We start from the raw sequence: 144179 nt of genomic DNA, 5'->3' as shown, positions 1-144179 counted from the left end.
ACAACAAAGCTGACAACGGCCAGGAAGCCCATGTAGCCTAGGATACCATAAAACATGAGGTCTGACCCCTCATTGCAGAACAGTACAATTTCTTTGAGCATTGTGTGTGTGTCCAGATCTGGGAATGGGGGAGAGGTTGCCAGCCACACTGTGCATATGGTGGCTTGAATAAGAGAGCAGGAAAGAACAAGAGAATTGGACAACGGTTTCCCCACCCATCTTCTCATTTTGGAGCCTGGCTTGGTGGCCATGAAAGCCAGAACCACAATGGTGGTTTTGGCCAATATGCAAGAAACTGCCACTGAGAAGATCGTGCCAAAGGCAGTTTGCCGAAGGAGGCATGTGAGCTCTACAGGCTGGCCAATGAAAAGCAAAACACAAAGGAAGCAGAGCAGGAGGGAGATGAGGAGAGTGTAGGTGAGGTTCTGGTTGTTGGCTTTGACGATGGGAGTGTCGTTGTTCTTCACAAAGATTCCAAGCACCAAAGCAGTGAGGAAAGAAAAAGAGAGAGCCAAAGTAGCCAAACATATCCCCAAAGCTTCTCCATAAGACAAGAAGTTTTTTTGTTTTGGAAGGCATCCATCCTGGTCCTTGTTTGGATGCTGGTCTGCAAGGCATTCAAAACATTCATCCATGTCTGAAAAGGAAAAGACAGATATTTGTACATGGAAGCCCCATTTCTTGTGGTTGGCAGATAGCATGCACAAGTATGGAAAGGCTTTGAATTATGACTCCTAGGTCAGTTCTATAGGACAAGTTCTTATGTTCAGAAGAAGTCATTTTCAGCTATGATCCCCAAGCAATGTGCATCTTAAGGTCAGTGGGAAGAAGTTTCCCTCAGGTACAGCACTGAAGATCGGTCTCCAGCGCCTACCACCTGGGTGTCTGATTTCCAGCTGTGGACAGTGGTACCCTAACAACTCTAGTCCTTGCCATTGTAACCTCAAAACTGGCTGATTGCAATTCTTTCTGTGGGGCTGGCCTTGTTTGGAAGCCCCAGCTGGTGTAAAATGTAGTGGTTAAATCTTTAATGGGACACCATTAAAATATTTGTACTGGTTGGCAATGTACTACCAAGCTAGGTTCAAGGACCTTTTAATATTTTACAAAGCCCTCAACCCCTCTGGTCTAGGCTTTATCCACTCATTTAGTAGCCAGTTGAAGAAGAAGAAGAAGAAGAAGAAGAAGAAGAAGAAGAAGAAGAAGAAGAAGAAGAAGAAGAAGAAGAATAGTAGTAGTAGTAGTAGTAGTAGTAGTTTGGATTTGATATTCTGCTTTATCACTACCCGAAGGAGTCTCAAAGCAGCTCACATTCTCCTTTCCCTTCCTCCCCCACAACAAACACTCTGTGAGGTGAGTGGGGCTGAGAGACTTCAGAGAAGTGTGACTGGCCCAAGGTCACCCAGCAGCTGCATGTGGAGGAGCAGAGATGCGAACCCGGTTCCCCAGATTACGAGACTACCACTCTTAACCACTACACCACACTGGTTGGTCACAGTGGGTCTCCAAACCTTCCAGAGGTCCCCTCCCCCCCCATGGGAGTCAGTAACCTCCAGAGCCACAAAATAAGCATTTTTCACAGCCCACACAGTGTCATAGTAGGATGATTATGTTTGCTAATAAGCTTTTCATTGGCTTCGGAGCAAGACTTGCACTAATTGTGTTCCAGTCTTCTTCCAGCTGGTTTCATAGTCTGCAGCTCCTCATAATACCAAGGGGGTCCTCAGGCGCCACACTTGTAACCCAAGGACAGTTTTCCATGGTAATAAATCAGACCACATCTGATACTACAGCATTCACATGAGAGAAATTGAATTCTGATGTGCTTGTGCTGGAATTGTTGGTAGGAAATTCCTTACCCTTTTGGTCTGAGATCTTCCCTTCTGGACACGGGAGGCAATCATAGCAGCAAGAAGCCTTCCCTTCTTTCTTGGTTCTCCGATAACCTAAATGGCATTTCTCATTACACAGGGAAACCGGTAGTGTCTGTGCATAAATAAAATGAGATAATAGTATCAGAGATAGAATATGAAATCTATAGTTAAGCATTAGGACAGTGATAAAGGAAAATGCTATTATTCCCTTTCAGAGAGCACTTTCTAGGCATCTGCAGCCAGAGCTAGTTGTACTACCAGGAACTCAATTTATCCTGTAGAATAACTTTATCTTAATCCTCTTGTTAAATATGCCAATGCTCTCAAAGCTGAGCCTATGGCTTTATCACTTTAGAATGCATTCAAGAATTGTTTGATATAATTTCATTCATTTTTTCCCCAATGGTAAGGCAATTTAGAATACAGTCAGCTGTTGCTTGTCATGATTCCCAGCCTGATTCCCACAACAATCTTCTTCATTTTTACATGTTAACCATTTAACTTTGTTTTGAGTGATGACTGTTGCAACTGGGGTTCTTGAATTATTTTCATAACATTGGAAGCCCTCGACCTATAAGGTTTCTCAATATTACTATTGTTTAAAATATTAGTAAAATAATACAGTCAATCATTATTTGGCTTCAGGGACTTTCATATACAATGGTACCTTGGGTTAAGATCTTAATTCGTTCCAGAGGTCCGTTCTTAACTTGAAACTGTTCTTAACCTGAAGCACCACTTTAGCTAATGGGACCTCCTGCTGCCACCGCACCGCGGCTGCGCAATTTCTGTTCTCATCCTGAAGCAAAGTTCTTAACCCGAGGTAATATTTCTGGGTTAGGGGAGTCTGTAACCTGAAGCATCTGTAACCTGAAGCGTATGTAACCCGAAGTACCACTGCATGCACTTCAACATATGACTCCATGCTCCCAGATGTTTTCAGCTCTATATTAATATCCGTGTGCTCCCCATCACAGTTGCAATCACTTCTTTGGTAGGTAATTTCGGTTTGTGAAATGACCTCCAATAAGTGTAATCACAATGGATCTCCCAGCCAAGTCTACATTGGCCCCATTAGGCAGGAGTTTTACCATTGAGAAAATGACTCATAGCCTTTGAAATTGGCCTTACCTGGTTGAACCTACTGGGCCACACAACAGCATCATCATGGATTGTAAGCCCCTCATCTTCTGGAGCCTGAGGGTCCATCATTCCAACTTTGACTCTAAGAAAGGACTCATTTGGAAATGTGACCCAGTTGAAAATATCAAATCCAGCTACTAATGCTCCATTTTGGTCAAAGGATATCTCTTCACCAGCACTATTATTGAATGAGATACTTCTCAGAAAGTGATGCAACTAAATTGGGAATGAGGAGAAACCATGAAGGTAAACAAAAGGATTCCATCTTACATAAGTTTGATTATCTTCCACCTTTGAGAGCTTTGGTCCATTTTATGTTTGAAAGCTAATCCTCTCACTGAATCAGTTGTCTACTGACCAAGAGTACATCAGTCTCACCAGAGTGCTGAAAGGGGTGTTGGAATTGCATGTGGAAATGCAGGCAAACTGCACAATTCAAATCACTGTGGCACTGAGCACAAGTGAGGCCACTTTAGAGTAAACAAAGGCATGGAATGCACAACTATTTTCCATACACTGTGTTTTTTCTAAATCTTACTGGATGGTATTGTTTCCTCTCAATATAAGCCCTAAGGAAGAATATAGCCCCTATACCTAAGTCCTAAACCTTTTAAAATAAAATAAAATAAAAATCTGCATTACTTGGATCACATTACCTGCCATGGTTGTGGTTTCAGATGGTCCCATGCTATTCCATTTGTGATTGTTCTATGGTTGAATTTGAAGCATGACATGGTATGCAAAGCATGCGCCACAGTATATAGAGCGTTGTGGACGCTGTAGCTTTGGGCAGTCATTCTCATTTCAAAAACAGACCCAGGAAGGCTCTCAATGTTCTCCTCCCCAGTGCAGAATTTGCCATTTATCTTGTCTGAAGTAGGATGAGAAAAATAACAACCAAATGCCTCTTCCCAGAAAGCTCTGAGGAAGCCATCTTCTTTTAACAAAATAGGGTTTCTCATCTGAATAAATTTCTGGAATCCTGGAAGATCCTTAGAGTGAACTGCAAAGGACAGAGCCCCATGGAGGAATGTGATGTCCCAACCTCTTTGAAAGGGAAATGATGTGAAATCCATCTGGGCTATCATAATCCAGACTTTTTCCTTGCCTTGCATTGATATATCATCTGTTTCTGCGAGGTTGGGCATCATTCTCATTACCATAATGGTATCAATTTCACCATGAACAAGAACAACACTGGCAGTGCTTCTCATGACAATTCTGATTATTTTAGAACCACCATCTACCATTTTATGGAACTCATCAGAATAGGTTGCTTGGGGGAATCTTTCTACAAAATCAAAGCAGATACCCCTCTGGGAAAACACGGGAAGAACATTTTGTACAAATCTCTCTCCTGTGTCACCATGCCTTGAAAGCACCCCAATCCACATCCAGCTGAAATGCAGTAGAAGATGAAGTATCCCATTATACTGCTGAAGCCCATCTGGGAACACCCAGTGGAAGAAAAGTGTTTGCACATAGCTATTCATAATGGGAGAAGAGCCATACATGAGCTAAAAGAAAAGGAAGCAAAGGGTCAGCTGAAGGAAAGGGAAAGGAAAAGTGATACCCAATTGTCCTACCAAGCACCAGTTCAAGTGGAAACCAGTCAGATGGGTGGCAGATAAATAATAAATAGTTATGATAGAATAAGGTTACCAGACAGTTCCCGGATTTACAAATCAGTCCCCATACAAAATCAATTGAAGTTGAAAAATGTCCCTGGATTCATTGAAAAAAATCTGGTAACCTTATATAGAATGTAGAGATGCAGTACAATTTTGTTTGATCTGCTTTCTGAAGTGCATTGACCTGAACCAATGATTGTGAACCTGTTTTTGGATTGAATTGCAGCTGCACTACTTGGGATTTGCAATGCACATGGAAATATTTCCCTTGTGCAAAAGATTCCGCCAAAAAACAAACTTTAGGAAGGAGTGCACTGAAAAGCCTTGGAAAGTGTGCAATTTAGAATGAAATGTTTTATTCTTTTCAAGAAGTATAGACAAAAGCCATAGATTCCAAATGTAGGCATTATGTGTGGGGGGCCTCTTTAAATGAGCACAAAATGAGACATAAAGAACCAGAAACATTGAAAGGGGGTGGATATTTTTAAATGGGTGGAATTAGGTTGCTCAGTTGATGCACCATTTCAGAGATGTGTTAAGGATGCTCAACGGGGACAAACCAAACGGAGACAAATGAAGGAGAAGGCATAGAGGCTGGGATATGGCTATTATATTTCAAATATTTTTGAAATCATGGTCGGATTGGATAACAGGTTGTGGAATTTAGTGGAGGGACTCATTTTTACAAAATGATTTGGGAAAGATTTGGGAATTTGATTGCATGGTTTATATTAATTTTCAATATTCTGTCCAATTAGAAATTCTTCCTCCTATGTTGTCTACATAGGTGAGCATGAAGAATAAATTGTCATTTCAGGAATTATAGAACTAGGTTAAAAAATATCACCTACTGCAGATACACATGCACACAAACACACAAACTTATATATCCTCTATCGCCTACACACACACACACACACACACACACGGGCTGAAATGCTTTGTCCAATACTAAAAAGATACTATTCTGTTGTGGTTATGATTGTTTTGTTCTTACTTGGGCCATCTTGTACATGGACAGGATTGTGGCCATGTGAATATATAAATCAGAGTTTGGCCCACCAATGACTGCTATTGGAGTGCTTCCAGCATCACATTTATAGTTAGGGATGAGTGTTCCTTGTCCAGAGAGCAGTTCCATGGAGGCTTGGTAGGTCCACCTTGCACTGAAATGGCTGTTATAGATGTGGAAGCCAAGAGTGACATTGGGCAAGAGTTGGGGGTTTTCACTGATCTCCTTTACTGCAAGTGCCAAGGCCAGGATATGCTGGTAGAGTTGTGTCAATGGCCTGGAATGAGAGCTGCGTATGGCATAACAGTGCATCTTTGCAAAGAATATATTGTATCCCCCACAGCCCAGGGAACCGTCTGGCTATATTGACACACAAACCTGGACATTTGGCTTCCCTGAACAGTACTTTTGGTGCTGCTAACTAACCCAATCTATGCATAGATGAATGCACAACATTCCCTCCTGCCCCAAACTGGTTTGGGTAAAACTCAGAAAGTGAAGTGTGCTTTAATTTTGTACATGTAAAAGAAACATACCACATGACTGAATTATCCAATGAATGACTCTGGATACAAATATATAGCATGCATGAGAGAGACTTCATAAAATCAAGTTATATCCTCCCCCCACAATTTTATTGTCTTAACTGCAATCACCAATATGACAGCCATTTGAAACAGAGAAAGCAAATCTACTGAGATGCTGCAATGATATTTGGAAGTTTTATACCTATTTCACACTACAGAATACAACTTAGGATCCAATTTTAAGCAGGAATGTGTTTCTTTGTTCACAGAATGTAAGCAATTGTTTCTGGCAACTGTGCTACTTTTATTATTAATTCCAAGTCTGAGCGATTAATGATTCCTCACATATTTGATAAAAACCAAAGCTGAACTCCAGAAACCCAGAGACTTCCATTTAAAATAACCAGAATGCCATAACAGAGTAAATGTGATGAAGTTGAAATGGCTAATTTCTATGTCTGGAACATATAGGCAAAAATTCCAAAGCGAAGGTTGACACAGCTTGAAGAAGGCATTTTGAGATATCATATCTTCTCCACCCCTTACAAAGTACTAAAAAGGAGAAGATTAGTGGAAATCACCACCACAGTTCATTATCACCATGCAGTAAATGCATAAATATACTCATAACACATGGAATCTTAGAACTGGAAGGGACCCAAGAGTCATCTAGTCCACCCCCCCCCACAATGCAATTCCTTACAAACTATGATCGAAAAGTTCAGGAGAGGGAGGGTTCTTGAAGGTCAATATACTCGAAGCTATATAGATTTGCGACATAATGCCAGCAATGATGACGTCTCCAGACTGATAATATTGGTGAAGAATTGGAAGTGGGTCCCTGATAGGACACTGAGGAATAGGAGGCTTGCACACATAGGAGGCAGCAACACTGATATTAATACTGGATATAGCACCATCTGGAATGTACGGTTTTACGAAACAATTAACCTCTTTGCACATTATCAACAGAGCATTCCTGATTAGGAAATTCTCACTGGAACATCCATGCAAATTTGGTCTGTTCAGTGCAAAGAAATCAGTGATCAGGCTGAGAGTGCCTTGTGTCTAGCAGCGCTGAATGGCACAGGGGCTATTCATTGCATCTTCTAGCCTTGGTTCCCAGTTTGTATGTGGCTGCTGTATGATTCCCCTGGGATGGAGAGAAGAAGCCGAAGTGACTATGATTAACTTGATAATCAGAGGAGAGATAATTACCAGTTTTGAGTTGTAGGTTTTCTATCAGATCGCATCAGAAAATCACATTTCCCTTATCGTAGTCAAAGCATCACCTAGAGGTGCAAAATTTCGAACAAGGCATATCTATCCCTGTGGAGGCAAAAAGGCATGGGCAATAACGTTAATGCAAAAGCATTCTAAAGACATGAAAGCTCTGATGGGTGAACAGGACACATTTGATGCTATGGATCTGTTGTAACTCTTCATGTCTCACTGGAACGGCAAGAAATGCCAGATCTTTGCAGTGTAAGGAGTAATTGATCAGACTGAGAGAACACCAAGGGTCAGGCCAAGCTTGAATATAACAGGGGATATTAACAGCTTCATTGAGTCTTTGTTCATCGTTGGCATGTGGCTACTTGAATTTTCCTGGGATTTGGAGAAGAATCAGTTATTTCTATGAACTGGATGATAATAGTAGGAGAAATAATTTCCCTCAGTAACATTGCACACAAAAATATGTTTAGTACATCACTGACATTGCCCCCACACTCAAAAGAAGACTTGGAGATATAAGTGGAGTAAAATGTTTATTTGTTAAAATATAAAAAGTCAGAGGAACAGTGAATAAAACTCAAAACAATTTGCTCATCAAAGTATGGGTGAAATCTTTACTAAATCTAGTAGGGACACCTCCCTCCATCCCTCTGGGCTTGTCACACAGCCTCAAGCTGTGGCTCACCAACTAAGGATGGGGAGGACATGATTCCCTCCTTGGGACGTGAGACTCGGTTATGAATTGGCACTATTAGGAGGCGCCATTGAGCAGTGCACATGCAAGACCCCCATAGTTGATTTTGTGGGGAGCGATAACACAACTCCTTGCCAAAGGCGCTAAGGACCCCAGATACACACTATGACATGCACACATCTCAGCTAGGGAACCAAACTGATTCAGAGAGGAATGACACAGGAGTCCAGCTTTGAACTTTTATGAAGCCTCCTGAGACTGTTTCCACTGAAATTGTTCTGCAAGGTTGCAGGGATTTAGAGGATTGAGGTTGAATCCTGACAAGACAGAAGTACTGTTTTGCAGTGACAGGGGGTGGGCGGCTGTGGGGAACTCCCTGGTCCTGAATGGGGTAACTGTGCCCCTGAAGGACCAGGTGCACAGCCATTTGGGACTCATTTGGGAGTTGGGAGTCATTTGGGACTCACAACTGTCCATGGAGGCACAGGTCAATTCTGCATCCAGGGCAGCTGTCTACCAGCTCCATCTGGTACGCAGAGTGAGACCTTACCTGCCTGCCCGCAGACTGTTTCGCTTGTGGTGAATGTTCTAGCTACCTCCTGCTTGGACAACTGCAATGCACTCTATGCTACCTTTGAAGGTGACCTGGAAACTGCAAGTAATCCAGAATGTGGCGGCCAGACTGGGAGTGGCTGCCGAGACCACATAACACTGGTCCTGAAAGACCTACATTGGCTCCCAGTACGTTTCTGAGCACAATTCAAAGTGTTGGTGCTGACCTTTAGAGCCCTAAATGGCTTCGGCCCAGCAGACCTGAAGGGGCATCTCCACCCCCATCATTCAGCCCACATACAGCGAGAAGTGAGGTTGCAGGGAACCAGGCAGAGGGCCTTCTCGGTAGTAGGGCCTGCCCTGTGGAAGCCCTCCCATCAGATATCAAGGGAATAAACAACTATCCGAGTATCAGAAGACATCTGAAGGCAGCCCTGTTTAGGGTAGTTTTTAATGTTTGAAGTTTTATTCTGTTTTTAAGGTTCTGTTGAAAGCCACCCAGAGTAGCTGGGAAAACCCCAGAGGTTCTTTGTGAGAAAGGCAGGGTATAAATAATAAACTGTTGTGTTGTGTTGTTGTTGTTGTTGTTGTTGTTGTTGTTGTTGTTATATTTAACTCAATCAGAGGTCAGAATTGAGGTTTCCTGTGATGCCCTTCATTCTTAACCCAAGTTTGGATGAACATCTGTCAGGGATCCTTTGGCTGTGATTACTACATTAGACCCTGTCCAACTCTTCAATTGTATGAGTCTATATTCATTAAAGTTCCCCAATGTTCAACATTATCCCCATTCCACGAATAGAAAGGATCCAGAAGGGAGTGTCTCAATCCTAATGTCACACTATTGAGTAACACGTGATTTAATCTCAAAGATTTATTTAAACGTGCCATATAGAATTGAACAGACAGACTTGTTAATTATTTTAATTCTTTCTTATGTTGAGCTGCTCTTTGCTATTCAGATCAGGTCTCATTAAAATGACATAGCATTTTGGGGAAAAGATGCAGCTCAGTAGTCCAAAACTGGAGGACAAAATGGAGAAGATCTCCACGGCCACCATGTACTTCCCCTTGGTACTCAGATACGTGGGAACAAAGGACAGCCATACCGTGCAAAAGATCAACATGCTGAAGGTGATGAACTTGGCTTCATTGAAGCTGTCGGGCAACTTTCTAGCTAAGAAGGCCAGCATGAAGCTGACAACGGCCAGGAGACACAGGAAGCCCAACACACAGTAAAGCATGACAGTCGACCCTTCATTGCATTCAAGCACAATTTCTTTTGGCATTGAGTGTTTGTCAAAGTCTGGGAATGGGGGAGTGGTTGCCAGCCACACACTACAGATTGTGGCTTGAATCAGGGAGCAGGACAGGACTATGGAGATGGCTAATTGTTTCCCCACCCATTTCCTTATCCTGGACCCTGGCTTCGTGGCCATGAAAGCTAGCACCACAATGGTGGTTTTGGCCAATACGCAAGAAACTGCCACAGAGAAGATTATGCTAAAAAGTATTTGTCGAAGGAGGCAGGTCACAACCTCCGGTTGTCCAATGAACAGCAAAGCAGAAAGGAAGCAGAGCAGGAGGGCGAGGAGGAGAGTGTAGGTGAGGCCCCTGTTGTTGGCTCTGACTATGGGTGTGTCCTTGTTCTTCATAAAGATTCCAAGCACAAGAGCTGTGATGCAAGAAAAGGAGAGAGCAACAGCGTCCAAGCTGATCCCCAGAGGTTCTTTGTGAGAAAGGAAGCTGATGGTTTTTGGAAGACATGTATCCCGACCAATGTTTGGATATTGATCTCCTGGGCATTGAATACAGTCATCCATATCTGGAATCAGAATACAAAGAACATAGCAAGCATAAATGAGAATCTCAGCCCATGCACCATGCATCAATTCATTTATTTCTTCCTTTGCAACAGTGTTAGTAGAACAAAAATACCAAAGTTAATCTTGCAGTAGGAATGGTACAGTATTGTCAGGGAACTGACATCGGAGCTAGAGGTGGAGGGGAGGCTCCCAAATGATGCTGGAGAGGGACCCAGCAGGGAGAGAGGCAGCTCAGCTGGGGAAGGAAATCAGCGCAACACCAGGGATAAAGGGGGGCAGATGGGGGAATCGGCGAGAGGGCTCCAGGACTCTTTGCCGGACACCAGCGGGGAGAGCACGGGTCCTCCGCTACCCACACACGCCCTGCGCAGAAGACTTCCGCGCAGGGAGAGTAGGAGGAGACTTGGCGTCAAACAGCTTTTATGCTGGAAAAGGTTTAAGAAATGCCCACTGACGGATTCTGCTAGCGACTGAGGCAGCCACGAAGTGAAGGGCTGTCCAGACAGAAAAGGTTTAACAAGGCAACATAGCCAGGCGTGGCGGCAACTTACGCACGAGCAATCCCATACACATTACAAGTATATATCCCTGTTCCCAGATACAGGGGTATGTTCAGGCCATGTGTTTTAAAGGGATGATGAAATATTTTTAAAAATGCATTTTTAGAAGCTTTGAAAGTGTTTTAGATATTCATACACCTCAGAATTCATACTTTCTATATCACATTTATGTGCATATGCAGTTTTAAAAATATTTATATGTTTATTAAAAGTTTTCAGAGGGAGAATACACTTGTACCTCAGAAGTCAAACAGAATCCGTTCCAGAAGTCCGTTTGACTTCTGAAACGTTTGAAAACCAAAGTGTGGCTTCTGATTGGCTGCAGGAAGCCATTGAAGCCCCATGGAACTACTGAGAGTTGCGATTGAAATGATCTGGAAGGCACCAGGTTAGTGACATCTGGCATTGTCATTAATAATAACAATAATAATAATAGTAATACAAACAAAAAATCCCCCCTCCCACAGATCATTTAAAAAGGCATTGATGTCATAGAATCATAGAATCCTAGAGTTGGAAGAGACCCCAAGGGCCATCGAGTCCAACCCCCTGCCAGGCAGGAAACACCATCAGAGCACTCCTGACATATGGTTGTCAAGCCTCTGCTTAAAGACCTCCAAAGGAGGAGACTCCACCACACTCCTTGGCAGCAAATTCCACTCTCAAACAGCTCTTACTGTCAGGAAGTTCTTCCTAATGTTTAGGTGGAATCTTCTTTCTTGTAGTTTGGATCCATTGCTCCGTGTCCGCTTCTCTGGAGCAGCAGAAAACAACCTTTCTCCCTCCTCTATGTTGTTCCGCCTGGCCTTTGGCTTGGAATCAACTTGATCCCCTTCCCCTCTTTCCTTTTTCCTTTCTTTTTCTGTGATGGAACTCCTACTTGGGGACTTCCCCGGCTTTTTTCTGGCCCACGTAGGACCAGTCTGGATAGTTGGCCTTGGTGAAGACTTGACGTTTTCATCCCCAAAAAGTTTTTGATTGGAGTTTCTACTGAAATGAGGCTGCATTTTAATGTTGTATTTTAATCTTCTTTTTAAGTTGTAATTTAATCAATTGTTTTTATACCTGGTGTTAGCCGCCCTGAGCCCGGTCTTGACTGGGGAGGGCGGGGTATAAATAAATTTATTATTATTATTATTATTATTATTATTATTATTATTATTATTATTATTTGTAGGGATGATCGCTGGGTCCGGAGTGCACTCCCCACCCGCAGGCAGCCTCAGCCTGCCTGCACGTGTGACCTTGGGGTGCGGGGCACACTCCCCCTCACAGATAAGGCCACAGCTGTCTGAACATCATGCCCTCTGTCATGGTTGTCAGCCCAAAGCCTGATTGAAGAATAGAACAACCACCACAGTCAAAGCAATGTGAATTCAATGTGTAAATTTAAAATTCCTGGAGTGAGTCGGTAGGTTGATGCAATGAAGAAGAGCTTCATGTTGGGGGCTGGCACAGGCTTGTTTAAATCCCCTGGGTGCAGACCTGGTTGTTCCCTCAAGCCCACCACCCCTGGAGACCCCAGCCCTCTGCACCAGCCAACCACTGGCCAATTTGGCAGGCTGACGTGGAGCAGGATTTCAAGGCAGGAGCGTGAGCCGAAGCAAGGATCGGACCCCGACACATAGCCCAGTATCATTGGCGAGGGGGGGCTCTGGCTGTCCCGCAAATCCACCGCATCCCTAATAGGGGGTAAGCAGGCTTGTCCTCAAAGAAGTTAAGCACTTCTTGAAGCAGAAACAAAATATGCAGATTTTGAAACCCGGAGTTGCAAATCTCCTTGAACCATCCCCCAAGGGGGCGATGATGTGCTATGTTGTCTTGTACAGGGGAAAAGGTGGATGTTAAATAATGTTGACTTTTATAAACTGATGTGGATAAGCAAGGTCATAGCGGTTCAATCTGATGAGCTACTGATTAGATCAATTATCTATATGAGATTTCTGACCTTTCTGGTTTGAGATCTTCCCTTCTGGACATGGAAAGCAATCATAGCAGCAAAATGGCTTTCCTTCTTTCTTGGTCCTACTATAACCTGGATGGCAGTGGTCATTACACATGGAAAGCGGCTGTGACTGTGCATAAAAGAAATAAGAATGTGCTTACTTGAGATCTTATATATTGGAAACTTTATCTCAGTCTTCTCTATCAATTTAAGAAATGGCTTCACAGTGGGTTTGTGTAATAACATCAGTTCCAGAGGGCATGTCTGGCCCATTGAGAGATGTGACAGGAAAGGTCAGGGAATGGATTTGACCCAATGAATTAAAAGCCACATTCACCCTCTGAAATACCCTCATATTAGATTGAGATTTATACCAGCATAGGAACTCATCTAAATCTCTACCGTGAAAGAGGGGAACATTTAAAGGATAGAGGATTGCAAAAGTGCTCTTCGGCCACACCAGTGAGAGTCCAGGATGGCTTTAGATGGGTGGTTGAATCGTCATCAGATTTTCTCTACTACCAGCAACCTTTGACTAGAACAATTTAAAAGGCCAAAGGACATTGCATAGTAATGAAGTTCCAGCATTATGCAAGGTGAATGTTTTGGTTCAAAAGCATGATTTCACTGGGGACAGTGAACTACAACCATTTGAGTATCTAGATAACTCACTTCTTGACTATTGGGGAAATTAATCAATACAGCCTGAAATATGCAAGGACTGCACCTGGTTAAATTGTTTGGGCCAGATGATGAGATCCTCATGAATGGTGAAGACGTTGTCCAGGGAGGTCACTGCATCTTTCTTATCTTGGAGAGTCGGAGGGTCTATCTTTCCAACTTTAACCCTGAAGAAGGTCTGGTTTGGGAATGTGACCCAGTTTATAATGTCAAAGCCAGCAGCCAATTCCCCATTTTGATCAAAGGAGACCATTTCCCCCACACTGTTGTTAAATGAAATACTTCTGAGAATACGGTGGAGCTAAATTATGAGGAAGAGAAATCGTAAGTGTGTAAAGGTGCAAAAGATGAAACTATGAAATATGGTGATAAAAATTTTTACTTGGAGTGTTCAGATTGTGTTCCCTTAAAAGTCTTTATACAGGCCAATGGCATCAACAGTAACAATAAATCACCTAAAATTTCAGATGAGCTCCATTTTTACCCAACAATGCCTCTGGGGTGATACTATATGATAATAAATTATTCTTCTAAATAAGTTATTTCTGAGGAAATTGTGACTACCAGGCTGCTCATGGAAATAGACACAACTCTTGGAGAGATGGTCGAATTACATTTTAAAGCAAAGGGGTGGGAAACTGAAAGAACGCTCCTCTCTTGTTCTGGTAACTACTTCCTAAAAAATACACATAAATTCAATGTGTGTTTTAAAATAGTTCCATTACAAAGTTTTATCATCACTAGTTATAGTCAAACCACTGTTCAGCTTTTTATAACTTGCAATGGGCAGGGCTTGTTGTTGTTTTTTAGAAGAAAGTCATTTCTTCAACCACCATTTAGACGTCAATATTCTATCCTTAATAATGATGCAAGTTTCTGAACCATCTAAGGGTTGCTGTTGCACGAAATATGTGGTGGTGTCTTCCATCTGATCAGGCCATTACCTGCCACTGTTGTGCCTTCAGAATCGTCCACCTTCCACTACGTGACTTTCCTTTGTATTTGATTTGTGATAAATAGCTGGCATGCAAACTATGTGCTATTGCATAGACTGCATTGTAGACACTGTAACTATGAGCAGTCATGCCCATTTCAAACACAGAAACAGGAAGCATCTGTAGCCTCTCATTCCCAGAACACCTTTTCCTGTCCATCTTGTGTGCCGCAGAACTGGGAAATGAACATTCAAATGATTCTTCCCAGAACTCCCTGATGAAGCCATCTTCTTCTACTGAAGCAGGGTTTCTGTTCTGAAGAAATGTGTGGAAAAGCAGCACCTCCTTTGAATGAACTGAAAGGGACAAAGCACCATGGAGAAAATGTATGTCCCAATCTCTTTGGAAGGGGAATGATGTGAAATCCATCTGGGCTGTCATAACCCAAATTTTAGCCATTGTCCTCCACGGCATATTCTCCATTTCTGCAATCTGAGGCATTGCTCTAAAAACCATCATGGTCTGAATTTCTCCATGCACAAGCACAGCATGGGCAGTACTTGACATAGCAACACTGACTGTCTTAAAGCCTTCTCCTACCATGTCTCCAAAGCCACTGGAAGAAGTTAGTTTGGGGAATTTTTCTATGAAGTCGAAGCAGATGCCACCCTGGGAAAGCAGAGGAAGTATGTTCTCTATAAAGCTCTCTGTGTTGTCGTCATCCTGGGAAACAACTCCAATCCACGTCCATGAGAAATGCAGAAGTAAGTGAAGAATTCCCTTGTACTGAAAGGCACCATTTGGGAACATCCGGTGGAAGAAGACAGCCTGAGTTTCATTATTCATGACTGGAGAAGAGCCATATATGAGCTAGTTTTGAAAAGGTAAGAGAAGAGAAACATTTGCTGCTTTGTGAGTATAGAGACATGACAAATTGTGCTTTCCCCCTCAAATTATTTTATCCTTGAATATCAAAACAAATCTAGTACTAAATGTCTATAAAGAAAGATTGATATGGATGTAATGAATCAGGTATATAATCTTAGAAAATATTTTTGACCTGTGGTCCTGCTCACCCCATTCCTCACCTAATATCACTCTGCTCACTACAGGGCCATATAAGGTAGGGAAAACTTTCACATTCAAAATATCTAATGGGTAAAACATCTTTGGTACTGAAATCATGCTATATTTAAATAGCCTGGGAAAATTTAGCTAACGGACCATCAAAGAAGAACAAGGAGTAGGAAACTACCTTAGGTCACTGAGCCATGAGGCCTTTTCCTGTTTTCCCCCAATTGGTACAAAAATGAATAAGATGATAGATGTTTAGATAGATAGATAGATAGATAGATAGATAGATAGATAGATAGATGATTGATAGATAGACCACAAGGTGTTTTTTTCATTTCAGTAATATTCTGAATGTGTCTATTTCAGTCACAGCTTTTCCAGTCTGCAAGATGCATCAAGATGGAGGTGAATGAAGTTCAAATGACTTGTTCAACTTAGAGGTGCTTCACACACACATCTTACTTGTGGCATCTTGTACATGCACAGGATAGTTGCCATGTGAAGACAGACATTAGAGTTTGGTCCCCCGATGACTGCTACTGGAGTATTCTCAACATCGCACTTGTAGTTAGGGATGAACTTGGCCCGTCTAGAGAGAAGTTCTATGGAGGCTTGATAGGTCCAGCTGGCACTGAAATGACTGTTATAGATGTGGAATCCAAGAGTGACATTGCGCAAGATTTGGGGGTTGGCATTGATCTCCTTCACAGCAAATGCCAAGGCCAGGATGTGCTGGTAGTTCTGAGTCAGGACCCTTTATCAAGTGTCATATGGTGAGAGTCATGTGTTACATTTTACACCATCGGCTTCAGTTCATCATGTTCACAACATTTCAGTTCAGTGAATAAATTAGTTGCACATATATTGCACATAAATAGTTTTTAAGGCCAAGGTCAAAAGTAGTGTAAACAGGAGCTGGTTGTAAAACAAGGACCTTGAACTTCAAACATCATCTCATTTACAAACATACATTCATTGTGTTGCAAACAGAAGCAGCAGCAACAATAGAAATTTGCAGCACAACTATACAGGCCAATGGGAATGAAGAAGACATTATCTGATACTCTGACCTGTCTTTCCATGGCTGCATTAGTGCCTACTCCGTAAGACATATCCAGGCATGCCACTTCATTCAACATGTGCAAGCTACACTCCCTAATTGTATTCCCTTGGCCTCCTGAAACTCAGCTTCAAGCCTCTGAAACAGTTAATCCTGGACAAATATTTTCATTCACTATTCTCACATTAGATTTACTGCCTGTAATGTTGATGAACAAACCCTGAAAGTCATTTTGCCGTACCTCTCTCAGAAAGTAGGGAATAAAACACTAAACTAATGCAAAAATATATCATTGAAACTCAAGACATTACATATAGTATCCCTCTGTATATCAGTTCCAAGAAATGTTCCACATATTTAGCATCAAAATGGAGAGATAGTGATCATCTCTATGAAGCACAATTGAAAGAAATATGCTGTCCAGACTACTATGTAACAAGAAAATGATTAATATGTAGTTTTCTCATCCTCACACGACAAAGAGAGATTGAGATTTCAGATATCCACAAAAATAATCCCCCAAACTAACTGGCTGACCCTAAAGACAATCAATAAAGCAACAGTTTCCTCCCAAATCCCATACAACAGAGCAGCATGTCTAGGAAAAGTATCATTAAAACAATATGATATGGCTTTAAAGCAACATACATGTGGTCATCAGAAATTTCCAGAGCCGGATGTTGTCCAAAGGATATGGTGCTTGAAGATATGTAGATCTGGGAAATAATGCCAGCGATGATGAGGTCTCCCGACTGATAATATTTGTGAATTATAGGAACAGGTTCATTGATAGAACATTGAGGGAGAGGAGCAAGCATGCATATCCCCTGGGACAGCAGTAGGAACACCACCACCCCAAATAATAACATCTTGCAGAGAGTTTAATGGTAGACATCAAGTCATCTGCTCTGTGATTCTTATTCAGCGGAATTTGAATGATCACTCACCCAGCTGATTCAAGGGCAAACAATACAGAATAAAGAATAGGTGGTCATTCAGAGCTATGTCTATAGGCCCAGCTCTGAGTGACTCTTAGATATTAATAACATCCCTTAGTCTTTGATTGTTATTTTGCATGGGACCAGTAGACCGCCCCAAGGATAGGGGGAAGAAGTACAAATAATGGTGATTAATTTGATAATTGCAGGCCTGTTAAGAACTTAATCTGATTCATTGTTTCTCTGCAATATTGCAAAAGAAAATATGTTTTTCACATCTCAGCTGAACTCTTCTCTGGACAATCCTCAGTGGAAGGAAGTTTTAACTTGTTATAGTTACAAATGTGTTCACAACTGAGGTCTTAAAATGAAAAACAGCACAGGCATGTAACTGGTTTGAACTATATTTAATCACTGAGGTGGAGTCAACTTTTGCAGAAGTTCCAAATGGACCCTCATTTTGAAAACTTGAATGTTTTAGAATTCAAATGAAAAACCACATTTGGTCCTTCTTTGTGGTGTCACTGCACCTGGGGGGAGACAGCCAATAGGGCTTCTTGTGCCACCATGCCCACTGATAAGATGTCTGGCACATGGGCTCTGTCTGGATGAAGTGGGCAAGGCCTGGAAACAGACCAAAGGGGGGAATCTTCCTCTATGGCCCACCCGGCAGATGTATTTCACTTTTAAAATTAATTACCTGCCTTTCACCATGACATTACAGCAAGTTGCAACATATAGAAAATAAAATTTTAAAATAGATACAAAAGAGTAGAATTTCAACATCTCCAGTTTGTCCTTCTGTCTCCAGCTGATCCAGCCTTTCACGGATAACACATGCTTTGAATATGAACAGGGAAATGCTTCCCTTAAAAAAACCCTGGAGATGTTAGGACTATATTTCATAGTAATCATGTTTGGTGCTCCTTGTTGTGGTCTTCACTGCAAAAGAGAGAGAACCCTGAAGATACTGCGAGTCATTAGGAGAAATCGAGAAGTCAAAGCTGATTTCATGGAAAGCTGTTGTGATCCAGACTTTTGCCCCTATTTCCTTCTCACACACACTGCGTATTGAGCAGGATACAATGATTTCCATTACATTGGTTACATAGCAAACAAATATCCCGACATGTCTCCAGAGGAGGAAAGGTTCACTTGGGCTGATTGGGTTTTAAAAATGATTCAAATTACTTTCTTTCAATGTTTTGGATAAGGCAATGCAAATCCCTCTGCTGTGGGTCAGGCCTTAAGCAACTCAGGACTGTGACACATGTCTCAAACTTCACTGTACACTGTTTCACTTGTACACTGACATCAGCAGAAGTCACGTAAATCTTTTTCCAAAGTACAAAACTTAAACAGACTGGCAAATACTCAGCTTTTCTCCACACAAGCTATTATAGCAACAATTATGGATTATTTTTTTCTGGAAGTGCAATAAGTATTCAGTTGCTTCTGTTGATTAAAAAAATAAGGTTTTGATCCAGACAGTTTTAGTGGTTTAGCCTATTTCACTCGAAGATAAGTACTATTATGAGTCTAAATCCAGCCTAGTATCTCACAAATATTTTCTTTTGTCTGGATATTGAGAAGTCAATTAAACATAAATATTGTACATCAGTGAGACTATTCTATGTTTCATTTCTTTCAAACAGTCTATTCTAAATATAACTAAGTCTAGATCCAAACCGCAGTTCACATTGCATTTTATCTTAACTAAATAAATAATAAAGAATGCAACAGTAACATAGGTCTCAGTCGAATAAATTACAGCACAATTTAGCTCATGTGTATTATTTTTCTTTATTAGATTCCTAGACTACCCTTCATCCGAAGATCACAGGGCAGTTTACAGTATAAAAACATAAAAATACATACCATAATAACAAAACCAATACACTCCCCCACAGTACAAAAGGCCACAGGAATAATTAGTTATTTCTCTTTTTCCCTGGCTTAATTCCTGTCACTTACACATTGCTAATTTAAAGTGGACCAGGGCCAAATAATTGAGAATATTTCATTGTTTTGTTCTTCTTAGCTGTTCCTTGTTGTTCAGGTCAGGTCAGAATGATATAGAGCTTTGGAGAAAAGATACAAACCAGTAACCCAGCACTGGAGGCCAAGATGGAGAAAATCTCCACGGCAACCATATATTTCCCCCTTGTGCTGAGATAGGTTGGGACAAAGGTCAACCAAACACTGCAAAAGACCAACATACTGAAGGTGATAAACTTGGCCTCATTAAAACTACCAGGCAACTTACGGGCTAGGAAAGCAACACAGAAGCTGACAGTGGCAAGCAAACCCATGAAGCCCAAGACGCAGTAAAACAAGGCGACTGAGCCCTCATTGCATTCTAGTATAATTTCTTTAACAACTGAGTGCATGTTGAAATCTGGGAATGGGGTAGAGGTTGAGAGCCACACCGTACAAATAGTGGTTTGAATCAGAGAGGAGCCAAGAACAATGGAAACCGCCAGTCTCTTCCCCAACCATTTCCTCATTTGGGATCCAGGCATGGTGGCCATGAAAGCTAGAACTACAATGGTGGTTTTGGCCAGAACACAAGACACAGCTGCCGTGAAGATAATGCCAAAAGCAGTCTGTCGAAGGAGACATGTCAGCGCTTTTGGTTGGCCAATGAACAGCAAAGCACAAAGGAAGGCAAGAAGGAGGAACATGAGGAGTGTGTAGGTGAGATTCCGGTTGTTGGCTTTGACAATGGGAGTGCCCTGGTGCTTAACTAAGATGCCAAGCACTAAAGCTGTAATGAATGAAAAGGAAAGAGCCAATATTGCCAGAGTCATCCCCAAAGCTTCTTCGTAAGACAGGAAACTAATGACTTTTGGAATGCATGAATCCTGGGCATTATTTGGATACTGATCCTTTGGACATTGCAAACAGTCATCCATGTCTGGAAAAGAAAACATAAGGTTTGAAATATGGAAGCCCTGTTACCAGCGGAATAATCAAGAATAAAGGAATAATAATAATCACTAGTTGGGGTAGCCAATATTAATTTTACAAAACCTAGAAAGATGTGTTCTTGGTAGATGTATGACAAACATATCTCTGTCTTTCTTATGTAATTTTATATTCAGGATACTGTACTCAGAGATAGTAGGTATGGAACCTAGTTGTGGATTCCACTCAGAAGTGGATACTATCCCTAGAAATTTCATCCAGTTCTGTAAAAGAAAGGGGGGAGAGCATTCCATAGATGGGGAGCCACTACAGATGTTACCACCCTCCAGACCTCTCGAGGAGGCGGCACATGAAGGAGGGCCTCGGAAGATGATCTCAGGGTCCAGGTAGGTTCATATGGGAAGAGGCGGTCCTTGAGGTACTGCGGTCCTGAGCAGTTTAAGGCTTCAGAGGTCAAAACCAGCACTTTGAATTGGGCCCGGAAACTCATAGGTTGGACCAGGACTGGTGTAATATGTTCAAACCGTCTTGTTCCCTTGAGCAACTTGGCTGCTGAATTCTGCACTAGCTGAAGTTTCTGAAACATCTTCAGAGGCAGCCCTAAGTATAACACATTGCAGTAATCTAACCTAGAGGTTACCAGAGCATAGACAACAGTAGTTAGGCTATCCCTGTCCAGATAGGGGCATAGCTGGGCCACAAGACGAAGCTGGGTCACTTTGCACTACCCATGCAAAGTAAAATTAAATAACACAGCATGTGCAAAGAGATAGTTAAACATCTTGAGATTAAGTCATATGTGAAAGTTTTCCATTATACTACTTACCCTTCTGGTTTGAGATCTTCCCTTCTGGACAGGGAAGGCAATCATAGCAGCAGAATGGCTCCCCTTCCTTCTTGGTTTGACTATAACCCAAATGGCAATTGTCATTACAAAGAGAAAGGGGCAGTGCCTGGACATAAAATCATAGAAACATATATGCTATAAACATGGTGTCCCCAGACTGACTCCAACATCTGCATCCCTTAGGACAGGTGTGGGGGACCTTCAGGTCTTGGCAATGCTTGCTTGGAATATGGGAGTTGCAGTTCAGAAAAAGAACTGGAGGTCTGAAGGTTCCTCACTCTTGCCTTCTGGGAAGGGCCATAACTCAACAGTAGAATATCTGCTTTGCATGCAGAAGCTCCTGGGTTCAATCCCAGGCATCTTCTGTTAGGGTTCAGAAAGACCTTGGTCTTGAACCCCAGAGACCAGTTGCTAGTCAGTGTCAACTATACTGAGCTAGATGGGTCAGTTGTCTGATTGGAAGCTTCCCGTGTTGTTATGTATATTGAATGGAATGTAAGAAAAGCAGTGTCTAGAAACATCTCATCATATCATGATTACCATTAAACTTATTTATTTCATTTATCACTTTGATGCAAAACAACCTGAAGGCATCTTACAATATCCAGAATAAAGTAAAAATGCAAGAATAGCACAAGAGAGTAAAAACACAATGAACAACAAAGCACTAAATAGCATCATGCCTTGTTCTCATAGAGTTGTATGCCTTATGTGGTCCATGCAGTTAGGACAACTGTATGAGCAGGGTCTTCACTGCACCAAGTCCCTATAAATAGATAAAGGTAAAGGTAAAGGTACCCCTGCCCATATGGGCCAGTCTTGCCAGACTCTAGGGTTGTGCGCTCATCTCACTCTATAGGCCAGGAGCCAGCGCTGTCCGCTTGCCTGCCCAGTGATACACTGTAGAAACTTCCATGCTTACTTAAGAAGAGTTTGACTTCTTCAACCCCAGCCTGGTGGAACACTCTGTCACAAGAGATCAGGGCCCTGCGGGATTTGACATCTTTCCACAGGACCTGCAAGACGGAGTTGTTCTGCCAGGCCTTTGGTCAGGGCTCAGCCTGACTCCCCTTTTCTTTTTGTATAAGAACTAATATGAAAGAGGCCTCTCACCATTCTCACTGGCCCATATAAGAACAGCGTAAACAGCTGGGCCTGATGAACATTTACTGTTCCCAACCCTAACCCTGCGGAAAGCCATCTAATTAGATTCTAAAGTGATTTTGACCTGTTTTTAGGAGGTAATTTAATTATTGTTTGATTTTATACTTATGTTATACATCTGATGTTAGCTGCCCTGAGCCCGACTTTGGCTGGGGAGGGCAAGATATAAATAAAAGTTGTTGTTATTCAGGCCTTAAGGTCCTGAAAATTATAGACTGGTTACCATAACTTCTGTCTTGGGAAGACTTGTAGAAAGTATGATCATTCAGCCAGTCATAATTTTATTTGTACGCTTCTCTTCTACAAAAACAATCAGGCTCCAAGTGTCTTACAACAAAGAAAACAGGAAGACATCTCAAAATGAACCAAGTCCAAAAGTTTACTCATGGCTTTTCTAAAGTCATAGAATTTTAGTGGCTTCAATTATTCCTTCTTCTTAACTGCTCCTTGTTATTCAACTCAGGCCTCAGTATAATAATATAACATTTTGGGGGAAATATGCAGCCAAGAATCCCAAAGCTGGAGGCCAAGATGGAGAAGATCTTGACAGCCACCATGTATTTTCCTTTGGTGCTCAAGTACGTTGGGACAAAGGAAAGCCAAACGCTACAAAAGACCAACATGCTGAAGGTGATGAACTTGGCTTCATTGAAACTGTCAGGCAACTTCCGGGCTAGGAATGCCATGATGAAGCTGAACATGGCCAGGAAGCCCATAAAGCCCAGAGCACAATAGAACATGAAGGACGATCCTTCATTACATTGCAATACAATCTCTTTGATCACTGAATGCATGTCTAAATCTGGGAACGGAGGAGATATTGCCAGCCACACAATGCAAATGGCGACTTGTGTAAGGGAGCAGGAAAGAACAATGGAAATGGACAGTCTTCTTCCTGCCCACATCCTCATCCTGCTCCCTGGTTTGGTGGCCATGAAAGCCAGAACGACAATGATGGTTTTGGCCAACACACAAGAAATTGCCACTGAAAAGATTATGCCAAATGTGGTTTGTTGAAGAAGACAGGTGAGACTTTCAGGCTGGCCAATGAATAGCAAAACACAAAGAAAGGAGAGAAGGAGGGAGAAAAGGAGAAGGTAGGTGAGGCTCCGGTTGTTGGCTTTGACTATGGGAGTGTCCCTGTGCATAATGAAGATTCCCAGCACCAAAGCTGTGATGAAAGACAAGGAAAGAGCAGAACCGGTCAAAGTGATTCCCAAAGGTTCTTCATACGTCAGGAAGGTTATATATTTTGGAATACATGAATCCTGGTCGTCATTTGGAAACTGATCTTCTGGACACTGGAAACAGTTCTCTGTGTCTGGAAAACAAAACATCAGGTCTGAAATAATCAAATCTAAATGTGAGAAAGACCTGGATGAATGTTGTCGGGTTAAAAATGGAAGTATAACTATTTGCAAGATGTTGTTCTCACAGATGAGCAACCCAGCAGCACTGGACGCTGTTTTGTCAATGAATATGTCTTTCCCTACTACTTATTGTTGGGGAGGCGTGGAACAAACGGCTTCTCCTCTTGGTCTGGGGAAGGGCAGCCTTGCCGTCTCCACTGACTGCTGAAGGATCAGCTGCAGGGACCACTGTTAACCCTTTCCCTGACAGCAAGAACATTCTGCACCAACTGTACAAAGGCAGTTGACAGCACCAATTGTCAATTTCTTTTGTACTGCATAGAGGCAAGAAAGCACACTTTGGCCCAATCAATTACATAGATGATTTTGAGCTGCTGGGTCTGGGATGAGTACATGTTGCTTCCTGTTCTTTTGCATTTCACCTCAAGAGGCAAGAGACTGAAAGGTGGTGCATAAGTCTTTAAAATGAATGAATGAGTTTGGTCTGTGTCACTTTGACATTACTTTTTGAAAATTGTGGCATTCCATTGTTGATATTTTATTGTTAGATTGCTTTAAGCTGTTTTACAGGAAGCAATTCATGAATGGAATTTATGTATCATGTGTGGTGTCTTCAAGGTACAAAGATTCAGGATGTGGCAGAGAAATTGCCAGGTCTTATAAAGCCCACTCACCACAACCCTTTCCTTCTTATCCATGTGGGTACTAACCATACTGCCGCAACAACCTTTGATGTATAGCAAGGGGCTGTGTGACTTGGGGCAGGAAGCTGGAGGGCCTTGAGACACAGGTGGCCTTTTCATAACTCCTTCCTGTTGAAGGCCATGGCCCAGGAAGAGAGAGGAAAATACTGGAGGTAAACAACTGGCTGTGCAGGTGGCGTCATCAGGGAGGGTTTGGCTTCTTGGACTGGGCTATGCTGATTACATGTCAGTTTCTCAGACTGCATCTTCATTCATATCAGCAGCTACCACCACTGTAGAATTGTGAACTACTCTTTTGACACAAGGGAAATGACTCTCTCTATATCCTGATGTCAATATCCCTGATAAACTGTGTGCATGATATTTCTTACCCTTCTGGTTTGAGATCTTCCCTTCTGGACATGGAATGCAATCATAGCAGCAAAATGGCTTCCCTTCCTTCTTGGCCTTCTGATATCCCGGGTGACAATTGTCATTGCACACAGAAAGGGGCCGTGCCTGTCCATACATGAAAGAAAAGAATGTTTTAATTTTTGCAAGTTTGTACCTCACTGGTTATTTTGAATCACGGAGGATTTTGTTTCATTTTGCAATCTGGAGCAAGCCTCCCTTTTCTGTACCTGCTGGATTATACCTGAATCAGATAATTTCTTGATCCTCCCTCCCTCCCTCCCTTCCTTCCTTCCTTCCTTCCTTCCTTCCTTCCTTCCTTCTTTCTTTCATCAATTTCTACCTGCTTGACATGCTTGCTTAAAACATTTGACCAAAACAATTCAATCCAAGATTCCCAGAGCAACCTGTGAACCACAGAATGTTTGACTATAGCACAACCTGAATGGCCTTTACCTGATTAAAGCTCTTGGGCCACACAATAGCATTCTCAGAAATGGTGAATGTTTCTTCCCGTGGTGCCCTGGGGTCTATCTTTCCAACGCTGGCTCTCAGAAAGGACTGGTTTGGGAATGTCACCCAGTTGGTGATATCAAATCCCGTTTCTAACTCTCCATTTTTATTGAAGGAAATTGTTTCACCAGAACTGCTATTATATGAGGCTCTTCTCAGAAAATGGTTGAGCTAAATTTTGGAAGGAAATATAAGAACAAGAAGATTTGGGTGTTAAAGGATATGGGTAATGAATCTGTATTTTGGTGGAACCTCAGATATACCAGAGGATGATCGGCAAAGCCTAGCATCATGTTTTCACACTGACCAACCATGGAAATCCTGGGAGGAAAAATATTGTCCTCCGTGTGGTTCTCAACAGTTAGTATTCAGAGGCATACAGACTCCATTTGTGGAGGTAGAACATAGCCTTTATGTCTAGCAGCATCTGGTAGCTCTTGAGTTCAACTTGCTCCTCAGGATTCAACTCATATGAATAAAGCATATTGTGAAGGGGGGATAGACCAGTAACTGTTTTGGAGCTGGCTCTTGAAGGCTGAGGAAAAGAATAAGTAAGGGGAGGGTGTACACATCCATCTCTAGGTCCTACTTAAAAGCATGGGTGCGCTATAAACAATCCCTACATAGGGAAATACAAACTCGGTGATGAGCATGTGCTTTGCATGCAGCGCATCCCAGGTCCAGTCTCTGACATCTCCAGGTAGGTCTGGCAAAGTCCCAAGGAGCTGCCAGCCAGTGTAAACAAGACTGAGCTAGACAGACCGATGGTCTGATTCAATATCATTGGCCTTCCTCTGTTTATTCATGTTTCCTAGATAAACTTAACAAAATGGAATCTATGACAGGACTAAGAGCAAAACTGTGTGATGACACTTGGAGTTGACAGAATATCATAAATTTGGAGGAGGACAGGAAGCCAGGATTAGCCTAAAATCCTTTCTTCCTGTGTGACACTTCTAATGAAAGTTATTACATAGACACACACCCATGCACACACGCTGGCTTCCATTGATATGAAGAAATGATCATATTCCCTCTGAACCACTGCTAAAATCCTAGCAACTATTATTTACAGTTTTTAAAAGAAGCACAAAGCCAAGTGATGCATTCAATTTCTTTAGTGATTTGGCTTTTAGATGTAAAATAGCCTTATAGACAGCTTTGTACAGTGTCTGGATTCCACTTTTTGTTCTCCCAGATATGGTGGTGTTTCCTGCATAAGTTTCCTCAAGACATTACCTTCCACAGCTGTTGACTCAGAAGCTTCATTCTTCCCTCATCCACCAATGCTCTGTGCTTGAACCTCGATGAATGCATGGCATGCAATGCATGTGCCACAGCAAAGACAGCAGTGTAAACACTGTAGCTGTGGCCTGTCATGCTCATTTCAAAAACAGAGGCAGGCAGAGTCTCCAGCTTCTCCTTCCCACTGCAGATCTTACCATCCTGCCTGTTGTCCATAGGTCTTGGGAAAGAACATCCAAATGCTTCTTCCCAAAATACCTTGATAAAGTCATATTCTTTGTCTGAAGTAGGGTTTCTCATCTGGAGAAATTTCTGGAAAGCTGACACTTCCTTTGAGTGGACAGCAAAGACTATTGAACCATGGAATAAGTCTATGTTGCAAGTCCTTTGGAAGGGAACTGATGTGAAATCCATCTGAGTTGTCATAATCCAGACTTTATCTTTGCCTTTTACTGATGTGTCCTCAAGTTGTGAATACTCGTGAAACATTCTCAAAATTATAATGGTATCAATTTCCCCCTGGATGATCACCGCATCAGCAGTGCTTCTCTTGACAATATTGCTTGTTTCCATCCCTTCTGACACTATGACAGCAATGTCATTGGAGTTAGTCATTACTGGGAATCTTTCAATGAAATCGAAGCAAATCCCTCTCTTGACAAACTGGGGAAGTATGTTGCTTACAAATGTCTCTCCATTGGCATCGCTCACAGACAGCACCCCAACCCACGTCCACCTGAAATGCAGCAGTAGTTGGAGAATCCCTTTATACTGATGAGCCACATCTGGGAACATCTGGTGGTAGAAAACGGTCTGGGTTGTCTGCTTGGTCACTGGAGCAGAGCCATATATGAGCTGAAGAAATGAAAGGAGGACAAAAGAGCAGGAAATTTCCAAAATTAAAGGGGGAGGGATAATTCTGTGTTGTTTCATTCTGTTGAAGTTGTATGCCAAACATTAAAGAAGATTTAACCTTGATTAAGAAGTCTGCAGGGACGCGGGTGGCGCTGTGGGTAAAACCTCAGTGCCTAGGACTTGTCGATCGTATGGTCAGCGGTTCGAATCCCCACGGCGGGGTGAGCTCCCGTCTTTCGGTCCCAGCTCCTGCCCACCTAGCAGTTCGAAAGCACCCCTAAGTGCAAGTAGATAAATAGGTACCGCTTTATAGCGGGAAGGTAAACGGCATTTCCGTGTGCTGCGCTGGTGCTGGCTCGCCCAGATGCAGCTTCACCATGCTGGCCACGTGACCCGGAAGTGTCTCCGGACAGCGCTGGCTCCCGGCCTCTAGAGTGAGATGAGCGCACAACCCTAGAGTCGGACACGACTGGCCCGTACGGGCAGGGGTACCTTTACCTTTACCTTTTTAAGAAGTCTGCATTTATTGAATGCTGCTGAGAATTTCATGTGTTTGTGAGGTACAAAGAGGCTGAGCATTCATATACACCAGGATTAGGACACCTCAGACCCCACTTTGGACAGTGTGACCTGCCAATGCTCTCAAGCTAGCCCTGGAACAACCACCCCACTAGCTCTGCTACACACCTTCAACAGAGGTCTGGAAGGAAGATTCAGAGGGGTGCCTGTAAAAAGACTTATCCTACTGTACAAAGGTAACATTTACATTCATTGCGCTACCACTTTTACCTCTCACCTCACCCATCAATTGCAGAGCTCTCAAAAGGTTGCTCAGGAGGGAATGTGGTCCTTGGGCTGGAAAATGTGCCCCATTTCTGCTGTGCTTCCCCAGCTATGCTTAGAGAGAGTAGGGTCAAAAGCAACACTTCATATTAGATCACAAAATAGAACCATATTCATTTAGTCTGACTTGATTTCATTTCCAAGCAAGGAGGAACATGGCCAAGGACTCAGGATATTCGAATACTTTAATTGCTTCTACTTGGTAAAATGAGGGTCATTTTTTTGCAAGCTTGTCTTGTTTAACTATCATTTCTATGCTATAAATGGTTCTAGTTGCTTCTTTTAAAGCCTTCACATACCTGTGGTTTATTTACTTTGGCTTTATTTTATGTCTGGATTTGTCTGACAATGATAAATAAGTGTATATATGCTATGTATAATATCATCAGATCTTGTCTGAAAACATTGCAGTTTGCAGAATCACTTAATTTTTTTTTTAAAAATAATAATAAAACTATTCTTAAAAATTTGTTCTCTCATTCTTGCCTTTACTCTCCCATTCTGAAAAAGTGTTAAAGGATACCTTCCTCAAAAACATCAAACCTTCATTTTCCATGTGAACTTCACCTCCATAATATGAAGGTGTACAAGATAAGCAAAGAGAACTTTGTACTTCTTTGTACATTAACAAACATTGCTGCTTATTGACAGTTTTTCCCTGGAGAAAACCTACAGTTCCTTCCATATACCTCCTCTGAGTTTGAAATATACAAGGCAAAGAGGAAATGTAAGTCCTTAAGACAGGTTTCTTGGGACTGACATATATAGCTAACTTATAAGTTAAGTAGTGGAGCTTTCCCAGGAGGAGTGGACCTCTTCAGACTCAATGTCTGTGAGAACATCAGGCTGATCCTTTCCCCTTTTACACTGAAATATTTAACGCCAACCCCTACAGATGGCTGAACACATTAAAGCACTCTGTATTCTGAAGACAAGGATATATTCAGTACTTAACTTTTCTGAATGTACAAACTGACCTTGGAAACAGCCTAAAAATCTTCAAATCACCAAAACACAAGTGAAGTGAAAATTACTCCCATGCTCTGGTGTACTCCATACCTGTGGGATTTTGTAGATGCACAGGATGTCTTCCATGTGGAGACAAACTTCAGAGGTGGGTCCCCCAATGACAGCTACTGGATTGTTGACATTATCACATTTGTAGTTAGGGATGAATCTGCCCTGGGTGGAGAAGAGCTCCAGTGAGGCTTGATAGGTCCATCTTGGATTGAAATAACTATTGTAGATATGGAAGCCCAGGGTGAGATTAGGCAAAATCTTGGGATTTTCATTGATCTCCTCTACAGCAAATATCAGTGCCATGACATGCTGGTAGATCTGTAGCATGACCCTGAAATGAGAGGATTGGAGGATTCACAAATTGTTTCCATCCCAAGGATGAAGAAATGTTGTCATGCAGAGTTTGCCTTTTGTCATATGGGCTCAGTCACCCAATACTATTTTGAGAGAAGTTGGTAAGTACTAGGATGCAAATTTCTCATTGGAAGTTTTTTCGCATAATTGGGAGATTTGAATTTCTTAGTGTTGGTTTTCAGAATGGCATCCAGGATTTGACATTGTCTCATTTCTAAAAACATATACATGCCGACAAATTGCACCTTATAAAATGAGAGTGAACAAAATCCCTGAACAATCAAAAATAGTTAAAAACGGACCATTTTTATCCATAACTCACCTTCCATTTAAGAACTGTGGTCTAGTTTTGATGGCTACAGTAATGAACTTTGCTCTATCTTATTTCTTTGTAAACCACTTAGAGGGTCTATTCTCTATATATAATTCTTCTGTGATGTTAGGATGGAGGGTGCCATTAAAATCAAAATACAAAATTTAGTTGAGCTTCCCAAGAATAGAGGAAGCTCTGGGGAGATTAATTGGGAATTCATGCCCTTATTTTTATTGGGGGAGGAGTTAAACATCATGAGAGAACATGGGCTAATGTTCTTAGAAAAGAAATTGAGTTTTATGACTCAAGAATTTAACTAGTTTACTAGTAAGGGTAGCATCCACCCTTTTTAAATATTTGTGCTTCCAAATATCAATGATCATTTTGGACTGTGGCAATTTATAATCTGTAGAAGCTGGTTGTTGGATAGCAAACTATTTTTAAGGCAAATTTTAATGTGTTGAATGCAAATTATTTCAATATTTTGTGTCCAAGACAATCAGAGGCAAGTGGAAGGTAAGATCACCAGAGAAGGTCCCTGCAGCACCATTAGTTGAATCACTCCTTTGATGGTAATCCCAGTTTGTAAGGGTTCTAACCTAAGATCCATCTTTTCCAGAGCTCAGTCACATAGTGACCAACCAGATACTCATGGAAGGCCCACAAAACTCCATGGGATTCATAGGACAGACTATTTAATATATCAGGCAAACCAAGCTTTGGAGAGCCATAGTCCCATTTGCAAACTTGAAACACATACCAAACACATAGGGCAACCTATGCTATCAGTTATAATGCAAGACGTCTTTCAAGATTAATTTCAGTGGAGCAAGGGGGGAACCCTGTGGGCACCAGGGAAGATCTCTGGGGGTGCATGCATACCCCACAGGTGCCACATTGGTGATTCGTATAATGGAAAGTTAAAAAATCTTACAAAGTTCCATCAAAGTGGTCCATTGAGGGACATTCTATGAACGTTATTGGTTTGGAAAACATGTACATCATAGACACGATGCCAGCAATGGTGAGGTCTCCTGGATGGTGGAACTTATGAAGAATAGGAAGAGGGTCACTGATGCCGCATTTGACATCTGGAATCTTGCACACTACCTGAGGCAAAAACACTAGTACTAATACTACAGATGCCACTAACTTGCAAGAAAAAAAATCTTCTCCACACCCATTCATACTCACTATCTTCAAGCATGGCTTGAATGGAGACACAGTTGGTCGATGCACAGCTCAAACTGCACAATATAAAGTATCAATGATCAAACTGACAAGAGCCCTGACTGTCTCTAGCCCCAGCATGGAATGATACAAGGTTTATTAATAACATACCTCCTTCTGTGCATGGTTTTGCTGATGATTAGTACTGAAGCACTTGGGACTTTGTGGAAAAGTAGAAGTCATCATGCTTAATTTGATGGTTAGGTAGAACAATAATTGCCTATTTAGAATCACAGATTCTGTGAGACATTGAGGACAACATGTTTATCTGATCTTGGCAGGTCTTCTGTGGTCTTCATCACGTGGACAGCAAGAGAGGCATCAGCTTGTAATAACCAAGAGCAACTGAAAAGCCCCCCAGAAAACAAGTGAGCCTGGAATAAGACTAATCAACCACAAATGACTTGTTTGCAAAGTCTACATAAAAGGTCTCATATTCAGAAGGCTTTTAAAGAAAGAAATACTTTTGGAAATCCAGGGGGAAACTTCAGTGGCCATTGAGTAACCAGTATGGTTAGATAAGAGTTGAACATATTAGCAAGAAACGCACAGGGTTGTATCCAAAGTTAGTAATACTTAGAGCAGACCCATTTACATTAATGGAATAACTAATTTAGGTCCATGAATTCAATGGGTCTACTCTGAGTATGACTAATGTTGGATACAACCCATAGTAGCAGGCACCAGTAACATGTAGTAAATTCACTAGATTTGCAGTCTGGAGAATGATCAAGATGTGCATCGACTGAGCATACCGATAGATCCACTATCCTGCTGAATCATGCAACGAGAGCATTAATATCGAACGTCATGGCTGCTGTCCAGAGAATAGCATGTAGATGCAACATAACTGTCAGCAGAGATAGCCAGTTTTGGATTTAGGAAGACCTTGATCTTTATGCTGTGGCTACTGGCAGGTGATCAAAAGTAGAGGGATTGTGCAACTTCTAAGAAGAAATGAAAACCAATAGAGACAACAGATACACATGTGCAATGGAGCTCACAGACAAATTTCAGTGTGGTGGCTGTAATCTCCAGTCTGCTTGTGATATGGATGTTAAATGGACAGATTTGTTCTCTAGAACTTCTCAGTTCTGTTACGTCCTGCTCACTCTCACAGCTAGAGGTGCAGAAGCCTATACTTGTATAGGTTTCAAAAGAGTGAACAAAAGGAAAACACCTTAAAAATGAGACCTTAAGGAGAGGGAAATAGTATAAAATAGATTTACAAGATCTGTATTTTTATGTGGCATTAAAAGCTACCACCTGACTCACTTTTTTATACCTACAATACTTCAAAATCGAAATGTGAACCATAGACACATAGAACTGTTGGAAGAGGCCCTGGGGATCATCTAATCCAACCCCCTACAAGAGAGAAATATGCAGCTGTTCCATGTGGGGGTCATTCCTGCAACCTTGGCATTATCAATTCCACATTCTAACCAACTGAGCTATCCAGGTCCACAGCCATGCAGTTCACTAGAATATGGAAAAAGTCATCCAAGCACCTGACCGATTTATATACATGTTGCTTTGATAGTCCACCCTTCCTCCCAGGAATTCCAGGTAGCATATGTGTTCTGTGTACCTTCCCCATGTTTTATTCTCACAACCAGGGTTTGTTTTTTTTACAGCTGGAACTCAGTTCCAGCACCTCTCAGGTGGGTGTCATTGCCATTATAAGTTATTGAACCAATTACAGTTGCTGAAAGGCACTTCTAGCCTCTGACACTACCTGAGACTTCAGCAAAGTGCAAATTAGGTGCACTGGGCTTTCAGCGTAAACCAAATCAAATTCTGCACTCTCCCTAGAAAGAATATCACAGACCCAAACAGTTTGTATCATAGAAGCAGAGAGAGAGAAAACACTTCAGTGTGTATATACATTTATTCCTGATTGCAGAGTTCAACAAATGCAAACATATGGGGGAGAAAATAATTACTGTATTAAAATGACAGAAGATCTTTCAGCACTGCAGTTTGCTCAATTTTATTCACTTGCCACAGAGGTCTCCTTGTTAAATACTCATCTATTTAGCACAACACATTTTCAATGTGGCCACAACTCATGTAACAGCAATACAGCTATCCTTTTCAGTTAAAATGTGATGTGATGACTCCAAATAAATGCACTCAAACATGTTTCTTGCAGCTATGTGAAGTCCCCGTGTTTCCTCCTGACCAAGGGATGAGGGCCACAGAATATTAGATGCCTCAGTGCTTTCTTCTTCTCAGCTGCTGCTTGCTGTTCAGTTCAGGCCTAAGCACAATAATGTAGCATTTTGGGAAGAATATACACCCCAGTAAGCCAGCACTGGAAGCTAAGATGGAGAAGATCTCCACAGCCACCATGTATTTCCCTTTTGTGCTCAGATAGGTGGGAACAAAGGACAGCCAAACACTACAAAAGACCAGCATGCTGAAGGTGATGAATTTGGCTTCATTAAAACTGTCAGGCAACTTCCTGGCTAAGAAAGCTACAGTGAAGCTGACCATAGCTAGTACGCCCATGTAGCCTAAGACACAGTAGAACAGGGTGACTGAGCCATCATTACATTCCAGAAGGATTTCTTTAGTCATTGAGTGCATGTCTAAATCTGGGAATGGGGGAGAAGTTGTCAGCCACACACCACAAAGAGTGGCTTGAATAAAAGAGCAGGAACAAACAATGGAGAGAGTTTGTCTTTTCCCCACCCATTTCCTCGTGGGTTTGGTGACCGTGAAAGCAAGAACCACGATGGTTGTCTTGGCCAGCACGCAAGAAACTGCCACTGAAAAGATGATGCCAAAAGCAGTTTGTCGAAGGAGACAGGTCACCTTGTCAGGCTGGCCGATGAAGAGCAGTGAGCAAAGGAAGGAGAGGGAGATGGAAAGGAGGAGGGAGAAGGTGAGGCTCCGGTTGTTGGCTTTGACTATGGGAGTGTCCCGGTGCTTAATGAAGATGCAAAGCACCAAAGCTGTGATGAAGGAAAACGAAAGAGCCAAAGTGGCCAGACTGATCCCCAAAGGCTCTGTATAAGACAAGAAACTGATGCATTTTGGAATGCATGAATCCTGTTCTAGGTTTGGATAATGATCTTGTGGACATGGAAAGCAGTCGTCCATGTCTGAAAAAGAAAAGTTTGGTTTCTGTACATGACAGCGTTATGTGCATTGCACTAAAATTATCAAGACAGCATTACAACAATAGGAATGAGACTTTACAGGTTCAAATCTGGCAAAGAATTAAGTGGTCTCCTCATGCAATTTGTAAGATGCCAAACTATGGGATGTTCCATGGGCCACCTGGGTCTTTATGCCCACCTCCATTTTAGAAGCTGAGTCCTATGACCAAGGGTGGCTTCTCTTCAAAGATATTATCAGTTATAAGTATGCAGAATATTTCTATTTGCCTTTCTGTTTTAGCTTATATTCTTTCAGCCGTCATTCTCTTCATTCCATTTCTTTTATCATCTCTCTCTTTCTTAGGGGGGGGGGGGAACACCTCCAGAAAGTACAGAATACCCTTCCACTCCCTCTCTTATCCTGTTTTCATTCCATTTCTCCCAACATGTCAGTTTGCATTCCAACAGCACTTAGCATATTCTGTCCTTATTGGTCTTTTCTGGGAGGTTGCCTGTGCAGGTATTTTTAAAGGGATTTTGAAGTTCTGAAAAACGTAGCATTCACAAAGCAGACTTTTCTATCTCCATTTTGTGTGTGGTTCATGTGCCTCACCCCACTACATAATGATGGGCACATGTGATGCTGTGATTCCTATTTTTATCTACATAATGACAAGTGATTCCTAATAATATTTATGTAAGATGCTGCTCCCATATCATTAACCAGGCAGAGGGCCTTCTCGATAGTGGCGCCTGCCATGTGGAACGCCCTCCCCTCAGTTGTCAAGGAAATAAACGACTATCTGACTTTTAGAAGACACCTGAAGGCAACCTTGTTAGGGAAGTTTTTAATGTTTGATGTTTTATCTTGTTATTAATATTCTATTGGGAGCTGCCCAGAGTGGCTGGGGTAGAAACAAAGAAACAACAACAACAACAACAACAACTATTATTATTATTATTATTATTATTATTATTATTGACCACAGGTGGTTAGACCGGACGACCCTTCTAACTCTTTGATTCCAACCATCCTTAAATTCTACATAACCTTTCCAATTGATGGCTAGTGACCCCATTAGTGTCCGTAGACTCTGGACATGACTTCCTTACCTGTTTGGTTGGAAATCTTCCCTTCTGGACATGGAAGGCAATCATAGCAGCAAAATGGCACCCCTTCCTTCTTTGCCTTACGATAACCCAAGGGGCAATTGTCATTACAAAGAGAAAGAGGCTGTGCCTGGCCACAGATGAAAGAGGAGGATGTTTACTAGATGGTGAAATTCTGCAGTGTTACAGTGTCTGCCATGTATGCTTCAACTGAAATCCCTTGGGGTCCCTCCCAATGATAAAATTCTATGATTCTATCTCATGCAGGACAGCCAATCACTGTCAGAAAAGAGAGAGCCATGCTTAAAATAATTTTCCCCTTGTACTTTACAGTGATACCAGTCCTGTTTGGTTTGTAGTTTCTGTGATATTTCACTTGTCCAAGCTATTCTAGTACATTCAGGGGCTGGGTGAGTATGGAAAAAGAGGGGAAAAAATGAATATTGATGAGCCCCAGCCACTCTTGGGAATCTTGGACCAGACAGCCTCACCTCCTCACCCATGAAAGGCGAACCATCTTTGGGGTTGGAGATTTGGCCAGTCTTCTCTAAGCACATATTTCAATGTGAGGGTCATGAGGAACCAGCAATAACTGGAACCACTCTTATAGGGCTCAGAGTGTGGTTGGGTTATTCCTATGGGGTATGATGGGGGCCGTGTATCTATTGCCTCATGCCAGGTGGTTAACACTCACTTTGGAGGTGAGGTTGAGGCAGTTTAATAAAATCAGATCTTCAATGCAAACACCTTTGACTCTTTAATAACTCTTTAATAATAATAACTCTTTAATAAACATTATTGAACTCCAACATTTATATCTCATCTCGCTATACTGGTATCCATGTGGAGATGCGTTGAGTTTATGCTAGGTTTCCAAAATAGCAATAAATCTGGAATTTAGAATGCAGAGGCTTCATAGAACCTTTTCTACTACTGGTAATACTTATCCATAGGATAAAAAATGGGAACTCTATGCACCATCTCATATTTTGGAACACATTGAAATGCGGGTTACTATAATTTCCTGTCCCTCCAATGAAACTGGTTGTTTTTGCTTGGTTATAGTTTGCTTATAATTCTAAGCCTATTTTTATTCATTTTTTGTGTTTATACTTCTACATTTCTCGGTGATGTTTAGAAGTATGTTCAATGTATTCCTTGTAGTTTAATCCTTGATTACAACCTTTCAGGACAAATGTCTACAAATTCTTTAAATATTAAAGTTTTCCAAGGAGAATATTTTATTTGATGAAAAGAAGGGTTTGAATGGGTGACATCACCCAACTGACACAGCAAAGAAGACCTCTGCCCCCATGTCCCCATGTGCACACTAAAGCTATAGATGAGCAGAGCTATGCCAGTATCTGAACTGTTGAAAACTGAAGATGGGACTAATGAATAGCCCCCAATACATGAATGGACCTTACCTGGTTAAACCTGTTGGGCCACACAATGGCTTCCTCAGAAATAGTGAGCACTTCTTCTTGAGGAGCCATGGGGTCTATGCTTCCAACTTTGACTCTGCAGAAAGACTGGTTTGGGAACGTGAGCCAATTCATAATATCAAATCCAGCCTCTATCTCACCATTTTCATTGAAGGATACTTTTCCTCCAGCACTAGTATTAAATGAGATGCTTCTTACAAAGTGGTTGAGCTTAAATTGGCAAGGAAAGAAATAGCAATTCATGAGGAAATCATGGGGATTTCAATGAATCTATCTAACGAAAAGTTTACCCTAAGAATTATTAAAACTGGATCCAACCAAATTCAAATTTACTTTAAGATTTAGAAACAGAAAATTTGTCAAGTAGACATGCATAGAATGATTCCTGCCCTCCGCCCATCAGCAGAAGGAAGAGACAGAAGCAGATTGATCCATGGTCTCTAAACCAACCCTTATGAGGGACAGTTGAAGGAGCTAGACATGTCTAGCCTGGAAAAGAGACTGGGAGCAGATATGATAGCCATCTTCAAATATTTGAAGGACTCTCACATGGGAGATGCAGCAAGCTTGCTTTCTCCTGTCTGATTGAGGGAGTTGCCCCAGATTGAGGGAGTTGGGGATGTTTAGCCTGGAAAAGAGGAGACTGATGGCCATCTTCAAGTATCTTAAGGGCTGTCTAATGGAAAATGGAGCAAGGTTGTTTTCTCCTTTTCTGGAGGGTAGGACCTGAACCAATGAATACAAGGTACATGAAAGGAGATTCCGACTAAACATCAGGGAGAACTTTCTGACAGCAAGGGCTGTTCGGTTGTGGAATGGTCTCCCTTGGGAAGTTGTGGACTCTCCTTCCTTGGAGATTTTTAAGCAGAGGTTGGATGGCCATCTGTCATGGATGCTTTAGCCGAGATTCCTGGGTGTTAGACTAGATGACTCTTCAGGTCTCTACCAACTCTATAATTCTATAATTCTATGCTCTTACTTTCCTACATTCTTAGTGTGCTCAGAACATTACCTTCCACAGCTGTTGACTCAGAATCTTCATTCTTCCTTCATCCACCATTGCTCTGTGCTTGAACCTTGATGAATGCATGGCATGCAATGCATGTGCCACAGCAAAGACAGCAGTGTAAACACTGTAGCTGTGGCCTGTCATGCTCATTTCAAAAACAGAAGCAGGCAGAGTCTCCAGTTTCTCCCTTCCAGTGCAGATTTTTCCATTGTCTATGTCTGTCATGGGATTGAGGAAAGAACATTCAAATGCGTCTCCCCAAAACTCTCTGATAAAGGCATATTTGTTTCCTGAAGAAGGTCTTATCATCTGAAGAAATTTCTGGAATCCTATTACCTCCTTAGAGTGAACGGCAACGGAGATAGAACCATGAAGGAAATCTATGTCCCAATTTCTTTGAAAGGAAACTGATGTGAAACCCATCTGGGATGTCATAATCCAGATTTTACCTTTGTCATTTGTTGATCTCCCCCAGCCAGTGTAGACGGGCAACATTCTCAGACTTAACATGGTATCAATTTCACCATGAACGATCATTGCATTAACAGTGCTATTCCTGATAACATTGCATGTTTTAATCAACTCATCAATTTTCTTATCAAAGTCACTAGAGTGAGTAAATTGAGGCATTGATATCATGAAATCAAAGCAGATGTCTCTCTGAGCAAACATGGGAACCACTGTATGTATGAATTTCTCTCCGTTGTCATCATGTGCAGATACCACCCCAATCCACGTCCACCTGAAATGAAGCAGTAACTGAAGAATCCCTTTATATTGATGATCCACATCTGGAAACATCTGGTGGTAGAGGACAGTCTGACTTTTCTTATTTATCACTGGAGCAACGCCATAGATGAACTAAATAATATGGGGGGAAATTAAGGTTAGGAAAATGATATAGAAAACACAATTGCACCAGAGGAAACATATATGGCAGCTTCTCCAGAATGGAGGACAAAATAGATGCCCTCATGGAACAGCACAGTGGAGTATTCAGTCAGTTTCACTGGCATATCTCACATGATATCAGTGTAATTCAGGAGTAGATGCCTTGCTGCTCAGGAGGTGTTTTGGACTCCAGTTCCCTTAAGCCCTAACCAACATGGCCAATGGTCAGAGACTGTGAGAATTGTAGTCCACAATTTTTAGAGGGTAAACATTTTGGCTGACCCTGATCTAATGAATGTGTTTGTTTTAAGGAAACACGGCCTTCTAAATTTAAAAATAACTGATCTTAGTTAACTTACCGTAAATGTTTCTTTCTTTTTTTAAAAAAACAAATTATTCAAAAGTTACAATACAGTTACAATACCATTCAATTCCAAGGAATATAACCCCTCCACAGAAACCTCTGTGATGATGGTGGCCTTAAAATATCCTGTTCTTCTTCAACAAAAGAGAAAAAGGGAGACCAGATCATGTTAAAGGTATCTTTTTTGGAGCTGCCTTTGATTAGTTGCCGATGGTATGTTAAATGTTTGTGACATATAGCATAAGTAATACACAGAGGTGAGCCTTTGTCTGACTTAATTGGCTATCACCCATAACCTACATGTTTTTCATAAGTGGAAGACACCACATTGGCTAATCCTATAGCAGGTCTTATAGCGAGGTGGACAGAAAGTACATTGGGGTCTAATGGCAGATCTTACAGAAAAGACTAGATACTGGTATGCTAGCGCAATATTTTCCTATCTATTTGGAATATCATTTCCTATCTATTTGGAATATCTATTTGGAATTTGGAATCAATTCCTATCTATCAATTCCTATGAGAGCCCGTGTGGTGTAGTGGTTAAGAGCGGTGTACTCGTAATCTGGTGAACCAGGTTCGCTTCCCCGCTCCTCCACCTGCAGCTGCTGGGTGACCTTGGGCTAGTCACACTTCTCTAAAGTCTCTCAGCCTCACTCACCTCACAGAGTGTTTGTTGTGGGGGAGGAAGGGAAAGGAGAATGTTAGCCGCTTTGAGACTCCTTTGGGTAGTGATAAAGCGGGATATCAAATCCAAACTCTTCTTCTTCTTCAACAACCCCCCAAATGCCCCCAACCACTGTATTCTCTCAATAAAGGCTCACGCCTTAATACATTTAAAGGGACAACCTGTCAAATCCTCCACTGTTAAATATGGTATTTTGGAATCATTCCTATCTTCAATGTACAAATCAATATCTGAAACCAAGAGATGTGGCTGATGCTCTCATAAACTCTTCAGCTCCACACACAGGTATTACCTGTGGAATCTTGTAGATACACAGGGTGTCCACCATGTGGAGGCACACTACAGAGGTGGGCCCTCCAATGACAGCTACTGGACTGTTGACATGATCACATTTGTAGTTAGGGATGAATCTGCCCTGGGTGGAGAAGACCTCCAGTGCGGCCTGATAGGTCCATCTCGGATTGAAATAGCTATTGTAGATATGGAAGCCCAGGGTGAGATTAGACAAAATCTTGGGATTTTCATTGATCTCCTCTACAGCAAATATCAGTGCCAGGACATGCTGGTAGATCTGTAGCATGAACCTGAAACGAGAGTTTTATGTTGTGTCACAGTGCGTTTCCTTCAGAATTGCAGGATTCACAAATTGTTTCCATCCCAAGAATGAAGAAACGTTTTCATGCAGTTGACCTTTTGTCACATGGGCTCAGTCACCCAATACTATTTTGAGAGAAGTTGGTAAGTACTAGGGTGCAAATTTCTCATAGGAAGTTTTTTCACATATTTGGGAGATTTGAATTTCTTAGCGTTGGTTTTCAGAATGGCACTGGCACATCCAGAATTTGACATTGTCTCATTTCTAACAATGTATACATGCACACCAATTGCACCTTATAAAATGAGAGTGAGCAGAATCCCTGAACTATCAGAAATAGTTAAAAATGGACCATTTTTATCCATGCATACCTCACCTTCCATTTAAGAACAGTGGCCTAGTAAACTTTGCTCTATCTTATTTCCTTGTAAACCATTTAGAAGTTCTATTTCTATATCTGTATATATTTTTTCTGTGATCTTAGGGTTGGAGGTTGCCATTACAATCAAAATACAAAATTTAGCTGAGTTTCCCCAGAATAGAGAAAGTTCTGGGGAGATTAATTAGGAATTCATGTCCTTATTTTTATTGGGGGAGGGGTTAAACATCATGAGAGAACATGGGCTAATGTTTCATCTGAGGTGCTTCTCCTTGGAAAATAATATGAGTTTTATGACTCAAGAATTTAGCTAGTTTACTAGTAAGGGTAGCATCTCCCCTTTTTAAATATTTGTGCTTCCAAATATCAATGATCATTTAGGACTGTGGCAATTTATAATCTGTAGAAGCTGGTTGTTGGATAGCAAACTATTTTTAAGGCAAATTTAGTGTGTTGAATGCAAATTATTTCAATATTTTGTGCCCAAGACAATCAGAGGCAAGTGGAAGGTAAGATCACCAGAGAAGGTCCCTGCAACACCATTAGTTGAATCACTCCTTTGATGGTAATCACAGTTTTTAGAGGTTTTAACCTTAGATCCATCTTTTCCAGAGCTCAGTCACATAGTGGCCAACCAGATACTCATGGAAACCCCACAAAACTCCATGGGATTCATAGGACAGGCTATTTAATATATCAGGCAAACCAAGTTTTGGAGAGCCATAGTCCCATTTGCAAACTTGAAACACATACCAAACACACAGTGCAACCTATTCTATCGACTATAATACAAGACATCTTTCATGATTAATTTCAGTGGAGCAAGGGGGGAACCCTGTGGGCACCAGGGAACATCTCTGGGGGTGCATGCATACCCCACAGGTGCCACGTTGGTGATCCGTATAATGGAAAGTTTGAAAATCTTACAAAGTTCCATCAAAGAGGTCCATTGAGGGACATTCCATGAACGTTATTGGAGTGGAAAACATGTACATCATAGACACGATGCCAGCAATGGTGAGATCTCCTGGATGGTGGAACTTATGAAGAATAGGAAGAGGGTCACTGATGCCACATTTGACATCTGGAATCTTGCACACTACCTGAGGCAAAAACACTAGTACTAATACGACAGCTGCCACTAACTTGCAAGAAAAAAATTCTTCTCCACACCCATTCATACTCATTATCTTCAAGCATGGCTTGAATGGACACACAGTTGGTCGATGCACAGCTCAAACTGCAGAAGATAAAGTATCAGTGATCAAACTGACAAGAGCCCTGACTGTCTCTAGCCCCAGCATGGAATGATACAAGGTTTATTAGCAGCATACTTCCTTCTTCTGGTGATTAGTACTGAAGCTCCCTTGGGACTTTGTGGGAAAGTAGAAGTCATCATGTTTAATTTGATAGTTAGGAAGCACAATAATTGCCTATTTAGAATCACAGATTCTGTGAGACAATGCGGACAACATGTTTATCTGCTCTCAGCAGGTCTTCTGTGGTCTTCATCACATGGACAGCAAGAGAGGCATCAGCTTGTAATCACCAAGAGCAACTGAAAAGCCCCCCAGAAAACAAGTGAGCCTGGGATAAGACTAATCAACCACAAATGACTTGTTTGCAAAGTCTACATAAAAGGTCTCATATTTAGAAGGTTTTAAAGAAAGAAATACTTTTGGAAATCCAGGTGAAAACTTCAGTGGCCATTGAGTAAACAGTATGGTTAGATAAGTGTTAAACATCCTAGTAAGAAACACACAGGGTTGCATCCAAAGTTAGTAATGCTTAGAGCAGACCCATTTACATTAATGGAATAACTAATTTAGGTCCATGAATTCAATGGGTCTACTCTGAGTATGACTAATGTTGGATACAACCCATAGTAGCAGGCACCAGTAACACGTAGTCAATTCACTAGATTTGCAGTCTGGAGAATAATCAAGATGTGCATCTACTGAGCATACCGATAGATCCACCATCCTGCTGAATCACGCAACGAGAGCATTAATTGTTGGCTTTGACTATGGGAGTGTCCTGGTGCTTAATGAAGGTGCAAAGCACCAAAGCTGTGATGAAGGAAAATGAAAGAGCCAAAGTGGCCAGACTGATCCCCAAAGGCTCTGTATAAGACAAGAAACTGATGCATTTTGGAATGCACGAATCCTGTTCTAGGTTTGGATCATGATCTTGTGGACATGGAAAGCAGTCGTCCATATCTGAAAAAGAAACGTTTGGTTTCTGTACATGGCAGCGTTATGTGCATTGCACTAAATTTATCAAGACCAGCATTACAACAATATGAATGAGACTTTACAGTATTAGTATTAGGATTAACCACAGGTGGTTAGACTGGATGGCTCTTGGGAGTTGAGTTTGGGAGCAGGAAAAAGGATTCTCAGCATTGTGCCCTAATACAGTATTGTGCTCCCTAACTGGGGCTGGCTGTCCTAGGTATTTGGGAGAGAGCTATTGCTATTCAAGACACTATTTTATCTGGACCTGACTGTCAGAGGAGAAAACCCAGAATTAAATATAAATTACTAACGGATTCCAAAGAAAGAGGGGGATTCTCTCTGCCAGATTTAAAAATTTATTTTGAAGCTGCTGCACTTTGTTGGATTAAAGACTGGATAAAATTAGAAGATACAGACTTATTAGACTTGGAGGGATTTGATAATGTGTTTGGTTGGCATGCATACTTGTGGTATGCTAAGGTAAAAGCCCATAAAGTATTTAAAAAGCATATAATTAGGAAATCATTGTATAATGTTTGGATAAAATACAAAGACCTTTTAGAAAGAAAGATGCCCGGATGGCTTTCACCAATGGAGGCAAAGGCCCAGAAAAAATTAAATATGGATACCAAATGGTTGAGATATTATGATTTATTAATAGAGGAGGAGGAAGGTTATAAATTAAAACCATTTGAGCAAATTAAAGATAAGCTAAATTGGCTACATTACCACCAGATTAATGAATTGTATAAATTGGATAAGAGAAATGGTTTTGCCTTGGAAAAATCTAAGTTGGAGGTGGAGTTGTTGGATACTGAAGGTAAAAAATTATCTAAAATGTACAAATCTGTGGTGATAGATTGGGCAAGAGATTTAGGACATAACATAATGTTTGAGGACTGGGAAAGATTGTGGAAGAAAGGGGTTAAGTTCACCGCATGTACTTTGTTAAAGGAAAATATTATGAAGATGATGTATAGATGTATTTGACTCCTGTAAAATTAGCAAAGATGTATCACAATTGTGATAATATATGTTGGAAATGTAAAGAAAAGGAAGGAAAATTCTTTCATATGTGGTGGACCTGTCCCAAGGTGAAAGACTTCTGGGAAAAGATTTATAATGAATTGAAAAAAATGTTGAAATATACATTTATAAAGAAACCAGAGGCCTTTCTTCTTGGAATAACAGCTTTGGAAATGCCCAAGAAAGATGTTAAACTATTTTTGTATGCCACAACTGTGGCTCGTATTTTGTTAGCTAAAAAGTGGAAAACCCAAGAAATACCAACAGTAGAAGAATGGCAGATGAAGATGATGGACTTTTTGGAGCTAGCCAACCTAACCGGAAGAGTCCGAGACCAGAAGGAGGAGGAATACCACGAGGAATGGAATAAATTTAATGATTATTTAGTTAAATGTGTTAAGCTAAACTAATCGGAAATAGCTTCCAGATATTTAATGGGCTTAGGATTGTATTTATGTTAACTGATAAAATAATGTGTTTAATACTATAAGGAGAAGATTTAAAGATGTTAATGTTCAATTTAAAGTGTATAAATATTGGGTTTTGGAAAACCGTTATAAGGATTTGCAATGAAATTCAACTAAGGGGAAATGAGGAAGTCGCTTTACAAAGTTAATAACTGCTATTTTTAATAAGGTTATGATTTATGTTTGTTATTTTGTTATTTTCTGTTTTTGTTTGTCGTTAATATTGTAAAAATCAATAAAATTTTTGAAATATATATATATATATCTGGACCTGACTGTCAGATTGCATTTCTTGGTACGGAAAGTATTGATCTGATGTGTCGAGATATTTCCTATTCTAATTAATTCAAGAGGTTTCTGGGAGCTTCTCTGTGTGAAAGAAGCAAGCAGAAGATTTGTGATGTTTGGGTTATTCCTTCAAAGAAACTAAGTACAGCTGGCTTAGACTTGTTCTGTTATTTCTTCTGTCACGGTCATGCTGACTATAATAAGAGACCAGAAGGAGCCTAGGTTTCACTTTCTCTTTCTCTCTCTTCAGGTGCAGTGTTCTGTATGTAGGGTTGAGGTTTAGTCTTATTATAATTTATTGTAAATTTAAATTTAAATTAATCTTCTGCAACTGGAATTCTTATGGACTGCGCCAATCCTGAATGTATTGGATTTGTGACCATTATGCTCATTTGCCTTCAGTAGCAGTAAAGCTCTGCTGGATGAAATATTAATTGCCTCTGGTCTATTTTTGGGGAATCCTGCAATGTGATTAAGTTTTTACTCTGCTAACTATACATTGGAGTTCTACTCTGGATCAATGTTGAGTAGAATTCCATAACATTCCCTTGCACATTGAAAACATTTTTCTGTACAGTGGATCACTTCTTCTGGAACATCGTTGAACGTCAGTGCTTCCACTCTATGGGCCAGTTAACCCATCGCTATTTCTACACCCCTCCAGACCTTCCTGAGCCCAAAGTTTTTGCCTGATCCACAATGGAACAGAGAAGGTTCTTGTCAAGAGGGAGAAAACATGTTTTGTTCACTGCAGATGGTGCCACGAAGAGTGCAATGCTCCAGGGACTGTGAAACACACAATTATCTCAGTTCACTGTGATTCACTCTTCCTTTGGCAATATCCACATGGCATTTTGAAGTCCATAGACCATAAAGAAAATTCAGAATCCTTTTAAAATGCAACCCCAGTGCCAACGAGAACTGTTCTACCTAGAGACCAGAGCTGGGGCAGCAATAGGTGCTAAAATAGTCTGACAGTGGATGATGGTAATGAGCCTAGATAGAACATGATGATTTAGAGTTAAGAGAAGAAGGTTTTCATCACAAAATGTTAGTGTTGTTCTTGTTGCTGCTACTCATGGTGTTCCCTCTGTTTTGGGTACCTGCTGCCTTGTATTGTGTGACTGACCCCATTCACATCCAACACCAGTATTATCAACCAGGACACTTCATCATCGGTTGTATCACTTCACAGCTGCAAGCACCATCCTTCACGCCACTAAGGTTCAAGGAGAACCCATGGGAAATGCTTGTTGAGGAATATGTGTAAGAACATGATTTTTTTATATATGTCTGAAGTGAGGGGGGAGCCCTAAGTTATAATAATCATCACAACCAGGTATCAGGGGCAACAGGGATGTTCAGAAAGCCATCTGAACAGTGCTGGAAGGTTCCCAATGGGACTTGTGGGGCTGAAGGGAGTGGGGGGGGGTGGGAGTGGATAGAGTCAGAGTAAATGACAAGCAGAACCACTCCCTGGACTGGCTGTAAGAAGAAAGGGGGGAGAAAATGGATTCAATCACCTTTTAAAGGCAACCCTATGTAATCCAAACCTTCTGAAACACAGGCATCCTTGAAATTCATATTATTATTTTTCTTGTGAGAATGGAAATGCCATTGTGCTTAGCATCCACTGACAACCTTCCCTGCCATAAATATCTCTAATCCACTCTTGAAGCCATCCAGGTCCATTACCATCACCAGCTCCATAGTTTATGTATGTGCTGTGTGAAGAAACATCTTCTTTTGAATTTCCAACATCTTCAAAAATTCAGACTCATAAAATGTCCCCAAATTCTTGTCTGTTGAGATAGAGGATATTCCCCCACCTGCTTTCTCCATGCCAGATTCAAGACCTTCCAAGATCTTCAGCGCTTTTTACCTTTCCATGATAATAATGTATTTGATTTATCCTGTGTACTACTTTTGAATTCTTACCTGGTGCTCATCACAGTTTCAAATAGAAGCATATTCTTAAAAGTGGTAATTGAAACGTTTAGGGGCATGGCTTCTTAGGAAAGTGTGTATGTGTGTTAGAAATATTATTGAGTTTAATAAAACTTGACCTCCTTCATTCTTAAATAACTTGTGGAATATATAAAGCTATGTCCTTATGCATTTTTGCTTCCCATTCTGTTTTTGGTGGAACTTGTGATTTGTTTCCTATAGCGACCTTGACATAGTCTTGCTGCAACAATTTCAGTTCTCTTTGCTTTCGACTACCTTTAGGGTACTTTTCTCCTCCTAGACTAAGTATACCTGTCTTGTGTGTGGATTATGCTGCACCAGATACTTCAGCAACAGCAGGTGAGTCCATCACGTTCATCATCTTTCTCTTGTTTCAGCACAGTACCCAAATACTACCAGCATGTCCTTTCCTTAGTCTTTGCTGTGAAGGAGGTCAATCAGAACCCCAAGATTTTACCCAATATCACTTTGGGGTTCCAGATCTATGACAGCTACCTCAATGCAAGGATGACTTATCAGAATACTTTGAATCTTCTGTTTCGCCAGAAGAGGACTGTCCCCAACTACAAGTGTGGTGTTGAGAAGAACCTGATTGCTGTCATTGGGGGCCTTGACCCTGAGACTTCTTTCCACATGGCCTCCATCTTGGGCCTTTATAAGATTCTCCAGGTAAGAAGAATGTGGATGGAATTAAGATTTCACAGCTATGGCATATGATTCAGACTTAATGTATAATCTCAGGGCAAAATCATTGCAGGAGATCTTGGAGTCCTTACCATACCCCAGTTGCAAAGGTGGTTCTGACCTGTCAAATGAACTACGGGAATAGCCCAGGTCTCTGTCTCTCCTGTTGCTGCAGCCTGATGTACTTAACAATATGTTTGATTATTCAAAGATACCTGGTGATTTAAAAGAACCCTCTTCTCTACTCTAGGTCACCTATTCTTCGTTTAATCCGGTGGTGAGTGACAAAGACCACATTTCTTCCTCATATCAAATGGCCCCCAGTGAAGCACATCAATACACTGGGATTGTCCAGCTTCTTCTGTTTTTCCAGTGGAAGTGGGTTGGAATCCTTGTCACAGATGATGATCAAGGTGAAACATTTGTGAAAAAATTGACACACCAGCTGTCCCTAAACGACATGTGTATAGCTGTCACTGAAAGAATGCCAAATCCCAATGACTTTCTTGATCCTTCTCAGATGTTTAATGACTTTCAGAATAAGGCCAGGTCCCTAAGTGAAACAAATGTAGTTGTATTTGTTGTAACTGCAGATACGAACACCAGGACATGTCTGCAGTGGTTGCTAATGGTAGGTGGGATGCTCAGTTTGAGGCCTATAAACAAGGTGTGGGTTTTCACCGCGGATTGGGATTTCTCTACGGAAACATTCCACAGAGATCTGGATATTCAAAGCTTCCACGGTGCCTTATCCTTTGCCATCCATTCCAATGAGGCTGAGGGGTTCCACAATTTTCTCCTGAACCTCAATCCTCACTCTGATGCTGATGACTTTCTCAGGCTCTTCTGGGAACAAGCATTTGGCTGTAAGTTTCTAGATGTGGAATTGGACCAAAGCTGCACAGGTGAAGAGAAATTGGAGAGTCTTCCTGGGATTTTTTTTGAAATGCAAATGACCAGCCAAAGCTACAGCATCTACAATGCTGTCTATGCTGTGGCACATGCTTTGCATGCCATGTCTGTTTCCAGAACCAAAGATGGACAGGGGATGCTTGGAAACTATGTGGGATCTCATGTACCACAGGTAAGGTCTAACATGGAAAACAGATCAATTCTCAATTGAATAGGCTATCATTCCATGGCTGGAGTCCCCCCCCCCCCATTATAGGCAGCAGGCAAGAAAATGCCAGACTAATTCTCTATCTTCTGCTAGTGCTTTTAAATAGTCAACTAGCATAAAGGTTCCTCTGGCAGTTGTTGAAATCCATCTGTGTCGAGAAAGAATGGAGTGTGCCTCCAGGGTTATGTCAAACTGTGGCATTAGCAGCATTGCAGTCACCTCCACAGGGTGCAAGATTGGGCAGTGTGTCTGGAGGTCCTGGGCTGCTCCATCAACAAGACTCACCCTTGACCTCACTGATACTGATTTCCAAAGGAAAGCAGAGCAATATGGCACCAACTTGGCTGCACAAAATTCTGGAAGGAGACATTCAAGGTGCCACCCAACCATCTTATTGACTCTACCCTGGATTTGGGTAGGGTCTACTCCTTGGCCTTTTCTTCTCCCAAATATATGCATCCTGTTTACGGTCTTTTTGTGTTCTAGGATCTCCTTCAGCCTGTGGCAGCACTTTCTCGGTCTCTCATACATGAAGTTATGAGATAAATGGAAGTGTATGTCTGTCTGTGGGAATGTGAGAGTGTCAGTTTAAACTTCATAAACTTCTTTTTTATAGTAGATAGGTAGCCGTGTTGGTCTGCCATAGTCAAAATAAAAAAATTCCTTCCAGTAGCACCTTAAAGACCAACTAAGTTAGTTCTTGGTATGAGCTTTCGTGTGCATGCACACTTCTTCAGATACACATCTGTATCTGAAGAAGTGTGCATGCACACGAAAGCTCATACCAAGAACTAACTTGGTTGGTCTTTAAGGTGCTACTGGAAGGAATTTTTTTATTCTTTTTTATAGTAATTTGTGACACTGGTGGTCGTACTGTCTTCTTTGGTAGATTCATCAAGACAGTAGCTTTGTGAAGGTGTCTCTGCTGTTCCCTTTCCAAAGTCCCAGGAAGGAAAGAAATTGGGGTTATGGTGGCAACAACTTGCCATTACTGGTGTTCTCCTTGAGAAACAAGTAAAAACCACATGGCTAAGGAATTTCCCTTCACTAGCCAGAGAAGTTTCAAGAAATACTGTGAGTTTATCCCAGCATGAGAAAACAGAATCTTTGTTGTGTGTTCTCTGTTCCCACCTAATCTCCTGTTCCTCTGTAGCTTCAACCTTTCCTGAAGAATATCTTCTTTAACAACAGCGCTGGGGACACTGTGTTTTTTAATGAGAACCATGAGCTAGAAGGTGGATTTGATATCATCAACTGGGTGACTTTCCCCAATAAGTCCTTCTTAAGAGTGAAAGTTGGGAAAATGGATCCCCAAGCTCCACTGGGCAAAGATTTCTGCATTAATGAGAAGATCATTACATGGCACCAAAGTTTTAACCAGGTAGCACCCAGTTGCAACTTCTATTGTCAATTGGGAAATATTTGTCAGATTTGTTTTATAATCATTTACAACCTGTTAGATGAGTTTGTGAACGTGTCACTGTAGTGTTTCTGGTTCCCAGGATTCAACACCCTGCAGTTTCTCATCTTGACAAAAATATTCTAAAGGAAACATATATCAAGGGAAACATATATCAAGGGATCCATGGGCTTGCGCACCTTCTTTCATTTATCCACTCACTAGCAGAAGTTCAGGGACACGGGTGGTGCTGTGGGTTAAACCACAGAGCCTATGACTTGCCGATCAGAAGGTTGGTGGTTCGAATCCCCGTGATGGGATGAGCTCCGATTGCTCGGTCCCTGCTCCTGCCAACCTAGCAGTTTGAAAGCACATCAAAGTGCAAGTAGATAAATAGGTAACGCTCCGGCAGAAAGGTAAACGGCGTTTCCGTGTGCTGCTCTGGTTCATCAGAAGCGGCTTAGTCATGCTGGCCACATGACCCGGAAGCTGTACGCCAGCTCCCTCGGCCAATAAAGCGAGATGAGTGCTGCAACCCCGAGTCGTCTGCGACTGGACCTAACGGTCAGGGGTCCCTTTACCTTTACGTTTAGCAGAAGTTCAGGACATTTGTTTCTTGGCTTTAATATGCACAGATCTTGGTGATTGGCACCACTAACTTGCATCTGAAACAAACACTTTATGCCATATTTCAGTAGAGCCCCCTGTTGATGAAAAGTCAAAGAACAACTGAGAGCACAGGAGCATACATGCAATGCCTTCTTTTTCTTGGTTAGGTGGTTCCCCTGGCCTTGTGCAATGACCCCTGCCATCCAGGTTACAGCAGACAAAGGAAAGAAGGGGAACCATTTTGTTGCTATGATTGTGCTCCGTGTCCAGAAGGGAAGATTTCAAACCAGACAGGTAGGAAAAAACATGTTCTGAATATCTGTGATGGAATTGGCTATGTCAAAAGGGAGATATGTACATCTCAGAAAGCATAATGCTCTGTTGTGGTTGCTGTGCAAGAAGGAGCTGACAAACACCCTGATTTATGAACAGCTGATAAACATCTATTCTGCTTACCTCCATGCCCATAAACTTCAGGGATTGCTACAACAGCTTACTTAATCACCAAAGTTTTAGCACTGTCAATTCAGGACTACTGTGCTTTTTATAACCATACAGGTGTGTTGACTAGATTATATCAACAGTATAAGTCTTCTGTTGATGTTAAGCTGTCTTTCTGGGCAAACTTTTGCTTTGCTTTCTAGGAAATGCTTTCTATATTGTTCAAGGAAACTTCCTTTTCAAGGTCCCCTTCTACTGTGAAACATGGTTTTGGTAAATAATATTTCTCCATCCAGATTCCTTGAAAGGGTCTGAGCAGCCCAAGCTTGTGCCCAGAGTGGTCACTTGAGTGCTGCAAACACAGCAAAAAGAATGCAAGAGACACACCAAAACTTTAACCATATGCATGTGTAAATACAGATAAACCCTTTGAGGGTTATGGAGCTTATGATTTAGAGTGTGTATAGGACTTTAGCTTCTGGATGTTGAGTCTGATTTAATTAACCACTGGAAAGAAACCTAAGTACTCAAAAAATAACTTAGAGAGCCAGTGTGGTGTAGTGGTTAAGAGCGGTGGACTCGTAATCTGGTGAACCGGGTTTGCTTCCCTGCTCCTCCACATGCAGCTGCTGGGTGACCTTGGGCTAGTCACACCTCTGAAGTCTCTCAGTCTCACTCACCTCACAGAGTGCTTGTTGTGGGGGAGGAAGGGAAAGGAGGGAAAGAAGATTGTTAGCAGCTTTGAGACTCCTTAGGGTAGTGATACAGTGGGATATCAAATCCAAACTCTTCTTCTTCTTACCTTACCCTAAAGACAAAACAGGTAAATAGTCTAAAGGTTTCCTGGAAAATATAATGTTTCATATTTTGTATACTGTAAATTGCATTGAAACATAGGACAATAACATTCAAAGTTTCCTGATCCTTTACTATAAATAATTGTACCTCAGCAAGACCCAAAACTCTGTATCTGGAAGCCTGATTTATTTATTCCCCCTTCAAGATATCAGTGATTGCTTACTCTGCCGAGAAGATCAGTATCCCAACAAAGAGAAAACCCAATGCCTTCCCAAAAGAGAAAATTTCCTGTCTTATGGAGAAACTTTTGGCATCAGCTTGGCTGTTTTGGCTCTGGCTCTTTCTGCAACCACAGCCTTGGTGCTTGGAATCATCATCAAAAACCGGAACACTCCCATTGTCAAAGCCAACAACCGGAATCTCACCTACACGCTGCTCGTCTCTCTCCTGCTCTGCTTCCTCTGCTCTTTGCTTTTCATTGGCCAGCCTCAGACATGGACCTGCACGCTAAGACAAACTGCTTTTGGGATCATTTTCTCAGTAGCTGTTTCTTCGGTCTTGGCCAAAACCCTCACTGTGGTTCTGGCTTTCATGGCCACCAAGCCAGGATCCAAGATGAGGAAATGGGTGGGGAAAAGATTTTCCATCTCTATCGTTCTTGGCTGCTCCTTTATCCAAGCAAGTATTTGTATAGTCTGGCTATGTAGCGACCCTCCTTTCCCAGATCGGGACATGCATTCTCTGCCGGACGAAATCATCGTGGAATGCAATGAAGGCTCGGCCAACATGTTCTACTACGTTCTTGGTTACATGGGGCTGCTGGCTCTTGTCAGCTTCATTGTGGCTTTCTTTGCTCGGAAGCTGCCGGACGTTTTCAACGAAGCCAAATTCATCACTTTCAGCATGTTGGTCTTTTGCAGTGTTTGGGTGTCTTTTGTTCCAACCTATCTAAGCACCAAAGGGAAAAACCTGGTGGCTGTGGAGATCTTCTCCATCTTGGCCTCCAGTGCTGGGATACTGAGCTGTATCTTTTCCCCTAAATGTTATATAATTATCTTGAGACCTGAACTGAACAATAAGGAGCAGCTAAAAAGAAAGTAAAAATTAAACATTTGGTTATATTTCCCTAGAAAATCTAAAATGGATTAGTAGGCTGGAATTTTCATCCCAAAATGTATATGCTTGTTTTGCTTATTTTATTAAATGTTGACTAATGTTATAGTTTTGATAACGACCTGCCTGCTGCCTACCAAAGAAAGAATTACATCCATCATGAGCTGTTCAGCACACACTTTTTCTTCAGGGCATACCAGCTCTTCCATCATAAACTGAGGTCCAGTTATTCAGCCCTAACGCCTTGCCTCAGATGCCATTGCTAGGTCCTCAACAAGGACACTAAACAAGGCCAGAGATGAGTGCATGAAAAGCCATCAAATCACTGCTGGTACCATCTGGGTCTCTCATTACTTGTTTTCCTGATACCAGGCATGATTGAGGTTCTTACTCTGAGAATCTTTGTAAGCTACTTTCAAAAAATAATGAATATGTAAATAAATATTTTATGGAATGTTCCTCTTCAGAACATATTAATGGAAATAGGTGCAGGAAGCTGCCAATAAGATCCTGCTTTGAATGGAGCCAGGTCCATCAACTTGACCATGCTGGTCTTTGGTGGTTTTTGGCTATCCTCTGTTCCTACATACCTGAGCACGAGGAGGAAATACATGGCAGCTGTCCATCTTGGCTTCCAGTGCTGGATTATTCTTTTCTGCAAAATGCTACATTTGGTGAGACCTGGGTTGAACAACAAAGAGCAGCTAATACAAAGAAAACTATAAATAGCAGAAGAGATTCTGTTTTCATTTATTAAAGCTACTTAATTCAATGATAGCAGAGAATAATGATTTTATGGCAAAAATGGTTCTTTGACCCCAAATCCCACCTGATTGTTGCAATACCTGAGTTGAACAGCAAAAAGTACTTAATAATATTGATATTTGTGGTTTCCTTTATGTTGTTGTTATTCTACCTAGGATTATGAAAGAAGCATAAAACAAGGCAGGAGCATGTGAAGGAATCAAATTATATTCAGGATTTTTGTGTTATGTTTTGGCCTTATGAAACAGCTACTTTTGGTTTTTGAAACTTTTCTGCTGAGGCCTGGCTCTTCCATTAGGCAGGCTTAGGGAATTGCCTCAGGTGGAGGGGCAGCCTAGCTGTCTCCTTCGGTTTCTGCCCCCCACCCAAATAACTCTCCCAGGGCTTGCCAGGTCACCCGCTCTATTCTCTTCTTTCTTTATTGACATTATAAACAATCCAAAAATGCAAAATTATATCGTGCTGTACACAAAGCAAACAAGCAATAAATAACAGGAAAAAGAAATGGTGGCACAGCAATATAAATCACGGCATCCATATTCCCCAAGCTGACATGGATGGTGAACACTGATCAAATTCTGAAGCATAGGAAATAAAATCCCACCAGATGATATAGAAACATGGTGGGTCCTTCATCCCCCTATGTCTGTGTGTCTCTGCTGATTTTTTTTCAGCAGAAGCTAAATTCCGTAAGTTATTACACCATGCAGCCCAATGCGGACTTGCCAAGACAAGATTGAATCACATAGTAGAATAATAAGAAGAAGAGTTTGGATTTGTATAGTCTGGCTATGTAGCGACCCTCCTTTCCCAGATCGGGACATGCACTCTCTGCAGGACGAAATCACTCCCTTTCAGGAGTCTCAAAGCAGCTAACATTCTCCTTTCCCTTCCTCCCCCACAACAAACACTCTGTGAGGTGAGTGAGGCTGAGAGACTTCAAAGAAGTGTGACTGGCCCAAGGTCACCCAGCAGCTGCAGGTGGAGGAGCGGAGATGCGAACCCGGTTCCCCAGATTACAAGACTACCACTCTTAATCACTACACCACACTGGCTCTGGAGTAGAAACCCAGCCCCTCAGAATGAGTGAGATCTCTTCCAAAACAGGCTGCCTATCTCATTCCTGGACATGTTGTTGTTGTTGTTGTTTAGTTGTTTATTCGTTTAGTTGTGACCGACTCTTTGTGACCCCCTGGACCAGAGCACGCCAGGCACTCCTGTCTTCCACTGCCTCCTGCAGTTGGGTCAAACTCATGCTGGACATAGGAGCAAGCAAACCACAGCACTTCTGTCTTGTCAGTTTTCAGCTTATTGGCTTTCATTGAGCCCATTATGACACTTGCAGACACTGAGGGATTTTTCTGTACGCAACACCCTTCCCAACCCTGATGAGACCTCCCTGTCCTTTTTTATTCATTTTCATTTGTGGCCCTAGTGAAACAGTGCTGGTGGAGATTTTCCCATATACATCAAGAAGCCCAGAAAACCCTACAAATATGTGTGGCATCTAAAGGGCAGCTGCATTCCCTATGGGTTGTTCGATTTGGAGTGACTGTTAATGAACCTATGTTCGGAGTGAAGTTAATGAACCTATGTTCAGAGTGAAGTTAATGAACCTATGTTGATCAACCTATGTTGATCATATTCACCATCTAAAATAGGTCTAGTAGGGCTAGCATTGGGTCCAAGCCCATTCTCCCTACATCTGGACATAGGTTGGAATAGTCTACCTGTTCCCAAAACCCACAAAGAAGTACTGCACAGCATCAGTTGTCCATTCAATATTGCAGGGGGCACAGAATGCAGGGGATTGAATTAGCAGAGAAAGCATTAATTTTTGCAAATAAGTGATTAAAAATAAATTATTTTATTATTATTTTTCTCACATAGGGTATTCATCACTAAGAATTTTTATTTTTATATTGATGTTTAATGTTTTGTCCTAGAGTGGGGGGGAAGACGAATTGTAGCACTGACATATTGATCCCAAGCATGCTCTGCTTCCTCATAGATTCGATATTGGGAGTCACTGTAGCTCAGCCTAAATCCCCCTTGTCTGTAATGCTGGTGCAGCTAGAAGGGATCAGGCAGATCTGCTGAATTGTGAAGTTCTGAGACCTTAGAGAGTAATTCTTTCTAATAGTGTGAGCTGTTTCATAAGGGGACAGGTGGTCTTGCATATTAGTAGAACCCCCTTCATTAAAAGTTTCTAAGTAGATGATGGATGGCCAGCTTTGCAGGACTGTGTGGCAGAGTTGGACTAGGTGATCATTTAGGTACCATTGCATGTTCTGAAAAATATTTTTCTGGCAGGAGTTTTCCTCCTGTTGATGCATAACAGTATCCAAAAACACTGCAGAAATCATTATCTACTCTGCAATTATCAAAATGTCTATAATCTGCCCAGAGTGCCAGTAGCCTTCTAGAAGTGAGTACGAAAAGGTATTGATAAAAAGATTGAAATGATGATAAGGAAACCCAATGTTCCACAGACAGCTAAGATTAGGGGGAAGAGAGAGGCAGGTCTCTATCATTTGGATAATCCCTCCACCCACCCCCATGTATAGGGCAAGTCTGAATATTGTGTTGTCAATTAGAATTCAAGACACACTTCTGAAAAACAGCTGAGCTTAATGGTTAGGCAAAGTCCATGTGAGAATTATATCCCCAGAGTCTTCAGCAATCTAAACCATTTTTCAATCAGGGCAGTGGCTTGTTTTATACACACAGAGAGTGAGGCATTTGCACATGCATTGGGATGCTGCTGCTTCTGATTCTGCTGCTTCCGAACATGGTGTGCTATGTGCATGCTGTTAAGTGCACCAGAAATAATCCTGAAGATGTTCCACATGAGTGGCACCAGTCGGGTGATTTCCTCATCAGTGGGATAGTGTCTCAGCTGTCAAATCCTGTGTTCTCCATAGTTTCCTTCAACCAATACCCTTCTCAACACTCCCTGATTAAATCCCCAGTGTAAGCAAAAGTTTTCATTTTTAATTTAGAAGGTCTGTATATCTTCATGAATAATTGCTTTTTTAACTTGGTTTTTAAAAGAAATATTAAAGGTTGAGAAAAGGACATTCTCCAAAATATGTGTAATTAGGCTGTGCTTGTACTGGTAACTGGACATTTGGAAATATTAGCCTTATAATATCTATTTGCTCTCTGTTCTGGCTCTGGTACATAGGGGCTCAGTCTGCCCATTTTAGAAGGGGACTGTGAGGAAGCTTTCCATTGCACCAATATTTTCACCCATTGAAACATATTTGTCAACATAATTTTGGAGAGATGACAAATTGGAGTCTGAGGGCCACATCTCATGTACATTTCAAGAAAGAGGATAATAGAAAGCTGCCTTAAATTGAGTCAAACCAATAGTCCATCTATTAATTATTCTCTGCAGCAAAATGAAATTAGATAGAAGAAACATAGCAAGAGAATGACTCCCAGCCCTCAAGAGTACGGCTGCAATTCTATATACATTATCTGAGCATAAGCTTCGCTGTAAATGGTGGAACTTATGTATGAGTAAACATGTATAAGATTGGGCAGTGACTGGGAGGTTTCAGAATGAGTGACTGGTATGTGTGGGAGTGGGAGAGAAGGAAAGGAAAAGTTGATGGAGGGAGGGAGGGAGGGAGGAAGAAGGGGACTGTCCTTACCTGTCACAATCCCTTCTATCTCCTTCACCCACTAAATACATCTCAGGACAGTCCATCCTACCCTGTTAAATGCTTTTCAGCCTTCTTATTCTTCTATACCTGCCCAAAGTACAGGAAGGGGAACAAAAATATCACATATCATGGAGAAGAAGACAGTCTCAGAAAGTCTCAGCCCCGCAGGAGAGAAGCTGCTGCAGGCTCCACAACTGGCTTTCCTGAATAGAGGAGATGTGATAGGAATGTGTGTTAGGCCCTCAGTTCTTACTTCACTCATTGGCAAGGACTTAGTGCATCCAAGCTAGGCTAGCTCATTGCACAGAAATTGTGGTGGAAGCACAAGTCTAAAGCAACCCAGAGCCAGTGTGGTGTAGTGGCGAGTGTCTGACTGGGACATGGGAGACCAAGGTTTGAATCTCCACTGGGTGACCTTGGGCCAGTGCCTGCCTCTCAGCCTAATCTACATCCCTGGGCTGTTGTAGGGATTACCTGGAGAAGGGATTTTGAGCTCCTTTGGGGGGGTGGAGATATAGGTTGTTGTGGCTATAAGACCATGAGATAATCTTTTGAAGCACAAGCCTTGATTCCACCATGAAACAGCAAGTCCCTTTATCTGCAGCATGGTGACCAAGTTCTACCAGCACATCCTTGCCCTGGTGTTTGCTGTTGATGAGATCAATGAGAATCCCAGGATCTTGCCCAATGTCACCCTCGGGTTCCACATCTACGACAGCTATACTGATTCAAGGAGGACTTACCGCACCACTTTGGACCTGCTCTTTAAATCACACTGGTTTGTCCCTAACTACAAATGTGGCACCCAGGAAAATGTAATAGGAGTAATTGGAGGACTTAGTTCTGATACCTCTTCCTGCATGGCAGATATCTTGGGTCTTTTCAAGATTCCACAGGTAGGATCTGAGTACTGGAGCTCAGAGGCTTTCCTCTCACCTCCCCCATAATTCACTTTTCTACTCTTTCCAGCAGTAATTTGATGAAGTGTAAAGATAGAACGGTGTGATGGGAAGAAGAATGAACTGAAAATTGCATTCATTACTATTCAGTGATGTGCATGAGAGGTGTGTAGGTTTCAAATGATTTGTGTTTCGTTTGTAGAGAGGAGAATTGTTTGAGGTGTGATAGAAGGAGAGGGGCTGTTCACCTTGGGGAATTACAGCAGCACCATCTCAAGAACCCTAGAACCCCAAAGCCAGAAGAACCCTCCTTCTCTCTGCCTTTCCTCCACATACACTCATTCCTTTGAAGTCTACTGGAAAGCAGATTGTAGTCAAACCACTTGTAAATGACTTCAAAGAGGATGGCTCATAGTGTCTATAAGCTGATGCTCCCCCCAACCCCCCAACAACAGGAATATTCTCCTTAAAAGAAGTTAGCTCAGAATGAAAAGAACGGGTTTCAATATACATCTCATTTAGAGTGTATGTTAACCAAAACTGTCAGGAGTGTCTACATTAAGAGGGTTGTGTAGTTTTCTTAGTGTGAGTAAAAGGTGGAGGAACCTGTCCGAACAGAAGGAAATTGGGCATAGGATCATATAATCTTAGAGTTGGAAGGGACCCCAAGGGTCATCCAGTCCCACCCCCTGCAATGCAGGCATCTCAGCTGAAGCATCCATGACAGATGGCCACCCAACCTCTGCTTAAAACCCTCCAAGGAAGGAGAGTCCACCACCTCTTGTGGAAGTCTGTTCCACTGCTGTATAGAATTCCACTGCCTGTATAGAATCCCACTAATTTGAAATCTGGGGAAATAATTATCTCCTCTTCCAACTCTTATTTTTTAAAGATTTCATATGGCTCATTTGAGCCAGCAGTGAAGAATCAAGGCAAGTTCCCTTCCTTTTACCGCATGGTACCCAGTGAAGCCCTGCAATACCGAGGAATTATTCAGTTACTTCTTCACTTCAAGTGGAAATGGGTTGGGCTCTATGCTATAGATAATGAAGGTGGAGACCGATTCCTACAAACCATGGAGGAAATGCTTTTGCAGAATGGAATCTGTTCAGCATTCACAGAAAGAGCTCAAACGCACATGCTCTTCTCTGACAGCATACAGGAGATGCTCCACCACAAACAAAGTACTTTGCCAGTGTTCATGCAGAGCAACGCCAATGCAGTTGTTATATATGGAGAAAGTGGCTCTATTACATGGTTGGGAGCAGTGATAGGGGTAATCAAGATAAGTCAAATACTAATTCCGCGAAATAAGAGACTCTCTACAGCAAAAGTGTGGATTACAACAGCCCAAATAGATTTCACATTATACCCCATTCAGGCAATTACTGATTTAGACAGACACATGTTCCATGGTGCTATCTCCTTCACAATTCATTCAAAGGAAATAGAAGACTTCCAAAAGTTTCTTCAGCTTGTAAATCCTTCCTGGGCAAATGAAGACGGATTTATCAACGTTTTCTGGGAGCAAGCATTCAGTTGTTCATTATCCAACTCATTCATCTACGGCAGATGTACTGGAGAGGAGACGCTAGAGAGCCTTCCTGCCCCTTATTTTGAAATGAGCATGACTGGCCACAGCTACAGCATTTATAACGCCGCCTATGCTTTGGCCCATGCCTTGCATATCTTGCAGTCAGTTGGGATGAAACGCAGTGCAAGGGAGTCCAGCAACAGAATGGTTCCTCAGAATGTGGAGCCCTGGCAGGTAATGTTTCCTCATCTCCAATGTCAACTGTCCTTATATAGGTTCTGGACAATTTCCTGGACCCAATATCCATGGTGTGACCAACCAGGTTCCTGATCTACAGGATATTTCTATCAAGCTTCTATTTTCTCAGTTTTCTTAAGTCTTCTTCCAAATACTGATCCCATATAACCATGATTTTCCAGACTTATTTCTCCGCCACAGTTGAATTTTATACCCTTTCATGATTTGTTACTGCCTTGCTGCTTCTGCAAGTAAATTATTATCCATGATGAATTGTAATGACTTGTAACCATATAGGAAAATGACCTTCAGGTCCTCGTTCTCTTTCCACCCAGCTCCACTCAATCCTTCACAAGATCTCATTCAACAACACTGCTGGAGATGCAATTGCACTGGATGAGCATGGAGAATTAGCAGCCGGATTTGACATTACAAACTTGGTCACGTTCCCAAATAAATCGTATGTCCGAGTCCAAGTAGGGAGGCTGGATCCTCCTGGCAAAGCGCTCACCATTGATGAGGACAGAATTGAATGGCACCGAGGCTTGACTCAGGTGAGGATAACAGGTGTGTGTCAACACTGGTGGTCATTCAGCAATATGCGAGGGGAATGGACATAACTAAAACACTAAATGCCTCTTTGGTATCTGAAGAAGTGTGCATGCACACAAAAGCTCATACCAAGAACTAACTTAGTTGGTCTTTAAGGTGCTACTGGAAGGAATTTTTTTATTTTGACTATGGCAGACCAACACGGCTACCTATCTGTAACTAAATGCCTCTCTTAGCATAATAAATAGTCAAATGTGAAATTCATTGGGACCTCATGGTAAAAGGCAGGCAAATTATAACAGTAATGATAATACAGTGGTACCATGGTTTGCAACCGTTTTGGATTACAACCACGTCAAACCCTGAAGTGTGTGTGTCCCTTTTTCTGGATTACAACCAATTTTTTTGGAGGCCCCATTGGTGAAAGTGTGCCTTGAGTTACAACCTGTTTTGGTTTACAACCGGGCCTCCGCAACGGATTATGGTTGTAAACCAAGGTATCACTGTAATACAAATAGGATAAAATGTTTTATTAGAGGGTAAATTGATATATGGAGGTTGAGTATTTCATTGAAGGCAAGGCATCATTTTCTGAACTACCTTTTCCTATACACACATATCTGATTCTTAAATAAACCATTATGATGAAAAATGCAATATTTAGAGGCATTAAGTCAGCACATCTTTAACCAAAGAGAGTCCTTGGCTCTCAGATAATGCATAAAATTGTTTTGTGACTGTGTGAAATCCCTGAGGGAAATCTCTAGTTAGTGATGCGAGATTGAATGTTAAACTATTTGATTCATTGATCAGGCTAAGTATGCAAATTCGAATCTGTCTTTGTATGATACTTAACAGAGCAGATATTCCTACTACTTATTGTATACCTGTGTACGTAGTTACAGCTTTTGCATTCTGTATCACTTGCCCTCCTGTTTGCTGGTTGATTATCTGATAGAATATGAAAAAAGATGAATTCAAGCTAAACCGTTCCTATATATTTGGGCAGGTGCCACCGCTTTCAGTATGTAATGACATCTGCCGCCCTGGTTATGGGAAGAAAAAGAAGGAGGGGAAGACCTTTTGCTGCTATGCTTGTGCTCCTTGTCCTGCTGGGATGATCTCAAATGAGAAGGGTAGGATACGCTATGTTGTAAAAGATCAAGCGATCCATTTTATCGAAGTAAAATGTGGGCAACTCTTTTGCAAGTTCATTCTCATTAACATAGCGGCCATTTTTAAATTATGGCATTATGCATGGATTCCCATTTTTACATAGACACAACAATCTAATTGATATTTTGTTTTAATCATACCAAGAAATATATCAACAGCTCAGTGAATGATATATTAAGTTCTCAGATACCTCTGATAGCGCAGGCATTGGACTCATGATCTTGAACGCATGAATGGAACTTTGAGTAGCTGTAATTGTGGAAGAAAGATTAAAGATGATGTTTGAAGTCATACTCGAAAATGAAGAGCTTGAGAGATTTCTGGGGTTTCCAATGAGCAGCTATTTTGTAAACATCTTTGGAGGCATCTACAATGGTTTAACCTGAACGTAAAAAGAAATTCCCACCTTCTAGTACCAGTCCCTGTAAGAACAATGAAGTGGAGGTTTGGTCTTCCTTCTCCGTCTTTTCCAGTCAACCATCCCTGCATCAGAGATCATGGCTAGTTTTACCCTTCATAGCCCTCACATTGATATGACAGGGAAGGCCTACCAATTTAATCCGTCTCTAAGTCTCTTAGTTGTCTGTGGGTGAGTTAGGCATGCAACATAATGCATACACTGAGAGTTTGGGGGAAAGATTTTGAGCACCACAATGTAGGTAGGAGTATAGGAATATGAACTGATTGCCATACCCATCAGAGGAAAGATGGGAACTTGTTATGTGTACAAGAACAGGAAGGACACAATACATTGACAAGAAAAGGAAGTATAGGGATACTATGGGATGTAAGAGGAGAGTCATATTCAACTAAATCATTGTGGTAGTGGAAGCAATGATTTCCACAAGTGCAAGGAAACTTTCCCCCTCTTCTTTCCCCATTTGCCCCTGAACTCTCCCCAAAACTGATCTGGAGATCCAACTGATTCTGTTGGACAAGAAAACAGGCTACTGTTGGGTAGGGGCAGAGAGAGTAGTCAAACCCTGTGGGTTAATTTCAGGACATATTAAATGCCTACATTTGCACACAAACTATGACCAGGCACCTGACAATCGGCCAACTACACAAGAAAGAGGCAGCATCACAGTTCGACAACACATTCCAGCCACACAAAAGGACTGGGGCAAGGAGCATGGCCTGGACAGAGCCCCAAGGTCAAGAAAGGGATGGAGAATCACATTTCAACCCCAGGCATACTTTCCCCAATGCTTGTCTTAAGCCTTACTATTTCAACATAATATTAAGACTCATTTTGAATTAAAATATTATTAGAAATTAGATTCATTATCAACAATTTTTTTATTTTTATCTCAAATTCATATTTAGTCTATGTTCTATGCATTTTGAATCTGGTGTTATTTCTATTTGCATCCTGTGATCTCCTTTTCTGTGCAGCAAAAACGACCCTTAGTAAGACTTTCCTCTTGTCCCTAAATAAACGCTGATTGCAAAATCACTTCCTTCCCGACCATAATGTGAGACTGGGGCATACAGCACATACTTCAGTTATTTCCATATGTTTACTTAAATGTTTCTTTATTAAGGATAATAAAAAAATAATTTTCAGATACTTTGAAAGCAAAGTGTGTTTTGTACATCTTATTAAAACTATGGCAGTCAGACTAGATGGCCATGAAATAAAACATCAGAAGATGAATCAGACTGTTGGGTGTGTGTGTTTTTAATGAAAATGAGGCAGTTTGGGGAAACATTGATGTGACAGTCCCAATACACCTTTCTTTGTTGACTCCTACAATTTTGAACTACTGCCAGGATGGTTGTATCATTTCACTTAATAGTGCTTTTTATTTTAAGACTAACTTTGTTGAACATCAGGAGAAAACTAATTTGAAACACTCCATGAGTAAAAACACAAGGTAGGCTTCTCTTCTTGAGCATGAATCATTCTGGTTCTTAAATTATCTTGCATTCTTTTTCAGATGAAGAAACATGTGTCAGTTGTCCGGAAGACCAATATCCAAACAGAGGCCAGGATCAATGCATTCCTAAGATGCCAAACTTCCTGGCATTTGGTGACACTTTGGCCATTGTTTCAACTTCCTCTGCACTACTGTTGTCTCTGCTCACAGCTGCGGTGCTTGGCATCTTCATTAAGCACCAGGACACCGCCATAGTCAAAGCCAACAACAGAAGTCTCACCTACATTCTCCTCATCTCCCTCCTCTTCTGCTTCCTCTGCTCCTTGATGTTCATTGGGAAACCTAATGAGGTGACTTGTCCTCTCCGACAAACTGCTTTTGGTATCATCTTCTGTGTGTCCATCTCTAGTATCCTGGCCAAAACTGCATCTGTGCTTTTAGCCTTCATGGCCACCAAACCAGGATCTAGGATGAGGAAATGGGTGGGGAAACGGTCGGCTTATTCCATCATTCTGTCCTGCTCCCACATCCAACTGGGGATCTGCGCTCTTTGGCTGGCAATGTTCCCCCCCTTTCCAGATAGAGATACACATGCAATAATGGATCAAATTGTGCTCTTATGTAACGAAGGGTCGGTCACTATGTTCTACTGCGTCTTGGGGTTTATGGGCTTCCTGGCCATTGTTTGTTTCACTGTAGCTTTCGTAGCCAGGAAGTTACCTGACAGCTTTAATGAAGCCAAGTTCATCACCTTCAGCATGTTGGTCTTCTGCAGTGTTTGGCTGACCTTCATTCCAACTTACCTGAGCACAAGAGGAAAAGACATGGTGGCTGTGGAGATCTTCTCCATACTGGCTTCCAGTGCTGGGCTACTGGGCTGCATCTTTGCCCCTAAATGCTACATCATTGTGCTGAGACCTGAGCTGAACAAGAAAGAACATCTAATAGTTAAAAAGAAATAAATGAGATAAAGTACACATACATTTATCCCCTCCCACAACAGATATCCCTCTCCCCTCCCCATATATAATAGTTAAAATGGGAAACATTATTCCTGAGCTGTAAGTGGGAATTTGGTGGTTGCCACTGTTGAGTGATGTGCCCTTCAATATGCAATAAAAAGATACAATGCCTCTATGAAATCATCCTCATCTCTCTTTCCAGCTAAAGCCTGAGCTTCCTTGATCAATTTTTCTGAAAGTCCAATGATTCACACTTTCTGTTACCGCATTGACATTTGCAAGTGTTCACACATGTGCTTGCATGCACACACACATTGAAAATAATAATAATAATAACCAAACACAAACTCTTTTAGAAATAGGATATATATTGGCCACTTACCAGTTGTAAGGAGTGTGTGCAGGAGCCGGGCCCTGTGACTGGTAGGGCCTCACAGGACTGGGGCCTTCCTGAGTTTGGCCTGAAAGGGCAAGGCCCACGCCGCACAGGTGAGGCTTGACAGAAGACTCGTAGCACCTGGTGGCAAAGGCTGGGAGGGGTATATAAGACCAGCAGTTCCCTCTGGCTCTTTGCTACAGCAACACACTACCCACCTAGCTGTGCTTTGGTTTCCTGACCCCTGGTTTCCTGATTTGTGGGCTCTTTGCTTCCTGACCCCTGGACTGCTGACCATGGACTGCTGATTCCTGCATCCTGACCTCTACCCCGGTCCCGACGTACCAAGCCAGGACTCCAACTGCCTGTAACCCAGACCATGACATTAGTTCTCAGGTGCTGAGGCTGATCTGAAAAGTTGTCCATGATTGCTCAGCTGGAAAAATGCCAGTGCAAGTTCCTCATCCTGATTCATCCAGAGCTCATCCTGGTTAATTTAAAGTAGATTAATTTATGCTGGTGTAAATAAAATGAAATAAGCAAATAAACCCCATTAGTGTTCTGGGGGTGAGGCGAACATGACAGGGCAAAGAGAGACTTACATCTGTTTCAAATCCCACTCAGTTGGGTCATAGTACCTAGGGCCTGATCATGAAAATTTAGGCTTACACTCATTTATCAGTTTAGTTGGCGGCCGCCCCTCCCAGAAGCTCCAGAATGGTTTGGAATAGGGATAGTTGATGTCATTTTGAATTATGCTGGTTTCTATATTTAGGGTTGCTCTGTCCAAGGTGTATTGTGGCACTGACATTTCTAGGCCATTTCTAGGCCACCACTTCTTTGATGATTTGTAGAATCATATACTAATGGATTAACTGGGATTTCCCTGTAGCTTCATCATCTGACATTATGTAACACCAGAATCTACCAGATCTATCTGCTAAATGTGGCACATCAGGAAGAGATTTCTGATGGCAAAAACTACTGGGGCAATGGCCTTCCTCAGAGGGGGGTAGACTTTCCTTTCTTAGGTCATTGTAAGCAGAGGGTGAATGCCCACCTAAGTATAAGGAATTGTATAGCAGTGGATTCCCTGCAGAGGCTGGGGTGGACTATATGGCCTTTGGGGTCCCTTCCAACTCTATGATTCTATTATTCAATATAAAGAAGCAGACAAACTATTACGGGAAAAGGATGATTGCTCTGGAAGTTCAACTACCATTGAGTCAACAAACTGGAGACGTAATTATCTCCCCTGTCATTATATAAATCACTGTAATTGACCCAAAGCTCCAGCAGCTTTCTTGGAAGCTACAGAGGGGAAAACATCAACAAGCGAGCCTGGAATGGTTATAAGTACTGTATTGCTTCTGATGTAGCCAAGATTAGGCTTAAGAGGGGGCTCTGTCAGTTTCCTTCTTTCATTGTATATAGTATATTCTTCAGATCTTGTCCCTTGACAATGTAGACAATGAAGTGCACTGGCAGAGTCTGTTTCCATCCAAGACGTGATACTGAAATCAGGCTGGTGGTCAGAATGATGTTTTGACCTGAGAAACACAGGAGCCTCGTTTGCAGAAGGAAGTTTTCCATCCAGATGTTGGTGCTGCTCCTGCTCCTGCTCCTGCTGCTCCCAAACATGGTGTTCAAAGTACATACCAGTAAGTGTGTCGGAAGTAATCCAGTACATGTTCCACATGACTGGTATGAGACAAGTGATCTCCTCGTTGGTGGGATGGCATCTCTTATGCATTACTTTTCCCCTGAAATTGTATTCAACATGCACCCTTCTCGGGTCTCGATAGCCGCCACCCCAACGTAAGAAAACTGCCTGTCATTTTATTTTAGTGGTCTTTAGTCTTTATATATGCATGAACAACTGCAGGTCTTACTGCTTTGAAAAGATATTAGAATTTTTCAAAAATGGTGGGTGGGTGGATAAGAACCAAATTTGGAAACATTATCCTTTGATGATCCAATTATTCTTATCTCTTATATGTATGTATTTTTGTATATATGCATTCTTATTTTATGAAAATTGTACACATTCAAGCACATTGAACTTATAAAGTTCTGTATTTCAGGAGTAGGCAATTTGCAACCTTTCAGCTAATTGTAGATGGGTGTCAAAGGGGAGGAAATTGAAAGAAAAGAGGGTGAGACAGAAATTTGTGTGTGAGAGAGACAGACAGACATAGAGAGAGAGAGAGAGGAGAGAGAGATGGCAGAAATTCAGGGGGGGGGATGAATTGAATGGCTGCACCTTGAATGGACAGGGCTGGAGTGAGACAGAGCTCTGGTAAGGACACAATTGTGGGAGAAAGAGAGTGTTCTGCTGGTGTGTCCCTATAGCCCCAACCTCCCCACAGCCCTGTCCTTTCTCACTCCATTAAGGTAAACTTGAGCCACACTGGTGTGGGGAGAGAGGCTCTGCAGCACTTCTACTATTCTGTACTTGTTAGAAAGTGCAGGGAGAGAGAGAGAGAGAGAAATGAGCAGAGTGAAAAATGCCAGTCCATACTTTGTCCCCATTGACTACCTATTTCCAGAGAAAACTTGAACATAACAGAACAAACAGAAACTGCTGCCAAACACCAGCCTAGGATATCAAGGATATCACGCTCCTCTGAACCAGTGGCGTAGCGTGGGGGGTGCAGGGGGGCCGGCCACACCAGGCGCAACATCTGGGGGTAGGGTTAGGGGGCGCAAATCCACGGGTTAGGGGGCGCAAATCCACGGGTTAGGAGGCACAAATTACTTGCCTTGCCCCGGGTGCTGACAACCCACGCTACGCCACTGCTTTGAACGATCCATTTGTATCATGAAAACAGAAATGGCTAAAGAAAAGTCTGAATCATGGAAGCAAACAGTTCACTAGTAGAGCACCCCATGCCTTATGTGCAGAAATTTCCTAATACAGGGCAAGGTGATGTCAGTAGAGTTGGGAAATGATCCTCTTTAAAACTTTTTGAGCATCTGATAGAACAGACCAGGGCTAGGGAGCCTGTAGTTTTTATTCTGCTGCTGGACTCCAGTCCCGTCCTCCCTGTTCATTAATCACGGTGGCTGTGGCTGACAAGAATTGGGAGCCCAGTGTCATCTCAAGTTCCCTTTCCTCTTCTACAGACAATGGTGAAATAGAGGGACTCAGAAGAAAGCAGCTTCCAAGAGTGCAATGCAGCAAAAGTTAGCCCCAACACATTCTCCTTCTTCCCAACAGGACTTAACTGGTGAATAACTTTTCTGGTTCTATCATCTTCTTATAGTCAGACAGCTGAATACTGAAGAAGAGTACTGTGAGGAGATGAATACTGTGATGCGATATTTTGTGCAATGCATCATTATCCTGTGAAAGTAACTTTATTTGCAGCCTGGTGACCAAGTTCTACCAGCACATCCTTGCCTTGGTGTTTGCTGTTGATGAGATCAATGACAATCCCAGGATCCTGCCCAATGTCACCCTCGGGTTCCACATCTACGACAGCTATACTGATTCAAAGATGACCTACCGCACCACTATGGACCTGCTCTTCAAATCACATCACTTCATCCCCAACTACAAATGTGGCACCCAGGAAAATGTAATAGGAGTCATAGGTGGATTCAGCTCTGATACATCTTCACGCATGGCAGACATCTTAGGTCTTTTCAAGATTCCGCAGGTAGGATCTGAGAAGCAGAGAAATGGGGACTTCCCTTGATACTCTCTTTCTAGTAGGGTTCATAGTTATTGAAGTGGTGTAATGAGAAAGGAAATTAATATGGTCTGAATGACGTGGACTTGCATCATGGAATCTCTTGTTTTAGTTGGCTGTAAGTAAGCCCACTCTGGAAGCATTTTTTACTTAAAAGTGAGGTAGAAATGATCAAAATAAAATAATATGGGTATCCAACTATGAGAACAAGATGGAAGAAGTCCCAAAAATGTGCATTATACACATAGAAAAGTAATAGGACTGAATAGCTCAAGGAAAAGATACCATATGTTTATTTTGTGCAGGTTTGTAAAAGGAAACAGCAGCTTAAAAATAAGTAAATTGTGGGTATATAAAATTGCACTGTATGGAAATATTTAGATAAATGAAATCAGTATGAGCTCCTGTTTCCACTCTGTATGTACTGCCTGGCTATTGTTTTTCAGATTTCATATGGCTCTTTTCAACCAGCAGTCAATTACCAAACCAAGTCCTCTTCCTTTTATCGAATGGTTCCTAGTGAAGATTTTCAGTACAGAGGAATCGTCCAACTGCTTTTGCATTTTGGATGGAAATGGGTCGGTCTCATTGCCCAGGATGATGAAGGTGGAGAACATTTCTTGGAGGTCATAGAGTCAATGCTCTCCAAGAGTGGGATCTGTTCTGAATTCACAGACATAGTTCCAACAAATGCGCGCTTCTCCAAAGGTCTGGTTCAAATGTTCTTAAAGCGAGTCGGAAATCTCCCAGGTTTCCTGGCGAGCAAAGCCAATGCTGTTATTGTATCTGGAGAAAGTGCACCAGTTACATGGTTGGCAAATACTATAGTAATAATCCATGCCTATCAACTAAAATATCCTTTGTATAAACTCTCTGCGGCAAAGGTGTGGATCACGACAGCCCAAATTGATTTCAAGTTCTTCAAAGTTCAAATGATGACTGGCCTTTCAACCCGAATGTTCCATGGCACTCTCTCTTTCACAATTCACACAAAGGAGATTCAAGATTTCTATGACTTTCTTCGGAATGTAAACCCTTCCTGGGCAGTTGGAGATGGTTTCATCAGTGATTTCTGGGCAGAATCATTCCGTTGTTCTGCTTCAGACTCGGGAATTTCTAAGTTCTTCAGAAGTGCATGCACAGAAGAGGAGATGCTGGAGAGCCTTGCTACACCGTTCTTTGAAATGCGCATGACTGGCCACAGCTACAGTATCTATAATGCTGTCCATGCTCTAGCACATGCCTTGCATGCCTGGTACTTAGTGAGAGCCAACAACAGAAGAATGGAGGCTTGGGACGGACTGTCTTCTTGGAAAATGGAGCCCTGGCAGGTAGTGCTTCCTTACAGACAAGTTGTTGTGCCCTGGGTTTAGGACAGTGGTGTGGCATACAGAAGAGATGTTTTTTGAAAATGCTATAGCACATGTGGGGGGGGGGGTATTAAGGAATACTCCTCTACCCGTGGCAAATGGGAAAACTTGGAAAGAGGCATAAGCAGGCCTTCCATTGTGCAGGAGCTAAAGACCAGGTGCCCATTTAGTTAACTTACAGTACAATGGTCTAGGTGAGTGCAGGATTTCAGCCTAGGCTTGAGACTTGCATAGAAGGGAGGAAGCGAGGTTATGGTGCATTCAACAGTTGTGTGTCAGGGCAGGAAATCAACATGTTGAGAGATTTCTTATATGGAAATAGAATAAAGAGGAAAGCTTCGCCTGTTTACATTCTGTCCATCAGATGTTTTATTATATTTATTATATTTCATTATAAAACAGAAAGAGTCATCACTGTTTTTATTTCTGGACATCCCATTCCATCTGGAAGAGGACCAAAAAAATTGCATATGTCAAAAGGCATTAAAAAAATACACTTAATTTCTGCACAGATTTTTTTAAAATCCCTTTCAAATACAGTGGTGCCTTGCAAGACGAAAAGAATCCGTTCTGTGATTCTCTTCGTCTAGCGGTTTTTTCGTCTTGCGAAGCAAGCCCATTGAAGGATTAGCGGATTAGCGCTATTAGCACTATTAGCGGCTTTTAGCGGCTTTTAGCAGCTGATAAGCGGCTTAGCGGCTTAGAAAAAGGGGGGAGGGAGGGGAAAAAAAGGAACTCGCAATACATTGTCGTCTTGTGAAGCAAGCCCATAGGAAATTTGTTTTGCGAAGCACCTCCAAAACGGAAAACTCTTTCGTCTAGCGAGTTTTCCATCTTGCGAGGCATTCATCTTGCGGGGCACCACTGTATGGGCAGAAGTGGAACCAGATGGGCTGAGTTCTTTCCTCCTGTAGAACGAGAGATTCTAAAATTCATGTTTAATAGGAAGTAATGTTACTTTGAGTAATATGTGTCCAAAAATAACAGATTCCACTTCACATTTGTCCCTATACAAGATGAATTAGTTCGTGTTGAGTTCACAGTGGAATTCAAGTTCACTCAACATCTGGCCCTCCAGATATTGGTGAGCACTGATGGAAGTTACAGTCTGAAAACAGCTTCTCCATCCCCACACTAAGCCCCACTTTAGTTTTTCAACATTTTTTATCTTTCTCTTTTTTCCAAGCTCCACTCATTTCTTCACCAGATCTCCTTCAACAACAGCGCTGGAGATTTAATTGCACTCAACAAACATGGGGAATTAGCAGCTGGATTTGATGTTACAAACGTGATCACTTTCCCTAACAATTCCTACATCAGGATGAAAGTGGGGATGCTGGACCCTCACAACCCTCCTGGCAAAGAACTGACCATTGATGAGGACAGTCCCTTGGAATGGCACAGAGGCTTGGCTCAGGTTTCAAGTATCAACATTCATCGCCATGCAGTGAAGTGGGAGGGTTAAGAGATGTTAAGGAGGGACGAAGAATTCATTCATGCAATGCACAGCTTTGAAATTCAGTGGAATACCACATCGTGTTGACAAATAAGAGTGTGCTGAAAATAATGAAATATGTGGAGGGTGGGCATTCCAGTGGAGACAAACTGCCATGATCTACTTTGTTAAGCTGCTGTATCTAAGTGATTTCCAGTAAAACAAGCACATAAGATGCACGAGTTAAAGCATAAATCACAAATCACTATTGTAGCAGAATATATTGATACATGCCCAGTGGTGGGCCTAGGGGTCTCAAATTTCAGCAGCACCAGTGTGGCACTAAAATTCAGTGTCCCCACCTTTTATCTTCCATTCTGCACCACAGTTTCAGCACCCCCTGCGGTTCCCCCAAAGAGCCTCTCCCAGTGCGACCAAACCCATTGCATATCCCCAAATCTGCCTCTGGCATAGCAACAGGATCAAAGTGTGAAGAAGGAGCAAATACACAATTAAGATTTAATCAGAAAATCCTCTAGCAGAAAAGAAAGTTTCTAGCAGCCCTCAAAATGTATACTCAGCCTGTTTCCCTTCTGGTAGGCATCATCCATAGGGACAACCAAGGCTCATTCATTAATGAGAGCAGGCCTGAACTGTTATGCACTGAAGTTCTCACCCTGGGCCAGCAGGGGGATACTGTAGATAGTTTTCACTCAGGTCCACATATGCAAATAAGGGATTGAAAGTGAAGTTCAGTAATTGGATAGTTACAGAAAGTTGTTACTGTTGCGTTGTAGTGGAGCTAAGCAGGCTGGCTGAACCCTTCAGTTCAGTTCTGTTCTGGCCTGTGAATAAACAAGAGCTGTTTGAAGAATCGCTGTGTCGTCTGATATGTTCACCCACAACTTAACATGAACCTTGTGCACAGGCGGGCTATTCATCGGGAGGAATATATTACAACTGCCTCCAGTTACATCCAGCTGCATAACTCTTCAAAAGAATTGTAGTTTACTCTTCACAGAGCTACAATTCCCAGCACCTTTAAAAAACTACAGTTTTCAGGATTATTTGGGGTGGGTGAGTTTTATGTGTGCTTTAAATGTATGGTGAACACAGACACAATGTCATTGGCAGAACTTTTTACTAAAAGATCATCTGATACGAGATGAATTCTCTGAATGTATTTTAATACTAAACTTTGCTATACATTTTTGGACAGGTACCACCCCTTTCGGAATGTAATGATGAATGCCGCCCTGGCAATGGGAAGAAAAAGAAGGAGGGGAAGAAATTTTGCTGCTATGATTGTGCTCCATGTCCAGATGGGATGTTCTCAAACGAGAAGGGTAGGGCATGTCACATTAAGATGAACCAAGCAATACAATTGACTGCAGTAAATTGTGACCAGTTCTTTTGCAAGCTTCTTTTAATTGGCTTTGTAAGTTTTATGAAATAATGGCATTTTATATTCGTTCTCACTGCTTAAATGTATACTGTACGTTTGCACTTCCTTTCTCTTAATCAAGTAAGGAAAAGATTGCTGGAATGACAAATGATTCATGTTAACATAAACAAGTTCCCAGATGACTCTGATGCCATAATGGCCGGATTTGTGATCTATAAGACATAGAATGACCTTCCATTACTAGTAATTGCACCTCAGTTAACTGAGAAAGGATGTTAAGGTCAGCATTTGTACACATTCCCCCAAATGATGAGGCAGCACTCAGGAATCTGCGTGATTTTGAATAAGCAACAACTCTGTAAACTTTTCTGGGAATATGCAATGGCTTAAAAATGAATGTAACAGGAATCTGTGTCTCCCCAGTGTAGGTAACCTTTAAAAATGAAGAAGAGGAGTTTGTTATTCAGTCCTCTCTAGGAAACCTCAGGACTTTTAATGGTCCTGACACACGTATGGAATAAGAAACTCTCACACATTCATATGTCACAACACATTTGCTCTGCTCAGTGTAAAATCTTAAGAAAACATTTGATGTACCAAACCTTTTTGCCCAAGAGAAATATATATATATAAGGTTTAGTCAATGAGAGATAGACATATCATTAAAGAAGACAATAATGCCATATGATCAAAACTGTTGAATTGCTGAGGCAAAATTCACAATTGACTGAGCATAAGCTCAAGTTCTCTCAATTAGAGAAGACTGAGCAGATATCCAAAAAATTGCAGAGTTGTCCCCCCCTCCATCTTTCTTTTGATTAGGAAATATTTTAGAAGATACCTACGATGAGTGGTGAAGGCTATTTTCTCTACTTCCCAGTGAGAGTGGTCAGGTCTGGAGCTCTCCCACCTCCCCACCCTCTCCCTATCCTCCCTGCTCTGTCACATACTCCCATGTCCTCCACTCGCTCGCCAATTTCTGCAGCTCAGTCACCTGATCTATCAGCAGCTTCAGCCCCCCAGGCACCACTCTCCCCCTCATCAGCCTCCACCGCTCAAGAGGCCACTAAGACTGTTGCCATGATATATTTCCCAGTGCCATCTATCCATGGGCACATTAAAAAGATCTGGATAGAACTTGGCTGGAGGAAGGTAGGTAATTTGCATATATGATGGGTGGAATTTGTTTTTGAAGCATCTTGGCCAGAAAAGGTTGGCCTTTTCCGTTGTGAAAAATACTCAGGCAGGCTCCTGGGAAGGCTGTGCTTAAGCCCTAGAACAGTTCTTTTTATTCACTTTTTTTTTTAGACAAAGAAACTTGTCGCAGATGTCCAGAAGATCAGTATCCAAACAAAGCCAAGGATCAATGCATCCCCAAAACGCCAAATTTCCTAGCATTTGATGACATTTTGACAATTGTTTCAACTGCCTTTGCACTTCTGTTCTCTCTGATCACAGCTTTGGTGCTTGGCATCTTCATCAAACACCGGGACACTGCCATAGTTAAAGCCAATAATAGGAGCCTCACCTACATCCTCCTTGTCTCTCTCCTTTTGTGCTTCCTCTGCTCCTTGCTGTTCATTGGGATGCCCAATAAGGCAACCTGCCTTCTCCGGCAAACTGCTTTTGGCACCATCTTCTCAGTGGCCCTGTCTAGCATCTTGGCCAAAACTATATCTGTGGTCTTGGCATTCATGGCCACCAAACCAGGATCCAGGATGAGGAAATGGTTGGGACAAAAGTTGGCTTACTCCATAGTCCTCTTCTCCTCCAGCATTCAAGTAGGCATCTGCGCTGTCTGGCTGGCAACCTCTCCACCAAAACCAGATTTGGACATGGACTCAATGGCAGAAGAAATTGTTCTGTTGTGTAACGAAGGGTCGGCCACAATGCTATATTGTGTCTTAGGCTATTTGGGCTTCCTGGCCATTGTCAGCTTCACTGTGGCCTTCTTAGCCAGGAAGTTGCCGGACAGCTTTAATGAAGCCAAGTTCATCACCTTCAGCATGTTGGTCTTCTGCAGCGTTTGGCTGTCCTTTGTTCCAACTTACCTGAGCACAAGAGGAAAACACATGGTGGCTGTGGAGATCTTCTCCATCTTGTCTTCCAGTGCAGGGTTACTGAGTTGCATCTTTTCCCCTAAATGCTACATCATTCTGCTGAGGCCTGAGCTGAACAACAAAGAACAATTGATACGAAGAAATACCTAAATGCTAGAAGAGCCCGCTATTTTATTTATGTTTTTGGTTTTCAAAGATATGCACATGAACTGGGTCCATGTGGATTTCACAATCTCGGCAGTTCTGTGTTTTATTTTTGGCAACTCTCCCCACATATGCTACATGATTGTGCCAATGCCTGAGCTGATTTTTAAAAAAGCATCTAATACAAAGAGAGAGATAGCAACAGCATAAAAATACTTCAGTTGTAAAATTAATACATTAAGTTCTATAAATAATAAATGAGGTTTTTTGTTCCATTTCTGTTATATTTATTCAATATGGTAATAAAAGGGGGTGTACGTCCAATGAGAAAGACTCAAACTACTTTTGTGCTTTATTCCTGGATTGCAGAACTGTTGTTTTTTTGTTTTAGATGCTGTTTTGGCGGGGGGGGGGTGAGTAAAGGGAGCTGTAAGGATGACCAACTCCTCATGCCTCTCTAGGCAGCCCACTCTGCTGCTTTTTTCTGGCTCCTGCCGGCCTCCTCCAGACCTCTCCCAATGATTTACTGGCCCCCTGCAAACACTCTTCTCCTTCTTGCAAAGCTGTTTATCCCCTCCGCTGCTGCAAGCACCCAGGTGGACAAAGGGGGGAATCTCTCTCCCCCTCCCCACTGCACTGTAATCTGACTGAGATGTAAGTGTAAGTACAGGCCCCTGGTGGTGCTGCAAATAGAGAGGCTACAGAGAAGGCAGATTGTCCCTTAAATAGGGATCAAGCCCTCCCTCCCTCCCTCCTCAGACCACCTTAGGAATACACCAGTCGGAACCAATGATTTTCCCACTCTGCCCCCCCTCTCTCTGATAATAATATTTATTAGGTTTTCCATTTTAACAATCCAATAAAAACCACATTAAAAACATTCCAAATTATAAAATAATCAAACAATCCAAATTTTATGCCTAATTATAAATCTTTGGTTGACTTCCCATGCTCTGAGGTCAGGGCGGGGGTGATGATAATCTCACATTTGTGCTGCTTCTCTTAATTAGTCCAGGTAGTTCCAATAAGGTGCTACACTCAATATGCCAGCAAATTTGGAAAACTCAGCGGTGGCCAGAGGATTGGAGAAGATCAGTCTACATCCCAATCCCAAAGAAGGGCAGTGCCAAAGAATGCTCCAACTACCGCACAATTGCACTCATTTCACACGCTAGCAAGGTTATGCTTAAAATTCTACAAGGCAGGCTTAAGCCGTATGTGGACTGAGAACTCCCAGAAGTGCAAGCTGGATTTAGAAGGGGCAGAGGAACCAGAGACCAAGTTGCAAACATGTGCTGGATTATGGAGAAAGCTAGAGAGTTCCAGAAAGACATCTACTTCTGCTTCATTGACTATGCAAAAGCCTTTGACTGTGTCGACCACAGCAAACTATGGCAAGTTCTTAAAGAAATGGGAGTGCCTGATCACCTCAACTGTCTCCTGAGAAATCTGTATGTAGGACAAGAAGCTACAGTTAGAACTGGATATGGAACAACTGATTGGTTCAAAATTGGGAAAGGAGTACGGCAAGGCTGTATATTGTCTCCCTGCTTATTTAACTTATATGCGGAATTCATCATGCGAAAGGCAGGGCTGGATGAATCCCTAGCCGGAATTAAGATCGCCGGAAGAAATATCAACAACCTCAGATATGCAGATGACACAACCTTGATGGCAGAAAGTGAAGAGGAATTAAAGAACCTTTTAATGAGGGTGAAAGAGGAGAGCGCAAAATATGGTTTGAAGCTCAATATCGAAAAAACGAAGATCATGGCCACTGGGCCCATCACCTCCTGGCAAATAGAAGGGGAAGAAATGGAGGCAGTGAGAGAGGGTGCAGAGGGTGACAGCAGAGGGTGACAGCAGCCACGAAATTAAAAGACGCCTGTTCCTTGGGAGAAAGGCGATGGCAAACCTAGACAGCATCTTAAAAAGCAGAGACATCACCTTGCCAACAAAGGTTCGTATAGTTAAAGCCATGGTTTTCCCAGCAGTGATGTATGGAAGTGAGAGCTGGACCATAAAGAAGGCTGATCGCCAAAGAATGGATGCTTTTGAATTCTGGTGCTGGAGGAGACTCTTGAGAGTCCCATGGACTTCAAGAAGATCAAACGTATCCATTCTTAAGGAGATCAGCCCTGAGTGCTCACTGGAAGGACAGATCGTGAAGCTGAGGCTCCAATACTTTGGCCACCTCATGAGAAGAGAAGACTCCCTGGAAAAGACCCTGATGTTGGGAAAGATGGAGGGCACAAGGAGAAGGGGACGACAGAGGACAAGATGGTGGGACAGTGTTCTCGAAGCTACAAACATGAGTCTGACCAAACTGCGGGAGGCAGTTGAAGACAGGAGGGCATGGCGTGCTCTGGTCCATGGGGTCACGAGGAGTCGGGCACGACTAAACGACTAAACAACAAGTTCCAATAAATCAATCTGATGTTAATCCTTTGTTTATTTTAACAGCTTCTGAGTTCATCTGGTTTAGACCAATATAGTATGTTTCTGTGTGGGTGTTTATTTTCTCCCACTCTGCCTCTCTCGCTCCAACGGCCCTCAAATATGCCCAGCCTTATCAGCACCATCAAGGCCATTTGGCTGAACATTCTCATTTTCAACAGTTATAAATAACCTTCATCAATTTATGAAGGAGTTTTGGTTTCAACCTAAATTTATGATTCGAGAACAGAAAAGCAGCAAATGGATCGCCATCAGTTCATTCTGGAATGTGGCTGCCCTTTCGTTTCCCATAGTTGATGCTGCACCCTAGCCTTGTAACTGTGAAGATGTGCTGGTCCCGGGGGGGGGGGGGGTTACCATGCGGCGTGGTCTGAGTCCGGTCCTAGGTTGAGGGTATGGAGGCTGTCCGTCAAGGGCGAAGCGGGGTCCAAGGCAGGGAGTCGGGCGTGGTCAGGAACTCTGGAAGAGCAGGACAGGGTGCTGGCAGGAACAGATTACCAACAATGTTGCTCCTGCAACCTGGGACTGGGCTGACTGCCCTTTATCTCCTCTGAGGCATAGGGTAGTCCCAGCCCACAGGTGACTCGCCTCTCCTGGCCTTAAGGCAAGCACTCCTCCTGTGATAACTTAGTTCCCTCCTCCTCTCTTCCCTGAGCCTCTGCAGCTCCGGAGAGGCTGGAGGGTTACTGGACCCAGAGGCAACCTCAGCCTCCCCTGACAGGGCTGGGAGAGGAGCACCTGCAGGCAATGGGTCCTCCATCACCTCCGGAGCCAGAGCGGATTCAGCTGGTGTCTGCTCCTGAGGATCCGGAACAGGTGAGGGCCCTTCAGGCTCAAGTCCCAGCCCCGGCTCAGCCTGCCCCGGAGGTGGGGACTCCTGTGCGGGCTGGGATTCCTCAGGTTCAGCCTCTGAATTGGATCCCCAGGCCATCACAGAAGACCTGTTCTCCAAATAGAAATAAAACGTCCCAAAGGATGCTTCTTCAACTGTTAGCAGGTGTCAGCTTTTATTCTCCAACCCCCACCGCTAGTAGGACTTCCTACCACCAGCTACCCTTTGGGAATGATCCCAAGAGATGGAAGTAGGTAGGTCAGGATGACACTAATCTTCCATCTGGACTATCTCCTCTTCTTGTCCTGTGAGAAATATCCCTGTGACACTCACTCTCTCTCTCTCTCTATATATATATATATTCCATCTTTATAATGGAATTAATAAATTATGATGCTACTTGCAATCTATACCAAAATGATTTGTATTCTAAGCTGAGGATAAAATTAAATGCATTTAACAAACAATGATCTAGTTCTAAGGCAAATTGATGGTTTTGGACTCTCAGAATGAGTCTAATGAGTTATAACTTCACCCTGAAATAGGAAATCTCATCTTGGAGGAGCCAATGGGGTAGCAAAAAAACCTGATGTTTCATATTAAGATACAGTATGTTTGCTGGACCTCTGCTTCTCCTTCAGCAAATGATTGCAAAGAAAAGCACCTTCAAGGACCCTTAACTTTGCAGTTTCTTTTCAGTGAGGCTAAAATACGCGTTCTATAACCTTTGGAGGAAATAGATACTTGTTTCACTATGAGAGCAACATCTTACCTATCAGCAGTTGTGGGCAAAGAAGGGGAGTTGCAGCGTTCTGCTCACATTTGGAAAAGATCTCCTGCATGCTACCAGGGCCAACCCACCCATGAAGTGGGATGAGGCAGCCACCTTAGACAGCAGAAACCTTTGAGGCACTGCTCCTGTGGGCAACTGACATCTCCCCCCACCTCTGACACCAGTGTAGAAGCAGAACCAGCATTGGCACCAATTTCTGGTGAGATCATGTGAGATCTCACAGAGAGCAAGAGGTCTTACAAGAGTTCAGTAAGATCACGTGAGATCTCACTGGAAATTGTCATCAGTGCCAGCGACAGAGATAGGATGGTGGGCAGAACAACAGGGAACGGGAAGCATTGCCTGTGGTGCTTCCCCACCCTGGTCACCTATGTTAGATATAACATAGCAGTCACCTGGAGAGGAGGGGCCTGGGTTAGCAGAAGGAAGGTGAATACGTTGAGTGATATGTGTCTACAAGCATTTTCTGAGTGGTGTTTGCTTCAAAAAGCACCTATGCAATACCTGCACATTCCAATGAAGGAATAAATGTGTGTGTGTGTGTGTGTGTGTGTGTGTGTGTGTGTGCAGGGAATTGTTTCTAGAAAAAAAGGTGCTGGAACTTGTTGACATTTTTTTTAGGGGGAGCAACCAACCCAAGTTGTTGAGCTCTTTTTGAAGGAGAAAACATATCCTCTTCACCTGATTGCCTTCCACCTCCCCCTGCCACCCCAATTGCTGTGCTGCCCACTGCCTCCGCCACACAGCCCTGACCGCCATGCTATCCTCCTCTTCCGTCCCGCAGCCCTGAGCGTCAAGCTTGGGAATGACACTGCAATGCTACAGAGGTGCCAGAACTCACCAAAGAGATGCCGGAACTCAGTTTCAGTGAGTTCCAGCTGAACAAAAGCCCTATATATATGCAGAATGAAGAAATGGACACAATAAAGTTCATGGCAATGTTTATTCGTGTAGTTTATTTTTTCTAGGATATATTATTTATTCTCAGTTATTCAACTGGGCCCTGGCACAGCGATGTAGCATTTAGAGGGGAAAATGCAACCCAGCAGGCCACAATATAAGAATATGATAGACATGACATCTACAGAATGAAGAGGTGGACATATGCCTTCATTTTATTTCCCTTACTAGTTGCTCCCTGTTGTTCAGCTCAGGTCGCAGAAGAATGATGTAGCACTTAGGGGAAAAAATGCAGGCCAGTAACCCAAAACTAGAGGACAAGATGGAGAAGATCTCCACAGCCACCATGTATTTCCCTTTGGTGCTCAGGTAGGTTGGAACAAAGGATAACCAAACACTACAAAACACCAACATGCTGAAAGTAATAAATTTGGCTTCATTGAAACTGTCAGGGAGTTTCCTGGCAAGGAAAGCCACCACGAGGCTGATAATGGCTAGGAAACCCATATAGCCCAAGAGCAAATAAAACATGGTAGTGGAACCTTCATTACATTCCAGTATAATCTCCTCATTCACTGAGTGCATGTCTGTGTCTGGGAATGGAGGGAAAGTACTTAGCCAAAGAGTACATATGTCAACTTGAAGAAAGGAACAAGAAAGGATGATGGAATTTGTCAATCTTCTCCCCACCCATTTTCTTATTGTAGAACCTGGCTTGGTTGCCATAAATGCCATCACCACCATGATGGTTTTTGCTAAAATGCTGGAAAGAGCCACAGAGAATATGGCACCAAACGCTGTTTGTCGGAGGAGGCAGATCGCTTTCCCAGGCTTTCCAATGAAGAGTAAGGAGCTGAGGAAGCAAAGGAGGAGGGAGATGAGGAGGGTGTAGGTGAGTGTCCGGTTGTTGGCTTTAACGATTGGAGTCTCCCTGTGCTTGATAAAAATCCCAAGAACTAAAACTGTGATCAATGAGAAAGCAATAGTCAAGGTAGTTAAGATGATCCCTAAATCTTCCTTGTGAGAGAGGTAGCTTAGAACCTTAGCAATGCATCTAGTTTGGTCCTTGTTTGGATATCGGTCTTCTGGACATTTGACACAGGCATCCATATCTGAAAACAACAAAGAGATTTTCAAATATTTCTATAGGTTGAGCTGCATAATTCTAATAATCTAGTTTAGTGCAAACGTTTGCTGTTGATGGTGGTGGTTTTTGATATTTTTGATGTAAACCCTGATTGAAATCAATGTAGAAAATCAACTTAGATGGCTTTAAAAGAGGATTTGACAAATAAATACAGAGTAGAGGTATCAACGAGGCAGTATGCATCTGAATACCAGCTCTTGGAAATAACACAAGGAAGAGTGTTCTTGTGTTTGGGTTGTATGTTCCAGGGATGTGCATTCTCAAAGCAAATATGATATGTTACAGAAGATGAATGATATCACAATACACAATTGTCTCCTACCCTTCTGGCCAGATATCATTCCTTCTGGACACAAAGCACAGTCATAACAGCAAAATTTCTCTCCCTCCTTCTTTTTCCTGCTGTAGCCAGGATAGCAGTGGTCATTGCACACAGAAAGGGGCAGCACCTGCACAGAATAATATAAAGGGACTTGGATTGGTGCTCTTCATTCATTCAGCTCTACGAAGAGAATTATGTTGGGAAAATACTGTATTTTTCGCCCTATAGGACGCACTTTCCCCCCTCCAAAAATGAAGGGGAAATCTGTGTGCGTCCTATGGGGCGAATACAGGCTTTCACTGAAGCTTGGAGAGCGAGAGGGGTCGGTGCGCACAGACCCCTCTCACTCTCCAGGCTTCAGGCAGCTATCCGCAAGCCTGGGGAGCCCGCGGGAGTTCCCGCAGGGCTCCCCACGCTGCGGATAGCAGCCTGCCACCCAGCGCATGGGGCACCCTGAAGCAGAGCGCCCAGCGCACCGGGCAGACATCGGGCAGCCCCACAAGCTCAGGGGACAGCGGGGAGGCGCAGCGCCGCCATCCCACTGTTCCCCGACCTGGTTTTGGGGGGGAAATCAAGGGAAAAAAATTTCCCTTGATTTCCCCCCCAAAAAACTAGGTGCGTCCTATGGGACGAAAAATACGGTAAACCAGTTGGCCCAATTCCTAAAAGAACCATGTAAGGTGTATTGCAGATATTATATTGTGCAGCTTGAAGCGATGGGAAATATACATCCAAATAATTCGATAACTGGTGCATATCCCCACAGACTCAGAACCTTAGAAATAAAAGATAATTCCAAAAAGACCTACACTAATACCTCATGTTGCGTCTGCTTCATGTTGTGTCTCTTCACATTACATCCCGGGGCAACCCGAAAATACCAGATTGGGTTACTTCTGGGTTTCGTCACTCATGCAGGGGCAGAAGCACCAAATCGCGCCACACGCCTGCGCAAATGCAGCTCTTCGAGTTGTGGGTATTTTGCATTACGGACAGGCCTCCAGAACGGATCCCGTCCATAACACAAGGTACCACTGTATAAGCAAAGATATCTCTCTCTTCTTACAGCCTCCATTTTACCTGCAGCTATTTGCTGTCCCTCCAGGAGACAGTTTCACACACCTTTACTCACATAGAGCCTGGGAACAAAGACTCAAGCCACCACCCTTCCAAGATGGCAAATTTGCAATTCAATTCCCTCCCATGTGATCTAAAGTTAAATATCTCATAAGAGCTGCCAGAGAACCATCACATTTAATTGCCAAGCCATCGAGGAGCTCAGAGAACTTCTTGCTTTTCTTTAGCTTCAGGGCAATCTTCCAGTTAAACTCTTTCTGCAATAAACACAAGGCATTCTCCATTTCAGTGTAAATTAAACAATTATACTTAATAATGTATATATAAAATATTGCTATCCTGAATAATCTAGCAGCTAAAAAGCAAACAGAAAGTTAAAGTGGCCAAAACTTTTCTTTCTGGCACGTCTCACCTGATTAAAATGTGGATGCCACACAATCTGGTCATCATAAATGGTTAACTCTTTGCCTGGAAGAGCCTGAGGTTCTAATCTTCCAATCTTTACTCTAACCACTGAACCATTGGGGAACATCAGCCAGTTTGTAATATCAAAACCTGCAACCAATTCTCCATTTTCACCAAAGTGCACATTCTCAGCAGCACTGTTATTGAATTTGATGCTCCTCAGATAATGATGAACCTCGATTGAAAGAGAAATGAATAACGAGACAACATAGTGCTAAGATTACTTTAGTGAACTTCCCAAAGTTGTCCTTATAGTTGACATCTGGTTTATGTAGGTGGCTACTTGTGAATATCAATCAATCAGTCAATCAATCTATCAATCAATCAATCAATCATATGTTTGTAGCGTTGGAAGGGACCCCGAAGGTTATCTAGTCCAGCACCCTGCAGGATGACCCTGAGGACCCCTTCCATCTCTACAATTCTAGAACTCTCTAATTTTAAAGTATTGCTTTCTAATTACCTGCCACGATTGCACACTGTGAAATGTCAGTCTGACCCTTTCTTCCAATCCTCTATGTTTGGAGATGGATTTGTAGATGGTGTTCAAAGCATGTGCCACAGCATAGACAGCATTGTAGACATTGTAGCTGTGTCCAGTCATGTCCATTTCAAACAGAATTCCAGGAAGGCTCTCCAGCTTCTCCTCCCCAGTGCAGATTTCGGTTTCATTTCCCTCCTCTGATTCTTCAGACATTTTTAACAAACAGCCGAATGCCTGTTTCCAGAACTCCTGGATAAAGCCATCTCATTTTGCCCAGAAAGGGCTCAGCTTCTGAATGAAGCTTTGGAATCCTGATGGCTGATTTGAGTGGACTGTGATGGATATGGAACCATGAAATGCTTGTACCTCCCAGTTCTTCTCCATAGAATGTGATGCAAAATCCCAGTGGGATGTAATAATCCACACTTTGCCCAAAGTTGGAAAAGAGAATAAGGGTGATACAAATATCAACATTCTTAGAACCTGGAAGGATGGAGGTTCTCCATAAACAATGAACACAGCTGGATTTTCCTTAAAGACCATTGCATAGGTTCCTAAATGCTGTAAAGCAAAGTCTGTCATCTCATCCACATAATTCAATTTTGGTATTCTTACTATATAGGCATAACAGATGCCATTAGGGGAAAGGATTGGGACCATTGTCTTTAGAAACCTGTCCCCTCTGTCATCTTCCACAGCCCAAAGCCCAACCCATGTCCACTTAAAATGCTGAAGTAATCGCACAATCCCTGTGTACTGGTGGGCTTCATTTGGGACCATCTGATACAAAAATGGGAAGGACTTTTTGACAGCTTTTAGTGGCAGAAATGATCCATAAGTCAGCTGAAATAAAATTAATAAGCATTTTTCAGATGAGATATAAGCATTTACATCACAGATATACTTATTAGAAAATAGTCCTGTAGTCCATCTCATTCAATGTCCTGTCAAAACTCAGATGGGGGGATCCTTCATGAGAACCTGACTATCTTTGGTCAGGAGCCACATTGAGCCACTTGTCTCAGGCAGCAGATTAGGAAGGCTGCTGCCACAAAAACGCCCCACTGGGCTGTTTGTTTCAGCTCCCTACACTGTCCCATCAGAGCCCCAGCTACATTAACTAATCACTTCTACTCCCTGTTTCCAGAACCTGTAGAAGTAATATCTGAGTTGTGCGTTTGGGGACATTGCAGACGGATGCAACTGGGAGATTCCTGTAGAGTTCTTGGCCAGCTTGAAGGTTTTGGGACTCAGTGACGGTTTCCCTGGTGTGGCTTATCTCTTGCTGAGAGAATTGGAGTTACTTAAAATATGTTGTGAGAGTAAGTAGGTTCTGTTTGGCATCATGAGTTCTTTTCCTGTCTTCTGAAGTGCTATCTATCCCTCACAGGCTTTTGTCATCTCCAAAATGATAAGGATTCTCTCCACCCTTTTGTCTCAGTGATCAATAAATATTTTGAGAAGCAACACCTTCAAAACAAAGTCCTGAAGTATCCCACTTGAAATATCCCCAAACTCTGATGAGAATCTATTGATGGACACTCCATGTGTTCTGTTGTCCTACAAGTTCTCTATCCATCAGATTCTATAATCATCTAGCCCATATTTCTCTCATTCAGTAACTAAAAATCATGGCGAACACTGTCAGAAAGTTTCCTGAAACCAAGATGGTGTGTCATACTTGTGAAACCTCCATGCCCTCAGGCACACGATTTACCTGTGGAGTCTTGTGGATTGCTGAAATGATGGCCATGTTCGCAGAGACTTCAGAGATACATCCCCCAATGAAAGCTATCAGATTGTTTTGGTTGTCACATTTGAAGTTGGGGACAAACCTATGTTCTGAGGAGAGCAGGCTGAGTGTGGCCTTGTAGGTCATCCTTGCAGTGTAGTAGCTATTGAGGATACGAAACCCCAGAGAGATATTGGATAAGATGTTGGGATTCTCGTTGATTTCTTTGACAGCAAATGCTAAGGCCAGAACGTGCTGGTAGTTCTTTGGCACTGATCTGCAAGAAAAGTAGCAGCTGTTTAATAAAACCACAGCTGCTGTTACAACAACAACAACAACAACAACAACAACAACAGCAACAACAACAACTTGTGCACTTCATCATCACATCTCTGCAGGTTTCTAAGATTAAACTGTAGTTTATAACTGCACAAGATTATATACCAGAGTACAAAAATAAGACCTATGAAATAAATATTTCTCCAATCAATTAATGATCTAAATGCTCATACAGTTCTAGGACTTTTTAATGCTTAATAAAATATTACAGGTGGAAAGTACAATGAAATCCTTTTCCCAGGTACTATTGTATTGTACTGGAGTCAATTCACAAAACACCTTTAAAAAGGGGCAGTACCATATTTAGTATGCACACTTTTAAACTGTAATTGTGAAAATCTGCTGGATAACTTAGTAGGTCAAGCATGAGACTCCTGCATGGCAGAGGTCTGGTCTAGATGACCCTCATGGTCCCCTCCAACTTTACAATTCTATGATTCTAAATTAAAAAGTATGAACAAGAAATAGGGACAAGTTTCTTTTGTAAATATTGGCCTATCTAATCATACTTCCATAAGAAGAGGGTTAGGTTTGCTTTGTCCCTCTAAAGTCTATTAAGTATTGCATCAATAGCCCTATGTTTCTCCCTGTATGATGTGAGAGAGTAAGCTTTGAAAAATAGATGTGTTGAAACAGGAATAAGAAACATCCATTTCTCTAAAATATAACAATATGAAACCAAATGTCAGAAATACCTGAAGTCAGAAATGGCAAGGGAAGGGCTGAGATTGAGATCAAGGATGTAAGACAACAAAGTATAGCGAGAGCAGAAATGAAATAGTTTTCAGCAGGACTTTTTCCAGCCAGAACTCAGTGGAACTCAGTTCTGGCACCTCTCAGGTGAGTGCCATTGCCATTCTAAGAGAACAAGGGAGAAACTCATCATGAGTTCTGGCACCTCTTTTTCTAGAAAACTAGCACTAGTTTTAAGGTTTCCTCATTTTGCAACTCATTTAAAAAGGAATAGGACTTCTAGCAGTTTGGAAATAAATTTAAAATGTAGTATGAACAAATGACAAACAGAAAGAAGATAAATGCCCCTTGCCAGATAACCACCTCAGAAGCAAATAGATGCTATGAGAGGGTCTTGCTCCAGCTGAGATACAGAAATGCACACAATCCATTCATTTCTGTAAGATTTCTGGAGGAAACACACTAGCGGTTTATGCCAAACAAGATATTGTAGAAGGTATCACACATATTAACAAACCAAGCGTCACTTCATTTACATCAAAAGCTCAATAAAGCACATCATTCCTTAAGGATATGTTCTGAATAATTATAATTCATGCACATTTCAAATTGTGTGAAAAATATTGATGCCTTACATAGGTGCGTCAATCGTGATCAGGGCAGGCTGTTCCATGAAAGAGAGCGTATTAGAGAGGAAAAAGACTTGAGAAACAATCTCACCAATGACAATGCCTCCTGGCTGGTAAAATTCATGAGGAATAGGGAGGGGATCGTCATATATGCTGCAATTAATAGAATGTGCATTGCATACTGTATGACGCGGTAGAACGAGCAGCAACATCACCACAAGCAAGATTCTGTTGATGAAACTCCCCTTCCAAAGCTGTATTCCCATGATTCCAGTTGCAGAATTCAATGTGGCTCTTTTTCAGCTTTTCTACAGCCTTCCTTGAATGGTAGATGGTGTTGCTGCTACACAGATTTACAGCATGGCTATTTAGGGAATCTGGGTACCAGTATCCTGCTACTTTATTTCATTTCGCCTCCTTGTCCATTGTTAATTTCCCAAAACAGCGTATTTTCTTTATCTCCCCCCTTTATCCTCTAAGGATGAGCGAATTTTTAAATTTTATTTCTAAACAACTTAATATGTGTTTCTGCAGGGCAGGCTTCAGTAATTTTGCTGTGGTGAGCAAAGGAATCCAAATGCAAACTTGTGAATTGTCAGCCTGTTTCCCCAAAAGACGGATATGCAAATTACAGGGCATGTGTGCTATTCTATACTGGTCAATGAGGTTCAGTTTTCCACAGTAAGAATCTGGGAAGCAGAAAATAAACAGGGCAAGTAGGAGAATATATGAGGAACCAGGACACTCACAGCATACTTTATTTGTTAAAAATCAATGGAAAAGTGGTTATGCAGAAGAATGAAAATACCTTACATATCCCTAGATCCAGTTCTGAATAACACAGGAATTGTATAGGTTTTTCAATATGCTTATTTTTTATTTTTCTTACAGGCTCCGGGTGGCAATTGTGTCACAAGACAGAAAACAGTAATTTTGACAATGATAGGAATGATTTTAATTTCCCAAGTGTGTTTTTGGCCTCTGAAGTGCCATTATTCAATACAAAGCTCGTAGGATATCTTTTCTGAGTTGTGCAACTATTGTTTTATTGTGTTTATCCTCTTTTCCTTTTCCTTATTTGCTGCTCCCTGTTATATAGTCTCATGCCCAAGTAGAGAAGACAACTCAACATGGAGACCAAGATCCCAACAGCAGTTCTTGAATATGAACTACAAATCCCAGTTTCACTGGTCAAAATAGATACCAGCACTACTATGTTTTCATAATCCTCAATTTATTGATAGCCAAAGTCAAGTTTACATTTATTTATGTAAGCCAAATCAAAACAGGGCATTGACCTGTGATAATGTTTGTCCAGTAAAACTGTACTCACAAGAAGGCCACATTTGAGCAATGATGTCTCTCTATCAAAGCACTAATACTAAAAATCTCATGAGATGGAATTTCCAGTGAATTTTTAAGTGAGCTTAATAAATAGATGAACTTACATCCTCTCACTTTTTCTGGCCTTTATTTGCTCTCTACTGTTCAGATCAGGCCTGAATAAAATTATGTAGCATTTAGGAGAAAAGATGCAACCCAGTAATCCAGCACTGGAGGCCAAGATGGAGAAGATCTCCACAGCCACCATGTATTTTCCTTTGGTGCTCAGGTAGGTTGGAACAAAGGACAACCAAACACTGCAAAACACCAACATGCTGAAAGTGATAAATTTGGCCTCATTGAAAATATCAGGTAATTTCCTGGCCGGAAAAGCCACAACAAAGCTGATTACGGCTAGGGAGCCCATGTAGCCCAAGACACAGTAAAACATGGTTGCTGAACCCTCATTACATTCCAAGATGATTTCCCCATTCAATGAGTGCATGTCCGAATCTGGGAATGGAGGGGAAGTACTTAACCACAGGATACAAATGCCAGCTTGAATGAAGGTGCAGACGAGGACAATTGAATTTGCCAGTCTTTTCCCCACCCATTTCCTCATCCCAGATCCTGGTTTGGTGGCCATGAATGCCAGAACCACGGTTATGGTCTTTGCCAAGACACAAGAAAGAGCCACAGAGAAGACGATGCCAAAGACCATTTGGCGTAGAAGGCAGATCCCTTCTCCTGGCTGTCCAAAGAAGAGCAAAGTGGAGAGGAAGCAAAGAAGAAGGGAAACGAGGAGGATGTAAGTCAGGGTCCGGTTATTGGCCTTGACTATGGGTGTGTCCCTATGTTTCATAAAACTTCCCAGCACTAGAATTGTGATGACAGAGAAAGAAATGGCCAAAATAGCCAGGATAATCCCTAAGTTTTCTGTGTAAGAGAGGAAGCTTAGAACTTTGGGAATGCATTGACTGTGGTCCTTGCTGGGATACTGGTCGTTGGGGCATTTGATACAAGCATCCATATCTGAGGGGGGAAAGGAAAAGCTGGTTAAGATACACCCGTCCAGTTAATGAGTACTTTCAATACTCCACCCCTTATTTCCCACCCAGATCCTTCACCAAAATAAAGGTCACTTCTGTTACCCCATTAATATTTGCTTGCTTGTTTGTTTGTTTATTACCCTCCCCTCACTCTAAGGTCCCATCATAATCAGATCACTACCTTCCCCAAACTAAATTAAACTTTAATAAATGCAGTGGTGACAGTGGTCTACAAATCTCATTTGATATTGAATACAGTGGTACCTCGAGTTACAAACGCCTCAGGTTACAAACACTTCAGGTTACAAACTCCGCTAACCTGGAAGTTCTCGAGTTGAGAACTTTGCCCCAGGATGAGAATGGAAATCGTGCGCAGTGGTACCTTGGATTAAGAACTTAATTCGTTCTGGAGGTCTGTTCTTAACCTGAAACTGTTCTTAACCTGAAGCACCACTTTAGCTAATGGGGCCTCCCACTGCTGCCACGTCACCGGAGCACGATTTCTGTTCTCATCCTGAAGCAAAGTTCTTAACCCGAGGTACTATTTCTGGGTTAGTGGAGTCTGTAACCTGAAGTGTCTGTAACCTGAAGAGTATGTAACCCGAGGTACCACTGTACTTAAAATGAGTTGGCCAACAAATGTTTTTCATTTATACTGTCTTCCTCTTAATTGTGTTCTCTCTTGGCCTCCTTTCCTTGATCTTGCTGTAGCCTTTGATAGGATCTGCCAAGGTTTCCTCCTGAACCCCCTCAGTGGATTGGGTGCTATGGGCACTGCGTTTTTTTGTGGTTCTTAACCGCAAGATTGGGATTCCTGTTATGGGCATTATTTTCCCCTCAAAGTTGTTTAACAGACAATGGAAAAGATCTTGCGGATAAGAAACAAAATGCCATCTGATGACACACAACTCTTCCTTCCTGTTAACACCTTAATCAGGAGTGGACATCCAGTCTCTGGATCAATGTCTGTGTGCAATACTAGGTTGGTGGAGCTTAAATTGAGTTTAAACACTGGCAAGCCTGAGGCCTTGTGAGTGAGTAGTTCCCATTTCTTGGAGATAGATCAGTTACCTGTTCTGGATGGGGTTGGGCTCCCTCTGAAGGGATAGTACATAATCTGGGAGAGCTCCTTGATTCAGCTTTGTCACTAGAAGCACAGGTGGTCTTAACTGTCACATTTTTAAGAGAAAAGGGTTAAAGAATCATAGAATTATGGAATTGTAAGTTGGAAGGGACCCAAAGGGTCATCTCATTCAACCTCCTGCAATGCAAACATCTCAGCTGAAGCATCCATCCAACCTCTGCTTAAAAACCTCCAAGGAAGAAGGGTCCACAACTTCCCAAGTGAGGCCATTCCACTGTTGAACAGCTCTTACTGTCAAAAAGTTCTTCCTAATGTTTAGTCAGAAATATATATTTTGTAACTTGAATCCATTGAAGATTCCACCTAAAGATTAGGAAGAACTTCCTGACAGTAAGAGCTGTTCGACAGTGGAATTTGCTGCCAAGGAGTGTGGTGGAGTCTCCTTCTTTGGAGGTCTTTAAGCAGAGGCTTGACAACCATATGTCAGGAGTGCTCTGATGGTGTTTCCTGCTTGGCAGGGGGTTGGACTCGATGGCCCTTGTGGTCTCTTCCAACTCTATGATTCATTAGTTTGAATCCTACCCTTCAGAACAGGAGAAAACAAGCTTGCTCCATCTTCCATGTGACGGCCCTTGAGATATTTGAAGATGGCTTTCATATTTCCTCTTAGTCTCCCCTTTCCCAGGCTCCTTCAACCATTCCTCATAAGGCTTGGTTTCCAGACCCTAGATCATCTTGGTTGCCCTCCTCTGCACATGTTCTGTGTACAGTGCCCTACATTGTGAACTATATTCTTCAAATGAATAATTAATGTGCTACATTATCAAAAATCATTAATATCTCTGTACATTATGCCTCCTACCTTTCTTGAGAGATACTGTCCCTTCTGGACACAGAACACAATCATAGCAGCAAAACTTCTTTCCCTCCTTCTTTTTCTTGCTGTAGCCAGGATAGCAGTAGTCATTACACAAAGAAACAGGCAGTACCTGCACAGAAACAAAAAAAGTGAGACTGGGAATATGAACTATTCCTTCTTCAGTATCTTGTGAAAGGGAGGACAAAGAAGAATCGAATGACCCCCTTTCACATCACCTTCCACCTCTTGGGAGCTGAATGTTTAGTGTTGTTGTCAGTGTCAACTCCTGGAATGTGTTGCGTGGCAACTTCCCGCCGCCCACCAGTAGGAATAAAGACACATGACACCGTTATTTTAGGTTAATGGGCTAAAATTGGCCACAACTTTATTGGTTACAGGTGAAGAGCGGTATTGGCTTAAGCATTAGTACTAATCAACTATCTGGCTTCAGCTGTCTGCCTGAAGGCTGGGAAGGGTTAACACCAGCAGGGGGAGCCCTGCTGATGCACATCAACTAGGCACTCCCCCAGGGTCACTGCTCGGGAGTGTGCCTTGGGCCCTGGCTTCCATAGGCTTCGGACGGGGCCACGACACCCCCCCCCCCGGAATCTCTTACTGGACTACCCTTCATATCCAGGGGAGGTGATGGCGCTTATCCTCCCCATTCTTCTACATAACTATACCCCTACCAATGCCTAACTGCCAAACCGAGGAAGTTGTGATGATTTGCTACGAGGTAGGCGAAAAAACAAAATGGCTGGTGCCAATTTGCCAAGTGGAAAAAATCCTACCAGGCCCCTTAACGGTGACCAACCAAAGTTCATAGCAAGGTCAAAGAAGAAACCTTGAAGGGCGGGTGGGTGGGAAATTAACCAGCTGAGCAGCGGCCAAAGAGGAAGATCCTCTGCCACACTTGCCTTAAATGCAGCAAACCACACCCCCAGAGACAGCCTATTGGCTGGCTAGGGGATGTAGACGCAGAGGATTCCCCTGATTGCGCGGGGCTGGGAACCAGCCTCTGCGTGAGTGTTGGGGGTGAGAAGTCCGCAACACCACCTCCTCCCAAGGTTGGAAGTGGCTTTGAGGTCCAGGCATCCCCAGACCCTGACCCCCAGATAAATAAAAGACCGCTAAGACTGGTTGGGATCCAAAGAGGCCACAACTTTATTGAATACACATGGAAGAGGTTTGGCTTGGGCATGGGGCAATCGAAATACCTCTGGTCCGTCCACCGGAAATGATGTGTAGGTCAGTCCAGACATGTGGGCCTTACCATATTTTTCGCTCTATAGGATACACCTGACCATAAGACACACCTAGTTTTAGAGGGGGAGAACAGGGGGGGGGGATCTCTCCCTCTCTGCGCAGCGCCCTTCAGTGAAGCTGCAGGAGAAACGGAGCCCCTTCCATTTCTCCTCCTGCTTCGCTGAAGGGGTGCTGCACAGCTTTCCTTCTCCAGCAAAGCGAAGCCAGGAGAGCAAGTGCACTCCAGAGGCTTTGCGTTGCTTTCGCTGAAGCCATGGAGCTTGCATTCACTCCATAAGACGCACACACATTTCCCCTTACTTTTTAGGTACATCAAATACAAAAATACAGTACATCAAATAGGGTGATCCCCGCAGGAACTACACTCTGGGGGGGTGTCTTCTGCCCTGGCCCCACCTGGGCACATGGGCATGACCACTCTCCCCAGATCCCTTTAATGGGATACTCCAGCATTTGGAGGGGCAGGTGGAGATTACAACCTCCCCCCCCCATCCAAGACAAAGGGTTGGCCCAACGCCCAAGCCAGTTGTGACGACTGCTATGAGGTAGGCAAACCCACCGGGTTGGAGCCAATCTGCCTGGTGGACAAATTCCTATACAGCCTCTTAAAACAGCAACCACTGTAGCCACAGCAAAGTCATTGACTATCAGCTTAAACCAAAGATGGGTGGGAAACCCGATTAGGGGAAAACAGGTAGCACCCCAGGAGAGGGCTGTTTAAATGGCCAGGGAGCAGATCCGTGGGAAGCCTTCCTGCCCCCTGGCCCAGCCCATGTCCAAGCCTGCATCCCCATCCGCCAAACCAGGATGCAGGCCATGATCCAGTTCCTGATAGGTGACATGGGCTTACTCCCCCGCCACCTCTCAGGAAGGGGCATTGAAACCAGGATTCCCTCTTCGGGGCCCCCAGTGGAGCCTCTGCCATCCCACAACGCCACCGCACCAGAAGGGTGAGCAAACGTACCTGATTAAAGTTTGGATCCCAAACAATTTTTTTTTACAGGGTAGGGAATGAGCTACAATTAAAACAATAACAAACTAATGCTAACCAGCATCATTCAGAAGCTGAGGAGCATGTCAAACAATAAACTGAACAAAACATGAGGCTTTCCCCCTGATATATACTCAAGTATTGATAGCCGTGTCACACCTGATTAAAGCTTGGATGCCAAACAATTCGGTCATCATAAATGGTTAATTCTTTGCCCAGAGGAGCCTGTGGTTCCAGTCTTCCGACTTTGACTCGGACCAGTGATCCATTGGTGAACATCAACCAGTTTGTAACATCAAAGTCAGTAACTTGCTCACCATTTTCATCAAAGCGCACGGTGTCTCCTGCACTGTTATTGATTGCGATGTCCTTTAGAAATGGATGCAGCTATATTGGAAGAAAATATAGACAAAGGGAACTAGGTATTGCAATTATTTAAGAGAGGGTCACAAATGCCTCTCATACACACACTCTCTCTGTCTGTCTCTCTCTCTCTCATAAAAATCATGGTGACATGATATGCCTTGATGTTGTTTTGGTTCCTTTGGCCCAAAACAGAACAGGAAAGAAACCCACACACATTTATTTATTTCTTATGGAATTGTACTCTGCAAAATGGGAGCGTATTGGGAACAAAACTTAACTTATAAAAGCTTTGAGCTGTAATTACCTGCCATGACTGTATATTCTGAAATGCCAGTCTCTTTTCTCCCTGCCTTCTGGGTTTAGAGTGGGATTTGTACATGGCATTCAAAGCATGTGCCACAGCATAGACTGCATTGCAGACACTGTAGCTGTGGCCTGTCATTTTCATTTCAAATAAAATTCCAGGAATGTTTTCCAATTTCTCCTCCCCAGTACAGCTTTCCTCCTTCTCTTCTTTCTGTCCTTTAGACATTTTTAATGAACAGCTGAAGGATTGTTCCCAGAAGTTCTGGATAAAACCATCTCTTTGGGCCCAGGAAGGTCTTATCATCTGAAGAAACTCGTGAAATCCTACCAGGTGGTTTGAGTGAACAGTGAAGGTTATGAAGCCATGAAAGGTTTGTATATCGAACTGTTTGCGAAGAGATTGTGATGCAAAATCCCAGTGGGATGTAACAAGCCAGACTTTGCCTTGAATTGGCAATGAAAAGTATGGTGCTATCACTAGCATAATTCTCAAAATCATAAAGGAAGGAGATTCTCCATAAATTTTCTCCCAAAGGCAATGCTAACGCTATTCAGACTTTTAAGCCCCAGATCTAGCAGTTCAGCCACAAAATCCCATTTTGGTATTCTTACTATGAAGTCATAACAAACATAATTCTGGGAAAGCAATGGTAAAATGGTCTGTAAAAACCTGTCCCCTTTGTCATCATCTACAGCAGTGTTTCCCAACCTTTTTTGGGCAAAGGCACACTTGTTTCATGAAAAAAATCTCGAGGCACACCACCATTAGAAAATGTTTAAAAAATTAACTCTGTGCCTATATTGACTATATATAAAGTATATATAAAGTGTATATATATATATATATATATATATATATATATATATATATATATATATTTGCTTTCGTAGATTTTCACGGGTACAGGAATGCAGGTTTTGGTGTCTTCGGGTGTCTTCCCGTGTAAGAGTTGGGGTGTCTAGGCGACGTTTCGACGAGGTCTCACTCGTCATCTTCAGGCTGGTGCTTTCGGCTTCTTGTTACTGGAACAGAGCAGGATCTCAGTGTTTGAGTTCCTATAAATACTGATGAGGGGGTGTGGTGTATAGCCTCCAACGTTCTGGGCAGAGAGGAAGTTCCCAGGTTAGTGTGCCTTTTCTTCTTTTGTTCCTTAATTACTTGAGGGATATCTTGAGTGATTTCTATATATATATATATATATATATATATATATATATATAGTGCACAAGAAATAAAGAAGATTTTTAAAAATAGTTAAAACTACAAATCAGCCTTCAGTTAATATGCCTGCTCAAATAAAAAATGATTTATTGTTATATTTTGCTATTACTTCTGTTTGTATAATGCCACGGTGGCTTCTTTGTGTAATTATTTCTGTTTCTGTTGTTCTTGCCACTCTGGCGGCGGCTCTTCGCTACTCAACCGCCCTGAGTAATTAAGGAACAAAAGAAGAAAAGGCACACTAACCTGGGAACTTCCTCTCTGCCCAGAACGTTGGAGGCTATACACCACACCCCCTCATCAGTATTTATAGGAACTCAAACACTGAGATCCTGCTCTGTTCCAGTAACAAGAAGCCGAAAGCACCAGCCTGAAGATGACGAGTGAGACCTCGTCGAAACGTCGCCTAGACACCCCAACTCTTACACGGGAAGACACCCGAAGACACCAAAACCTGCATATATATATATATATATATATATATATATATATATATATATATATACTATATATAAAGTATATATAAAGACTACGGATTTGTGTCACTGCCCATTTCCATGAAAGATTTATTCATGCATTTTGCACAATGCCACAATCCCACATGCAACTTTTAAAAAGGATGGGAAACACTGGGCTATGCAGCTGAGGGTGCACCGCTTATTGCCAGCAGTGCAAAATAGCTCTGCTTTGCTAATACCTGTTTAGCTGAGTAGGAAGGAGTTACAGTCCAGCAGCGTAGTCCTGTGTTATCCTAGTGCATTCGCCTTTTCAGGAAATTGGAGTCAGCGGGCACAGTTGTGAAAGCAGGGGACAGATTGGAGGTTTCAGCCTTGGGTATCTGGATGCCTGGCCTACCCAAAGATGGAAAGCAAGGGCAGAGGAGCAGACCTGGTTGCTGTCTGACTGTATGCTTAGAGCAGGGCTGGAGAAGGGGCGTGGGGCAGGGCTGACGTTGTCGACCTGCCCCGGAGAGACGGAGGCACGCATTCCCCTGGACCACCTTGACGCGCATGTCGTAACCCGGGTCACCTCAGTCGTGCGAATGCGCGCCCAGCCAGGCCTCCCCCGCCGCGCTTCCCATTGCTGGGATTTGCCCAGCTTTCAATCTCAAGGGAGGGAGGGAGGCTGCTCAAGACGCGAGTCGGAGGGGCGGCCTTCCAGCGGCTACGAGGGAGGATTTCGCTCCGCCGCCTCCACGACCAGGCCTTCGCTTCACCCAGGCGCCCCATCCCTCCACCTTTTGCACGCGCCTCCTTCCCGCACACTTATGCACCCGTTCTTACATGCAAAAGGCGGCGGCAACTGCAGCTCCTCCTCCTCTAGAGACAAGGCGGGCGCTTGCTGCTGCTGCTGCCACTCGCTGGAAGCTCGCGATGGCTCTCCATCAGCGAAGGCTTAATGGTTCCTCCCCTCCTCCTCCCCCCCGCTTCCAGGATGAATGGTACAGCCGGAGAAAGAGCGACACTCGAACTCCCGTGAGGAGGAGGAGCCTCCGACTCCCCTTAACACCTTCCGCGCCAGCTGCGGCTCTCCCTCTCTTACAACAGCCCTTCACATTTCAAGCGGTATCTCCTACCACTTTAAAGAGCGGCGACTTACCCCCCCCAAGGAATCCTGGGAACTGTATTTTGTTAAGGGTGCTGAGAACCGTTAGACTCCCACGGCACACCAGGCAACATCTCGCGGCACACTAGTGTGCCGCGGAACACCGGTTGGGAAACACTGATCTACAGCCAAGAGCCCAATCCATGTCCATTTGAAATACTGAAGTAACTGCACAACTCCTTTGTTCTGGTGGGATTCACTGGAGACCATCTGGTACAAAAATGGGAAGAGCCCTTTGGTGCCTTGGACTGGCAGAAATGATCCATAAGTGAGCTGAAATAAAATCAATGAATAAGATGTTATACCTTTGAACCCCAGAGTTGCAGGGGAGCTGTGGGCCATCTTTCAGAAACATTGCAAGATTATTTTTATTATAAGGTTGCAGAAAATCCAGTTAGCTGTTGTGTTCAACATTCTGCTTAGAATCAGAATTATAGAGCGCAGATCCTACAGTCTGGGGGAGCAGAAAACAAGCTTGTTGAATCTTCCATGTGGCAGCTTTTGAATATATTTGAAGATATATTTATCAAGCCTAAGCATATCCAGTTCCTTCAGCCATTCCTCATGAGTTTTTTTTTTGTTGTGTTGGTTTTGTTTTTTTTTTTTGTTGTTTTTTTTTGTTTTTTTTTTTGCTGCTGCATCACACTGTTGACTCATGTTAAATTGGTGGTCCACTAAGACCCCTACATCCTTCTCACATGTGCTACTAGTAAGCCAGGTGTCTCCTGTCTTATATTTATGCACTTCGTTCTTCCTGCCTATATTGCAGGACCTTACATTTAACCCTATTGAAATTCATTTTCTTAGCTTGAGCCCAGTTCTCCAATCTATTGAGGTCATTTTGAAATCTGATTCTGTCTTCTGCGGCATTAGCTACCCCTCCCAGCTTGGTGTCATCTGCCTATTTCATGAGCTTCCTCTCAATTCTTTCCTCCAAGTCATTTACAAAAATGTTGAACAACAACAGGCCCAGGACAGAACCTTGCAGTGCCCCACTTGTCCCTCTTCCAGGATGACAAGGAACCATTAATGGGTTTGCCAGCTACAAATCCACCTAACAGTTACCTCTTCCAGCCCACATTTTACCAGCTTCCTCACAGGACTACTGTGGGGTACTTTGCCCAAAGCCTTACCGAAATCAAGATCCAACAAGCTTGTGACTGTATAAGATTCGTCTGGCAAGACTTGTTTTTAAGAAACTCATGCTGGGCCTTAGTAATCAGAGGATCCATTCTAAGTGCTCACAGATCAACTTCTTAATAATCTGTTCTAGGACCTTTCTTGGTATCGACTTCTTCTTCTTCTTCTTCTTCTTCTTCTTCTTCTTCTTCTTCTTCTTCTTCTGACTTCATTGAAACTGCAGGATAACTTCCAGGCTAGGAAAGCCACACTGAAGATGATAAAAACACTAAGCCCTTGTTGCCCAAGAGTTCTGAACTTCAGAGTGATTTTTGAACTTAGTAGCAGATACAGTTACCACAACCATGTTAAACAAAAGGAAAGAGTCAAATAAATGACCAGTAAATTCAAAGGGGACTTTTGGTTTACTTTTTCAAGACACAACACTTTCTTAGATACTCCCAACAAAGATGCTCAGTGCATGCATACATTCTTTATTATGGTCCAAAGACCTGCAAAAGCAGTTTCGAAAGTGGGCGGCTTTCAACAAATTAAAACACAATATGACATCAAACCTTAAAAACTTCCCCTGAAGAGGGCTTCCCTTAACAAACTTTATTGGGGCAATTTGATTCCATTCATATGTTGTCACTGATGTTTTCTAGAAATCATACTCTGTTTCTTACCAACATTAAACATCTGGATGAATGGCAGAATATAAAACCTCTTATACTACTCAACTCATTTGTGAGGAAGACACAAAAACTACTACTTCACCATACAGCAAGAGTGAAACTGGTCTATCCCTCAGATATACTGGTCTACAAATGTACAGTATGAGGTGATACTAATATTGTTTCATTCACATTAAACAATAGAGCCTGAAAACATTTTTGTCACCCACACCCCAAAGCTGGAGTACTACTTGACCATTCCAAAGACTGTGCTACATGAACTTTTACTGAAGGCTTGTTGCACCTTTATAATTAAGTACATCCATCCACCTTCTACACCTGTTTCCTATTTCTCCCATATACATTCTCCACTAACCAGATCAATGGAAAATGCAAGATACAGGGAACATTTCTTTACATATATTGGATTAATCAGTGGATAAATTCATGCCCTTTGATTTCAAGATCATAGAATCATAGAATCATAGAGCTGAATCAAGATCTATTTACTGTAGGCAGAAATTTGGCATGCATTCTATGATGTAAAAGTTAGAGAGACAAAATCAGCCTCTAAGTGTGATCCAGCCCTGGAGTTGAGTGATATTTCATTTTAGTGGGCAGACATGTCGCCTCAGCTTTGTCAGTCAAAAACAAATCCCTAGAAAGAGATTGGTTTATTCACTTGATAATAATCTGGATCTTCTTACATCTCTGTCAACTTGCATTCATCTTAGTCAACAAGAAGAGGGCCTAATTTCCCAGTATAAGAAGATAAATACATTTACCTACAGTAACTCAAGATGGGGGGAGGGCATTTAAAATGGACAGAATCCATAAGCTAATTTTAAATAAAAACCCCAAAACCAAAAGTACCTCTTTGAATATTTCCCATAATCTGACTCATTCAACCACTCAGTGTCTCAAAACCTCTGTTCTGGGAAGAGATGATCATAATTTGTGTGGCACAGTCAATCTAGTTAATTTTGTTTTTGCCCCTCAGCTTGCTCAAAATTTGAGGCATAGGTTTTATGCTCATATAGGATCAGGAATGATTGGGAATTTGTTAACATAAAAGATGCTTTAGTTTTATACAATAAAATTGGCTGTTGAAATAAATCCTCAAAAACGAACTCATGCCTCATTCTTTATGTGAGTACAAGGCCAACATGAGATGGGGTCAACTGAATTTGGGGAGCGAATGCATCAAGCACTCATATGGGAATTCCAATGACATTTCGATTGTCGTCATATCTGATGAAATATGTGTAAGAGTCAAATACAGAGATTAATCTGTATTTTAATTTAGTTTTTCTTCCTTATCATTTGTTCCCTGCTGTTCAGCTCAGGCCTTAGCACAATAATGTAGCATTTGGGGGTAAAGATGCAACCCAGTAATCCAGCACTGGAGGCCAAGATGGAGAAGATCTCCACAGCCACCATGTATTTCCCTTTGGTGCTCAAGTAGGTTGGCACAAAGGACAACCAAACACTGCAAAACACCAACATGCTGAAAGTGATAAATTTGGCTTCATTGAAACTGTCAGGGAGTTTCCTGGAAAAGAAAGCTACTATGAAGCTGGCGGTGGCCAGGGAGCCCATGTAGCCCAAGACAGAGTAAAACATGGAAGCTGAACCCTCGTTACATTCAAGTATGATTTCCCCAATCACTGAATGCGTGTCCTTATCTGGAAACGGTGGAGAAGTACTTAACCAAAGAGCACAAATGGCAGCTTGGATGAAGCAGCAGAAGAAGACAATCGAATTGGTCAGGCCTTTCCCCACCCATTTCCTTATGCTGGATCCTGGTTTGGTGGCCATAAATGCCACAACCACAGTGACCGTCTTTGCCAACACAGTGGAAATGGCCAAAGAGAAGACCAGGCCAAAAGCCATTTGTCGGAGAAGACAGATCACCCTTCCAGGCCGTCCAATGAAAAGCAAGGAGCACAGGAAGCAAAAGAGGAGGGAGATGAGAAGGATGTAGGTGAGGGTCCGGTTGTTGGCTTTGACTATGGGAGTATCCTTGTGCTTCAGGAAAATGCCAAGTACTAAAGTTGTGATGACAGAGAGAGAAATAGCAAACACCACTAAGATGATCCCCAGATTTTCTTTGTAAGAGAGGAAGCTCACAATCCTGGGAACACACTGAGTTTGATCCATGTTGGGATATTGGTCCTCTGGACAATTGATGCAAGCGTCTATGTCTGAAAAGGGAAGAGGTGTTTCAAAAGGTTGACCAACATCTATCTAAACACAAACAGCAATTTAAGTACACCTTTACACTAGGTAACGCCATTCAAAAGCAATCAGCCACAAGAAGATTTGGGGATATCTATTTTTGTGTTCTTTCACAAAATCCAGGAGAAATGAATCTTATAATTTGAAAGAGAGATTGATTTTGGATGGTCTTTTATGTTCTGTGAGAACTGGTGGCATGTGTTGAACTCATGGACATAGTAGCTGAATGCTTCCCTGATTCGGAAAGTGGATAGATAAGAATGAATTATATGTCAATTGGGTTGGTCCAGTTGCAGAGCAGAAACCTAGCCCTAATGTTTGCATTAATCTGTAAGTCTGGTGAAAGGGTGAAATTAGAGTTCTGCTTGCATAACAGGTATGGGGACCTCTGTTCTGTGGGTTGAAGGTGAGTGTCCAGACCTCCCTATCTGACCATCAGGAGAGTCCTGAGGCCACAAGCCCTCACCAGGTCACAATCCTAACCACATGGGCTTTACAGCCTCCATGAGAGTATTTGCCTGGCTGATTAGACCTCTTGGGGTCTAGTTGAAGGATTGAGAGACAGGTGTTTAGAAAGTAGCCCACAGTACAAGTTCAAACTCACCTTAGTTGCTCCCTCCACTTCTGCCTCAGGACCCACCAACTACTCCTAGAAGGTTACACAGAACAGGATGAGGCCCTGATGATGCACAAGGTTTCTCACCTTGGCTTGAGAGTCAGCTGGAACCAAGAGAGGACCTCCTCATTGCTTGGGAAATTGCTGGCAACCGAGGGGCACTTTGCTCATTTTTCCATCTCAGATAGGCGTCTAATCATTCATTCATCCATCCATCCATCCATCCATCTACATTTAGCTATTACATTTACAACATTTATATTCAAGGAACTGCTAGTGGCATACTTCGTTCCCTTCACTTTATCCTCACAATGTCCCATGAGTTGTGTAGGCTGCAAATTTGTGATCGGTCTAATGTAGGGATGCCATATGTCCAGGTTTTCCATGACAGATCTGGGAATCGGACTGCCAAATGGTGTCCAGATTTTTGAAGAATAGGCAAAATGTCTGGAAAAACCTGAACATATGACAAGTGGGGGGGTTGTTGTTGCGTTGTTGTTTTTTACCCCTTTAAAAATCCTAAAAAGCCCAATAACAACTCAACAACAACATAATTGTTCCTGAAAATTCCTTTAGTATTAGACTGCTCTGCATTCACCAGCATTCTCCAAACAAAGGTAATAAATAGCCTATTTATATGTATATTAAATCCCATAAATTAGGTCATGGGAATTCCTGCCTCCCACCTTTCTGACTAGAGATCATTCCTTCTGGACAAGGAGCACAATCATAGCAGCAAAACTTCTCTCCTTCCTTCTTCTTTCTACTGAAGCCAGGGTTGCAGTTGTCATTGCACACAGAAAGGGGCAGCGCCTGTGCAAAATCATATAGATGAGCAACAATAGATTAGCCCTTTTCAGTCCTTCACCTCCATGTGATTAGACTATTGTGAACGGCAGAGAGACTGAGGATGAACCAGTTGGCTCAGCTCCTCTGTCGCCCATTTGTTAGTGATTCCCAACTTCATCTCTTGGTCTGATCAGTCTAAGACTCAGCCTGAAAGCGGATCATCAAAAAGACAATGCCATCTCCGGACCCCCCAAAATATGAAGTTGTAGAAATAAGATAAAGATATCTTGGAGATAAAAGCGAGGTCCATCTTTTTTCCTTCCAGAAATTACTACATGATATTCTGTGACACTTTACAAAATCAAATATGTTACTTTCCAATGCTTTGTAACTAGCTTATGTGACTACACATTTTCACAAATCAATTAAATGGCACAGATGGACAAAAGGACTCCTTGCTTTAATTTAAGGTTTGAGATCGATTTATGAGGACAAGGATAATAAAGCAAAAGATCTACAATAGGGCACCTCTGAGCTGCGCAGAAGGGAACATTCCCCGTTTATAAAGTCAAGAGTCTGCAGTGATAATTTACCTGATTAAAACTTGGATACCACACAATTTGTTCATCATTGATGTTTAACTCTTTGCCTGCAGGAACCTCAGGATCCAGTTGTCCAACTTTCAATCTAGTGAGTGAGCCATTGGGGAAAGTGATCCAATTGGTAACATCAAAACCTTCAACCAGTTCTCCATGTTCATCAAAGTGCACCATATCTCCAGTGCTGCTGTTGAATACAAGGCTCTTCAGAAAGGGATGGACCTGGAATATTGAAATATTGACATGGAATTAATGACATGAATAACTGGGCTTAAAGCAGTACATACGGTGATGCAATATTTCCACTTGTCTATTATTATTATTAACATGAAATGGGTTACATAAAGAACAGTCTTTTGTGGGTATTTGGCAAGCTAGCATGACAATGATGTTGACTCCGAATAACTGTGCACCAGGTCAGGCAGGCTAATACCTGTGGCTCTTGCCACCAGACACGGCTGGAGCTCATTGGGACTGGTGAGGTGAAAAGCCAGGAGATCAGTGGTAGATGGAGGCAAAGCAAAGAAGTTCAGAGTTGTCATTACCTGCCATGGTTGCACATTCAGAAAGGCAAATCTCTCTCCTCTAGCCAATCTTCTATGTTTGGAGCTGGATTTGTATATGGAGTTCAAAGCATGTGCCACAGCATAGACAGCTTTGTAGACATTGTAGCTGTGACCAGTCATGTGTTTTTCATACAAAACCCCAGGAAGGTTCTCCAGTTTCTCCTCCAAAGTGCAGGGTTCTTTCTGCGCAGTCTCCACCTCCTGTCCGTTAGATCCTTTCAGGGAGCAGGTCAAAGTTTGTTCCCAAACGTCCTGGATAAAAACATCCTCTTTGTTCCAGAAGGGTCTTATCGTCTGAATGAACTTCTGGAACCCTAATGGCTGACTTGAGTGGACTGTGAAGGATAGAGTACCATGGAACATTTGTATTTCCCAGTCTTTCTGAATAGACACTGAATCAAAATCCCAGTGAGATGTAGCAACCCACACTTTATGTATAGGTGGCCATCCCATTATTGGTCCTATAAATAACAATACTCTCAAAACCTGGAATGATGGAGGTTCCCCATAAACTACAAATACATTAGCTTTTGTCTCAAATGCAGTTGCATAATTTTCCTGATTCTGTAAAGCCAAGCGTATCATCTCATCTAGATAATTCCATTTTTCCAACCTTAGTATGAAGTCATAGCAGATACCATGCTCAAAGAGTAGTGGTAAAATTGTCTGTAGAAACTGGTCCCCTTTGTCATCATCCACAGCACAAAGTACAATCCATGTCCATTTGAAATGCTGAAGTAATCGCACTATTCCTATGTGCTGTTTGGCTTCATTTGGGACCATCTGGTATAAAAATGGGAATAGCATGTTTGCATCCTGTATCGCCAAAAAGGATCCATATGTGAGCTAAAATAGAATGCATGAGGTGTTTTGTTTTGTTTCTGGTGGATTATGAGAGAATGTAAAACTACAGGTTTCACAGGCACTTCAGAGGCATAGTTTTCCCAATAAATGTCTGCATAGGTTCTTAAAGAAGAAAACTTCAAGTAAAGGAAAACAGTGTGGAAGAATACCCAGTAATCTGCCTCATTATTGATAATTTCTTAGTGTTTCTCCTATTGTTTTAAGAATATCTAGTCCTGCCCTATGGAGCAGCAGAGAACAAGTATTTCCTATCTTCTATAACAGCCATTAAGGTATTTTAGAGTACTATATTAAACTCCTTAGTCTCTTCCTCTCTGGACTAAAGTTATACAGTTATGTCAGCCATTGCTTACATTATGTGTTTTCAGTTGTGTATTAGGTCTAGTACAAAAGAAAAAGAAAAAAACCATAAAAACTCAAATCCTTTACATCCTAGACACATTCATACCTGTCCACTTCAATTTACAGATACTCCAGTTTTCTGTACAACTGGCTCTCAGCACTACTTGGTAAATCCTAATCCAAACTTCCCTCTTGAATAAAAATTTGCAGGAACCTTGTCAAAACGTTATCAAAATCAAGATAGTACGACCCATAAACTCATGCTCCCGATTTACCTGTGGAATCTTGTGGGTTGCTGAAATGGTGGCCATATTGGCAGAGATTTCAGAGATGCATCCTCCAATGAGAGCTATCAGATTGTTCCACTTGTGACACTTGAAGTTGGGGATAAATCTATGCTGTGTGGAAAGCAGGTTGAGCGTGGCCTTGTAGGTCATCCTTGCAGTGTAGTAGCTATTGAGGACGCGGAACCCTAGAGAGATGTTGGACAAGACTTTGGGATTCTCATTGATTTCTTTGACAGCAAATGCTAAGGCCAGGATGTGCTGGTAGTTCTTTGGCACGGAGCTGTAATAAAATTACAACACAATGGACTGAAATGAGGAAAAAGAAGAAGAAGAAGAAGAAGAAGAAGAAGAAGAAGAAGAAGAAGAAGAAATGTTCTCTGCATTTAAGGGAGTTACTCTTTGCACCAATAAAAACAAACAGTTGAAAGTCCATAGGTGTGGCCTTGCCAACACAGTGCCCATAGATGCAAGAAAGCCATGGTGAACATCACCTGAGGCCACAGAGCCTCTGACCCCTTTCTTTGCTGACTGCTTACTTCACCATGAAATGTTGTAGGTGGTTATGCCTCCCAGAAGTACATATATATGAATAATGAAATTTCACCTCTGAATACTTTTCTAGGCTCTGAAATTCACCTGAGCAGTAGAACAGAAAATGGAGCACTCAGAGAGCAGAAATGGAGCAATCTGAGGGAAAAGCAAGGGGAGAAAGTGATGTGCTGCAAGAGTGAGGAGAGACAGAAAAGAGTAGGAATTTTATTTCATAGAGAGGAATCAGAAGGTGGACATGGACATAAACTCACATCCCTCAAGGTTGCGAAGGAACAAAGTTTGTGCAGAACAGAAATAGGGAGGCAGTGACAAGGCATGATCCACCATACGAAAATGCTGTAGAAGGCTTACTAAATCATGAAAAGGAGCACAGAACTGTTTATTTCAGTGGGGCTTGCAAAGAAATACTTAGTAGCAGTACAAACAATTAATAAGACAAACGAATACAGTAAACCCACAATCCGTACTCAGTTTTACATGCCTGGCAAAACAATAAAAATTGATTCCAAAGGGGGTGGGTGTCTGGGAAAAAAAGACTTTGGGAATTCCATCTGCCATTGAACCCGATTGATTTTGACTATACACAAAACTGGCTTTTGGCGTGATTCCTGGAAGGTGACCCTCTTGTAAATTGGGGGCTTCCTGTCTCTGTCTCTCTGTCTACCCATATCCACCCTTGCCACTCATCTTCTCATGCTGAGGTTGAGTATCTCATACCTCTTTCATAATGCTGATGAATGCTTAACCCCCCCCCCCCCTTAAAATTTTATTGGGTTTCCATGATGAAGAACATCAAAATATGAATCACGGTACTGCTCAATGATGCATTTTCAATCATTTCAGTCTGATTATATTATACACGGATAGAAGGGGAATAAACAATGCCTTACATCGGTTCATCAATCAGTATCTGTGAAGGCTGTTCCCTGAAAGACTGGATATTAGAGAAGTATATGACTTGGGAAACCATCTCTCCAATTACAAGGTCTCCTGGCTGGTAAAATTCGTGAGCAATAGGAAGAGGGTCATCATAAATGCTGCAGTTAATAGAATGTGCCTTACATATAGTGTGAAGCAGAAGTAACAGCAGAAACAGCACCAGCAGGATCCTGCTGAGAAATCTTCCCCTCCCAATGTAGATTCCCATGTTTCCACTACAGCCTTATATGCGGATTTTATCAGTTTGGCTAAAGTACCCTTTGAATAGGGGGTTGTTAGGTAGTCTATGCACCAGCGCTTTGGTCTTTGAGTTAAAAATGGTTCTTCATCTGTCAGTAGCCCCAGCCAGCAAATTTCCTTTTTCTTCACACATTATTCGCAGGGATGACTGCAGGTTGTGGGGATACAAATAATAAGGTTATTATTACTTCTTTTAAAAAATCACCATCTGTAGCAGTTTAGTTATAGAATTTCACTGGTCCTTGGTTTGCAAAGAAAATAACTATACCCACGACAGTTACTCCAAAGAACAGAAAGTACATTATGGTGAAGCAGCTATGTGCTAAACCATGTGCTAAACCATGCCTAGTCAAGGAAGTTCACATTTCACAAAAAGAATGTTCCTTGAAATTGATGAGTGGATGGAATCATATCCAAACATGGAAAAGAAGAATGATGATACAAAACACTGGCAGAAACCTGGCTGTGCCTAGATATAGGTATGAACAATAGGAAGCTGTTATGCCTTTTAAAGATGCTGTTGTTGTTTTAATCCAAACAGAATGTGTATATCTACTATGTAAGAGGATGGAAGCCAGCAATTTTGACAATTATGGAGATGATTCCTCAGTGTGTTCTTCGTATTTGCAATTGCATCATGCCTGACCAAATTGCTAAAGCCTCTCCCCCCTGAATTGTACGACTATTATTATCTTTCTTGAGAGATAATAAGTAGGCAGCGTTGCTTAGTCCTGAGCAAGAGTTAAGTTTTCCCAGAGATCATTCTTAGTTGGCAGAAAATGAAGGTCTGGGTTTGAACGTAGAGTCAATTCCGAGAGTCCATGAGATTCAGTCCCGTCCCATCCTGTCCCCCACCTTGAAGATGGGTTCATCTCCTTCATCACTTGACTTCCCAGTATTATTTCCCCCCCTATTGCTACCAACAACAAACTGATATTAGGGGTGCCATATTTCAAAATATATGTGAAGAGACTTGACAGGAAGTCATAATTGAAGAAAAGATTTTGTAAGATAAAAGGGGGGAAATATTTACTTTATTATTATTATCATTATTATCATTTATTTTCCCTGTGGGTGTACATATGTGTCTTTTGTATGGAATGTTTGGGAGGAAATAAGACGGAAAATAACAAACTAAATATTGATGTATGTAATTGTCAGAGTTGCTTCCAGATCCTAGCTCACAGAGGATCACGCTAGCCAGCGATCATTAAATAAAAGTCTTTATTGAGTTACAGTTTCCATTCTCAAGCTGCTGCGTGCAACTCTACGTCTTATGCTTAGATCGGCGAAGCTCCGTCTGAATCTCCGCCCCTTGTACACCAACTTAATATCCTAGCCCTGCTCCACCTTTTCCGCCTGACTGTTCTTCTCTGGGTCCCTCTGCCCCCCGGGGTCTCTTCCTTCCGGGATTCTTCTGACGCTGACCCCCCGGACCCTCTTGTCTCCTTGCGGCGGGCTTTAGGACCTGGTTCCCTTTCCGGGCTGCCTACTGCGCCACCTTCCTGTGCATTTGAACTTGGCGCACGCGCCCAACCTTCCACTTTCCGTCTGACCGTTTCTTCGCTCCCCGATGGAGGTGTGGCCACTCCTGACTCGTGCCCTCCCTCCTGTTGTGAGCTGCCAGCGCTTGATCCCTGGCGCCCTTCCTCTTCCCTGCTCTCTGGCAGTGACGCTGGTCCCGATTTCCAACTGCTCCCCTCTGAGTCCCCTCTGGCTCTATCTTCCTGGGGTGTCCCCCTAGTCTCCCCCCTTGCCCTGGCCACTGGTGCTCCTTTCTGTGAATCTTCTGATTCACTGGAAAGACTCGGAGATCTCGGGTCGTCGTCATCACTCATCTTTTCTTCTGCCTCCTCCCCCTCGCTCTCTGTTTCCTCCCTTGCCCTCGCCTCTGCTCCTGAACCCCTGACAGTAATTTTTATTTCTCAATTATATTTTGTGGTAGTATGGTTTTAATGTGTTTTCTTTTGTAACATAAAATCATTCAATAATATTTTTTTTAAAAAAAAAAAATATTTAGCCCACATATCACAGCTGGTCCATGATTGTGTGTGTGTGTGGGGGGGAGATTCTGACAAAGCAGGGTTAAGGAACAGGTACGTAACTTAGGGGTACTCCCAGATCCAGTACTGTCCATTACCTGAGGCCCAGGTGTCCTTGATAGTGCAGAATGCACTCTGTCATCTTGTGCTGGTAGCTCAGTTATGCCCCTCTCTGACTTCTGTCACCTGCACTCTCGTAACCTCCAAGTTGGATAACTGCAATGTGTTATACATGGGGCTGCCTCTAAAAGCAGTTCAGAAACATCAGCTGATACAAAATTCAATGACCAGGTTGCTCACCAGAACAAGACGGTTTGAGCATATTACACCAATCGTGGCCTGACTGCGCTGGCTGCCAATTAGTTTCCAGGCCCAATTCAACGTGCAGGATTTTACCTACAGAGCCTTAAATGCATTAGGAGCCCAATATCTCAAGGTGGCACTTGTGATCTGAGGCCCTTCTCTGCATCTCCTGTCCCCAAGAGGTTCAGAGGATAAGAAGACAAGGATGGGTCTTTGCAGTGGTGGCTCCCCTTCTGTGAAATACTCTTCCCAGAGAGGCTCTTCTGGCACCATCATTACATGTCTTTATTTTGTTTAACATCTGTTTACTGAAGGCAGAAATTTTGCATGCATTCTATGATGTAAGAGTTGGAGAGACAAATTCAGCCTCTAAGTGTGATCCAGCCCTGGAGTTGAGTGATATTTCATTTTAGTGGGCAGACATGTCTGCTCAGCTTTGTCAGTCAAAAACAAATCCCTAGAAAGAGATTACGGTAGTTTATTCAGATGAAACCTTGTGATAATCTGGATCATCTTACATCTCCATCAACTTGCATTCAGCTTAGTGAAAAAGAAGAGGACCTAATTTTCAAGTATGAGGACATAAATACATTTACCTACAGAAACTCAAGATGGGAGAAAGGCGTTTAAGAAGGAGAGAATCCATACCCTCATTTTTTAAAAAGCAAAAGCACCTCTTTGAATATTTCCCATAATCTGACCCAATCAACCACTCAGTGTCTCAAAACCTCTGAGCTGGGAAGAGATGATCATAATTCGAGTGGCACAGTCAATCTAGTTAATTTTGTTTTTGCCCCTCAGCGTGCTCAAAATTTGAGGCATAGGGTGGTGCTGTGGTCCAAACCAGAGAGCCTACATCTTGCTGATCAGAAGCTCGGTGGTTTGAATTTCCGCGATGGGGCGAGCTCCCATTGTTCAGTCCCAGCTCCTGCCAACGTAGCAGTTCAAAAGTACATCAAAGTGCAAGTAAACAACAAGGTACCATTCCGGCAGGAAGGTAAACAGCGTTTCCGTGCGCTGCTCTTGTTTTCCAAGAGCGGCTTAGTCATGCTGGCCACATGACCCAGAAGCTGTACGCCAGTAAAGCGAGATGAGCTCTGCAACCCCAAAGTCGTCCACAACTGGACCTAATCGTCAGGGGTCCCTTTACATTTACCTATGATGCTCTAATAGGATCAGGCACTGTTGGGAATTAGTTCACATAACGAATGCTTTAGTTTTATACAATAAAATTGGCTGTTGAAATAAATCCTCAAAAACGAAGTCATGCCTCATTCTTTATGTGAGTACAAGGCCAACATGAAATGGGGTCAACTGAATTTGGGGAGGGAATGCATCAAACACTCATATGGGAATTCCAATGACATTTCTATTGTCGTCATATCTGATGAAATATGTGTAAGAGTTAAATAAAGAGATTAATCTGTATTTTAATTTAGTTTTTCTTCCTTATCATTTGTTCCCTGCTGTTCAGCTCAGGCCTTAGCACAATAATGTAGCATTTGGGGGAAAAGATGCAACCCAGTAATCCAGCACTGGAGGCCAAGATGGAGAAGATCTCCACAGCCACCATGTATTTCCCTTTGGTGCTCAAGTAGGTTGGCACAAAGGACAACCAAACACTGCAAAACACCAACATGCTGAAAGTGATAAATTTGGCCTCATTGAAACTGTCAGGGAGTTTCCTGGAAAAGAAAGCTACTATGAAGCTGGCGGTGGCCAGGGAGCCCATGTAGCCCAAGACAGAGTAAAACATGGAAGCTGAACCCTCGTTACATTCAAGTATGATTTCCCCAATCACTGAATGCGTGTCCTTATCTGGAAACGGTGGAGAAGTACTTAACCACAGAGCACAAATGGCAGCTTGGATGAAGCAGCAGAAGAAGACAATCGAATTGGTCAGGCCTTTCCCCACCCATTTCCTTATGCTGGATCCTGGTTTGGTGGCCATAAATGCCACAACCACAGTGACCGTCTTTGCCAATACAGTGGAAATGGCCAAAGAGAAGACCAGGCCAAAAGCCATTTGTCGGAGAAGACAGATCACCCTTCCAGGCCGTCCAATGAAAAGCAAGGAGCACAGGAAGCAAAGGAGGAGGGAGATGAGAAGGATGTAGGTGAGTGTCCGGTTGTTGGCTTTGACTATGGGAGTATCCTTGTGCTTCAGGAAAATGCCAAGTACTAAAGTGGTGATGACAGAGAGAGAAAGAGCCAACACCACTAAGATGATCCCCAGATTTTCTTTGTAAGAGAGGAAGCTCACAATCCTGGGAACACATTGAGTTTGGTCCTTGTTGGGGTATTGGTCCTCTGGACAATTGACGCAAGCGTCTATATCTGAAAAAAGGAAGAGGTGCTTAAGTATTTCAGAATGTTGACCAGCATCTATCTAAACACAAACAGCTATTTAAGCATTCCTTTACACTAGGTAGAACCAATCAAAAGCAATCAGCCACAAGAAGTATCTGAAGAAGTATCTGAAGTATCTGAAGTATCTGAAGAAGTGTGCATGCACACGAAAGCTCATACCAAGAACTAACTTAGTTGGTCTTTAAGGTGCTACTGGAAGGAATTGTTTTATTTTAGCCACAAGAAGGTTTGAGGTTTCTATTTTTTTGTTCTTGCAGTTCTTTGACAAAATCCAGGAGAAGTGAATCTCATAGAAAGATTGTATAGAAAGTAGCCCACAGTACAAGTTCAAACTCACCTTAGTTGCTCCCTCCACTTTTGCCTCAGGACCCACCAACTACTCCTAGAAGGTTGCACAGAACAGGATGAGGCCCTGAGGATGCAAAAGGATTCTCACCCTGGCTTTAGAGTTGGCTGGAACCAGGAGAGGACCTCCTTATTGCTTGGGAAATTGTTGGCAACCGAGGGGCACTTTGCTCATTTTCCCATCTCAGATAGGCATCTAATCTTTCATTCATTCCTTCATCCATCTACATCTAGCTTTACATTTACTACATTTCTATCCAAGGAACTACAAGTGGCATACTTCGTTCCCTCCACTTTATTCTCATAATGTCTCATGAGTTGTGTAGGCTGCAAAATTGTGATCAGTCAAATGTAAGACTGCCTTACGTCCGGGTTTTCCCTAACACATCTGCGAATCGGGCTGCCAAATGGCGTCCAGGCAGATTGTTGCTGAATCAACAAAATGTCTGGGAAAACCTGAACGTATGGCAAGTAGGGGGGTTGTTGTTGTTGTTTTAAAAATCCTATAAAACCCCAATAACTTTGAACAATATTTTAAACAACTCAACCACAAGATGATTGTTTCTGAAAATTCCTTTAGTATTAGACTCCTCTGCATTCACCAGCATTCTCCAAATGTAATAAATAGCACGCACGCACACACATATATATCCCATAAATTAGGTCATGGGAATTCCTGCCTCCCACCTTTCTGACTAGAGATCATTCCTTCAGGACACGGAGCACAATCATAGCAGCAAAACTTCTCTCCTTCCTTCTTTTTCCTACTGAAGCCAGGGTTGCAGTTGTCATTGCACACAGAGAGGGGCAGCGCCTGTGCAAAATCATATAGATGAGGAACAACAGATTAGCCCTTTTCAGTCCTTCACCTCCATGTGATTAGACTCATGCGAGGGACAGAGAGACTGAGGATGAACCAGTTGGCTCAGCTCCTATGTCACCCATTTGTTAGTGATTCCCAACTTCATCTCTTGGTTTGATCAGTCTAAGACTCAGCCTGAAATCGGATCATATGAAAGACAATGCAATCTCCAGAGCTCCCAAAATATGAAGTGCTAGAAATAAGATAAAGCTATCTTGAAGATAAAAGCAAGGACCATCTTTTTGACTTCATAAATCACTACATGAAGTGATGATATTCTGTGACAAAATCAAATATGTTACTTTCCAATGCTTTGTAACTGGCTTACATGACAACACATTTTCACAAATCAATTAAATGGCACAGATGGCCAAAAGGACTCCTTGCGTTAATTTAAGGTTTGAGATCAATTTATGAGGTCAAGGATCATAAAGCATTAAATTTACAATAAGGCACCTCAAGAACTAACGGAACGGTGAGCTGCCCAGAAGGAAACATTCCCCTTTTATAAAGTCAAGAGTTTGAAGTTATACTTTACATGATTAAAACTTGGATGCCACACAATTTGTTCATCATTGATGCTTAACTCTTTGCCTGGAGGAGCCTGAGGCTCCAGTCTTCCAACTTTCAGTCTAGTCAGTGAGCCATTGGGGAAAGTGATCCAATTGGTAACATCAAAACCTTCAACCAGTTCTCCATGTTCATCAAAGTGCACCATATCTCCAGTGCTGCTGTTGAACACAAGGCTCTTCAGAAAGGGATGGACCTGGAATATTGAAATATTTACATGGAATAAAGGACATGAATAACTGGGCTTAAAGCAGTACATATGGTTATGCAATATTTCCACTTGTCTATTATTATTATTAACATGAAATGGGTTACATAAAAAACAGCTGTTGGAAGGGATATATTGCTTGAATATGTCTTGCAAACCAGATTGGTAGTTGGGTTTCTATGGTGGGTATTTGGCAAGCTAGCATGACAGTGATTTTGAGTAAATGTGCACGAGGTCAGGCAGGTTAATTTCTGTGGCTCTTGCCACCAGACATGGCTGGACCTCAGTGGGACTGGTGAGGTGAAAAGCCAGGAGATCAGTGGTAGATGGAGGCAAAGCAGAGAAGTTCAGAGTTGTCATTACCTGCCATGGTTGCACATTCAGAAAGGCAAATCTCTCTCCTCTTGACAATCTTCTAAGTTTGGGGTTGGATTTGTATATGGAGTTCAAAGCATGTGCCACAGCATAGACAGCTTTGTAGACATTGTAGCTGTGGCCAGTCATGTGTTTTTCATACAAAATCCCAGGAAGGTTCTCCAGTTTCTCCTCCAAAGTGCAGGGTTCTTTCTCCTCAGCCTCCACCTCGTGTCCATTAGATGCTTTCAGGGAGCAGGTGAAAGTTTGTTCCCAGACATCCTGGATGAAAACATCCTCTTTGTTCCAGAATGGTCTTATCGTCTGAATGAACTTCTGGAACCCTAATGGCTGACTTGCGTGGACTGTGAAGGATAGAGTACCGTGGAACATCTGTATTTCCCAGTCTTTCTGAATAGACAGTGAATCAAAATCCCAGTGAGATGTAGCAACCCACACTTTACCCAGAGGTGGCCATCCCATTATTGGTCCTACAAATGACAATACTCTCAAAACCTGGAAGGATGGAGGTTCCCCATAAACTACAAATACATTAGCTTTTGTCTCAAATGCAATTGCATAACTTTCCCAGCGCTGGTAAGCCAAGCGTACCATCTCATCCAGATAGTTCCATTTTTCTAATCTTACTATGAAATCATAGCAGATGCCATGATCAAAGAGTAGTGGTAAAATTGTCTGTAGAAACTGGTCCCCTTTGTCATTATCCACAGCACAAAGTACAATCCATGTCCATTTGAAATGTTGAAGTAATCGCACAATTCCTATGTGCTGTTTGGCTTCATTTGGGACCATCTGGTATAAAAATGGGAATAGCAGGTTTGCATCCTGTATCGCCAAAAAGGATCCATATGTCAGCTAAAATAGAGTGTACGAGATGTTTTGTTTTGTTTCTGATGGATTATGAGAGAATGCAAAACTATAGATTTCACAGGTACTTCAGAGGCATAGCTTTCCCAATAAATGTCTGCTTAGGTTTTAAAGAAGAAAACTTCAAGTAAAGGAAAACAGTGTGGAAGAATACCCAGTAATCTGCCTCATTATTGATAATTTCTTAGTGTTTCTCCTATTGTTTTAAGAATATCTAGTCCTGCCCTATGGAGCAGCAGAGAACAAGTATTTCCTATCTTCTATAACAGCCATTAAGGTATTTTAGAGAACTATATTAACCTCCTTAGTCTCTTCCTCTCTGGACTAAAGTTATACAGTTATGTCAGCCATTGCTTACATTATGTGTTTTCAGTTGTCTATTAGGTCTAGTAAAAAATGGGAAAGAAGAAACCATATAAACTCAAATCCTTTACGTCCTAGACGCAATCATTCCATTCCACTTCAATTTACAGATACTTGAGTTTTCTGGACAATTGGTTCTCAGCACTGCTTGGTTAATTCCTATCCAAACTGTCCTCCTGAATAAAACTTTGCAGGAACCTTGTCACAATGTTATCAAAATCAATATATTATTTCCCATACACCCATGCTCCCGATTTACCTGTGGAATCTTGTGGGTTGCTGAAATGGTGGCCATGTTGGCAGAGATTTCAGAGATACATCCCCCAATGAGAGCTATCAGATTGTTCCACTTGTGACACTTGAAGTTGGGGACAAATCTATGCTGTGTGGAAAGCAGGTTGAGCGTGGCCTTGTAGGTCATCCTTGCAGTGTAGTAGCTGTTGAGGACGCGGAACCCTAGAGAGATGTTGGACAAGACTTTGGGATTCTCATTGATTTCTTTGACGGCAAATGCTAAGGCCAGGATGTGCTGGTAGTTCTTTGGCACGGAGCTGTAATACAATTACAACACAATGGACTGAAATGAGGAAAAAGAAGAAGAGGAAGAAGAGGAGGAGGAGGAGGAAGAAGAAGAAGAAGAAGAAGAAGAAGAAGTGGAAGAAGAAATGTTCCCTGCAATTCACAGAGTTACTCTTTGTACCAATAAAAACTAGTAGTTGAAAGTCCATAGGTGTGGCCTTGCCAACACAGTGTCCATAGGTGCAAGAAAGCCATAGAGACCATCACCTGAGGCCACAGAGCCTCTGATCCCTTCCCTTGCTGGCTGCTTACTTCACCATGAGATGTTGTAAGTGGTTATGCCTCCCAGAAGTACATATAACTGAATAATGGAATGGGAAGAGCAAAGCTCTTTGCTCTGGATACTTTTCCAGCCTCTTATCTTCAACCTAGCAACTGAACAGAAAATGGAGCACTCAGAGGGCAGAAGTGGAGCAATCTGAGGGAAAAGCAAGGGGAGAAAGTCATGCGCTGCAAAAGAGAGGAGAGAGAGAAATGAGCAGGAATTGTGTTCCACAGAGAAAGAGTTGGAAGGTCCACATCTAAATGCATTCACATCCCTCAAGGTTGAGAAGGAATGAAGTGTGGACAGAACAGAAATAGCGGGGCAGTGACAATGCATGATCCACCATGTGAAATTATGTAGAAGGCTTACTAAATAACAAAAAGAAGCACAGAACTATTTATTTCAGTGGGCCTTGCAAAGGAAAACTTAGTAGCAGTACAAACAGTTACAGTAATAAGACAAACAGATACAGTAAGCCCACAATCTCTATTCAGCTTTACATGCCTGACAAAAGAAAAAGAATTCAAAAAACCAAAGGGGTTCGGTGTCTGGGGGAAAAGACTTTGGGAATCCCATCTGCCTTGAACCCAATTTGTTTTGGCCATACACAATGTTGGCTTTCAGTGTGATTCCCGGAACGTGAACCTCGTGTAAATTGGGGGTTTACTGTCTCTGCATCTCTGTCTACCCATATCCACCCTTGTCCCTCATCTTGCAATGCTGAGCTTAAGTACCTCATACCTCTTCCATGAAACTAAAGAATGCTTCACCCCACCATTACAATGTTACTGGGTTTCCATAAAGAACTACATCAAAATATAAATCACGGTACTGCTTAATAATGCATTTTCAATCATTGCGGTCTGACTATTTTAGACTCAGTAAGAAGGGGAATAAACAATGCCTTACACAGGTTCATCAATCAGTATCTGTGAAGGCTGTTCCCTGAAAGACTGGATATTAGACATGTATATGACTTGTGAAACCATCTCACCAATTACAAGGTCTCCTGGCTGGTAAAATTCGTGAGCAATAGGAAGAGGATCATCATAAATGCTGCAGTTAATAGAATGTGCCTTACATATAGTGTGAAGCAGAAGCAACAGCAGAAACAGCACCAGCAGGATCCTGCTGAGAAATCTTCCCCTCCCAGTGTAGATTCCCATGTTTCCACTACAGCCTTATAGGCGGGTGTTATCAGTTTGGCTAAAGTATCCTTTGAATAGGAGGCTGTTAGGTAGTCTATGCACTAGCGATTTGGTCTTTCAGTTAGCCAGCATATATTCTTTTTCTTCACACATTATTCCCAGGGATGACTGGAGGTTGCTGGGATACAAATAATAACGTTATTATTACTTCTTTTTAAAAACAACCAACTGCAGCAGTTTAGTTATAGAATTTCACCGTTCCTTGGTTTGCAAAGAAAATAATTATACCCATGACTATTACCCAAGAGAACATAAGGTACATTGTGGTGAGGCAGTGTTTCAGTTAAACAATATGCTAAACTATGTGCTAAACCATGTGCTAAACCATGCCTAGTCAAGGAAGTTCACATTTCACAAAAAGAATGTTCCTTGAAATTGATGACTGCATGGAATCATATCCAAACATGTAAAAGAAGAATGATGACACAAAAGACCGGCAGAACCCTGGCTGTGCCTAGATATAGCTCTGAATAATAGGAAGCTGTTATGCCTTTTTAAAGATGCTGTTGTTGTTTTAATCCAAACAGAATGTGTATATCTACTATGTAAGAGGATGGAAGCCAGCAATTTTGACAATGATGGAGATGATTCCTCAGTGTGTTCTTCGTATTTGCAGTTGCATCATGCCTGACCAAATTGCTAAAGCCTCTCCCCCCTGAATTGTATGACTATTATTGTCTTCCTTGAGAGATAATAAGTAGGCAGCACTGCTTAGTCCTGAGCAAGAGTTAAGTTTTCCCAGAGATCATTCTTAGTTGGCAGAAAATGAAGGCCTGGGTTTAAACGTAGAGTCAATTCCGAGAGTCCGTGAGATTCAGTCCCGTCCCATCCTGTCCCCCACCTTGAAGATGGGTTCATCTCCTTCATCACTTGACTTCCCAGTATTATTTTCCCCCATATTGCTACCAACAACAAATTGATATTAAGGGTGCCATATTTCAAAATATATGTGAAGAGACTTGACAGGAAGTCATAATTGAAGAAAAGATTTTGTAAGATAAAAGGGGGGAAATATTTACTTTAATATTATCATTATTATCATTTATTTTTCCTGTGGGTGTACATATGTGTCTTTTGTATGGAATGTTTGGGAGGAAATAAGACGGTATAACAAATAACAAACTAAATATTGATGTATGTCATTTTTATTTCTCAATTATATTTTGTGGTAGTATGGTTTTAATGTGTTTTCTTTTGTAACATAAAATCATTCAATAATTAAAAAAAAATATTTAGCCCACATATCACAGCTGGTCCATGATTGTGGGGGGGAAATACTGCCAAAGCAGGGTTGAGGAACAGGTACGTAACTTAGGGGTACTCCCAGATCCATTACTGTCCATTACCTGAGGCCCAGGTGTCCTTGATAGTGCAGAATGCACTCTGTCATCATGTGCTGGTAGCTCAGCTATATGTGGGGTTGCCTCTAAAAGCAGTTCAGAAACTTCAGCTGATACAAAATTCAGTGACCAGGTTGCTCACCAGAACAAGACGGTTTGAGCATATTACACCAATCGTGGCCTGACTGCGCTGGCTGCCAATTAGTTTCCAGGCCCAATTCAACTTGCAGGATTTTACCTACAGAGCCTTAAATGCATTAGGACCCCAATACCTCAAGGTGGCACTTGTGATCTGAGGCCCTTCTCTACATCTCCTGTCCCCAAGAGGTTCAGAGGATAAGAAGACAAGGATGGGTCTTTGCTGTGGTGGCTCCCCTTCTGTGAAATACTCTTCCCAGAGAGGCTCTTCTGGCACCATCATTACATGTCTTTATTTTGTTTAACATCTGTTTACTGAAGGCAGAAATTTTGCATGCATTCTATAATGTAAGAGTTGGAGAGACAAATTCAGCCTCTAAGTGTGATCCAGCCCTGGAGTTGAGTGATATTTCATTTTAGTGGGCAGACATGTCTGCTCAGCTTTGTCAGTCAAAAACAAATCCCTAGAAAGAGATTACGGTAGTTTATTCAAATGAAACCTTGTGATAATCTGGATCATCTTACATCTCCGTCAACTTGCATTCAGCTTAGTGAAAAAGAAGAGGACCTAATTTTCAAGTATGAGGACATAAATACATTTACCTACAGAAACTCAAGATGGGAGAAAGGCGTTTAAGAAGGAGAGAATCCATACCCTCATTTTTTAAAAAGCAAAAGCACCTCTTTGAATATTTCCCATAATCTGACCCATTCAACCACTCAGTGTCTCAAAACCTCTGAGCTGGGAAGAGATGATCATAATTCGAGTGGCACAGTCAATCTAGTTAATGTTGTTTTTGCCCCTCAGCTTGCTCAAAATTTGAGGCATAGGGTGGCGCTGTGGTCCAAACCAGAGAGCCTACATCTTGCTGATCAGAAGCTCGGTGGTTTGAATCCCCGCGATGGGGTGAGCTCCCATTGTTCAGTCCCAGCTCCTGCCAACGTAGCAGTTCAAAAGTACATCAAAGTGCAAGTAGACAAAAAGGTACCACTCCGGCAGGAAGGTAAACAGCGTTTCCGTGCGCTGCTCTTGTTTTCCAAGAGCGGCTTAGTCATGCTGGCCACATGACCCAGAAGCTGTACGCCAGTAAAGCGAGATGAGCTCTGCAACCCCAAAGTCGTCCACAACTGGACCTAATGGTCAGGGGTCCCTTTACATTTACCTATGATGCTCCAATAGGATCAGGCACTGTTGGGAATTAGTTCACATAACGAATGCTTTAGTTTTATACAATAAAATTGGCTGTTGAAATAAATCCTCAAAAACGAAGTCATGCCTCATTCTTTATGTGAGTACAAGGCCAACATGAGATGGGGTCAACTGAATTTGGGGAGGGAATGCATCAAACACTCATATGGGAATTCCAATGACATTTCTATTGTCGTCATATCTGATGAAATATGTGTAAGAGTTAAATAAAGAGATTAATCTGTATTTTAATTTAGTTTTTCTTCCTTATCATTTGTTCCCTGCTGTTCAGCTCAGGCCTTAGCACAATAATGTAGCATTTGGGGGTAAAGATGCAACCCAGTAATCCAGCACTGGAGGCCAAGATGGAGAAGATCTCCACAGCCACCATGTATTTCCCTTTGGTGCTCAGGTAGGTTGGCACAAAGGACAACCAAACACTGCAAAACACCAACATGCTGAAAGTGATAAATTTGGCCTCATTGAAACTGTCAGGGAGTTTCCTGGAAAAGAAAGCTACTATGAAGCTTGCGGTGGCCAGGGAGCCCATGTAGCCCAAGACAGAGTAGAACATGGAAGCTGAACCCTCGTTACACTCAAGTATGATTTCCCCAATCACTGAATGCGTGTCCTTATCTGGAAACGGTGGAGAAGTACTTAACCAAAGAGCACAAATGGCAGCTTGGATGAAGCAGCAGAAGAAGACAATCGAATTGGTCAGTCCTTTCCCCACCCATTTCCTTATGCTGGATCCTGGTTTGGTGGCCATAAATGCCACAACCACAGTGACCGTCTTTGCCAATACAGTGGAAATGGCCAAAGAGAAGACCAGGCCAAAAGCCATTTGTCGGAGAAGACAGATCACCCTTCCAGGCCGTCCAATGAAAAGCAAGGAGCACAGGAAGCAAAAGAGGAGGGAGATGAGAAGGATGTAGGTGAGGGTCCGGTTGTTGGCTTTGACTATGGGAGTATCCTTGTGCTTCAGGAAAATGCCAAGTACTAAAGTGGTGATGAGAGAGAGAGAAATAGCCAACACCACTAAGATGATCCCCAGATTTTCTTTGTAAGAGAGGAAGCTCACAATCCTGGGAACACATTGAGTTTGGTCCTTGTTGGGATATTGGTCCTCTGGACAATTGACGCAAGCGTCTATATCTGAAAAAAGGAAGAGGTGCTTAAGTATTTCAGAATGTTGACCAGCATCTATCTAAACACAAACAGCTATTTAAGCATTCCTTTACACTAGGTAGAACCAATCAAAAGCAATCAGCCACAAGAAGTATCTGAAGAAGTATCTGAAGTATCTGAAGTATCTGAAGAAGTGTGCATGCACACGAAAGCTCATACCAAGAACTAACTTAGTTGGTCTTTAAGGTGCTACTGGAAGGAATTGTTTTATTTTAGCCACAAGAAGGTTTGAGGTTTCTACTTTTTTTGTTCTTGCAGTTCTTTGACAAAATCCAGGAGAAGTGAATCTCATAGAAAGATTGTATAGAAAGTAGCCCACAGTACAAGTTCAAACTCACCTTAGTTGCTCCCTCCACTTTTGCCTCAGGACCCACCAACTACTCCTAGAAGGTTGCACAGAACAGGATGAGGCCCTGAGGATGCAAAAGGATTCTCACCCTGGCTTTAGAGTTGGCTGGAACCAGGAGAGGACCTCCTCATTGCTTGGGAAATTGTTGGCAACCGAGGGGCACTTTGCTCATTTTCCCAACTCAGATAGGCATCTAATCTTTCATTCATTCCTTCATCCATCTACATCTAGCTTTACATTTACTACATTTCTATCCAAGGAACTACAAGTGGCATACTTCGTTCCCTCCACTTTATTCTCATAATGTCTCATGAGTTGTGTAGGCTGCAAAATTGTGATCAGTCAAATGTAAGACTGCCTTACGTCCGGGTTTTCCCTAACACATCTGGGAATCGGGCTGCCAAATGGCGTCCAGGCAGATTGTTGCTGAATCAACAAAATGTCTGGGAAAACCTGAACGTATGGCAAGTAGGGGGGTTGTTGTTGTTGTTTTAAAAATCCTATAAAACCCCAATAACTTTGACCAATATTTTAAACAACTCAACCACAAGATGATTGTTTCTGAAAATTCCTTTAGTATTAGACTCCTCTGCATTCACCAGCATTCTCCAAATGTAATAAGTAGCACGCACGCACACACGCACACATATATATATCCCATAAATTAGGTCATGGGAATTCCTGCCTCCCACCTTTCTGACTAGAGATCATTCCTTCAGGACACGGAGCACAATCATAGCAGCAAAACTTCTCTCCTTCCTTCTTTTTCCTACTGAAGCCAGGGTTGCAGTTGTCATTGCACACAGAGAGGGGCAGCGCCTGTGCAAAATCATATAGATGAGGAACAACAGATTAGCCCTTTTCAGTCCTTCACCTCCATGTGATTAGACTCATGCGAGGGACAGAGAGACTGAGGATGAACCAGTTGGCTCAGCTCCTATGTCACCCATTTGTTAGTGATTCCCAACTTCATCTCTTGGTTTGATCAGTCTAAGACTCAGCCTGAAATCGGATCATATGAAAGACAATGCGATCTCCAGAGCTCCCAAAATATGAAGTGCTAGAAATAAGATAAAGCTATCTTGAAGATAAAAGCAAGGACCATCTTTTTGACTTCATAAATCACTACATGAAGTGATGATATTCTGTGACAAAATCAAATATGTTACTTTCCAATGCTTTGTAACTGGCTTACATGACAACACATTTTCACAAATCAATTAAATGGCACAGATGGCCAAAAGGACTCCTTGCGTTAATTTAAGGTTTGAGATCAATTTATGAGGTCAAGGATCATAAAGCATTAAATTTACAATAAGGCACCTCAAGAACTAACGGAACGGTGAGCTGCCCAGAAGGAAACATTCCCCTTTTATAAAGTCAAGAGTTTGAAGTTATACTTTACGTGATTAAAACTTGGATGCCACACAATTTGTTCATCATTGATGCTTAACTCTTTGCCTGGAGGAGCCTGAGGCTCCAGTCTTCCAACTTTCAGTCTAGTCAGTGAGCCATTGGGGAAAGTGATCCAATTGGTAACATCAAAACCTTCAACCAGTTCTCCATGTTCATCAAAGTGCACCATATCTCCAGTGCTGCTGTTGAACACAAGGCTCTTCAGAAAGGGATGGACCTGGAATATTGAAATATTTACATGGAATTAAGGACATGAATAACTGGGCTTAAAGCAGTACATATGGTTATGCAATATTTCCACTTGTCTATTATTATTATTAACATGAAATGGGTTACATAAAAAACAGCTGTTGGAAGGGATATATTGCTTGAATATGTCTTGCAAACCAGATTGGTAGTTGGGTTTCTATGGTGGGTATTTGGCAAGCTAGCATGACAGTGATTTTGAGTAAATGTGCACGAGGTCAGGCAGGTTAATTTCTGTGGCTCTTGCCACCAGACATGGCTGGACCTCAGTGGGACTGGTGAGGTGAAAAGCCAGGAGATCATTGGTAGATGGAGGCAAAGCAGAGAAGTTCAGAGTTGTCATTACCTGCCATGGTTGCACATTCAGAAAGGCAAATCTCTCTCCTCTTGACAATCTTCTATGTTTGGGGCTGGATTTGTATATGGAGTTCAAAGCATGTGCCACAGCATAGACAGCTTTGTAGACATTGTAGCTGTGGCCAGTCATGTGTTTTTCATACAAAATCCCAGGAAGGTTCTCCAGTTTCTCCTCCAAAGTGCAGGGTTCTTTCTGATCAGTCTCCACCTCCTGTCCATTAGATCCTTTCAGGGAGCAGGTGAAAGTTTGTTCCCAGACATCCTGGATGAAAACATCCTCTTTGTTCCAGAATGGTCTTATTGTCTGAATGAACTTCTGGAACCCTAATGGCTGACTTGCGTGGACTGTGAAGGATAGAGTACCGTGGAACATCTGTATTTCCCAGTCTTTCTGAATAGACAGTGAATCAAAATCCCAGTGAGATGTAGCAACCCACACTTTACCCAGAGGTGGCCATCCCATTATTGGACCTACAAATGACAATACTCTCAAAACCTGGAAGGATGGAGGTTCCCCATAAACCACAAATACATTAGCTTTTGTCTCAAATGCAATTGCATAACTTTCCCAGCGCTGGTAAGCCAAGCATACCATCTCATCCAGATAGTTCCATTTTTCTAATCTTACTATGAAATCATAGCAGATGCCATGATCAAAGAGTAGTGGTAAAATTGTCTGTAGAAACTGGTCCCCTTTGTCATTATCCACAGCACAAAGTACAATCCATGTCCATTTGAAATGTTGAAGTAATCGCACAATTCCTATGTGCTGTTTGGCTTCATTTGGGACCATCTGGTATAAAAATGGGAATAGCAGGTTTGCATCCTGTATCGCCAAAAAGGATCCATATGTCAGCTAAAATAGAGTGTACGAGATGTTTTGTTTTGTTTCTGATGGATTATGAGAGAATGCAAAACTATAGATTTCACAGGTACTTCAGAGGCATAGCTTTCCCAATAAATGTCTGCTTAGGTTTTAAAGAAGAACACTTCAAGTAAGGGAAGACAATGTGGAAGAATAGCCAGTAATCTGCTTCATTATTGATAATTTCTTAATGTTTCTCCTAATGTTTTAAAAATATCTAGTCCAGTCCTATAGAGTAGCAGAGAACAAGTATTTCCCTTCTTCTATGTAACAGCCATTAAGGTATTTTAGAGTACTATATTAAACTCCTTAGTCTCTTCCTCTCTGGACTAAAGTTATACAGTTCTGTCAGCCATTGCTTACATTATGTGTTTTCAGTTGCGTATTAGGTCTAGTACAAAAGAAAAAGAAAGAAACCATAGAAACTCAAATCCTTTACGTCCTTGACACAATCATTCCATTCCACTTCAATTTACAGATACTTGAGTTTTCTGGACAATTGGTTCTCAGCACTGCTTGGTTAATTCCTATCCAAACTGTCCTCCTGAATAAAACTTTGCAGGAACCTTGTCACAATGTTATCAAAATCAATATATTATTTCCCATACACCCATGCTCCTGATTTACCTGTGGAATCTTGTGGGTTGCTGAAATGGTGGCCATGTTGGCAGAGATTTCAGAGATGCATCCTCCAATGAGAGCTATCAGATTGTTCCACTTGTGACACTTGAAGTTGGGGACAAATCTATGCTGTGTGGAAAGCAGGTTGAGCGTGGCCTTGTAGGTCATCCTTGCAGTGTAGTAGCTGTTGAGGACGCGGAACCCTAGAGAGATGTTGGACAAGACTTTGGGATTCTCATTGATTTCTTTGACGGCAAATGCTAAGGCCAGGATGTGCTGGTAGTTCTTTGGCACGGAGCTGTAATACAATTACAACACAATGGACTGAAATGAGGAAAAAGAAGAAGAGGAAGAAGAGGAGGAGGAAGAAGAAGAAGAAGAAGAAGAGGAGGAGGAGGAGGAGGAGGAGGAGGAGGAAGTGGAAGAAGTGGAAGAAGAAATGTTCCCTGCAATTCACAGAGTTACTCTTTGTACCAATAAAAACTAGTAGTTGAAAGTCAATAGGTGTGGCCTTGCCAACACAGTGCCCATAGGTGCTAGAAAGCCATAGAGAACATCACCTGAGGCCACAGAGCCTCTGATCCCTTCCCTTGCTGGCTGCTTACTTCACCATGAGATGTTGTAAGTGGTTATGCCTCCCAGAAGTACATATAACTGAATAATGGAATGGGAAGAGCAAAGCTCTTTGCTCTGAATACTTTTCCAGCCTCTTATCTTCAACCTAGCAATTGAACAGAAAATGGAGCACTCAGAGGGCAGAAGTGGAGCAATCTGAGGGAAAAGCAAGGGGAGAAAGTGATGTGCTGCAAAAGAGAGGAGAGAGAGAAATGAGCAGGAATTGTGTTCGGCATGCATATCTGTGGTATGACAAGGTTAAAGTTCATAAAGGTTTCAGAAACCATATTGTTAGAAAAGCATTATTTAATGTCTGGATGAGATACAAAGACTTGCTGGAAAGTAAGACCCCCAGGTGGCTGTCGCCAATGGAGGCCAAAGCCTTGAAAAAGTTAAATATGGAATCTAAATGGCCAAGATACTCGGAGATCTTGGAACAAGAAGGTGACAGGTTGAAATTGCAGAGTTATGAGAAACTTAAAGATAAGGTGCAGGATTGGTTACATTATTTTCAAATAAGAGAGGCCTATAACTTGGACAAAAAAAATGGTTTCCAGGTGGAAAAATCAAAGTTAGAAACAGAACTGTTAGAACCCAATGCTAAGATACTGTCGAGAATGTACGATTTGTTGTTGAAATGGAATACGGAGGAGGAAACGGTTAAATCCGCTATGATAAAATGGGCACAAGACATTGGTCATAATATTATGTCTGCTGACTGGGAACGGTTGTGGACCACTGGTATGAAATTTACGGCGTGTAATGCCTTAAGAGAAAATATCATGAAAATGGTTTACAGGTGGTACATGACACCAGTCAAGCTTGCAAAAATCTATCATTTGCCTGATAATAAATGTTGGAAATGTAAAGAAACTGAAGGAACATTCTTTCACCTTTGGTGGACGTGCCCAAGGATTAAGGCGTTCTGGGAAATGATCTATAATGAACTGAAAAAGGTATTTAAGTATACTTTTTTGAAGAAACCAGAGGCCTTTCTCCTGGGCATAGTCGGCCAATTGGTGCCAAAGAAGGATAGAACTTTTTTCATGTATGCTACAGCAGCAGCAAGAATACTTATTGCAAAGCATTGGAAGACGCAAGATCTACCCACCTTGGAAGAGTGGCAGACACAAGTGATAGACTATATGGAACTGGCAGAGATGACCGGCAGAATCCGAGATCAAGGAGAGGAGCAGATGGAAGAGGACTGGAAGAAGTTTAAAGTTTATCTACAAAAATATTGTAAAATTTATGAATGTTGAAGGCTCTGAAAATGAAATGAAGGGGTTCTAGCGGCTAAGATAAATAAGATTGAAAAGGGAGGGATAAAGGTTTAAAACGAATAATGAACGATCTTGCTGATCAAACTTTTTAAGGTAGAATACAAGAAGGGAAGGCGGGTGGAAGTAAAGAGAATAAGGTTTGGAAAGTTATTAATATAAAAAAGTGTTCTTTTTATGCTCTTTTATCTTTGTATTTTTTTCTTTTTTTCTTTTTTGTTTTTTTTTTTGTTGTTGTTGTTGTTCTTATTGCTTTTTTGTTTGGATTTCTGTTTATTTTTGTTGATGTTAAATTTTTGAAAAAATTCTAATAAAATATTATTATAAAAAAAAAAAAAGGAATTGTGTTCCACAGAGAAAGAGTTGGAAGGTCCACATGTAAATGCATTCACATTCCTCAAGGTTGAGAAGAAATGAGGTGTGGACAGAACAGAAATAGTATGGCAGTGACAAGGCATGATCCACAATGTGAAAATGCTGCAACAGGCTTACTAAATAATAAAAAGAAGCACAGAACTGTTTATTTCAGTGGGCCTTGCAAAGGAAAACTTAGTAGCAGTACAAACAGTTACAGTAATAAGACAAACAGATACAGTAAGCCCACAATCTCTATTCAGCTTTACATGCCTGACAAAAGAAAAAGAATTCAAAAAACCAAAGGGGTTGGGTGTCTGGGGGAAAAGACTTTGGGAATCCCATCTGCCATTGAACCCAATTTGTTTTGGCCATACACAATGTTGGCTTTCAGTGTGATTCCCGGAACTTGACCCTCGTGTAAATTGGGGGTTTACTGTCTCTGCATCTCTGTCTACCCATATCCACCCTTGTCCCTCATCTTGCAATGCTGAGCTTAAGTACCTCATACCTCCTCCATGATACTAAAGAATGCTTCACCCCACCATTACAATGTTACTGGGTTTCCATAAAGAACTACATCAAAATATAAATCACGGTACTGCTTAATAATGCATTTTCAATCATTGCGGTCTGACTATTTTAGACTCAGTAAGGGGAATAAACAATGCCTTACACAGGTTCATCAATCAGTATCTGTGAAGGCTGTTCCCTGAAAGACTGGATATTAGACATGTATATGACTTGTGAAACCATCTCTCCAATTACAAGGTCTCCTGGCTGGTAAAATTCGTGAGCAATAGGAAGAGGATCATCATAAATGCTGCAGTTAATAGAATGTGCCTTACATATAGTGTGAAGCAGAAGTAACAGCAGAAACAGCACCAGCAGGATCCTGCTGAGAAATCTTCCCCTCCCAATGTAGATTCCCATGTTTCCACTACAGCCTTATATGCGGATGTTATCAGTTTGGCTAAAGTATCCTTTGAATAGGAGGCTGTTAGGTAGTCTATGCACTAGCGATTTGGTCTTTCAGTTAGCCAGCATATATTATTTTTCTTCACACATTATTCCCAGGGATGACTGGAGGTTGCTGGGATACAAATAATAACGTTATTATTACTTCTTTTTAAAAATCACCATCTGTAGCAGTTTAGTTATAGAATTTCACCGTTCCTTGGTTTGCAAAGAAAATAATTATACCCATGACTATTACCCAAGAGAACATAAGGTACATTGTGGTGAGGCAGTGTTTCAGTTAAACAATATGCTAAACTATGTGCTAAACCATGTGCTAAACCATGCCTAGTAAAGGAAGTTCACATTTCACAAAAAGAATGTTCCTTGAATTTGATGACTGCATGGAATCATATCCAAACATGTAAAAGAAGAATGATGACACAAAAGACCGGCAGAACCCTGGCTATGCCTAGATATAGCTCTGAATAATAGGAAGCTGTTATGCCTTTTTAAAGATGCTGTTGTTGTTTTAATCCAAACAGAATGTGTATATCTACTATGTAAGAGGATGGAAGCCAGCAATTTTGACAATTATGGAGATGATTCCTCAGTGTGTTCTTCGTATTTGCAGTTGCATCATGCCTGACCAAATGGCTAAAGCCTCCCCCCCCCCCGAATTGTACAATTATGATTGTCTTCCTTGAGAGATAATAAGTAGGCAGCACTGCTTAGTCCTGAGCAAGAGTTAAGTTTTCCCATTCTTAGTTGGCAGAAAATGAAGGCCTGGGTTTAAACGTAGAGTCAATTCCGAGAGTCCGTGAGATTCAGTCCCGTCCCATCCTGTCCCCCACCTTGAAGATGGGTTCATCTCCTTCATCACTTGACTTCCCAGTATTATTTTCCCCCATATTGCTACCAACAACAAATTGATATTAAGGGTGCCATATTTCAAAATATATGTGAAGAGACTTGACAGGAAGTCATAATTGAAGAAAAGATTTTGTAAGATAAAAGGGGGAAAATATTTACTTTAATATTATCATTATTATCATTTATTTTTCCTGTGGGTGTACATATGTGTCTTTTGTATGGAATGTTTGGGAGGAAATAAGACGGAAAATAACAAATAACAAACTAAATATTGATGTATGTCATTTTTATTTCTCAATTATATTTTGTGGTAGTATGGTTTTAATGTGTTTTCTTTTGTAACATAAAATCATTCAATATCTTTTTTTTAAAAAAAAACATTTAGCCCACATATCACAGCTGGTCCATGATTGGGGGGGGGGGAGATACTGCCAAAGCAGGGTTAAGGAACAGGTACGTAACTTAGGGGTACTCCCAGATCCATTACTGTCCATTACCTGAGGCCCAGGTGTCCTTGATAGTGCAGAATGCACTCTTTCATCTTGTGCTGGTAGCTCAGCTATACGTGGGGTTGCCTCTAAAAGCAGTTCAGAAACTTCAGCTGATACAAAATTCAGTGACCAGGTCGCTCACCAGAACAAGACGGTTTGAGCATATTACACCAATCGTGGCCTGACTGCGCTGGCTGCCAATTAGTTTCCAGGCCCAATTCAACGTGCAGGATTTTACCTACAGAGCCTTAAATGCATTAGGAGCCCAATATCTCAAGGTGGTGGTTGTGATCTGAGGCCCTTCTCTACATCTCCTGTCCCTAAGAGGTTCAGAGGATAAAAAGACAAGGATGGGTCTTTGCTGTGGTGGCTCCTCTTCTGTGAAATACTCTTCCCAGAGAGGCTCTTCTGGCACCATCATTACATGTCTTTATTTTGTTTAACATTTGTTTACTGAAGGCAGAAATTTTGCATGCATTCTATGATGTAAGAGCTGGAGAGACAAAATGAGCCTCTAAGTGTGATCCAGCTCTGGAGCTGAGTGATATTTCATTTTAGTGGGCAGACATGTCTGCTCAGCTTTGTCAGTCAAAAACAAATCCCTAGAAAGAGATTATGGTAGTTTATTCAGATGAAACCTTGTGATAATGTGGATCATCTTACATCTCCGTCAACTTGCATTCAGCTTAGTGAAAAAGAAGAGGACCTAATTTTCAAGTATGAGGACATAAATACATTTACCTACAGAAACTCAAGATGGGAGAAAGGCGTTTAAGAAGGAGAGAATCCATACCCTCATTTTTTAAAAAGCAAAAGCACCTCTTTGAATATTTCCCATAATCTGACCCATTCAACCACTCAGTGTCTCAAAACCTCTGAGCTGGGAAGCTGTGGTCCAAACCAGAGAGCCTACATCTTGCTGATCAGAAGCTCGGTGGTTCGAATTTCCGCGATGGGGTGAGCTCCCATTGTTCAGTCCCAGCTCCTGCCAACGTAGCAGTTCAAAAGTACATCAAAGTGCAAGTAGACAAAAAGGTACCACTCCGGCAGGAAGGTAAACAGCGTTTCCGTGCGCTGCTCTTGTTTTCCAAGAGCGGCTTAGTCATGCTGGCCACATGACCCAGAAGCTGTACGCCAGTAAAGCGAGATGAGCTCTGCAACCCCAAAGTCGTCCACAACTGGACCTAATCGTCAGGGGTCCCTTTACATTTACCTATGATGCTCCAATAGGATCAGGCACTGTTGGGAATTAGTTCACATAACGAATGCTTTAGTTTTATACAATAAAATGGTTTGTTGAAATAAATCCTCAAAAACGAAGTCATTTCTCATTCTTTATGTGAGTACAAGGCCAACATGAGATGGGGTCAACTGAATTTGGGGAGGGAATGCATCAAACACTCATATGGCAATTCCAATGACATTTCTATTGTGGTCATATCTGATGAAATATGTGTAAGAGTTAAATAAAGAGATTAATCTGTATTTTAATTTAGTTTTTCTTCCTTATCATTTGTTCCCTGCTGTTCAGCTCAGGCCTTAGCACAATGATGTAGCATTTTGGGGAAAAGATGCAACCCAGTAATCCAGCACTGGAGGCCAAGATGGAGAAGATCTCCACAGCCACCATGTATTTCCCTTTGGTGCTCAGGTAGGTTGGCACAAAGGACAACCAAACACTGCAAAACACCAACATGCTGAAAGTGATAAATTTGGCTTCATTGAAACTGTCAGGGAGTTTCCTGGAAAAGAAAGCTACTATGAAGCTGGCGGTGGCCAGGGAGCCCATGTAGCCCAAGACAGAGTAAAACATGGAAGCTGAACCCTCGTTACATTCAAGTATGATTTCCCCAATCACTGAATGCGTGTCCTTATCTGGAAATGGTGGAGAAGTACTTAACCAAAGAGCACAAATGGCAGCTTGGATGAAGCAGCAGAAGAAGACAATCGAATTGGTCAGGCCTTTCCCCACCCATTTCCTTATGCTGGATCCTGGTTTGGTGGCCATAAATGCCACAACCACAGTGACCGTCTTTGCCAATACAGTGGAAATGGCCAAAGAGAAGACCAGGCCAAAAGCCATTTGTCGGAGAAGACAGATCACCCTTCCAGGCCGTCCAATGAAAAGCAAGGAGCACAGGAAGCAAAAGAGGAGGGAGATGAGAAGGATGTAGGTGAGGGTCCGGTTGTTGGCTTTGACTATGGGAGTATCCTTGTGCTTCAGGAAAATGCCAAGTACTAAAGTGGTGATGACGGAGAGAGAAATAGCCAACACCACTAAGATGATCCCCAGATTTTCTTTGTAAGAGAGGAAGCTCACAATCCTGGGAACACATTGAGTTTGGTCCTTGTTGGGATATTGGTCCTCTGGACAATTGACGCAGGCGTCTATATCTGAAAAAAGGACGAGGTGCTTAAGAATTTAGAATGTTGACCAGCATCTATCTAAACACAAACAGCTATTTAAGCATTCCTTTACACTAGGTAGAACCAATCAAAAGCAATCAGCCACAAGAAGTATCTGAAGAAGTATCTGAAGTATCTGAAGTATCTGAAGAAGTGTGCATGCACATGAAACCTCATACCAAGAACTAACTTAGTTGGTCTTTAAGGTGCTACTGGAAGGAATTTTTTTATTTTAGCCACAAGAAGGTTTGAGGTTTCTATTTTTTTGTTCTTGCAGTTCTTTGACAAAATCCAGGAGAAGTGAATCTCATAGAAAGATTGTATAGAACGTAGCCCACAGTACAAGTTCAAACTCACCTTAGTTGCTCCCTCCACTTTTGCCTCAGGACCCACCAACTACTCCTAGAAGGTTGCACAGAACAGGATGAGGCCCTGAGAATGCAAAAGGATTCTCACCCTGGCTTTAGAGTTGGCTGGAACCAGGAGAGGACCTCCTCATTGCTTGGGAAATTGTTGGCAACCGAGGGGCACTTTGCTCATTTTCCCATCTCAGATAGGCATCTAATCTTTCATTCATTCCTTCATCCATCTACATCTAGCTTTACATTTACTACATTTCTATCCAAGGAACTACAAGTGGCATACTTCGTTCCCTCCACTTTATCCTCATAATGTCTCATGAGTTGTGTAGGCTGCAAAATTGTGATCAGTCAAATGTAAGACTGCCTTACGTCCGGGTTTTCCCTAACACATCTGCGAATCGGGCTGCCAAATGGCGTCCAGGCAGATTGTTGCTGAATCAACAAAATGTCTGGGAAAACCTGAACGTATGGCATGTAGGGGAGTTGTAGTTGTTGTTTTAAAAATCCTATAAAAGCCCAATAACTTTTTTAAATAATGAGAACTCAACAACAAGAAAATTGTTTCTGAAAATTCCTTTAGTATTAGACTGCTCTGCATTCACCAGCATTCTCAAAACAAAGGTAATAAATAGCACATATATATATATCTCCCATAAATTAGGTCATGGGCATTCCTGCCTCCCACCTTTCTGACTAGAGATCATTCCTTCGGGACACGGAGCACAATCATAGCAGCAAAACTTCTCTCCTTCCTTCTTTTTCCTACTGAAGCCAGGGTTGCAGTTGTCATTGCACACAGAGAGGGGCAGCGCCTGTGCAAAATCATATAGATGAGGAACAACAGATTAGCCCTTTTCAGTCCTTCACCTCCATGTGATTAGACTCATGCGAGGGACAGAGAGACTGAGGATGAACCAGTTGGCTCAGCTCCTATGTCACCCATTTGTTAGTGATTCCCAACTTCATCTCTTGGTTTGATCAGTCTAAGACTCAGCCTGAAATCGGATCATATGAAAGACAATGCGATCTCCAGAGCTCCCAAAATATGAAGTGCTAGAAATAAGATAAAGCTATCTTGAAGATAAAAGCAAGGACCATCTTTTTGACTTCATAAATCACTACATGAAGTGATGATATTCTGTGACAAAATCAAATATGTTACTTTCCAATGCTTTGTAACTGGCTTACATGACAACTAATTTTCACAAAGAGATTAAATGGCACAGATGGCCAAAAGGACTCCTTGCGTTAATTTAAGGTTTGAGATCAATATATGAGGTCAAGGATCATAAAGCATAAGATCTACAATAAGGCACCTCAGGAACTAACGGAACGGTGAGCTGCCCAGAAGGAAACATTCCCCTTTTATAAAGTCAAGAGTTTGAAGTTATACTTTACGTGATTAAAACTTGGATGCCACACAATTTGTTCATCATTGATGCTTAACTCTTTGCCTGGAGGAGCCTGAGGCTCCAGTCTTCCAACTTTCAGTCTAGTCAGTGAGCCATTGGGGAAAGTGATCCAGTTGGTAACATCAAAACCTTCAACCAGTTCTCCATGTTCATCAAAGTGCACCATATCTCCAGTGCTGCTGTTGAATACAAGGCTCTTCAGAAAGGGATGGGCCTGGAATATTGAAATATTTACATGGAATTAAGGACATGAATAACTGGGCTTAAAGCAGTACATATGGTTATGCAATATTTCCACTTGTCTATTATTATTATTAACATGAAATGGGTTACATAAAAAACAGCTCTTGGAAGGGATATATTGCTTGAATATGTCTTGCAAACCAGATTGGTAGTTGGATTTCTATGGTGGGTATTTGGCAAGCTAGCATGACAGTGATTTTGAGTAAATGTGCACGAGGTCAGGCAGGTTAATTTCTGTGGCTCTTGCCACCAGACATGGCTGGACCTCAGTGGGACTAGTGAGGTGAAAAGCCAGGAGATCATTGGTAGATGGAGGCAAAGCAGAGAAATTCTGAGTTGTCTTTACCTGCCATGGTTGCACATTCAGAAAGGCAAATCTCTCTCCTCTTGCCAATCTTCTATGTTTGGAGCTGGATTTGTATATGGAGTTCAAAGCATGTGCCACAGCATAGACAGCTTTGTAGACATTGTAGCTGTGGCCAGTCATGTGTTTTTCATACAAAATCCCAGGAAGGTTCTCCAGTTTCTCCTCCAAAGTGCAGGGTTCTTTCTCCTCAGCCTCCACCTCCTGTCCATTAGTTGCTTTCAGGGAGCAGGTGAAAGTTTGTTCCCAGACATCCTGGATGAAAACATCCTCTTTGTTCCAGAATGGTCTTATCGTCTGAATGAACTTCTGGAACCCTAATGGCTGACTTGCGTGGACTGTGAAGGATAGAGTACCGTGGAACATCTGTATTTCCCAGTCTTTCTGAATAGACAGTGAATCAAAATCCCAGTGAGATGTAGCAACCCACACTTTACCCAGAGGTGGCCATCCCATTATTGGTCCTACAAATGACAATACTCTCAAAACCTGGAAGGATGGAGGTTCCCCATAAACCACAAATACATTAGCTTTTGTCTCAAATGCAATTGCATAACTTTCCCAGCGCTGGTAAGCCAAGCGTACCATCTCATCCAGATAGTTCCATTTTTCTAATCTTACTATGAAATCATAGCAGATGCCATGATCAAAGAGTAGTGGTAAAATTGTCTGTAGAAACTGGTCCCCTTTGTCATTATCCACAGCACAAAGTACAATCCATGTCCATTTGAAATGTTGAAGTAATCGCACAATTCCTATGTGCTGTTTGGCTTCATTTGGGACCATCTGGTATAAAAATGGGAATAGCTTGTTTGCATCCTGTATCGCCAAAAAGGATCCATATGTCAGCTAAAATAGAGTGTACGAGATGTTTTGTTTTGTTTCTGATGGATTATGAGAGAATGCAAAACTATAGATTTCACAGGTACTTCAGAGGCATAGCTTTCCCAATAAATGTCTGCTTAGGTTTTAAAGAAGAAAACTTCAAGTAAGGGAAGACAATGTGGAAGAATAGCCAGTAATCTGCTTCATTATTGATAATTTCTTAATGTTTCTCCTAATGTTTTAAAAATATCTAGTCCAGTCCTATGGAGCAGCAGAGAACAAGGAATGCATGAGGTGTTTTCTTTTGTTTCTGATGGATTATGAGAGAATGTAAAACTACAGGTTTAACAGGTACTTCAGAGGTGTACCTTAGGCAATAAATGGTTCTTTTTTACAAAAACTTCAAGTAAGGGAAGACAATGTGGAAGAATAGCCAGTAATCTGCTTCATTATTGATAATTTCTTAGTGTTTCTCCTATTGTTTTAAGAATATGTAGTCCAGCCTTATGGAGCAGCAGAGAACAAGTTTTTCCTCTCTTCTATGACAGCCATTAAGGTATTTTAGAGTACTATATTAAACTCCTTAGTCTCTTCCTCTCTGGACTAAAGTTATACAGTTCTGTCAGCCATTGCTTACATTATGTGTTTTCAGTTGTCTATTAGGTCTAGTAAAAAATGGGGGAAAGGAAACCATAGAAACTCAAATCCTTTACGTCCTTGACACAATCATTCCATTCCACTTCAATTTACAGATACTTGAGTTTTCTGGACAATTGGTTCTCAGCACTGCTTGGTTAATTCCTATCCAAACTGTCCTCCTGAATAAAACTTTGCAGGAACCTTGTCACAATGTTATCAAAATCAATATATTATTTCCCATACACCCATGCTCCCGATTTACCTGTGGAATCTTGTGGGTTGCTGAAATGGTGGCCATATTGGCAGAGATTTCAGAGATGCATCCTCCAATGAGAGCTATCAGATTGTTCCACTTGTGACACTTGAAGTTGGGGACAAATCTATGCTGTGTGGAAAGCAGGTTGAGCGTGGCCTTGTAGGTCATCCTTGCAGTGTAGTAGCTGTTGAGGACGCGGAACCCTAGAGAGATGTTGGACAAGACTTTGGGATTCTCATTGATTTCTTTGATGGCAAATGCTAAGGCCAGGATGTGCTGGTAGTTCTTTGGCACGGAGCTGTAATACAATTACAACACAATGGACTGAAATGAGGAAAAAGAAGAAGAGGAAGAAGAGGAGGAGGAAGAAGAAGAAGAAGAAGTGGAAGAAGTGGAAGAAGTGGAAGAAGAAATGTTCCCTGCAATTCACAGAGTTACTCTTTGTACCAATAAAAACAAGTAGTTGAAAGTCAATAGGTGTGGCCTTGCCAACACAGTGCCCATAGGTGCAAGAAAGCCATAGAGACCATCACCTGAGGCCACAGAGCCTCTGATCCCTTCCCTTGCTGGCTGCTTACTTCACCATGAGATGTTGTAAGTGGTTATGCCTCCCAGAAGTACATATAACTGAATAATGGAATGGGAAGAGCAAAGCTCTTTGCTCTGGATACTTTTCCAGCCTCTTATCTTCAACCTAGCAATTGAACAGAAAATGGAGAACTCAGAGGGCAGAAGTGGAGCAATCTGAGGGAAAAGCAAGGGGAGAAAGTGATGCGCTGCAAGAGTGAGGAGAGAGAGAAATGAGCAGGAATTGTGTTCCACAGAGAAAGAGTTGGAAGGTCCACATCTAAATGCATTCACATCCCTCAAGGTTGAGAAGGAATGAAGTGTGGACAGAACAGAAATAGCGGGGCAGTGACAAGGCCTGATCCACCATGTGAAATTATGTAGAAGGCTTACTAAACAACAAAAAGAAGCACAGAACTATTTATTTCAGTGGGCCTTGCAAAGGAAAACTTAGTAGCGGTACAAACAGTTACAGTAATAAGACAAACAGATACAGTAAGCACACAATCTGTATTCAGCTTTACATGCCTGACAAAAGAAAAAGAATTGAATCCAAAGGGGTTGGGTGTCTGGGGGAAAAGTCTTTGGGAATCCCATCTGCCATTGAACCCAATTTATTTTGGCCATACACAACGTTGGCTTTCAGCGTGATTCCCGGAACGTGAACCTCGTGTAAATTGGGGGTTTACTGTCTCTGCGTCTCTGTCCACCCATATCCACCCTTGCCCCTCATCTTGCCATGCTGAGCTTAAGTACCTCATACCTCCTCCATGATACTAAAGAATGCTTCACCCCACCATTACAATGTTACTGGGTTTCCATAAAGAATTACATCAAGATATAAATCACAGTCCTGCTTAATAATGCATTTTCAATCATTGCGGTCTGACTATTTTAGACTCAGTAAGGGGAATAAACAATGCCTTACACAGGTTCATCAATCAGTATCTGTGAAGGCTGTTCCCTGAAGGACTGGATATTAGACATGTATATGACTTGGGAAACCATCTCTCCAATTACAAGGTCTCCTGGCTGGTAAAATTCATGAGCAATAGGAAGAGGGTCATCATAAATGCTGCAGTTAATAGAATGTGCCTTACATATAGTGTGAAGCAGAAGTAACAGCAGAAACAGCACCAGCAGGATCCTGCTGAGAAATCTTCCCCTCCCAATGTAGATTCCCATGTTTCCACTACAGCCTTATATGCAGATGTTATCAGTTTGGCTAAAGTATCCTTTGAATAGGAGGCTGTTAGGTAGTCTATGCACTAGCGATTTCGTCTTTCAGTTAGCCAGCATATATTATTTTTCTTCACACATTATTCCCAGGGATGACTGGAGGTTGCTGGGATACAAATAATAACGTTATTATTACTTCTTTTTAAAAATCACCATCTGTAGCAGTTTAGTTATAGAATTTCACCGTTCCTTGGTTTGCAAAGAAAATAATTATACCCATGACTATTACCCAAGAGAACATAAGGCACATTGTGGTGAGGCAGTGTTTCAGTTAAACAATATGCTAAACTATGTGCTAAACCATGTGCTAAACCATGCCTAGTCAAGGAAGTTCACATTTCACAAAAAGAATGTTCCTTGAAATTGATGAGTGGATGGAATCATATCCAAACATGTAAAAGAAGAATGATGACACAAAAGACCGGCAGAACCCTGGCTATGCCTAGATATAGCTCTGAACAATAGGAAGCTGTTATGCCTTTTTAAAGATGCTGTTGTTGTTTAATCCAAACAGAATGTGTATATCTACTATGTAAGAGGATGGAAGCCAGCAATTTTGACAATGATGGAGATGATTCCTCAGTGTGTTCTTCGTATTTGCAGTTGCATTATGCCTGACCAAATTGCTAAAGCCTCTCCCCCCTGAATTGTACGACTATTATTGTCTTCCTTGAGAGATAATAAGTAGGCAGCACTGCTTAGTCCTGAGCAAGAGTTAGGTTTTCCCAGAGATCATTCTTAGTTGGCAGAAAATGAAGGCCTGGGTTTAAACGTAGAGTCAATTCCGAGAGTCCGTGAGATTCAGTCCCGTCCCATCCTGTCCCCCACCTTGAAGATGGGTTCATCTCCTTCATCACTTGACTTCCCAGTATTATTTTCCCCCATATTGCTACCAACAACAAATTGATATTAAGGGTGCCATATTTCAAAATATATGTGAAGAGACTTGACAGGAAGTCATAATTGAAGAAAAGATTTTGTAAGATAAAAGGGGGAAAATATTTACTTTAATATTATCATTATTATCATTTATTTTTCCTGTGGGTGTACATATGTGTCTTTTGTATGGAATGTTTGGGAGGAAATAAGACGGTATAACAAATAACAAACTAAATATTGATGTATGTCATTTTTATTTCTCAATTATATTTTGTGGTAGTATGGTTTTAATGTGTTTTCTTTTGTAACATAAAATCATTCAATAATTAAAAAAAAATATTTAGCCCACATATATCACAGCTGGTCCATGATTGTGGGGGGGAGATACTGCCAAAGCAGGGTTAAGGAACAGGTACGTAACTTAGGGGTACTCCCAGATCCATTACTGTCCATTACCTGAGGCCCAGGTGTCCTTGATAGTGCAGAATGCACTCTGTCATCATGTGCTGGTAGCTCAGCTATATGTGGGGTTGCCTCTAAAAGCAGTTCAGAAACTTCAGCTGATACAAAATTCAGTGACCAGGTTGCTCACCAGAACAAGACGGTTTGAGCATATTACACCAATCGTGGCCTGACTGCGCTGGCTGCCAATTAGTTTCCAGGCCCAATTCAACGTGCAGGATTTTACCTACAGAGCCTTAAATGCATTAGGAGCCCAATATCTCAAGGTGGTGGTTGTGATCTGAGGCCCTTCTCTACATCTCCTGTCCCTAAGAGGTTCAGAGGATAAAAAGACAAGGATGGGTCTTTGCTGTGGTGGCTCCTCTTCTGTGAAATACTCTTCCCAGAGAGGCTCTTCTGGCACCATCATTACATGTCTTTATTTTGTTTAACATTTGTTTACTGAAGGCAGAAATTTTGCATGCATTCTATGATGTAAGAGCTGGAGAGACAAAATGAGCCTCTAAGTGTGATCCAGCTCTGGAGCTGAGTGATATTTCATTTTAGTGGGCAGACATGTCTGCTCAGCTTTGTCAGTCAAAAACAAATCCCTAGAAAGAGATTATGGTAGTTTATTCAGATGAAACCTTGTGATAATGTGGATCATCTTACATCTCCGTCAACTTGCATTCAGCTTAGTGAAAAAGAAGAGGACCTAATTTTCAAGTATGAGGACATAAATACATTTACCTACAGAAACTCAAGATGGGAGAAAGGCGTTTAAGAAGGAGAGAATCCATACCCTCATTTTTTAAAAAGCAAAAGCACCTGTCAGGGGTTTAGGAGCAGAAGCACGGGCAAGGGAGGAAACAGAGAGCGAAGGGGAGGAGGCAGAAGAAAAGATGAGTGATGACGACGACCCGAGATCTCCTAGTCTTTCCAGTGAATCAGAGGATTCACAGAAAGGAGCACCAGTGGCGAGGGCAAGGGGGGAGTCTAGGGGGGCACCCCAGGAAGACAGAGCCAGAGAGGACTCAGGGGGGAGCAGCTGGAAATCGGGACCAGCGTCACCGCCAGGAAGCAGGGAAGAGGAAGGGAGCCAGGGGGGAAGCGCTGGCAGCTCACCACAGGAGGGAGGGCATGAGTCAGGAGTGGCCACACCTCCATCGGGGAGCGAAGAAACGGTTGAGAGGAAAGTGGAAGGTTGGGCGCGCGCGCCAAGTTCAAATGCAGAGGAAGGCGGCGCAGTAAGCAGCCCCGAAAGGGAGCCAGGTCCTAAAGCCCGGCGCAAGGAGGCAGGAGGGTCTGGGTCAGCGTCAGAAGAATCCCGGAAGGAAGAAGCCCCGGGGGGTAGAGGGACCCAGAGGAGGACGGTCAGGAGGAAAAGGTGGAGCAAGGCTAGGATATTAAGTTGGTGCACACAGGGCGGAGATTCAGACGGAGCTTCGCCGACCTAGCTACTAGGCGTAGAGTTGCGCGCAGCAGCGTGAGAATGGAAACTGTAATTCAATAAAGACTTTTACTTAATGACCGCTGGCTAGCGTGATCCTCTGTGAGCTAGGATCTTCAAGCAGCTCTGACAGTAAGCTCCGTCTCCACTTGTGGGCATCTACAGCCTCGAGGAGGGGAGAGACACAGGTGCCTACTAGCAAGCTCACGAACGGCAGACGACATGACGGCTGAGCAGCAGATAGAGGAACTCAGAAACGCGGTGGCACAACTGAACGCCGAGGCTCTCGCATCCAGGAAGAGAGAGGAGGAGGCAGCCGCAGCCTGCAGGGATCTCCAGGTCAGGTTAGACGTGCTGACAAAGCAGACACCCCGGCAGGAGGGAATTGGGTTGGCGAGACGGACAGGCGGGCTGGTCTCTCACTTCGATGGGAACCTGCAACAGTATCCCAACTTTAGAGCCGACGTACTGTGCGCACTGCAACTGCTGCATAAAGACTTTAGAGATGAACAAGAGAGAGTGGGGTTCATCATGTCCCATCTGCATGGGGATGCGAGAGCATGGCTACGCAATTTATGGAGAGATAAGGATCCGGCGCTACAGAATGCAGATGCCTTTATTAAAGCAATGGATGGGTGTTTTTTATCAAGTATTGACGTGGATCTTGCACGGAAGGAGGTGCATGGGCTGAGACAAGGGAGGGCCAGCGTCAGGCAGTACCATGCCCGCTTTTTCGCCTTGGTCAGTGCCCTGGAATGGGACAGAGATTCGGCTCCTGTAAGAGACCTCTTTTGGGAGGGGCTGCACAACTCGATTAAAGATGAGATCGCCAGGGGGGAGAGACCCCGAACCACCCAGGAGGTCGTTCAGAGGGCACTGGCAGTGGGGGTGAGGCTGGAAGGACGTCCGTGGAACAGGGACGAAGGGCGTGGAGGGCGCGAACCAGCCGGGGGCCCCTCCTTCTTTCCCAGGGAAGCAGCGCGGGCGCAATCCACGCCTCCGCCAGGAGGAGGAGCCGAACCTATGGAGGTGGGAGGTGCAAGGGCTCAGTCAGCAACCAGAGCCCTAGCACCAGCAGCAGTGAAAGCGAAGCCTCCTAGAGGGAACAGGAAGTGTTACGTCTGTGAGGAGCCAGGGCATATGGCGAAAGAGTGTCCCCAGAGGCCCCACAAGCTCACTGCAGCCTCAGCAATGGTGACTGCAGCAACACAGCAAGGAGGACCACAGCAGGGAAACGAGGCTGTCTGGCTGGAGGAAGAGGCACTGGGGCCCAGCCAGACGTGTTAGTGACGCAGTCCCCAGCGATTTTACAGCCCGTGAACCCCCTCCCGCCCAAACCAGTAGTGAGGCTCACAGCGTCTCTCCAGCTGCCCAATGGAATCACCATGGACGTGCCAATCACCATTGACTCAGGCAGCAATGCGGACTTTATAGGGCAGGACTTTGTCGACAGGCACGCTGTGCAGTTGCTGCCGGCCACACTGCCCCTGCAGGTTGTCACGGTGGATGGCAGGGAGCTGCTCGGGGGGCAAGTGGTGAAGCAGACGCCACCAATGGTGATGCGACTTGGGAATCACAGAGAAATCATCAGCTTCAACGTCACTCGACTATCTGACACGCCCATTGTATTGGGCATGAGTTGGCTGGACAAGCACAGCCCAGCGATGGCTTGGTACCAGAGGCAGCTGACCTTCGGCTCTTCCTTTTGTGCTGAACACTGCATCGTGCCCAGGCAGGAAGGAGAGGAAGAGGAGTCACAGCTGCTGCTAGGCACGCTGCAAGCGATTCCACACAAGTACGCTGAATTTTTGGAAGTTTTCTGCGAGAAGGAGGCAGACAGACTACCCCCTCACAGACCATATGACTGCAAAATTGACCTGCTGCCGGGGGCGGCGCTGCCTAAAGGGAAACTGTATTCCATGTCAGAGGACGAACTGCAGGAACTCAAAGAGTTCATTGATCATAATTTGCAACGCGGCTTCATCCGGGAGTCCAGGGCAGTGGGGGGCAGTCCCGTATTCTTTGTTAAGAAGCGGGACACGCCCCAAAAAAGACTGGTAGTGGATTACAGGATTTTGAACAGTCTGACTAGGCCATCGGACTTCCCCATGCCCCGTATTGACGACCTCCTCGCAAAGGTACGGAAGGGCAGAGTGTTCACCAAGTTGGACCTGCGGGGGGCGTACAACCTCATTCGCATGCGGGAAGGAGATGAGTGGAAGACAGCCATGTTCACGCCACTGGGGACCTACGAATATAGAGTTATGCCTTTTGGATTGCAAAATGGCTCCCACGTTTTTCAAGCGTTTATGCATCACGTGTTGGCGGGACTTCTCTACAAGACGTGCGTCTGTTTCTTAGATGACATCCTGATCTTTTCGGAGTCGCAGCAGGAGCATGACGGACACGTCAAGGAAGTGCTGAGCAGGCTGAAGCAACATAGGCTCTACGCCAAGCTGGAGAAGTGCCAATTTGACGTGCCGGAGGTGGATTTTCTGGGCTACAAGCTGTCTGACAAGGGGCTCGCCATGGACAGCGCCAAGGTTCGAGCGGTGTTGGATTGGAAGAGTCCGCGCAACCGGAAGGAGGTCCAACGGTTTGTCGGCTTTGCGAACTTCTATCGCAAGTTTATCAAGGGCTTCGCGATGCAGACAGCGGCCATCACTGACACGCTTAGCTCCAAGAAGAAGAAGTTCGTTTGGACAGCGCAGGCGGAGCAGTCCTTTCAGGCACTCAAGCGTCTCTTCGCGTCGGAAGAGCAGCTGCTTCATGTCAACCCCAGCAAGCCGATGAGGGTCGAGACAGACGCCTCGGACAGAGCCGTGGGGGCGGTCCTGCTGCAGAAAGACCCGCAGGGGGTGTGGCGACCGGGAGCGTTTTACTCCAGGAAGCTCAGCAAGTCCGAACAGAACTACACCATCTGGGACAGGGAGTTGCTGGCCATTCACGCAGCGTTCAAGGCGTGGAGGCACTTTCTGATCGGCGCCAAGCACACGGTGCAGGTTTGCACGGACCACAAGAATCTAGAGCACTGGCGCACGGCACAGTTCCTGAACCAGAGGCAGATACGTTGGGCTGAGTTCTTTGCAAACTTCGACTTCCGAATAGAGTATGTCCCGGGGGACACCAACATCATGGCAGACGCTCTCTCCCGTAAGCCACAGTATCTGGAGGACGCAACACCAGCGGCCGCCATGCACATCTTCGCACCAGCAGTGTGGGCGTGCGCCGCGGCGACCGTGGACCTAGAGGCGGTGCGACGTGCGTTGCAGGAGGACTCCTTCGCACAAGCAAAGATGGCAGAGGTGCAAAGGGGCAAGGCAGCGGC

The 144179-nt window shown here is 42.5% G+C and overlaps 8 protein-coding genes and 1 pseudogene across 9 annotated transcripts; 3 read left to right on the top strand and 6 right to left on the bottom strand.

Moving 5' to 3' along the window:
* Positions 1 to 9592: 9592 nt before the first annotated feature.
* LOC310693834 (vomeronasal type-2 receptor 26-like) lies at positions 9593 to 17568 on the bottom strand (the record flags this gene model as incomplete). The annotated part of the gene is made up of 6 exons (XM_083476218.1): positions 9593 to 10494; positions 13004 to 13130; positions 13728 to 13982; positions 14626 to 15486; positions 16153 to 16444; positions 17399 to 17568. The coding sequence occupies 6 exons, from the start codon at positions 17566 to 17568 to the stop codon at positions 9593 to 9595; spliced, it is 2607 nt and encodes an 868-aa protein (XP_083332344.1).
* A 5478-nt stretch (positions 17569 to 23046) lies between these two features.
* Positions 23047 to 31422, bottom strand: LOC310694703 (vomeronasal type-2 receptor 26-like; the record flags this gene model as incomplete). The annotated part of the gene is made up of 6 exons (XM_083478058.1): positions 23047 to 23948; positions 25073 to 25199; positions 25548 to 25775; positions 26844 to 27704; positions 29607 to 29898; positions 31169 to 31422. 6 exons carry the CDS (start codon positions 31420 to 31422, stop codon positions 23047 to 23049), a joined length of 2664 nt encoding a protein of 887 aa, XP_083334184.1.
* Positions 31423 to 46148: 14726 nt separating this feature from the next.
* On the top strand, positions 46149 to 53190 carry LOC310693884 (vomeronasal type-2 receptor 26-like; the record flags this gene model as incomplete). Its single annotated transcript, XM_083476279.1, has 7 exons — positions 46149 to 46336; positions 47416 to 47707; positions 47973 to 48627; positions 48752 to 48806; positions 50034 to 50223; positions 51018 to 51144; positions 52295 to 53190. The coding sequence occupies 7 exons, from the start codon at positions 46149 to 46151 to the stop codon at positions 53188 to 53190; spliced, it is 2403 nt and encodes an 800-aa protein (XP_083332405.1).
* A 5056-nt stretch (positions 53191 to 58246) lies between these two features.
* LOC310693883 (vomeronasal type-2 receptor 26-like) lies at positions 58247 to 64881 on the top strand (the record flags this gene model as incomplete). Its single annotated transcript, XM_083476278.1, has 4 exons — positions 58247 to 58537; positions 59433 to 60308; positions 60647 to 60878; positions 63980 to 64881. 4 exons carry the CDS (start codon positions 58247 to 58249, stop codon positions 64879 to 64881), a joined length of 2301 nt encoding a protein of 766 aa, XP_083332404.1.
* A 2156-nt stretch (positions 64882 to 67037) lies between these two features.
* LOC310693881 (vomeronasal type-2 receptor 26-like) lies at positions 67038 to 75372 on the top strand (the record flags this gene model as incomplete). The annotated part of the gene is made up of 5 exons (XM_083476277.1): positions 67038 to 67075; positions 68628 to 68919; positions 69399 to 70283; positions 71530 to 71746; positions 74471 to 75372. 5 exons carry the CDS (start codon positions 67038 to 67040, stop codon positions 75370 to 75372), a joined length of 2334 nt encoding a protein of 777 aa, XP_083332403.1.
* A 5186-nt stretch (positions 75373 to 80558) lies between these two features.
* LOC310693880 (vomeronasal type-2 receptor 26-like) lies at positions 80559 to 84779 on the bottom strand (annotated as a pseudogene). The gene is made up of 4 exons: positions 83823 to 84779; positions 83307 to 83534; positions 81818 to 81944; positions 80559 to 81460 (listed from the first exon to the last, which is right to left on the bottom strand). The product of its transcript is annotated as a vomeronasal type-2 receptor 26-like (transcript).
* A 15532-nt stretch (positions 84780 to 100311) lies between these two features.
* On the bottom strand, positions 100312 to 109316 carry LOC310693879 (vomeronasal type-2 receptor 26-like; the record flags this gene model as incomplete). Its single annotated transcript, XM_083476276.1, has 7 exons — positions 100312 to 100351; positions 100953 to 101347; positions 103337 to 103564; positions 103888 to 104691; positions 105390 to 105681; positions 106844 to 106990; positions 109273 to 109316. The coding sequence occupies 7 exons, from the start codon at positions 109314 to 109316 to the stop codon at positions 100312 to 100314; spliced, it is 1950 nt and encodes a 649-aa protein (XP_083332402.1).
* Positions 109317 to 110912: 1596 nt separating this feature from the next.
* Positions 110913 to 119247, bottom strand: LOC310693878 (vomeronasal type-2 receptor 26-like; the record flags this gene model as incomplete). Its single annotated transcript, XM_083476275.1, has 7 exons — positions 110913 to 111814; positions 112880 to 113006; positions 113593 to 113820; positions 114196 to 115062; positions 115697 to 115988; positions 117191 to 117337; positions 119102 to 119247. The coding sequence occupies 7 exons, from the start codon at positions 119245 to 119247 to the stop codon at positions 110913 to 110915; spliced, it is 2709 nt and encodes a 902-aa protein (XP_083332401.1).
* Positions 119248 to 120409: 1162 nt separating this feature from the next.
* On the bottom strand, positions 120410 to 139460 carry LOC310693877 (vomeronasal type-2 receptor 26-like; the record flags this gene model as incomplete). The annotated part of the gene is made up of 12 exons (XM_083476274.1): positions 120410 to 121311; positions 122386 to 122512; positions 123099 to 123326; positions 123702 to 124568; positions 125205 to 125496; positions 126140 to 126243; positions 131873 to 132162; positions 133991 to 134162; positions 134658 to 135374; positions 136282 to 136573; positions 137771 to 137917; positions 139417 to 139460. The coding sequence occupies 12 exons, from the start codon at positions 139458 to 139460 to the stop codon at positions 120410 to 120412; spliced, it is 4182 nt and encodes a 1393-aa protein (XP_083332400.1).
* Between the last annotated feature and the right edge of the window lie 4719 nt (positions 139461 to 144179).

Source organism: Podarcis liolepis (assembly GCF_965112155.1).
Source record: "Podarcis liolepis genome assembly, chromosome: 15".
In the NCBI taxonomy this organism is placed as follows: Eukaryota; Metazoa; Chordata; class Lepidosauria; order Squamata; family Lacertidae; genus Podarcis; species Podarcis liolepis.
This window is presented reverse-complemented; position numbering and strand designations above follow the sequence as displayed.